General features: G+C 43.4%; 5 protein-coding genes and 1 non-coding gene across 6 annotated transcripts; 4 read left to right on the plus strand and 2 right to left on the minus strand.

Moving 5' to 3' along the window:
- Positions 1-36,319: 36,319 nt before the first annotated feature.
- Positions 36,320-42,079, minus strand: Hnrnph2 (heterogeneous nuclear ribonucleoprotein H2). The gene is made up of 3 exons (XM_057759242.1): positions 41,969-42,079; positions 40,592-40,661; positions 36,320-38,510 (listed from the first exon to the last, which is right to left on the minus strand). The coding sequence occupies exon 3, from the start codon at positions 38,455-38,457 to the stop codon at positions 37,108-37,110; it is 1,350 nt and encodes a 449-aa protein (XP_057615225.1). The 5' UTR covers positions 38,458-38,510; positions 40,592-40,661; positions 41,969-42,079; the 3' UTR covers positions 36,320-37,107.
- LOC130868742 (small nucleolar RNA U13) lies at positions 39,357-39,457 on the plus strand. Its single transcript, XR_009056557.1, has one exon. It is a non-coding gene; the product is annotated as a small nucleolar RNA U13 (small nucleolar RNA).
- A 240-nt stretch (positions 42,080-42,319) lies between the features above and the next one.
- Positions 42,320-52,034, plus strand: Gla (galactosidase alpha). The gene is made up of 7 exons (XM_057759243.1): positions 42,320-42,571; positions 45,732-45,906; positions 46,972-47,149; positions 47,843-47,934; positions 49,466-49,627; positions 50,784-50,981; positions 51,604-52,034. The coding sequence occupies exons 1-7, from the start codon at positions 42,378-42,380 to the stop codon at positions 51,865-51,867; spliced, it is 1,263 nt and encodes a 420-aa protein (XP_057615226.1). The 5' UTR covers positions 42,320-42,377; the 3' UTR covers positions 51,868-52,034.
- Positions 52,035-54,185: 2,151 nt separating this feature from the next.
- Rpl36a (ribosomal protein L36a) lies at positions 54,186-57,390 on the minus strand. The gene is made up of 5 exons (XM_057759244.1): positions 57,280-57,390; positions 56,804-56,909; positions 56,438-56,505; positions 55,141-55,263; positions 54,186-54,401 (listed from the first exon to the last, which is right to left on the minus strand). Exons 1-5 carry the CDS (start codon positions 57,388-57,390, stop codon positions 54,381-54,383), a joined length of 429 nt encoding a protein of 142 aa, XP_057615227.1. The 3' UTR covers positions 54,186-54,380.
- Positions 57,391-61,349: 3,959 nt separating this feature from the next.
- Btk (Bruton tyrosine kinase) lies at positions 61,350-108,619 on the plus strand. The gene is made up of 19 exons (XM_057759354.1): positions 61,350-61,461; positions 70,633-70,803; positions 71,749-71,847; positions 77,155-77,223; positions 80,410-80,491; positions 90,536-90,664; positions 91,052-91,119; positions 93,173-93,360; positions 93,749-93,811; positions 94,828-94,882; positions 95,122-95,201; positions 95,377-95,504; positions 97,030-97,104; positions 97,985-98,156; positions 98,833-99,049; positions 101,249-101,313; positions 104,230-104,348; positions 105,224-105,381; positions 108,156-108,619. The coding sequence occupies exons 2-19, from the start codon at positions 70,663-70,665 to the stop codon at positions 108,225-108,227; spliced, it is 1,980 nt and encodes a 659-aa protein (XP_057615337.1). The 5' UTR covers positions 61,350-61,461; positions 70,633-70,662; the 3' UTR covers positions 108,228-108,619.
- A 718-nt stretch (positions 108,620-109,337) lies between these two features.
- Timm8a (translocase of inner mitochondrial membrane 8A) lies at positions 109,338-113,279 on the plus strand. The gene is made up of 2 exons (XM_057760093.1): positions 109,338-109,542; positions 112,224-113,279. Exons 1-2 carry the CDS (start codon positions 109,411-109,413, stop codon positions 112,383-112,385), a joined length of 294 nt encoding a protein of 97 aa, XP_057616076.1. The 5' UTR covers positions 109,338-109,410; the 3' UTR covers positions 112,386-113,279.
- Positions 113,280-143,297: the final 30,018 nt, after the last annotated feature.

Genomic DNA, 143,297 nt, shown 5'->3' on the forward strand with positions numbered 1-143,297 from the left:
CAGCCAAACAGGCCTGCTGTAATAGCAGTGCGAGGAGTAAACAGGAAATCCTGTGCAGATGGTATCTGGAGATAAAGCAGTGCTATGAGATTAATTACTTCCGGGCTTCAGAAAAGAATAGAAAAATTTTTATTTGATTTCCCATTCCTAAAAACGTGCTTTCCTGTCCTCCTTTATCTTCTACACAGTGGTAAGGGGAAAACATTAAGAGCAAATCTGCAGAGAATGCCTGGCAGCCAGCAGAACTTCCTAGCCTCACGCAAGCTGCTCCCTCCCCCACAGAAAGGATGTGACTTCCAGGAGCCAGTGAGGTGATGGATGGCGCAGCATGGAAGGCTGCTGCTGTAGCCTGGCAACCGAAATTCAATCCCCGGAACTGACGCAGATAGAAAGAGATCCAACTCCACAACGTTGTCCCCTGACCCCCATAAACACGATGAGTGTGCACATAAATGTGTGTGCACACTAAAAATAAATTTGAAAATGTTAAATACATGACACTGACATAAGCTGCACGTAATCACTACTTCTTCTGTAAATAAAGGTAAGAAATGAAATGTGCCGGGCGGTGGTGGCTCGCGCCTTTAATCTCAGCACTTGGGAGGCAGAGGTAAGTGGATCTCTGTGAGTTCGAGGCCAACCTGGTCTACAAGAGCTAGTTCCAGGACAGGCTCTAAAACTTCAGCAAAACCCTGTTTTGAAAAACCAAAAAGAAAAGAAAGAAAGAAAGAAAGAAAGAAAGAAAGAAAGAAAGAAAGAAAGAAAGAAAGAAAGAAAGAAAGGAAATGTACAAACAGTTGCATAATGTTTTCTCCCTGAAGGAGACAATGCTCCAGTTTCCCTCGAGTCCAAGGGCTCAGCTGGCCTTGTCAGGTTAGTTTAGAGCTTGGCATTGCAGAGCAATCATTTCCACCTATGCGTTCCCAGTCAGATAGACTGCTGACCAGGGCAGTACTGGCCAATCTGAGCCCCAGTGGAACGAAACATTGTTTCATGACCAGAATGATGCCTGCAACTGACCAGTCTCTCAGTCAGCCGAATGAATAATGGAATGACAAGGACCGGTCCCTGGAAGGCCACTATTCCCCTCATGCCGCGGCTGTAATCACAATTTCTGATCAATGGGAAAAAGCAGCTTCTGACTCTGCCAGTGTGCCAAGTCCTGTTCTGTGTTTAGGAAACGTGAAGGAAGAAAACAATGCTCTTGCCCTTCACACACCAAAGCCCTACATTCTTAGACTATGAGGAAGAAACATCATAAACAATGAAATGTCATATGAATATCAAGTCAGTTAGTGATTAAGTCTTACAGTTATGAGTGTGGGAGTTTTTGCAGATATGGGGGTTATTACTTTACCAACACTCTGGGAAATGGTTGCTTCCAGTTCTAGGGTATTTAATGTGCAAAATAAATTTAAAATATCTTGTCACCCAATTTACTAAAGAATCTGTCAAAAACTATTTCAGTGGGAAAATGAAAGGATATTAAGGTCATGGCAAAAGGACATGACTAAAAACTTAAAAATGCTTTTACTGACCAAAGACAGTACTTTTCTTTTTTGGGTGTGTGTGTGTGTGTGTGTGTGTGTGAACGTCACACAGAAATATTGAATCTGTCTACATATCTCCTACCACTCCCTCCGCTCTTCCAACTCCTCCTGTGTCCCATCCTTTCCTCTCAAATTCGTGATCTGTGCCTCAGTTATTATTGTTACATATCTGTGTGTATGTATGTATATAGATGCACACACGTATATGCAACCGACTGAGTTCCTTTAGCATTGCTTATTTGCATGTGTGTCCAGAGATGACCACTTGACACTGGGTAGCCTAGTCCCTGAAGGAAGCTGATTCTTCCTCTTTCAGCAGCCATTAATGACCTAAGCTTTTCACCTAAAGGTGGGACCGACAGTGTAATACTTTTCTTTTTTAATAAGGGTCTTCTGTATCCCAGTGGGCTTTGAATTTGACTTTGAACCTCTGATCCTCCTGCCTCCACCTACAGAGTGCTGGTATCACAGAAGTAAGACAACTAAACCCAGAGTTCCATGTCCCCCATTTCTAAAAGATAGTGATTGAACAATTTAAAAAATGATAATAGTTCAAAATACATTAAATAGATATCTTAACGGTGAAGACAGAACTCATTGCGGCCTGGAGGGTGTCTCAACAGTTAACACTAGTCATTCTTACACAAGACCCAGATTCCTTTCCCAGAACCTATATAGTGGCAACCAACCATCTGTAACTCCAATCCAGGCTCTCTGACCTCCTCGTTTCTGGCTCCTATATGCACCAGGCATGTATATGGTGTGCAGACACAGATACTGGCAAGATACTCATACACATAAATTTTTTTCTAAGTAATTAAAAAGAAGTTAATGTTCAGAAAAAAATATTCAATCATATGAAAAGTATTTATCATAAGGATATATATTAAAAGTAAACTATGTTATGATTTATTACTTATCAGATTGGCAAAAATCCAAAGTTTTGTCTGCATAGTGTTCTAGTGAAGCTATGGGCAAGCACTTTCATGTCACTTTGATGGTAAGAATGTAAAACTGTACCACCCCACTGGATGGGAGATGGTGGAAATCCTGCTCAATTTCCCCTTTCACCTAGCAAACCCTCTTCTTGAAATCCATCCCAAAGAAACACTGACAAAAACCCACTATGACATATGTATGAGGTCATTCTTTACAGCTCTCTATGTAATACCAAGATAGTTTTTTAAAAATTAACTAGAGCTGGGCGGTGGTGGCATGTGACTTTAATCCCAGCACTCAGGAGGCAGAGGCAGGTGGATCTCTGTAAGTTCGAGGCCAGCCTGGTCTACAAGAGCTAGTTCCAGGACAGGCTCCAAAGCTACAGAGAAACCTTGTCTTGAAAAACCAAAAAAAAAAAAGAAAAGAAAAAAAGAATCCACCAAACTAAAATGTTCATCAGTAAGACTATTTGGATCAATTTCAGTATATTAATTAGATGAAGCTTTTATGAAGCAATTAAAAATGAAGACAATGCATTCCATATACCTTGAAGTGATCTTTTGATCCTAGGTGAACAAAATCAAAATGGAGAAAAACATAAGTATACTACTATTTATCTAAGAAAAAGAGGGGCATTGCATACATATAAGACATAAGATTGGATGATGGGGAACTTCAGTCAATCACATTCTGTTTAGGGTGTGTTCCCCCTGGAGCCACAGAAAAACAGATAAAACATCCAGGTATGCTTGCCTCCTCCTTTCTTGTTCCCTGCGCTCCTGGATCGCTGGAATCCTGGGTTTGTAAGTTCTCTTTCTTCCGTTTATTAAAAGCTGAGTCTATTATATTAAACTGGTCTGGTTAATTCTAAATACCGATCAACCATGCCCCTTCAATTGGGGGCTGGAGAGATGGCTCAGAGGTTAAGAGCACTGGCTGCTCTTCCAGAGGTCCTGAGTTCAATTCCCAGCAACCACATGGTGACTCATGACCATCTGTAATGATATCTGGTGCCCAATCCTGGCCTGCAGAGATACATGTTGACAGAACACTGCATACATAATAAATAAATAAATAAATAAATAAATATTTTTTAAAAAAAGACATAAGATTTGGTAGATAGAACTGGGCAGTGGTGGTGTAAACTTTTAATCCCAGCACTCAGGGAGGCAGAGACAGGCAAAACTCTGTGAGTTTGGGGCCAGCCTGGTCTACAGAGGGAGTTCCAGGACAGTCAAAGCTACAGAGAAACCCTGTCTAGGAAAACAAAAAGAAAGGAAGGAAGGAAGGAAGGAAGGGAGGGAGGGAGGGAGGGAGGGAGGGAGGGAGGGAGGGAGGGAGGGAGGGAGGGAGGGAGGAAGGGAGACTGGTAGATAGATAGATAGATAGATAGATAGATAGATAGATAGATAGACAGATAAGCAGGCGATGGATAGACAGAATAGACAATTTTTCTTAATTCAGGACCCCAGTAGCTCAGGCTACCGATTGTGTGTATTGGAAGTAGCTGGGCAGATGAACTTTGTGAAGATCCACAAGCACCTAGGAGCCCACCTTTCCCACTGTGGGCAATACCAAGATTTCTACAAAGAAAGTTAATTCAGTTAAAGAGGTAGTAAATAAAGAGGTCAGGAGATCTGCAGCCTGCTGGTTAAAGCTACTGCTGCTGCAAAAGTTGAAACAAAGCCCAAAGCAAATGTCAACAGGAAGAAGATAAGCCTTGAGGGAAAAGTTCAAGCATTCAGGAAAGAGAGGCAGAAGGAAATCGCACAACAGAGGCTAGCAAAGACTGCAGGAAACAAAAGCGAGCAAGGACAGCCCCACCCTTGTTGGGACTGAACAGAAAATCCAAGAACAACTGACATCTTTATAGCAAGTCTCATTGCTGACCCCAGGACTTCCCTCCTGTAGCACAGAGTCATGGCTGCCACCAATTCTCTCTAAAATGGACGCGTTTTAGTATTCAGTAGCTCCAGGAACACATTTTTTGACGCATGATCTCATGTAGCCCAGACTAGCCTCAAACTCACTATATACTTGTCTTGAATGCCTGACCCTCTAGCTGCCACCTCCAGTGTGATGGGATTATAAGTGGGTGTCCCAATGCCAGCTGAAAATGAAGCCACTTGGCGATGTTCTTGTCAGGGTTGCTGTCTTTGAAACAGTCTCACAGACTGACCTGGAACTCGTTACGGCCAGGCTGGCCTTAAATTTGTGCCAGTCTTCCTGCCTCATCCTGTCCAGTTCTGAGAGATGGTAAGTGGGAGCCAACACACAAGGCTATAAATTCATTCTGAATTGATTGTTTGTTTTTTCTGGCAGTGATGGAGATCAAACCAATGGCCTTACAAAGTATGAGGCAATAATCCACCTCTCAATTATATCTCCAGCACAGAACATATTTATAGGAAGGAAAAAATTTCCGTGTCATTTAAAAAAATGTTTTTAGTAGATGCAAGTGTTTTGTTGAGGTGTAAAATCATGTACAAATCATGTACAGGCAACAGCAAACAAGAGAACTAGAACTATAGAGAATCTCAATCCTCAAAGCCCACCAACAGGGACGTACTTCCTCCAGCAAGGTCACACCTCTGAAACCTACCTGAACAGCACCATCAACTGACAAACTTCCCTGGGCAGCATCATCAACTGACTTCGTATTCAAATATCTGAGCTTATGGTGGACATTGTCATTCAAAACATCACAGCAACAGAGTGAGACCATCATCTCAGCAAAGAAAAACTCCTGAGAAACCTGAATTGGGTTATACCTGCCAATCTCGGTATCTTTAAGGAAAATGACAGCAATGAGCCGGTAAGGTGAATTTAGTCAGTTAAAATCGCACAGGCTTATAACGGTACTGCCCCAGCTTCATTTGCCACCCTTGGAAGATGAGGCCAATGGAATGCAAGCTTCACTTCACATACTGTGCCTCTCTCCTCAACCGTTAGACAATTGAGGCAATGAACCTCAAGGAATTGGCATTGGCCCAGAAGGAAAAGGCTGGCACCCTGGTATCACTGGGTGGGGAGGGATGGAAAGGTGTGATAATTTCCACGAAAGAGTGTTTACAACTTATCAGACCGGCTCACGGGACAGACTAGCAGTTGACAGGGCTATGTCCATGATGGGTAAAACCATATCTTGACCGGAATTGTTCAGTTATGCATACTTCTTATCCTCTGGTTAAGCCTATACCTCCCTGGCGGTGTCACGAAGTTAATGGACTGCTTGCTTAGCACATTTAAAGCTAGCCTTGCACAAGCCAGATATGGTGGTGCATGTCTATAACACCAGCACTCAGGATGGGGAGACAAAAGGATCAGAAGTTCAGGTTACTTCCTTAAGACCCAGCAATACTACTTTTGGGTATATATCCAAAGGATGCTCAATCGTGCCACAAGGACATGTGCTCAAATATGTTCATAGCAGCTTTGTTTGTCATAGCCAGAACCTGGAAACAACCTAAATGCCCCTCGACCAAAGAATGGATAAGGAAAATGTGGTACATTTACACAATGGAGTACTACACAGCAGAAAAAAAAATAACGACAGCTTGAATTTTGCAGGAAAATGGATGGAGCTAGAAAACATTATTTTGAGTGAGGTATCCCAGACCCGAAAGACAATCATCACATGTACTCACTCATAGGTGGATTTTAAACATAAAGCAAAGAAAACCAGCCTACAAATCACAATCCCAGAGAACTCAGACAACAATGCAGACACTAAGAAAGACTTAAATAGATCTAATCTACATAGGAAGTAGAAAGTAGAAAAAGACAAGATTTCCTGAGTAAACTGGGAGCCTGGGGGTCTTGGGGGAGGGTTGAAGGGGGGAGGAGAGATGCAGGGAGGGGAGCAGAGAAAAATGTAGAGCTCAATAAATATCAATAAAATAAAATAAAATAAAAAGAAGTTCAGGTTATACAGTGAGTTTCAAGGCCAGACGGGGCTATGTGACACATTGTATCAAAAAAACAGAAATGATTTGCATGTATCTTAGTTGGTAGAGTGCTTAGTACGCATGAAGTCCTGGGTTCCATCCCCAGCACTACATTGATGTGGGATGCTCCTCTGTATGCTGTGAATACATTTTATTACCATGGGTTAATAAAGAAGCAGCTTTGGCCTATGGCACGGCAGAATAAAGCCAGGCAGGAAATCTGAGCAGAGATGGAGAGAGTAGGCAGGGTCAGGAGACGCCATGTAGCTGGTGAAGAAGAACGCCAGAACCTTACCAGTAGAGACCACAGCCTCATGGTGATACACAGAGTAATAGAAATGGGTTAATTTAAGATCTAAGAGCTAAATAAAGAATATTCCTAAGCCATTGGCCAAAGACTGTTGTAATTAACTAAGTTTCTGTGTGATTATTTGGGTCTGGGCAGCCGAGAAGGAACATTCAGTCCCCATCTACACTGCATAAACCTGACATGGTGGTAGATGTCTCTAATCCTGTGCCACACAGCTAATTTTTTTTTTTTTTTTTTTTTTTTTTGGTTTTTCGAGACAGGGTTTCTCTGTGGTTTTGGAGCCTGTCCTGGAACTAGCTCTTGTAGACCAGGCTGGTCTCGAACTCAGAGATCCGCCTGCCTCTGCCTCCCGAGTGCTGGGATTAAAGGCGTGCGCCACCAACGCCCGGCTCACACAGCTAATTTGAGGTCAGCCTGGAATACAAGACTCCATCTCAAAACAAACAAATACCCTGGCCCTCTTTTTAGGGGCTGGAGAGATTGTCTCGATGGAGAGATTGTCTTAATGGTTAAGAGCACTTGTTGTTCTTACAGACAATCTGAGTTCAACTCCTAGAAGCCACATAGTAGCTCATAACCATCCAGTTCCAGGAGATCTGATATTCTCCTCTGATCTCCACGGGCACCAGAAATGTACACAATACACATACACTTATGCAGGCAACATAAAAATATGCATAAAAATAAAAATCATTTTGGGGGAAAAAGCACAACAGGGGCTGGAACGAAGTCTCAGCAGTTAGGAGCACAGACTGCTCCTCTAGAGGACCAGGGTTCCACCCCCAGCACCCACCCAGCGGTTCACATCTGTCTGTAACTCCAGTTCCAGGGAGAACCGATACCTTCTTCTGGCCTCTGCAGGCACCAGGCATGCACCTGGTGCACAGACCTATATGCAGGCAAAACACCCATACGCATAAATGAACTGTTTTTACCTGGCTGGCCTGAAATTCACTATATAGATCATACTTGCCTTGAACTCAAAGATACGCTTGCCTCTGCCTCCCAAGTGCTGGGATACCTGTCCCTTTAATTGGCCTACTGAGTACAGGTAGCAGAGCCTATAGCTGTTGGACCTTCAAGGAAGGATCAAGGCTTTGAACACAGCAACTCCAGTAATACTACAGCATACATAGCTAGGGTCTGAAATCTGCTTTGGTCACATGGATCTGAGTCTTTCTGGCAGCTGACTTATGAGCATATTAGGAAACTACTAAGACTGGACAAGTTTGAAAGACCGTGAGGAAAGGTTTGAACAAGTCCACTGTGGGTTGGCTGGGGAGTCTCCTGAGAGATGCTCACAATTCCCACCCTTTAGGAAAGCAGAAAAATGTGTTTGTTGACAGACATCCTGGAATGATGCACAAATTGGACCTACTAAAAGTCTACTTGCAGTACATGCTCCAGAAAAGGACTCAAGCTGCAGCCCATGCTTGATCCAGGCAATCTCTGGAGACCTGGTTTGGAGACCTGACTGTTTTCAGGTCTTGTAGGTAGGGAAGCGTTCACTAGCAGGGCATCCAATCCAATGGAAAACAGAGCTAAGGAGCTCAGCTCAGAATTCAAGCTCTGTCTTTAGGGAAATAGAGCAATGCAAAAAGCAGCCCTGAGGCGAGTACAAGGAAATGACTCAGAACTGAATCACTGAGGAGATCACAGGAACCCTCAACCGATGTCTCTCACTCAGTACCCATCTCTGCTTCCAGAAGCCTCAATTCTGCCAAAGGGCTGCAACCGTGTATATTCTTTGCACGACTGTGTTGACCACTGCTAGGGAGCTGGGGTCCAGACACAAGCTCCAGGATAGGCAGAGCCCATCACCTTCTCAGTGGCGTCTTGCTCTACTGGCAGGATAGAAAGACAGGGGAAATTATGTGCACAAGAGATGGAGAAAAAGCCACTCACTAAAGAAGCTGGCTAGCATCAGAAGCTTCAACACAGCTGATAGATCAAAACTGCTTATAGAGGTGTGCTTGTTTTCCTAAAGGCTTTTCAAATAAAGATGCTAAAAACAACAAACTGGGCTGGGCAGTGGTAGCCCAATGCCTTTAATCCCAGCACTCAGGAGGCAGAGGTGAGTGGATCTCTCTGAGTTCAAGGTCAGCCTTGTCTTCAGAGTGATTTCCAGGACAGTCAGGACTTACACAAAGAAACCATGTCTCAAAAAATAAAACAAATAAAAACCAAACAAACAAATAAACAAAAAACAAGCTGTACTTACCGAGGGCCAGAATGCTAATGCTCTTAACTGTATTTAGATCATCCCTTAGTCTAAACACTGCATCTCAAGACATCCTTGCAAGTTACAAAGGAAAATTTCTTAAGATTAAAAGAAAGTAAGTAAACAGACTCATTTTTATAGTTTAATTTGTATTAACCTCCCCCCCTTTTCCAAAACATGGTTTCTCTGTAGCTTTGGAGCCTGTCCTGGAACTAGCTCTTATAGACCAGGCTGATCTCGAACTCACAGAGCTCTTCCTGCCTCTGCCTCCTGAGTGCTGGGATTAAACACGTGTGCCATCACTGACCGGCCAAATCCCACCACCCCACCCCACCTTTTTTTAAGATAGGTTGTCTATGTACAGCCCTGGCTGGCCTGGAACTCACTAAGTAAAACAGGCTGGCCTTGAACTCATAGAGATCCGCCTGCCTCTGCCTCCTGAGTGCTTCTGCTTCCTAGTGTGGGGGTTAAAGGTATGTGTCACCACAGCTAGCTTTTTTTTTTATTTTTAAACTTGACTTCATTTTTAAATTTTGCTTGATCTTTAAACCTTGTAAATTAGAACCTTTGAAAATGTAACTCAAAAAGCCACAGCATCTCACAAGAACCATTCTGAAGACTCTGAAAGACATCCCTATCCCTAAAGAGCCACATTTAAAGACGAAGTGTGTACTGTCCCTTATCACTCCTTCATAAGCATGGCAATGTCCCTTCACTCTGACTCCCTATTTTGCATGGTGTAGTGGAGGAGCAAGCTTTATGTGAGTGGAAATCCCTAAGTGGGGAACTCCTCAGACAGATGGAAATTGTGCTGACACACCCATGAACCTGGTGAGCCCATGGATACGCCTGCTCTGCATTCACAAGACTGAATTCCATGAATGAAAGTTGGAGCAGGTTATTGTAAAGTTTTTTTCAGCCCAATAAGCCTCTTCGCCAACGCAATAATCCAAATCAGACCAAATCAAACCGAATTAGAAAAAGCCCAGGTTTAATGGATGCCAGCGCTCCCAGGTGGCCTTCTGGGAAAACACGGAGAGGGAGAAGGAGAACCGGAAAGACCACAGAGAGGGGAAAGGAAGACCAGAAGACCACATGTTCATTCTCTGGGGGACAGTTTAAATAGCCTGTGGGAGTGAGCTTGACCCTCTCTGGGGAAGGGTCACCGTTTGGGGGCTTTCTCAGAGGTAGAGTCTGCACCATGGCAACTCCCAGGGGAAGGGGCTTGAAATGGAACTTTCCACCCAAACATTCCAAAATGGATGCCAGGGGCTGGGGTGAAGCCCCTTCCAAACAGTTATGAAATGTTCTTATGATACTCTTAGTCTGGCCCCAGACAGAACTTTACCCATCAGCAACTGTTTTACAATAACCCTTTCCACTCACCTCAGAGAATAATGTCCTTTAGGTACGAATCAGCTCTTTTGAAAGATAAAAGAACTCAGTTTTGACAAAAAAAAATTTAAAAAACAGTTCCAGAGAGGTCCTAAACTTGAACATAATGGCCTGAAGATGGATGGAGGAGAACTAAGAGAAGTTAGGAATCTAATGGATACAGATGGAATCACCATAAACCTGTTCATGTGGAATATTTGCTCTGCATCCCTGCGCAGCTGGCCATCAAGGCCACTGCATCCAGAAGCTTTAGAGGCTGCAATTCCAAAAGCAGCAATAGTTCTCTGTATGGCCTGCCTCCTACTCCACCGTTCTGCGCTTCCGCTATGGTAAATGCATATCTGATGGAAAGAATGCTTCTCCTCCCCATTCTAGCAAAGGGGTTGTATTGCTGTAATAGACACCATGACCAAAAGCAACTAGAGGAGGACAGAGTTTATTTCTGTTTACTGCTACAGTCCATTATGAAGGGAAGTCGAGGCAGAAACTCAAGGCAGGAACACATGGAGGCCATGGAGGAGGGCTGCTTACTGGCTTGCTCTTTGTGGCTTGCTCAGCCTGTTTTCTTATATACAAGAGGCTCGGCCCTCCAACATCAGTCACTAATTACGAAAATGTACCACAGGGAGCGGGGCGGTGGTGGCGCATGCCTTTAATCCCAGCACTCGGGAGGCAGAGGCAGGTGGATCTCTGTGAGTTCGAGACCAGCCTGGTCTACAAGAGCTAGTTCCAGGACAGGCTCCAAAGCCACAGAGAAACCCTGTCTCGAAAAACAAAAAACAAAAAACAAAAAAAAAGAAAAGAAAAGAAAGAAAGAAAGAAAGAAAGAAAGAAAGAAAGAAAGAAAGAAAGAAAGAAAATGTACCACAGGGTAGCCTATGGGCCAATGGAAATATCTTCTCTGAGGCACAGCAATAGCGCAAGCGCAAGCAAGTGCATGCAATCTCACAATGAATAAGAAAAATTGGCCGCAACAACCTGTCAGCAGACCAAAAGCACAATTACTAGTGGTGTGCTCCTAGCCAATCACAACACGCCAGCAGTGACCTCCAGTTTCAAAAGGACCGACTAGAAACGTTCCTGCTTCAGCTTAATTTCCCTAACCCTGTATAAACCACCAACCTGTTTACAATAAAGAGCTTTTGTATGGGAATCTCCCTGAGTCTGTGCCTTTGACTTCACATCTTCTCACCCCCTGCCCCTGGAAAATGGGGACGGCACACAGGTGGCAGCAGCAAGCCAGCAAAAACTACACCTCTCAGGTGTGGTTCCCTCTTCTCAGATAAGTTTAGGTGTGTACTGAGTTGACAAAAACCAACAAGCACACTCTCCAAGGTTTGCCACAAATACTCCGTGCTCTAGATCTGGAAGAGTTTCCCAGCTACTACTAAGTTTTGCTTCTGGTTGTTGTGGATTCTGTAGTGGACCCTTGTACTGGTTGGTTTTGTGTGTCAACTTAACACACACTAGAGTCATCCAAAAGGAAGGAGCTGAGCAACCATGAAGAGCTCAGTAATCAGCTCCTCTCCATGGCCTCTGCATCAGGTCCTGCATCCAGGTTCCCTACTTGAGTTCCTATCCTGACTTGCTTCAGTGATGAGCAGCAATATGGAAGTGTAAGCCAAATAAACCCTTTCTTCCCCAACTTGGTGTTTGGTCATTGCAGCAATAGAAACCCTAACTAAAACACCCCCTTTATTTCAGAAACCTCTTGGTCTCACGAGTTTTTGGATTAACAATTTATAGCCAAGTTTGACGTGCATTTTCATAACAACCCTGCTCTCACACAGGATGGTCCTTGTTTAATTACTTTAGGATAGGATGAACTGATTCCAGAATAAAAGAACGCTCAAATTGCAGGAACCATGAAGAAACTTGGAGCAGAACTACCCTAGACACTTGTCAAAACGCAACTTATTCGGCCCATTCTCAGGGTTTCTAAATCAGTCACCTGAAGGGAAAATTCACATTCCTAAGGAAGTCGCGTGGCTGTAGCTGCTGCTACTGCTGCTACTGTTTACGGCAATGATCCACAGAGCCCTTGCTGGAGACAGCCCTAGGTTTGGGTTTTTATTGGTTTGGGCCTTTTGAAACCAAGTGTCTCCATGTAACCTGGGCTAATCTGGACTTTGAGATTTAGCAGAGTACTGCAATTATAGGTGGATACCACAACTAGCTCAGGACATGAGTGTGATTATTATTATTATTATTTTGGTTTTTTTCGAGACAGGGTTTCTCTGTAGCTTTGGTGCCCGTCCCGGAACTAGCTCTTGTAGACCAGGCTGGCCTCGAACTCCCAGAGATCCGCCTGCCTCTGCCTCCCGAATGCTGGGATTAAAGGCGTGCGCCACCACCGCCCGGCTATGAGTGTGATTATTATACCTTCCAACGCTCTGTCTGATCCTGCCAAATAACTCATCTGTGCAATCTAAAATAAATCCTCCTGCACTCAAAGTCTATGGAAGTGATAGGGTGCCTCCTTAGCATGGGTCAGGCCCTGTGTTCAATCTTCAGCACCACGAAAAAATTAAAATCAATCCAAAACTAATTAGCTAGGGATGTGAGTAGGCTGCCTACTTTATCTGCCATCAAACCTTCCTAGGTGGCATTAGATTTGAGTGTGTCAGGTCTCTGATGAGGGAGATTGTATACACATTTGTGTTGTTGCTCTAGCGGGGACGGTTGACCCTTGCAAGTCTCTAATGCTGACCACAGATCCTCTCCAGGCTCTCTCTCATTCCTTTTCTTGAAATCAGTGTTTGATGAAAATGAAAGAAAGGGTTAGTTGCTTGTTTCTCATTGCCCCTCAGCAAGTTCACCATGGTGAGGTGAAAGAATCATGGGATTGTTTATGGTCATGGGGGTGGTGCTTGTCTTTGAAGGTTATACGGGGTCCCCAGTCCCCTCCTCACTTTCTCCTTCCTGTCTGTCATGAGGTGAACAAACTCTGTTTTACCCAGGGTCTAGAAACACATAGAAGTGATCATGGACTGGACACTTAGAAACTGTGAGCCAAAATAAATAAATCTTTTCCTCCTTGAGTTGTTTCTATCCGATATTCTGTCACAATTATGAGAGATGTAACCAATAATACAAAAACTCTAGGGTTATAGGAGTGTATCACCATGTCTAGCTGAAAAGACATACGTTCTTATAATATACACCAACATGGGAAACTCTCAAAAAATAATTATACAATGTGAAAAAAAATCAGATAATATATTCTGGTTATTATCCCAACGCTCTAATTTCCCTCCCACTCCAGTCAACCTCTCCTTCCTTACAAGTTCCTCTCTTATCTGCATGAATTTTTGCTTTGTTTTGTGACCCTGTGAGCCTAACTAGGCCATCTGTGTGTGACCGTGAGTTTGGAACTATCCATTGGAGTCTGGTAGGTTAACCTACAAGGACTGAACTGAAGACAATGGCTGCCTATCTCCAGGAATCAACTGGTAGTCAATATTTCATCAGGGAGAGAGAGAGGGAGAGGGAGAGCCCAGTAAGGCCCTCCCCAATCCGTGATTGGCTAATGACAGCCTCAGTCTTGTACAGGCCTCATAGAAGCAACCCAGGAGGAGTTTTATGAGATCAGCCTGGGCTATGTAGTGAGCTCCAGGGCTACCTGGATTACAGAGTGGAATCCTTTTTCTTTTTTTCTTTTCTTTTTGGTTTTTCGAGGCAGGGTTTCCCAGTAGGTATGGAGTCAGTCCTGAAACTCGCTCTGTAGGTAGATCCGGCTGGCCTCGAACTCACGGAGATCTGCCTGCCTCTGCTTCCTGAGTGCTGAAACTGAAGGCATGCACTGCTGGAAGCCTCTCCTTAGTCTTGTTATTCAGAGCACCAGATTACACTTGCTACCTCCTTGGCTGTTGTAAGAATTAAGCAAGATAATGTAGGTAAAACACTTCGTTTACTAAGAAGCCACTTTATTCGGCTTGGCTCTTTTCTTTTTCTAGGTGGTTGAGAACCTATAATCTTTGGTGACATCTGGCTCTCCTCCATTGGACATCAAAATTTTGTTATACTGAATGCTGCAGGTACGCAGAAGCATTATACTTGCAACGTGATGCTTAAATCTATCATTGCGATCACAAAGCTTTTTAAATTTGTTTTTGAGATGGGTTTTTAATGTATTCCAGCTGATCCTCAAACGCACAGTTTTTAGCAAGGCAGAGGAAATTGAGGAGAAGGGCAAGGCCTGTCAGAGCCACATGACCCAGTGGGCTAGCGTCTGTTCACTGCCTCTACTCTCCAAGTGTAGGATTGCAGGCCTGTAGAGCCATGCTTGGCAGTACGTACCACATAGCCCCTTCTTTCCTTCCTACCTGCCCTACCTCTGTCCCCCCTCCCTCCATCCTTTCATTGTTTTCTTTTGTTTTGCCTTGTTTTGGTTTTTGAGAAAGGATTTCTTATAGCACAGGCTGGTCTGGAACTTACCACATGGCCAAAGATGACCTCAAACTCCTGACTGTTCCACTTTTATCTCTTGAGTATAGGGATTGCTGGCAGGCACTACCATGCCTGGTGCATATCCAATTTCTCCCTATATAATAAGAGGCCTTGTGTGGTCAGATTGAAATAGTTACTAGTTACTATTCTGTTACAAAATTGAAGACAAGAGGGTCCTTTTGGCTTCGAGAAGCACTCGGACTTAGTGACAGGCCTAGCATGTCCGTCTTACTGTGTATAATAAAACATTACAGAAACATCAGTAAATACAATGTCTTGTGATTTTTCTCTCTCCTCCAGACTTTCCCAGATGACTCATTTCTGCCGCATAGAAATGGCCGACAGAGTCAATAGAAGAGAAGGCCTGTTCGGTTCCCTCCTTGCTGTCCCATTTCTGAGAGTATTTTTTGCTATACTAGTTAGTTGACCTCAGAGCTGTCTCCTGCAGAGGAGGTTCAGTGGAAAGAGAACGGGCTCTTCTGTGTTGGTCTTGGTGCTAGGGTTTGTTTTCCTATAGAGGGGCTGGAAAGCAGGCTGGAAAATAAAACTCACTATTGAGTTTTGGAGTCCAGGAAACTTGCTGGTGAAAGAGAGAACTTATTTCTAGGCAGACACTTGGTTGTGTGACAAAAAGCACTATTCTCTACCGCCACCTGCCACTTTGGTTTGGTGTGTGTGTGTGTGTGTGCATTTAATAAATATGTATCAATAGTCCAGCCTTTGTGGGTCTCAATTTCATTATAGTCAACAGTGTTGATGTTTTCCTGAAACTAAAAGCCATTCAGTTTAGCCACAGAAGTAATCGATCCAGAAAAGGTTGTAATCTTCAACAAATTTTTGATCCAGTAGCCACCTGCCTACACACCCATTTGTTCAATCGCCTCCCAAAGATTTATGGGTACTTGGGCCAGGTGCTAGGCATCGTGTAGGGTGAGGGGTGGGGACCTCAGAGTGGAACAGGATTTATCTTGCACAAATGAAACAAGCCCCCTCTAGGGACCTCTTATAAGTGAACAGCCTTCGTGGGGTCATGGGAAATGGTAAAAGGGGAGAGGGGAGGAAGGGGGGAGCAGAGAAAAATGTATAGTGCAATAAAACAATAATATATTTTTAGCATAATAATATTAATACTATATATATTATTATATATATGAAATAAGTGAACAACCTTCTAGTTGGGGTACAAAAGTGAGGAGAGTTTTAGAAGGAAGAAAAACATTTATTGAACATGGATTGTATCATATTCATGAGATCCTGGAAAACCCATTAACTGCCAAGGGGATTGCTGACTCTCAATAGCAGGCAGCAGCATCTTAGGGTCTTCCCCGGAGGTGGGACTCTGAGGAACTAAGGCCCAGAATTCTCCTCTTCCTCTCCTCCTCTGTATGCCTCAGATGGTGATGATGGTATCTAGATAAAGGTGCTATTGGCTGTCTGTTTATTGTCTCCCATGCTGAGGGATATCTTGTTCATTTGGGATGATCAGACTTGAATTTCTTGCCACTTCAGAGGTGCTATTGCAGGGTACAAGTTTATCTAGGGGAATGAAAGGTTGGGTCTCCCTTCCTAACACAAGGCACATTGAAGAAAGAACAAATAAATCATTATGTCCTAGGTTTAAACATGTGCTTTGCACATACTTGTCTTGAAATGTGTACTGTGCATTTGGTCTTTTCTCTGCTTTACACACTATACTTCCCAGAAGTTCAAAGTCTTTCCCAAACCCCTGATAAACAGTTGAGGAATTGCCCATATCTGGTCTTAGAAAAGTTTACATAGCAAATTCTTTTAAGGCAGAAAGAGAGATAGCCATTTTTCCTGCCTTTGTTAAGAGGTAGTATTGTTCTGATCTTTTAAAAGCACTGTGCTCTATAGCAATTTATGAAAACACAGGACTATTTAGAGAAAAATATGAACTAGGGGAAACTGCTGTTGACATCTGGGCATATTTTCTCTAATTTGTAAAAATAAAAAACCAACCAAACAAGCTGTGACTATATAATCTTAAAATCTCTCGAAAATTGGCTTTATAACATGTATGTTTTTGTGCTGGCTAGTTTTTTTTTTCTGTTTGTTTGGTTGGTTTTTGAAGACAGGGTTTCTGTTATGGTAAAATGCTGCAGATCCCCGAGCTGCGGCAGTGGGTAGCAGGCACGAGACCATGGTGAGCCATGAAGGTAGATGGTCCCAGGCAGGGAGCCGCATAGCGGGTGAGAGACAGAGACATATGCTATGCAGAGAAAGAGGATATTTATTTAGTGAGTTATGGAGAGGAAAGGGAAAGGGGGAAGGTGAGAAAGGAGAAGAGCAGACAGAGAGAAACAGAGAGAGAGAGAGAGAGAGAGAGAGAGAGAGAGAGAGAAACAGAGTGGGGGAGTGGGGAGAAGGGAAAGAGGCAGAAGCTGCCTCTGCCTCTTCAGGAGAGATGGAAAGAAAGGAGCTCAGGCTGGAAGCAGAAGAAAGATCTGCTTGCCTCAGTGGATGGGGGGTGGAGTGGGAAGGAGTGGGTGGGCCTTGTCTCTTAAAGGGACAGGACAGACCATTACAGTTTCTTTGTATAGCTTTGGTTCCTGTCCTAAAACTAGCTCTTGGAGAACAGTCTGGCCTCGAACTCACAGAGATCTGCCTGCCTTTGCCTCCTAAGTGCTGGGATTAAAGGTGCATGCCACCACCACCCGACTGTGCTGGTTAGTTCCATGTCAACTTGGCACAAGCTAAAGTTATCAGAGAGGAAGGAACCTCAGAAAAGGAAATGCCTCTAGCAGGCACAGTAACACAAGCCTTTAATCCTAGCACTTGGGAAGTAGAGGCAGGAGGATCTATGTGAGTTTGAAGCCAGTCTTGTCTAAGTGGTGAGTTCCAGGACAGCCAGGGCTAATAGTGAGACCCTGTCTTGAAAGAACAACAAGCGTGCCTCCATAAGGTCAGACTGCAGGCAAAATTGTAGGGTCTTTTATCAATTAGTGATTGAGGAGGGAGGACCCAGTCCATTGTGGGTGGTGCCATCTCTGGGCTGGTGGTCCTGGGTTCTATAAGAAGACAGGTTGAGCAAGCCATAAGGAGCAAGCCAATAAGCTCCTTGGCCTCTGCAGCAGCTCCTGCCTCCAGGTTCCTGTCTTGTTTGAGTTCCTGTCCTGATTTCCTTCCATGTTGGACTTACCTTGTGGAAGTGTAAGCCGAATAAACCCTCTCCTCCCCAGCTTGCTTTTGGTCAGGATGTTTCATCACAGCAATAGAAACCCTAACTAAGACAGTTCCCGAGTATGGTTTCCAGAGCCAATTCTAGGACAGTCAGTGTTACACAGAGAAACTCTGCCTCAGAAATAAAATAATCTTGTCTGTGAAAATTGAGAAAAGACCAAAAAAAAAAAGGGGGGGGGGGCTGGAAAGATGGCTCAGAGGTTAAGAGCACTCACTAGCTATTCTTCCAGCGGTCCTGAGTTCAATTCCCAGCAACCATGTTGTGGCTCACAACCATCTATAATGAGATCTGGTGCCCTCTTCTGGCCTGCAGGCAGAACATTATATACATACTAAATAAATTTATTTTAAAAAATTAAAACGTAAAAAAAAAAAAGACAGTTCCCTGTTTCAGACCAATGTCTCAGGAGTATTTGCCTTTAAATTTGCATGTTTTCTCACTTATTGCCACAAGCAGATTCAGCCCACAACACCTTAGCCAGGAAACCCTCTCTAACCACTCCTGTCCTCTATTCCCTACCTCTAGAACAGACTGGACCAAAAAGGGGCTTCCTAGCTATTCCTTTCTTTCTTTCTTTCTTTCTTTCTTTCTTTCTTTCTTTCTTTCTTTCCTTACTTAATTATGTATGTTTTTTTTTCAAGACAGGGTTTCTCTGTGTAGCTTTGAAACCCTCTGTAGATCAGGCTGGCCTCGAACTCACAGAGATCCACCTGCCTCTGCCTCCCAAGTGCTGGGATTAAAGGCGTGCGCGTGCCACCTCCATCCAGCAAGCTATTCCTTTTTAATGGTTTCCTATGCAATAAAAAAGCCTTTAAAATCATTTTTAGGAAAGCTATTTCATTTCTCAAAGCCCTAGTCTCTTTATGGATCTACAAAGTTCCACTTTTTATTATAAAAAAGAGATGGGAATTTAAAGGTCTGTCCTGTCCTTATAAGAGACAAGCCCTGCCCACTCCCCCCCCCCCCCCCCGCAAGTCCACTGAGGCTGGCAGATCTTTCTTCCCTTGCCAGTGACTGATTGTGCTCTACTAGTCTCACAGTGGCCTGAGAAATGACTTAAGAGAAGAATACGGGCTGAAAGGGTAAACTAGGACATAGCTTAGAAATGCTGAATAAGCCGGGTTGAATAATCCCAGCACTCGGGAGGCAGAGGCAGGCGGATCTCTGTGAGTTCGAGGCCAGCCTGGTCTACAAGAGCTAGTTCCAGGACAGGGACCAAAAAAGCTATGGAGAAACCCTGTCTCGAAAAACCAAAAAAAAAAAAAAGAAAGAAAAAAGAAAATCCAGAAAGAAAAAATGCTGATTAATCACGACACGGAAACAACTGTTCTTTGGAACCCACTTACTTTATGTACTTTGGACTACAGGGGCAGACACCAAGTGAAGCTTGAATCCAACTCAGGAATATTTCCCATTACAGTATTGTTTTTTAATTTGGTGCTGAGGCTTGAACCCAAGGCCTCACAGCTGCTGAGCATGCACTCCTCTACTAAGCTACACTGGACCTCACATGCATTCATTCATTCACTCATTCATTCATTCATTCATTGCCATCCAATGGTAGGACCGAGGGTATCCTGCATGCTAGGCAAACAACTTGGGATTATTCTCTAAAAACATTTGAGTGTAGGTAGGAGAGCAGGAAGTGCAAGGGAAACTAGTGTTTGACACTAGGTCACGTGCTCCATTCATCCAGGGTTTCCCATTCAACTTCTACAACACTATAGTGAAGAGTCAGAATGCTAACTTTACTGATCAAGTTGACCCTTTCCTAATGCTGTCATAAGTCACCTAACTGCTAAGATGCCAAACCTTCTGTAAAGCTCAGTATTTTCCTAATAATTTCAACTGCATTGTATGGGTGTGCCGGTTTGTTTATGCCCTCACTTATTCATATACATATCAATTGTTTTCAGTGTAGGACAGTTATGAATAACAATAAGTAGAAAAGGCTGTGTGCGCATGTGTGTGTGTGTGTTTGTGCATGTGCGTGTGTGTGTGTTTATCTTCCCTAGAGATGGACTTGTTGGGTCACAGAACAAACAAGTTTATTTAGCTGATTTAAAGAATTGAGTCTTCCAAGATCTCCTGAGTAAATCAGGAGCATGGGGACCTTGGGAGAGGGTTGGAGGGGAGGGGAGAGGCAGGGAGGGGAGCACAGAAAAATGTAGTGCTCAATAAAAATACACACACACACACACACACATATAAATTGAGTCTTCAGCTAGGGTGTGTGGAGTGGCTCACATCTTTCATCCCAGCACTTGGGAGAAAGAGATAGGTGGATCTCCGTGAATTTCAAGCCAGCGTGGTCCATAGAGAGGCCCTGTTTCAAAAAAAAAGTGAGCCTTACCCTTCAGTCTCCTGACTTGCCTGGATTTTACAGAAATTAAATTATTCTTCACAAAATGGAAACTACACATACTTGCTATAGAACATTGGAAAATACACGACAGATACGGTGGGGCAGGCCTGTTTTTCTAGCACGCAGGTGGCTGAAGCAGAAAAGTTGTGAGTTTGCGCACAAGCTAAGCTACGGAGTTCCAGGGCAACTGGAGCTTCTTAGGAAACCCTGTCTCAAACACAAGGAGCTGGGAAGGGAGGAGCATGAGATGGTGCAGCTTGTATAGGTACTTACCACCAAGCCTGGTGACCTCGGTTCGGTGTTTGAAACCACGTGTTAGAAGGAGAGAACAGACCGCTGCAAGTTGTCTTCTGACCCCCACGTATGCAACACGGATTGCATGTGCACAGTCCCCTCTAACCAATCAGCCAATCAACAAGAAGTTTAAAAAGTAAAATGTGGCCGGGCGTGGTGGCGCACGCCTTTAATCCCAGCACTCGGGAGGCAGAGGCAGGCGGATCTCTGTGAGTTCGAGACCAGCCTGGTCTACAAGAGCTAGTTCCAGGACAGGCTCCAAAACCACAGAGAAACCCTGTCTCGAAAAACCAAAAAAAAAAAGTAAAATGTGAGTTGGACATGGTGGTGCGTGCCTTTGATCCCAGAACTCAGGAAGCAGAGGCAGGCAGATTTCTGTGAGCTTGAGACCAGCCTGATGTACATAGTGAGTTCCAGGACAGACAGAATTATATAGTGAGATACTGTCTATAAATAAATAAATAAATAAATAAATAGTCAGGCATGGTGGTGCACACCTATTAATCCTAGCTCTTGGGAATTAGAGGCACAAGGATCCGTACCAACTACATAATGAGTTTGAACTCAGCTGAGACTACATGAGACCCTGTCTCCAAAAAAGAACGAAAGAAAGAAAAAGAAAAGAAAAAAGAAAATGCAAGGGAAAAATACAAAAAAAGGAAAAAAAGGAAATCTCCAATAACAGGGCTCAAAAATTCTCTTTTCTTTCTGGGATTCAGTGTTGATTACTGGCTGTCTTGAGACTGCAGAATCTTAGCTAGAGATTTTCTGGAAAATTATCTAAGCGGACTGTCAAGCATAAAATTAATTTGCAAATCCATAGAGAAGCTCTCTATGGAAGAATCGGAGCTCAATATACTATGAGACTCAGTTCACACAGAGCCTCTAATCAGGCCCAGAAAGGCAAACAACTGCCAGCCTTCCAGAGCTTTCTTCCTACACAAGCACGGGAGACAAAGGAACACAACAGTTTATTCTGCTCTGGCAGCCCAGCTTGGGCCTATTAAGAGAAAAAAGCTTAGATCACATCATAAAGTGTGCTGCATTTATTCTTCTCTGGCAACTCAGTATGCACCTAATGGGAGAAAAAAACGTGTGAAAAGAGCATATTATAACGTGTGCTGTGTTCACACAAAGGAATACAACACAGTCATTAAATATGATTACGGAGGCCTACGGCTAACAATAGTAAAGGATGATAAGGAGCAATTTTAGGACAAAGGTTCCTTTTAATGTTCAAGATAATCTGGATGTGATGCCTGGCTGCAAACCTAGCTTAAACAAATGAGACAGCTTTTCTGTCCTTCCATTTCATCATCTTGAAAAGGAGATAAAAATAATCTCCCACTCATTAGGCAGCTTTGAAGATTAAATAAAACACGGTGACACTTAGAAAGCCCTTAGGAAAAGTAAAATGGGATTCATAGTAAATATACCATTGACAAGCTGACAATCAGAATTAGCCACTCACTTCTCCAGTTCGCTAGTCATCCCTCAACCTGCTCTCACCCTCCAGCTCACTGAACCTTCGTCTCCATTCTCTTGGAACTTCCAACAGCTTGCCTTCCCATTGTCTCTCTGTGCACGTGACTACACTCTATTTACATAAAAAAAGGATGATTGTGCGCTGTCAGAAAAGAGCGCCCTCCGTCTTCCCTAACGCAATCACGCAGGGTCCAGCTGCTCGAGCAGCCTTAGGAAGAGTCCCTCAATTAAGACATCCATGACCTTGCCTCCTATGCTCCGCCTCCATTTTCGGACCCAGATCCTGCTCTTTGTGAATGGATGTACAATAGAGTGTAATCCCTTTCTCTGTTCGACTAATCACTCCCAACAGATGCTTAATTAGGATCTTTTCACAGCCACAACATTTCTCCCTATTAAAAAGGGCTTCTCTCTAGCACTTGGGAGGCGAGGGAGGACAATTTGGAACTCCAGGACATCTCTGGCTGCTTAATATGCTTGAGGTCAGTCTGAGCGATGTGAAATTCTGTCATAATAAATAAGAATGATGATGATGATGATAGTGGTATCTCTTGACCTCTCAAATTCCTGCTACACTACTACATTCCCTTTACGAGCAAACTGCTTCCAATAATTCCCTATAGTCATTGTTTTCTATTTTATTGGATAGTCCTATCAGCTAGCCATGCCTCAAGTCACTCCAGTCAGGATTTCTACCCATCATTCCACAAAAATAGATCTGGCATATGCATGGTACCTCATGCCTATAATCCCAGCACTCAAGAAGCTGGAACAGGAGAATTGCCATAAGTACAGACAAACCTGGTCTACATAATGAGCTCTAAGCCAGCTTGGACGGCAGAGTGAGATCCTTTTTCAAAGAAAGAAAGAGAGGAAGAGATGAAAAAGGGAAGGAAAGAAGGGAGGGAGGGAGAAAGGATAAGAAAAGAAAGAGAACCACTTTAAGGCCCCACCTTAAGGCCCCCATACTCACCAGCCCCTATTTCTTCTATCATTGACTTCAATGATTGAAGCCTCTCCTATTGTTTTTTTAAAGGAAGTTTCTAGACATTCTTTCCCTGTCTCCCTCCTTTATTCTATATGAAATGTTTGCTGCTAGTTCTTTTTTTTTTTTTTTTTTGGTTTTTTGAGACAGGGTTTCTCTGTAGCTTTGGTGCCCGTCCCGGAACTAGCTCTTGTAGACCAGGCTGGCCTCGAACTCACAGAGATCCGCCTGCCTCTGCCTCCTGAGTGCTGGGATTAAAGGCGTGCGCCACCAACACCCGGCTTGCTGCTAGTTCTTAAGGCCATTTCTTGTCTTCTACAGTCTCATTCTGACACTATTTGACTTAAGCCTCACCCATGGTTTCTTTCTTTCTTTTTTTGGTTTTTTGAGACAGGATGTCTCTGTAGCTTTGGAGCCTGTCCTGGAACTAGCTCTTGTAGACCAGGCCGGCCTCAAATTTATAGAGATCCCCAGCCTCCAGAGTGCTGGGATTAAAGGCGTCACCACCATTGTCTGGCCTCACCGGCGGTTTCAATTAATGCCACCTGAATACAAATAGCTCACACTTTATACCTCCAGTCTGCAGACTCCTCCTAAACTGTAGATCCTCCCCTGCAACAATCTATATGGCTTCTCTTGGGTACATTCAAAGTCACCTACAATACAATATATCTAAGGCCAATCTCACACTCTTCATCCCTGAATTTGGTATCGATTTTTCTGACCAGTACCTCAAATCAAATATCCAGGAATGTAAAAAAGAAACTATGGGGCTGGAGAGATGGCTCAGAGGTTAAGAGCACTGACTGTTCTTCCAGAGGACCTGAGTTCAATTCCTAGCAACCACATGGTGGCTCACAACCATCTATAATGAGATCTGGTGCCCTCTTCTGGCATGCAGGTATACATGTAGGCAGAACACTGAATACATAATAAACAAACAAAATAAGTAAATCTTTGTCAGGTGGTGGTAGCTGCGCATGCCTTTAATTTCAGCATTTGGGGGGCAGAGACAGGCAGATCTCAGTGAGTTCGAGGTCAGCCTGGTCAAATTGAGTTCCAGGACAAGTGTGGACTAATATACAGACCCTGTTTGAAAAAAAAAAAAAGAAAGAAAGAAAGGAAGGAAGGAAGGAAGGAAGGAAGGAAGGAAGGAAGGAAGGGAAGAAACTAAGAATAGACCTCCTTTTTTTCCTTTTTTCTTTTTTTTTTTTTCAGACAGGGTCTCATGTAGTCCAGGCTCCCTCAAACTCACTATATATACATCCAAGAACAGACTTGAGTTCCAGAACCTCCTGCCTCACCCTACCAAGTAGCAGGATTAGAGGCTTGCATCTCCCCGGCTGAGAAAGTGTCCTTGACACCTTACCTAATGATTTTCAGTCAGAACCTCCAGATCCCTCCTGGACAGTCTAAGAAGCTCCATTTCTGTCTCTCCAAACCCCACCCTCTCAGAAAATCTCCAAACAAAGGAAGGCACCAAAAAGCCCAGTTCCACTTTCTTGGCAGCTGTGGCAGCTTCCACCCTTGAAGTTGTCAGTCACCCAAGTCCCTGCCTAAAGCAGTCAGCTTTTGACCATACTTGGGCGCAAACCCAGCTTGTGGCGGACATGCTATCACCTCTTGCCTGCAATCTATATAATCTTCTTTCTTTCATTTGTGGGCACGGTTTCCAGACCCATCTCTGGGACTGGAGAATTTGTCTGGGAGTTGCTTTGCTCAAATACACCCACTGTTATATTTTTTTCAATTTGGCTTGATCTGGTTTATTGTGTTCAGCAGAGAAACCTATTACTGGGAGACAGAAAATCCTATTAACCCCCTCACTCTTCTTATAAGTTATAGAGAAAAGAAACCAAAGTCATCTTTTTCTTCTTCTCTAGTTGACAGAATCTTTTTGTATTTCCCAAAGTATCAACAATTTCTTCATTAAAAAAAAAAAAACTATCAGTACTGCAACAGGCATCATCTGGGTCTTTTCAACAACTCTAACAACTTCTACTTTGAAAAATAAAGGTCAGATCTCAGAAGGTGAGGGTTAAGTTTCAGAAGAATGTGCCCCCACACACCTCAGATGCCATGTTTTTGTGGAGATTTTATTATGTAAGTATAATCAACCATCTTTGGCCCTCCTTAACTTTCAACTCCCCTCCCCATCTCAGAGGTTGGGGTGGGGCAGAAAGTTCCATTCATCTTATTGTGCCTTACTCTTAGATTTTATTTATTACTATGGGGAGGCAGTTGTCACAGTGCACATCGGAAGGTCAGAGGACAGCTTTGTGGAGTCAATTCTCTGTTTCCAGCATTTATATGGGTTCTGGGGCTCAAACTCAGATGACCAGGTTTGCAGGTCTTCCATTGAGAAGCTACTATGATCCTCATTAAGGAGCAAAAGGCATTCATTCTAAGAAATTCCAAGGGTTTTAGAAGTTGTATGTCAGGAAGCCGGGCAGTGGTGGCGCACGCCTTTAATCCCAGCACTTGGGAGGCAGGGGCAGGTGGATCTCTGTGAGTTCGAGTCCAGCCTGGTCTACAAGAGCTAGTTCCAGGACAGGCTCCAAAAACCACAGAGAAACCCTGTCTCGAAAAACCAAAAAAAAAAAAAAAAAAAAAAAAAAAAAAAAAAAAAGAAGTTGTATGTCAGGAAACAGTAGTGAAAACTGCCATTTGCCCTACCCAAAATTTATGTTGAAATTTAACTGCCATTCTTTTTTTTTTTTGGTTTTTCGAGACAGGGTTTCTCTGTGGTTTTGGAGCCTATCCTGGAACTAGCTCTTGTAGACCAGGCTGGTCTCGAACTCACAGAGATCCGCCTGCCTCTGCCTCCCAAGTGCTGGGATTAAAGGCGTGCGCCACCACCGCCCGGCCTTAACTGCCATTCTAACTGTAGTAAGTAGCAGGAGAGCTGGGTGTCATGGCACCCGCCTTTAGTCCTGGCACTTGGGAGGCAGAGGCAGGTAGATTTCTAAATTCAAGGACACTCTGGTCTGCATAATGAGTTCCAGGACAGTCAGACATATGTAGAGAGACCCTGTCTCAAAAAAAAGAGAAAAGAAAAGAAAAAAGAAGTAGCAGAGGGATCAGAGGTTCAAAGGCAGTCTCAGCTTCCTATTGAGTCTGAGGCCAGACTGGCCTACATAAACCATGCCATATAACATATAATTGTTTGGCCTGCATGTGCAAGTGTGCATCACATGCATACCTAATACCAGTAGAGGCTAGAAGAGGGTATCAGATCCTCTGGAACTAGAGTTAACTGATGTCTATTTACCACCATGTAGGTGCTGGGAACCGAACCCAGGTCCTCTGTAAGAGCAATTAGTACTCTGAATCATTGAGTCATCTCTCAAATCTCTTCCTTCTGAGTTTTTTTAACACTATGTACCCTCTTCTACCTTCATCTCCATTACACACATGCATGGCTTTTTGCTTGTTGTTTGGCTCCCCATTTGACTGTGGGCTCACTGAGGGCAGAGACTTTGGAAGTGTTTTGTTCATTCATCCTCTGCACCCAGCACAGTGCCTGGCAACAGGCATGGCGTCCTAAAAAAATAATTGCAGGAGCCAGAGAGATGTCTGGCAGCATATGCTTTTAACCCCACAACTTGAAAGACAGAAGTAGGAACATCTCTATAAGTTCAAGGCCACCCTGGTCTACATAGTGATCTCTAGGCCAGCCAGGACTACATAGTAGAACCCTGCCTCAAAAAACAAAAAGAACAGCAAAATTCTTCAAAGACCTCAAAAGAACAGTACTTAACTTCATATGGAAAAGCAAAAAAAAACAGGAAAGCCAAAACAATCCTGTACAATAAAAGAACTTCTGGAGGCATCACAATCCCTGCCTTCAAACTCTACTACAGAGCTGCAGTACTGAAAACAGCCTGGTACTGGCATAAGAACAGACAGGAGGACCAATAGAACTGAATAGAAGACCCGGATACCAATCCACACATCTTAGAACACCTGATCTTTGATAAAGAAGCAAAAAATATCAAATGGAAAAAAGAAAGCATATTTAACAAGTGGTGCTGGCATAACTGGATATCAACATGTAGAAGAATGAAAATAGATCCATCTCTATCACCATGCACAAAACTCAAGTCCAAATGAATCAAAGACCTCAACATAAAGCCAGCCACACTGAACCTTATAGAAGAGAAAGTGGGAAGTACACTTGAACGCATTAGCACAGGGAACCACTTCCTAAATATAACCCCAGCAGCATAGACACTGAGAGAAACAATTAATAAATGGGACCTCCTGAAACTGAAAAGCTTCTGTAAAGCAAAGGACACAGTCAACAAGACAAAACAACAGCCTACAGAATGGGAAAAGGTCTTCACTAACCCCACATCAGACAGAGGTCTGATCTCCAAAGTATACAAAGAACTCAAGAAATTGGTCATCTTCCAAAAAAAAAAGAAGAAAGAAAGAAATTGGTCATCAAAAGAACAAATTATCCAATTAAAAAAATGGAGTACAGACCTAAACAGAGAACTCTCAACAGAGGAATCTAAAATGGCTAAAAAACACTTAAGGAAATGTTCAACATCCTTAGTCATCAGAGAAATGCAAATCAAAACAACTCTGAGATTCCATCTTACACCTGTAAGAATGGCCAAATTAAAAAACTCTGCTGACAACTTATACTGGAGAGGTTGTGGGGAAAAGGGAACACTTCTGCATTGTTAGTGGGAGTGCAAACTCGCACAGCCCCTTTGAATGTCAGTGTGGCAATTTCTCAGAAAATTAGGAAACAAGACCCTGTAATACCACTTTTGGGTATATATCCAAAGGATGCTCAATCGTGCCACAAGGACATGTGCTCAACTATGTTCATAGCAGCTTTGTTTGTCATAGTCAGAACGTGGAAACAACCTAAATGCCCCTCAACCAAAGAATGGATAAAGAAAATGTGGTACATTTACACAATGGAGTACTACACAGCAGAAAAAAATAACAACAGCTTGAATTTTGCAAGAAAATGGATGGAGCTAGAAAACATTATTTTGAGTGAGGTAACCCAGTCACAGAAAGACAATTATCACATGTACTCATTCATAGGTGGTTTTTAAACATAAAGCAAAGAAAGCCAGCATAGAAAGCACAATCCCAGAGAACTTAGACAACAATGAGGACACTAAGAGAGACTACATAGATATAATCTACATGGGAAATAGAAAGTATAAAAAGACAAGTCTCCTGAGTAAATTGGGAGCATTTAGGAGAGGATTGAAAGGGGGAAGGGAGAGGCAACGAGGGGAGCAGAGAAAAATGTAGAGCTCCATAAATATCAATAAAAAATGTATTAAAAAAAACCAAAAAGAAACAAACACACAAAATCCTGCATACTGTTCTTGCAGATGATCCAAATGAATGTAGTACCCCCATCAGATGGCTTGCAACAGTTTATAGCCAGTTCCAAGGGGATGCAAAGCATCTGGCTTCCCAAGGCATCCGCACTCACATGCATGCACATAACTACTTCCATCTCCCTCACATACACACACGCAATTAAATATAAAATAAATATTTTAGGCAGTTTTAGGTGGATGTTTTGAGTCAGAGTTTCACTATGTAATTCTGGCTGACCTGGGGACTCACTATGTAGATCAGGCTGGTCTTGAACTCACAGAGATTGACCTTCTCTGCTTCCCAAGTACTAGGCCTAAGGATGTGTGCCATCATGCCCCTCTAAACTAAATCCTTAAAGAATAATTGTCCTCCTAGGTTTGGAGAGATGGCTCAGACATTAAGAGCACTACCTGCTCTTCCAGAGGTCCTGAGTTTAATTCCCAGCAAGCACGTGGTGGCTCACAACCACCTGTAATGAGATCTAGCGCCCTCTTCTGGCCTGTAGGCATACATGCAGACAGAACACTGCATACATAATAAATAAATCTTTAAAAAGAATAATAATTTTTCTCCAGGAAACCAGACTATTATATATTAGCATAAATGTTGTATCTAAGAGAATCTATTTTTACAAAAGAAAGTGAGCTACATATTAGTTAAAATAGTAATGGTGTGAACCGGAAGATGGCTCAGTGGGTAAGAGTACTTACTGTGCAAGCATGAGGACTTGAGTTTGAATCCCCAGAACCTATGTCCAAAAAAGACAAACCCACTCGGGAGTCGGAGGCAGGTGGATCTCTGTGAGATCAAGGCCAGCCTGGTCTATAGAGTGAGTTCCAGGGCAGCCAGGACTGTTACACAGAGAAACCCTGTCTCAGAAAAAAAAAAAAAAAAAAAAAAAAAAACAGGCATGACAGCACAGCTTGCTGAGAAGCCAACCTAGCTGAAGAGAAATAATGAAGCCCAAGTCCAGTGACAGAATATGTTTTGAGAGAATGGAGCAGAGAAGTGACCCAACTTTGGCCTTCTGGGGCACACAAATCCACCCCCGCTACACACACACACACACACACACACACACATACACCACAGGCATACACTGTATATACCACACAAAAAGAAAATAATATCAAAGATAGATTTTTAAATAGGCTTTAAATTTTTAAAATTATTTTATATGTAAAGGTCATTTTGCCTGCATGTATACCTGCGAACAGTGCATGTACAGTTCCCACAAAGGCCAGGAGAGGGCGTCATATCCCTTTGCCTTTGAGTTACTTTGTGAGCTGCCACATGGGTGCTTGGAATAAAAAACCCAAGTCCTCTGGAAAAGCAACTTGGTCTCTTAACCACTGAGTAGCTCCTAGATAGGTTTTTGGTACTATTCCTATAATAATGGAACAGGGGTTTCAATATAGAACAACTCAATTCCATATGCTGTGTTTGGTTTTTGTTTCTTTGTAAGACAGGGTTTCTCTGTAGTCCTGGAACACACTCTGTAGACCAGGTTGGCCTCAAACTCAGAGATTCACCGGCCTCTGCCTCCCAAATGCTGAAATTAAAGGCATGTGCCACCACCACCTACCTCATAAGTCCAAATTTAACAAGAATAGTGTAGACTTACAGCTAAGGATCTGAGCGAGGGTGTCTCTAGCTGGAAGACTACCAAGAGAGATATTAACAGAAGGAGGATTCCTACTAAAGTAGCCCTTTGTAGATTCACAGAGTTGTTCAAACCATCACTACAATAGACGTTTCAGACATTCTTAAAATGTCCCAAAGCTTCATCTCCGTTTGTAACCATTCCTCAGTCTCTACCTGACAGGCAGGTTTTTGAAAGTCGTCACATTTAGTGATTAAAAAGATTGGCCTGTGGTAGCTCAGCCATAATAATAATAATAATAACAATAATATGATAACAACAACAACCAAATGAATAAACAACAACCCCACATGAATTATGCAAAGCCCTGACACCACGGAAGAGATATTTAAAAACAAAAAGCACATGTAGAAAAATTGGAGAATGATAAATATTAGCCGTTCCGGTTTTTTGCTCAAAAACATTTAGAGACTAGAAACCAGCGTGAACTATCTCTGCATGGTAGCGCAGGCCTGAAGCCTCAGCACTTGGAGGTTGAAGGCAGCAGATTATGTGTGTGAGGTCAAGTTGGCCTCCACAGTTCACACAAAACAAAGCAAAATGAGAACAAGTAAGTGTGAACTAGGGTGAGGAGGCTCAACAAAAGTGGTAAAAACATTTTTAGAGATTTACTACCAAAAAAAAAGGAAAGTACCATGGGTAGAGAAAGAAAACAACTAGCATGTTTTCAGAACTTTTAAAAGTTCCAATATGGTGTTGTGACAGTTGGTGAGCTGTTTGTCCTTGATCCCATCATCGATAGGAGATTCAAGAACAGAAGGAAAAAGATTAATCACAAGCCATAAAAGTTGGATCAACACTCAATTGAAAATAAACTTGTATCCTGCCGCTTCCTGCATGCCAAGCCAGGAGTACTGTGTAGGGTAACGTGACACCTTCTAGAGGTGCAGCAGGGCCCCTTCCCACTGGCTCCTGAAGCTGCCCTCGATGCAGAGTCCCCGATTGGGGGGTGGGAGGAGACAATCGAGCTACCGACAACCCTGGCTGGAGGGGATCACTTATTGGCAGTGGGGTGGCTGTCCAGACTTCCTTATCTATGCCTATGCCAGCCTTCCCACCTTGCTCGGTAGGACCAAAAGGGGAGGGAGAGGTCTGAGAGGGTGGGAGAGACAGCCCAGACTTTCCAGGTGCCTGGCTAACAAAGGTGTTATTTATCCCTCTCTTAGCTCTGCAGACACCTGCGTCTTCCTTTCCTTGCCGCGTCCGCCATTCATCACTCTTGACCACTCCCCCATTTGCTTCGGTAACCCGGTGCCTCCCCACCCCATCCCACCCCACCCCCAGGCTCTAGCCGCCATTTCCTCGCAGCCTCTTCCCAACTCCTGTCCCTGAATTGGAAGATGCTGGGAGGGAGCGGGTTGTTTAAGGGCCTCCGGAAATCTGGAGAGGAACAGATGGATTCGGGGCCAAATTCTCCCCAACCTCCTGAGCCCCAGCCCCCACTCCCATCCCCCTTACTGTGAGCTCCGGAGTGAGAACCAGCTTGCTGAGAGAGGTTCCAGCGCCGCTCACAAATGCCCTCACCCACAGGTTCCCAGGAATGGCTACACAATCCCACGAGGATCCCAGACATGTCCTTCACTCCCCGACCCCCATTATTTCCTGCTTCCCTTCAGCACCAGTTTCTTTCCTCAAGATAGTTGACTTTCTGAGACTCAGTTTCCTCATCTCCAAAGAGTTCGGAATGGCAAGGAAACCTAATGGCATCGTGTATAGGAGAAGCAGATCAAGTACAAAGGACAGCAGAAAGAGGAAGGAGGGTAAAAAGGATTTGGGGAAAGATTCTGGCAATGTTCAATTAGATCTTCTAAAAAAGGGTTAGGTATGTAGCTCAGTGCTAGTGTCTGAAGTAGGCAAGGTCCTGGGTTCAATCCTGGGCTTCCCTCAACTTGTAAACAAACGAATATATAAATGAAAGAAAGATAGGAATAACAGATAAGAGTTGGTCAAAGCCAGGCAGTGGTGGCGCACGCCTTTAATCCCAGCACTCGGAAGGCAGATCTCCGAGTTTGAGGCCTGCCTGGTCTACAAGAGCTTGTTCCAGGATAGGCTCCAAAGCTGCAGAGAAACCCTGTCTCAAAAAATCAAAACAAACAAACAAGAGTTAGTCAAAGTCAGGCACTGGTGGCACACACCTTTAATCCCAGCACTCAGGAGGTAGAGGTAAGAAGCAGGTAAGCGGATCTCGGTGAGTGCGAGTCCAGCCTGGTCTGCAGACCTAGTTCCAGGATAGACTCCAAAGCAGGGTTTCTCTGTTCCAATTTATTTTTGAGACAAGGTTTCTCTCTGTGGCTTTGGTGCCTGTGCCAGAACTAGCTCTTGTAGACCAGGCTGGCCTCAAACTCCCAGAGATCTGCCTGCCTCTGCCTCTTGAGTACTGGGATTAAAGGCGTGAGCCACCACCACCCGGCAAAAGGTTCCAATTTTCCTTTGCTTCTATTTCGTTTCTACGCATGCATTCCCTAACACTCTGCACTTCACTCTTTCTCTAACCTGAAGAGCATGGCTTTCTTTTTTTCTTTCCTCTATCTTCTGCCTCCAGGCAGCTACCAAGATTTACAGTTTGCTGCCCTGAGATCTTTCTTTTAGATTAATTAAACTGTCCTCAAGCCTGGGGTGGGGTAGAAAAAGCAGGCTGTAGATTAAAGGCACTGGCTACTCCTAGAGGACCCAGATTCTGTTCCCAGCACTTACAGGGTGGCTCATTCTAGTTCCCCTCTTCAAGCTTCCACTGGTCCCACACACACAGTGGTGCACAGATAAACATGCAGGTGAGATGCCTACCCATATGCATCATTTTTTAATGTTCAGAAAAGGAGGGAAAGAAAAGGGATAATATGTTAAGAAGACACCATAACTCTCAGCTGTTGCCACTCAGTACCGACCTCTTCTTCCAGAAACCTAACTTCCATCAGAGGGCTATAGCATGTGTGATCTGTGAACATCTGTCCGGACCAGTGCTGCGGAAGGTGGGAGTCTGGAAAAAGGTTTCAAGACAGGTCCGACCTAAACTCTCACCTCCTCTGTGGACTCTTTTGCCCACCCACTAACCTGGTGACCCCACGGCCATGTCTGCTGTGCAGTCACAGGGCTGCTTTGCAGTCAGGGTGGGAGCAGGTTGTAAAAGGGCTCTCATGATACTCAGCCTGGTATTGGGCAAGCAAATGAATTTCACTCCTTCACCAGTTGTCTGCCAATAGCTCTCAAGGCCCATCTTGAGTGGGGGGAAATCTCATTTTTACTGAAAGCACGAGAAATCCTCTTGGTGGAAAAGGTGTTTCATTTGCAAATGAATTTGGCATCACATTTTCTTATTGTTTTGCTGGGGGATGAGTCAACAGTCTTAGAGGGTTACATATGATTGTCTATATTTGGCTACCCATTTTAAGGTCAGATGAATGAATTCTGGAATGAATGAATGAATTGATGAGTTACGGAACCCACACACACACATAAATAAGCACATTAGCAGAACACATTATGTACTTGTTAAAAGACAGCTTGTTGGGACTCACCCCCTGAGTTTCCCAATCATTTCAATCCATCTGGGGTGAAACATCGCATTCCCAAGGAAGCCTGAGATCATGTTGCTGCTGTTGCACAAACCACACCAGATCACTGACACAAGCTATTGTGGGAACAGTTTCAGGCCATGATTATCGTAGCTGACAACTTTTTGCTAATATTACCAGGTACCTTGACCCAATGGAGTGGGACATCCACTTTACCTCTTCCAATCCTCCCCTGGGTAACTTCTGTGGTGGGTCACCAGCGGCGGTGGGGTGTGCGTACGGATGTGTGCAGTACTCAGGAATCGGTGATGCCGACAGGTACTGCTGTCTCTTTGCTACCTCTAATACTGGCCGCTGACATCCTCCATTCTTTCCTTTGCCTGTTCTATAGAGCCTGATTTTTTTTTTACAAATTTATTGTGGTAGAAGACACACCATATGGGCAGAGGACAACTTACTGGGCTCTGTTCTCTCTGGGGTGGGTCCCCAGGTGTCAAACTCTGATGAGGGACGGCAGGAAGCACCTTTACCCACTGAGCCCCCTTGCTGGCCCCAATTCAGTGGAGCGAAGGGCATTCTAGCAAGCCAGGATTCAGCTCTCCTTTTCTGGGACTTGGTGACATCTAGTGGCTAACTGGAGCTTTTTCACTCATACTGAGAGAAACTTCTGGAAAAATTACTCAGCAATGTGGAGAGCAAAAACGCTTTGAATTTATTTACTCCTCTCAGAAAGGCTTTCAAATGAGCTCAGGAGAAAAGGGCAATCATTCCAATCCGTTATGGCACAATGGCATAAGAGTCAAATGGATTTTCTACTTTCCTGTCAATAGTAATAGAAATGAGAAATAATTTAAAAAAAAAAAACCAAAAATATAAATTAGAAACCATCAGCGAATCTCAAATCTCACTGCCATATTTTTTTTTAAATTTTCAGAAACAATGCTTAATAAAGTATCCCTAAATACAGGACCAATAAGTATAAATTTGGTATCTGCATCCAAATCTGTATACCTGTATACCACCGGATATTTCTATAGATGTTAAAGAATAGGCAACTCAAAGATCTAGTTTCTGGGCAGCTAGCTATCCAGAAATACGTAGTTCATGTGCAGCTGTTACTGATCTGAGGGAGTCCAGGACTAAAGGTCAGTGAGAGGTGAAACAGCTACCCACTGGGAAACAGATGTGTAAGATACCAGAGCAGAAGTGGCGCAGGTGCTCAAAAATACTCCCCTGAGGTGCAAGCTAAGGTAAACAATCAACTGTGGCTTGCACTTCAAAAGAAATGTTGAACTACTTGCCATGAAAGTGGGAAGAAAACTGGTATCATAAAGCTATCTCTTAACAGTTCCTTTTAGAGTCGGGTGGGGCTGTGGTGGCGCAGGCCTTTAATCCCAGCAGAGGCAGGTGGATCTCTGTGAGTTCGAGGCCAGCCTGGTCTACAAGAGCTAGTTCCAGGACAGGCACCAAAGCTACAGAGAAACAGTCTCGAAAAAAACAAAAACAAAACCAGTCCCTTTTAGGATTAGACTTTAGCAGTGGGAGAATGGTGAGCTGTCTCAAAACGTGGCCTTGAGTAATCTCAGCACAATATCTCAGAACCTTCCCAGGACGGGGTCCAGCAATCAGTCTTTAAACATGTTCCAATGACACTAAGGCAGTGTCAGAGAACCAGTGGCTTACACACTTTAGATCGTCTGCAAACCATAAAGGGTATTTGAAGGTTTTTTATCATCAAGCAGTGGTGATGCACACCTTTAACCCCAGTACTCGGGAGGCAGAGGCAGGCAGAACTCTGAGTTCAAGGTCAGCCTGGTATACAAAGTAAGCTCCAAGACAGCCAAGGCTACACAAAGAAACCTGTCTCAAAAAAAGAATGAAAAAAGAAATCAAAAAATAAAATTGCAGGGCTACAGACAGCTTAATAGGTAATGCTTGCTGTGCAAACATGGAAGACCCAAGTTCACATCTCCAGCATCCATTTAAAAAACCAGTCGTAGTCATCCACACATGTAACCCCAGTGTGGCCATCAGCGGAGACAGGAGGATCACTGGAACTTACTGGCGCACAGTCTAGCTGCAGGCTCAGTGAGAAACAATCGAGAGCAATAAAACAGGGTACCCAATGTTTTTATGGTGAACATGTGTGTACACGTACACTTGAACACACACACAAATGCAACACAAATCCAACTAACAGGGATTTGGATGTAGCCCTGCTGCTAGTACAGTGCTTGTCGTGTCGTGTATGCAGGAAGCCCCGGGCTCGCTCCCCAGCACTGCAGTGACACATGACCAAAATTCCAGTACTTAGGAGCTAGAGGCAGGAGGATCAAAATGTTAAAGTTGCCACGGTGAACACATTTAATCCCAGCGCTCGGGAAGTAGAGGCTGGCAGATCTCTGTAAATTCAAGGCCAGCCTGGTTTTATAGAGCACTGGCTCCATAGCTACTGAGAAACTGCTGTCTTGAAAAACCAAAAACATCAAAATTTAAATGTCATTCACAGCCTGGAATATTTGAGACCCTGTCTCAAAAAGAAAACTGAAAATTTACATTTAAACTACAGAGAACTTTAAAAGTTACTGTGTGCCCATATAATAAAACACAATTTAAAATAAAATCAAACTATACAAGATTTTTCCAGTTTTTAAAAGGAAGATTTATTTAACAAGTTTCACTTAGTACAATACATCTAAATGGAATTCACAATACAAGGTAAGATTTAAACCAAAGCCTCAGAATTCCATACAAACAACATGACCAAACTCCTAAAGTATTGGTATCACATCTCAAAATTGTCCCAGATCTTTTTTTAAAAAAAAAGTGAAAGTGTACACTCACGTGCCTTACAGGATATTAAACCAAAAAGCTAGAATTAACAAACATGCCAAATGTTGTCACTTTGAATCATAGACACAGCTCCTATATTTGATTTTTACAGAAAAGCATGTTTCTCAACATGCATCTGAAGTTTTTGATGTATTGTGGTATAAGAGCAACATTTAACATAAGTGAAACTGCTTTAAACCTAAATATGCTTACTGCTTAAATCCACTCCTACAACATAACTAACTGGAGGAAAGCTGAAAGTGGCTTTAACAGTTATGGTCAATACTGAACTTGTTAGTACGTCCTAGATGAATATTTCAGTGTTCAAAATTGCTGAGCTTAAAGTTGAAAACAATCTTAACTTTCACTTTACAGTAAGCATGAATCACAAGCTTGTAATGCAAAACTATTAAACTTAAATTTTGTTCTTAAAAAAAAAAGGAGAAAAAGGAAAGAAAGAAGCTGACCAATAGTGATCAGAAGCAATTGTATTACCCATTTACCGAGCATACTGGATATGCTGGACATCCTTCCTACTCTATCCAGTTCCTATAAATGCACAGCTGTTATTCCTGGAGCTGTTTGATGTTCCTTCTCTCCCTAAGCAAGGTTTGACTGATAGTCACTCGAGTTTTCCTGAAGAACTTGGTCATATCCACTCATACTGCTCTGACCTCCATACCCACCACCATACCCACCACTCAGCTGCTGGCTGGCAGGACCTCCATAACTAGACTGGTTGGATAAACCCATCCCTCCCATCATCTGGCTACCATAAGCACCACCGCTTGCCCCTGCTGTAGAATTCAAAAAGAGCTCTACATAGCTATGATCGTAAGCTCCTCCGCTTGTCCCTGCAGTAGAATTCAAGAAGAGCTCCACATATCTGTGCTGCATATTAGCTTTATCTTTTGCCATAGCTGCCACGGCATCTTCATGAGTAGCAAACTCAACATCTGCCTCGCCTGTAACTCTGCCATCGGGTCCTATTTCAATGTGTACTCTCATGGGATTGAGAGGTGAGAAGAAATTGTAAATATCATTCTCAGTGGCTCTGTATGGTAACCCCCTCATGTGTACACAGTGCCCTGTGGTGCTCTGGAAACTGGACCCACCATCTCCGTATCTATGATCAGACATTCCTGAGAAACAGTAGTTTAGGTCTCTTCCAAATCTATCAGACCCAAAGCCATACCCGTCATTATACCCTCCATAGTCATCATAGCCTCCATACCCTCCACCATAGGCACCCCGCCTCATTCTTTCGAACCCAGCTCCTCTGCCAATGCTATTATACCCTCTTCCTGCCCCTGGCCTATCATAAGGACCTGGGCGCTGCATAGTCATGAGCTTTCGAGGCGGATCATAGTGGGTCCGGACTTCAGCTCTGCTACTCTTGAAGATCTCAATGTACCTGTGCCCTATTCTTTCCTTGTGTTTCTTTAAGGCCTTTTCAGCTATCTCCTGCGAAGCAAACTGCACGAAGGCCTCCCCTGTGCTGCGCCCCTGAAAGTCCACCGGCAGTGTCATCCCATTTGGCACAATTTCCAGCCCCGAAAAGAACTGAACAATTTCTTCCTTGCTACAGCCAAATGGGAGTCCTCTAAGCCGTACAAAGCCATCATTGGCAGTATCAGGACTATTCGGACCTGTATGCTTTAACACCCAATCCATTTCAACACTGTTGGACTTGAATACTTCAACATATCTGTGTCCCATGGTTTCTCTGTCTTTCTTTAAAGCCAATTTCACTTCATCTTCAGATTCAAGTTCGACAAACGCTTCACCACTTGGTCTGCCTTCTCTGGTGTAGATGAAACGAACACCTGATGTGCCATTTTGGATTTTGCAATCAGAGAAGAAGCGCATCACTTCCTCGGCTGAGCAGGACCAGGGGAGGCCCCTGACCTTCACCACGAACCCCTCCCTGCCCTCTGTGCTCAGCATCATGGTGACTGTTGGGCTCTTGGTGGCAAGCTTGGCTCAACACAATTTCAATGTGGCTTTAAAAAATTAGAAAAGTATTGTCATGAAAAATTGTACACAACATACTAAGAGAAAACAAAGAAAACTGTTATAGAAGCTCACATCAGTAACTTCAAAAGATAGCCACATGGACAAAAAGACTACATAAAACTATTAATTCATTCAATTAACAATTTCTTATTCCATTTCTATATGCATATATCCAGTATAATGAATAGTGATTATTTCTTGGTAGCAGTACTATAAGACTTGCTTCCATGGATATACACATGGAATATCTTAGTACATTTTTGAATATTCTAAATTTTCTGCACTGACCCAATGCATTAACATCATAGAGGGAAAATTAAAGGTAACAAAACTATATCTCATTATATACAAATAAAAATTTCTTTAAATCAAAAAACAAACAAAACTAATAAGATACAAGGCCATTAATATCCTAAGAACATAAACAATGCATGCAAATCAATAAAATACAGAACTATTAAAGCCTAAGAGAAAAAATATTAATGGGAATTTACATATTCAAGCATCTTTTAGATGCTAGGTCCAATACTCAGTTCTGATGCATAAAAATCAACGAGTCCAGAAAGGGCTTACAGTCCTAAAGGAGAACTGTGTGCCTTTACCAAAGGTAAGTGCAAATAGGCAGAATAAAGGAGGAGCGGTTGATGAAGTGTTAACAATTGGAGGCACAATGGTTAATTGAATCAAACGATCCTGATCCTATTCAGGGATCCAGAAACAATTTATAAAAAAATTTTAATAGAGTACAAAATAGAAGGAGACAGAAATCAAAAGACAGGGCTGTCAAGAAAGAGGTAAGATCCTGAGGGTTCTATTTAATACAAGGAGGCTAGACTCTTGTTTGGTTCACAAGCATGATGATTCAGTATTCACACCACTGTGTGACATATACCTCCCCCAAACCTTAAGACATTGGGACATTACTGCTCTGACGCTGGGTGTGGAGAAGGGAATATATATATATATATATATATATATATATAGCACCTTTTATGGATTTTAAACAGGAGTGATGTCATTATAGCCCTTTCAGACTTATCACCCAGGCAACTGGAGCATTCAAACAGAAGGCCGGGGGCTAAGTGAAAAGAGCAAATTAAAAAATGACCTCTTAGAGATGTGTGAAGAGATTCATTTAAACAGCAGCAAAGAGGTAGGGGAAAAATGCTATCTGCCTAAATAAAAAAGTGGAATCTGTAGGAATTGATTAAAAAAAGATTATGGATATTAAGAGTTGATCGGTGTGGTGGTACTCAGGAAGCAGAGGCAGGTGGATTTCTGTGAGTTCAAGGACAACCTGATCTGCTTAGTAAGCTCCAGGAAAGCCAGGCCTGCAGGGTGAGACCCTATCCCAAAACAAACAACAAAAGAAGACATAGGACTGCAGGCAACTAAGAAATTCTGAGTGGGAGAAGAGGGAAGAACACACTAATTAGTCAAAACCCAATGGTCAGTCCTGAAAACCCATACACTAGTAACACTACAGGCTGAGCAGGCTGGAGTTGGATATTCAGGAACATGCACACATGCCAAGTAACAACTCAGAAAAAGAGGCCACAAATTTGAAAGAGAGGAAAATGGGGAGGTATTTAAACATGGGAGGGTGTGAAGGGAGGAAAATGATGTAATCATAACTTCAAAAAATTTAAATACAGCAGAAAAGGAGTATATAGGGAAAATGTCTGAGAAAGCTTCAAACTTCAATCACTGGAAATGAAATTTAAAGTAAAATAAACATTTTTAACACCATCAAAAACAGTGGAGATTAAACTGTGACAGTAAGTCAACATTATTTACAAACTAGAGTTCTCTAGAAGAATAAAAACTGCTAACTATTCTGGAAAAATATTTTCATAGTATTTACCACACCTTCTGAAAGAAAATCAATCCACTTCAGGTATGTGCCTTAAGGAATTATCTGAAATTAAGAGCAGGACTTATTGCTGGAAAGGCATTTTAGGGAGAAAAGTGGACCATTATGCAATTAATATAGTTATAAAAATTTTAAATCAGTCAAGACCAAAGCCATTTTATAACCTCAATTATGTTAAAGTAAAAATTCACATACCCTTTGACCCTGCTAGAGTTTCTTCCAGGAATCTGGTCGACAGAAATACTTAAGAATGTTTGCTGCGGCACTGTAATGGCAGAAAATGAGAAAACTCAATAGCCTTCAACAGAGACGGATAAATTCTATTTCTACCTTTATACGGATTTCTATGCAACCACTTACGAAAGACGTTTGCGCTTACCTAGAAAGATTTCCAAAATACATTGAATGAATGAATATATACAGTATAATCCTACTCCTATTACAATACAAGCATAAAACACAGTGTATAAACGTGTGAGAGATGATCTGAAAGGAACTTCGTATAAGATAAATTTGGGGACCAAATGGAGGGCAAGGCAGTAGAGGTGGCTTTTCACTTTAATACTATACACTTTCGTAGTCTTAATCCTTTAAGCTCACTGTATTGGAACAAAAGTAATCTTAGAAAAAAAATAAGCACGGGAAATATGACCAAAAAAATTTTAAAACCTTTTTGTGTGCGCTGATGGCGACTGGACCTCACATGTTAGCAGTGGCTATTGAGTCTATGCGTTTTTTCCCATTCTTTTTTTATGCAGGCCTAACGGTCTGCTGAAAGAATAATTTGACAAAACATCCCAGGGACAACGGTGATTTCTACAGCACTCTGCCTCAATAGGTCCTCCCTTGTGGCGCCTTATATTTCCTGAGAAGGCCACCAGGACTCTGTTACCTAACGTAGTAACCAGGATTTGTGAGTTAAGAATCTGTGTACTTGTACCTGTGTTACAGCACACTTTTTGTAACAGTAATAAGAGCTGGAAAGTGCTGAATTGTATCCCTTTTAAACGAATATATTACTTTTCGAATGACCAAAATTCAACGCGTAGATCGTTATAAGCAGAAAAACAAACGTTCAAATAATTAAGTAAAAGCATTTATTGGGCGCCTCTCGAGCACGCAGTAGTTGCCCAGCTCACACTCTAAGGGTGGAATTCACTCGGGACCCCACGCGACCACCGGGCGATTTGAACAGTTGAGCGCCTGAATGGATGGAGCGGTACTCCGACCGCGGGTCTCATTATGTTTTTTTGGGTTTTTCTCCTAACTCCGGGCCGTGTTTTTGAAACGCTTTTCACCTTACGGGTCCCTCTTGCGGGAAGAGGGGGAAAGGTCCCCCGAGATCCGGCCACATGAACCGATTTACAAAAACACGCACACAGTCACGACCGTCCACCATTTCCCCACCAGGCGCTGCGCAGGCCGCTTCCCGGCACTCGGGGAGGGGGAGGGGGGGAGGACGCGGGGGGTGGGGGGGGAAGCCGAGCACGAAAAAGGCGGAGGCGACCCCGAATTCCGCTCTGCTCTTCCTTATCACCACCCAGGGTCCCCAGTTCCCACCCACACACCAACCTCCAACGAGACCGGGGGATTTTCCTCCTTCTTCCCTCAAACAGCTATAGCGAGGCGATAGACGACGACCAGAACTACTTCTGCTCACGTAAGCGATTGATCACGTGAGCGCCTACGTCATGTGAGATCTCGGTCACGTGAGCAACTCTCGGCTTAAACTCGGGATCACTGAGGTGCCGCACTTCCTCCCGGTTTGGAAATGGGGTGGGCCAAGGTAAAGAGAGCGCCAATCTGATTGGTTAATGTATGTCTTACGTGATTGTTCATTGGTCTACCGCTGGCGCTAACTGTCCAGTTGCCTGAGAAACGATGATGTCATTATTAAATAGTTCATCCATGATTGGTCCGCCCCAAGGGTAAACTTAAAGCTGGTAGCTGGAGGAAACTGAACTAAGGAATTCCTGTGACCATGAAGCTTTTTAGCGGAGATCCGCGACTGGTCTGTGAGCTTGCGCTTCGAACCTTGGCTTTAGTTTTTTTGAGCGTTCTTAGGGCCAAAGCACTGGACAATGGCTTGGCACGTACTCCTACTATGGGCTGGCTGCACTGGGAACGGTTCATGTGCAACCTCGACTGCCAAGAAGAGCCTGATTCCTGCATCAGGTATGAGATATTGAGTGGCCGTTTCTCTTTCCGTATGTTTCTTTGGGCGTATTTGGTAGAAGGAATGGGAACATTTGAGCTGAAGGAGTAGATCCCCTACTGTTGCTGCTTCTTTATCCCCAACAAAACATCCATCCGGGATCTGGACTGCCCCTAAACTGTGAGCTGCCCCGATATGAAAGATAGCCAGCAAGCCACTGCTTTGCTCCCGCTCCCTCTCTTTCTGCACTGGGAGCTTTTCATATATAATTTGGTTCAATGCAGACACTTTGGGTTTGTATTCTGCCTTTGTTTAGTGATAGCCTTGAGCTAGCCATAAGCACAATTGGAATGGGTAGGAGGATGACTAAGACCAATGTCATTTTTTCTTTTTGGATCACGGGTTCTTTGGCTGTACTGAAGCGAGAGTTAGAGAAACCATGAGATCACTGAGATGTCCCTCAACCCCTTTTCCTTGAGTGTGGCATCAGGCTGGAAAGTTGACCCGAAGGAACTTTACACATCAAAGGTGAGAGTTGAGACCTGGTTGAAGCTATCTGATGTTCACAATACTAGTTTGCAAACTAGAATAGCATCTTTTTTTAACTCAAGGAGCTCTCTCGCTCTCTCTCTCTCTCTCTCACACACACACACACGCACACACACACACAAAAAAAAAAAAAGCTGTAAAATTGCTGAGCGAGGTGGCGCAGGACTAATCCCAGCACTCCTGAGGCAGAGGCAGACCAATCTCTTGAGTTCAAGGTCAACCAGGGCAGCAAAGTGAAACCAAAGAAAGACCTTTAAAACGGTTATCTCACACAGATAAACTTGCAGTTAAACCATTCTAAAATCCAACCACCATTCCTGCCCTGACCCCCTCAATTAGGCAAAAAAAAAAAAAAAAAAAAAAAAAGATGTCTTTATCCTGGCATGTGTAGAAAACTGACTTGTAAGTTTACAAATATGTGGGCATTTTTCTAGAGAAGAGATTTTTTCTTTTTTTTTTTTTTCTTCTTTTTTGGTTTTTCGAGACAGGGTTTCTCTGTAGCTTTGGAGCCTGTCCTGGAACTTGCATTTGTAGACCAGGCTGGTCTCGAACCCACAGAGATCCATCTGCCTCTGCCTCCCTAGTGCTGAGATTAAAGGCATGCACCACCACTGCCCGGCCCCCTTCCTTCAAATTCTTAAATGAATCTGTGATTTCGAAAAGATTAAGCACCAAGTATTAGTGAGTGGCGTCTTTAAAAATATTATTGAAAACATAAAAAAGTCACCCAGTGGTGCAAAACTGCCTCTCTATGTTCACAAGTTATTTCCCTGAATGCCTATAAAGATAAAATCAGGGTGTTGGTCAGACATCATAAAAGAAACCGGCTTTTTAGACTAAGTCTTGTTTTGTTTTTCTTGATATTTGGGGACATGGCCACGGATCTTGCACATGCTAGGAGAGTGCTCTATTACTAAGCTGAATTCTTTGGATTTGGGGACATGGTCACCCTATGTGGATCAAGCTAGTCTTTTGCCACCACTTCCTATTTGCGGGAGTTACAGGCATACAAGATCATGCCCAGTTTAATTTTTTTTTTAAATTGGGCTGGGGATGTAGCTCAGTTGGTACAGTGTTTCCCTAGCATGTGCACAGCCATGGCTTTTGATCTCCATCATCTTGTAAAGTTAGAATGCTGGTGCACATTTAAATTCCACTATTCAGGAGGTGGAAGCAGGAATATCACAAGTTCAAGTCAATCCTATGCTACACAATACATGTGACCTCAAATGTGCAGAGTATAGTACCTTGATAGATGGAGATATCTGTATGCTATAATTTATTTTGCAGTCCTCGGTAAATAGCTACTTGGATTCCTCAATTTTTGTGCATCTTATTCTTATATTACAGGGTTTCTCTGTGTAACAGCCCTAGCTATCCTGGAACTAGCTCTTATAAACCAGGCTGGCCTTGAACTCAATAATCCACCTGCCTACTTCTCCCAAGTGCTGGGATTAAAGGCGTGTACCACCACTGAGGTTGAGTTTTTTTTTTTTAAATATTTATTTTATTTATTATGTACACAATATTCCGTCTCTGTGGTTTCCGGGAGTTGAACTCAGGACCTTTGGAAGAGCAGGCAATGCTCTTAACCACTGAGCCATCTCTCCAGCCCCCTGAGGTTGAGTTTTTATTGTGAGCCTAGTGGGAATGGTGCACACCTTTAATCAGATACAAAAGCAAGTGGATCTCTGGGAGATTTAGGTCAGCATAGTCTACAGGGCTAGTTCCAGGACAGCCAAGGCTACACAGAAATCCTGTCTCAAGAGAGAAAAACAGGAAGGTGATTGTGAAACCTTGTATTCTCTGGGAAAGCTACAAGACTCCTGGCATGAGATGGGTGGAGCTCTTTCTGAAGTTTCAAATAACAGTAATCTTTGTGTTCTAATGGCATGTTGCATTCGGTAGCTTCCTTTCTTTTATAGCACATAAGCATTTTATCTTCTAGGTGAGCTCTTCAAATCTTTTGCCAAATTCTTTCAAAAGTCTGTTTGGGGTTCAAGGTTTTCTGAGCCAAGAGTAAGATAATGTTTCTCCATTTATTCAAGCCACTAAGGAGCATGAGAATTTTAACATGGTTGATAAACATATTACTCTCTAGATAGCTTGGCCTTTTCTGTTTGTTTTTATTTCTGTTACTATTGTGAATGAGATTGTTTCCCTGTACACAGAGAAAGCTGGTGCAGAAGCTGTCTATTCTGCTAACTCTTACCCTGTTGGGGTTCCTCTATTTGGATATAAGCCAGGCAGGCCTTGGACCTGCAAATCGTCCTGTCTCAGTTTCCTCAATAGCCAGCATTTCAAACCTGTGTCACCACAACTTCTTAGCCGCAATAACTTTGCAATTTTTTTCATGTGTCTCATTCTTATTTCAATTATTTGGAGGTTTTATTTCTTTTGTGGTTAGGGATGGAACTGAGGGCCCCACCCCTTGTGTGAGTCCTAGAGCAGAGATCATAGGAGGAGAGGGAGAGGAGAAACAGGAAAGAGTTAATTTTACCTCGTATGGGTTGTAATTATTACCACAGTATCACTGCATTTTTAGAAACCCAAATCCCAAGGTGCCTTACACTGGGAGCCCGTGGGCCTTCATCTAATGAACTGGAATGACTATTGGAAATTCTCTTTCAGCGAGCAGCTGTTCATGCAGATGGCAGAGCTCATGGTCTCTGATGGCTGGAAGGATGCAGGTTATGAATACCTCTGCATAGATGACTGCTGGATGGCTCCTGAAAGGGATTCAAAGGGCCGCCTTCAGGCAGATCCCCAGCGCTTTCCTAGTGGGATCCAGCATCTAGCTAATTATGTGAGTTTGGAGCGGAATGTTTCTTTTCTTATGGGTCTGTATGCACTTTAAAAAGCTTATTGAGAAACAGGCCACGCGATACTTCAAAATGGTTGCTGTTAGCTGTTCATTATGTTTATCCTGATGGAATTATCATCATATCAGCATATACACATTTCACAATAGTTCCTGAGCCTGAGGCCTGCCTGTCTTGTTGAAACTTTTTTTGCTGAAACCACTGAATTCTCTAGAAGAAAAGGAGAGCTTGGTTGTGTCGAGCATGCTTGTATCTCTATGGCAGTGTGACAGACTACCACAGTTATACCACTAATGAATTTTAAAAGATGAAAGCAAACATTGCAGAGACTACTGAAGACAGACGAAGCCTGATAGTAGCTAAGGGTCATTAAGTAGGTTTTATTCAGGACTGTAGGAAAAAGGGTCAATCCACGTGGACAAGTGAGAATCTACAACCAATGAGCAAATACTGGGAGTTCAGTAGATGGAAAACTACTGGAAAGGAGACATCAAGTCAGGGAATGGTATGACTTAGCAGGATTCTTGCATTAAGTAAGCTCACCCAGATTCAGAGAGGCTTAACTGAAATGTAGTCAGCCTTTCTCAAGATAAATCCGTTGTCAGGCAGTGGTGGCGGACGCCTTTAATCCCAGCACTCTGCAGGCAGAGGCAGGCGGATCTCTGTGAGTTTGAGGCAAGGCTGGTCTACAGAGAGTTCCAGGACGCCAGGGCTATTACATAGAGAAACCCTGTTTTGAAAAAATTTTTTTTAAAAAAAAAAATTTGTTCCAGTTTTGGAAAGAGACTGTGGGATCCCATGAGGAATATTAAAGTGGTCACAGCTTTTTCCTCACTTCTGTGCTCCAGTTCACCATGTATAGTTAGAACTATCTTAGCAGAGCTGGAAGATTTGTGCTCTGCTTCCAGCAAACTCAGCTAAGAAACTGGAGTGGTTTAAGGAAGCCCCCAAGCCTTGGGGAAAGCTCACAGCTCTCTGTTCTCAGCCTTAGTAGGTTCCCCTCCTGTTTTAGAAAACTACTTCCTGATTCATCTTTCTTCTCATTTCAGGTCCACAGCAAAGGACTGAAGCTAGGAATTTATGCAGATGTTGGGAATAAAACCTGTGCAGGTTTCCCTGGGAGTTTTGGATACTATGACATTGATGCCCAGACATTTGCTGACTGGGGTATAGATCTGCTAAAATTTGATGGTTGTCACTGTGACAGCATGACGTCCTTGGCAGATGGTATGTTTTTTTCATTACCTTTGTTTTTCAAATTATGTTATAGTCAACAAAATCAAAATTATGGTGTGTGTGACTGTTTTGCGTGTTGGGGGGTGCTATGATGCCTGTTGAAGTCAGAGTGTCGACAACTTGCAGGAATTGGTTCTCTCCAACCTTTTTGAGTCCCAGGGATGAAACTCAGGTCATCAGGTTTGCCTGTAAGCACCTTTACTGGCTGAACCATTTTACCAGCCCAAATAGTATGTGTGGTTTCTTCAAGAAATACAGTCATAATCATTTCTCAGACTTTTGGTTAACATCAGCTGAAAGATCAAGCCACAGAGACAAGAACTTGAGGGCCACAGGGAAGCTGAGCCTTAGAAGAAATAATCTCGGTCATTTATTCATACATGTGGAATTCATCCATGCCTAACCATGGCATATATTGTGCACTTGTGATTCAAGGACTCTGAAAATGAATTACAATGAGTAATTCTAACTAAATCCTACCTGCTGCTTTACCCCTGCCTTTCCCTCTATCTGCATCCTCTCTGCACCACCTCCTCATTGCAATCCCAGCAGAGAGTAGCCTGTCCCTGTCACTGCTTTACAATATAGACATGGATTGGAGCTTCTGAGTGGTTTCTTCAAATGTTCAGCACGAGCTGGGGATTCCCTTCTCTCCCTTATTTTACCCATTGTTTTCTCACACAGGTTATAAGTACATGTCCTTGGCCTTGAACAGGACTGGGAGAAGCATTGTGTACTCCTGTGAGTGGCCTCTTTATATGAGACCTTTTCAGAAGGTGAGCTATTGAGCCCAGAATCTAAATTTCAGAACGCTTATAATTATAGTCTAAGATTCCTCTAACCAGGAAACTATCTTTGATTTTTTTTCCCCTTTTATTTCATTGTTCACCAGAAAATCCTGCCAATATTTGCTCCAAATTCTATCTTGAATTACTAACATCTTTCATCCCCACCACATCTACACTGGCATTCCAGGCCACTCTCATCTCTCACCCAGCCTGCTCTGACAGACTGATCTCTCTACTTCTGCTCGCTTCCCTGCCCCCACCATTTTCCAAGCAGCAGCAGAACTGTCTTCTGAGAAATGTCAAGGGCATCCCATCAGTCCCCTTCCTTAAAACTTCACTTCCCCTGCTTTCCTTCCATTGCACTTGGAATACAGTCAGGGTCCATTAACCTGCCTCTTGCCCAGCTCTCCACCCCCCAACAGCTCTTTCCCCTCCCTGCGCTTTCTGTTCATCAAATACTGTATTTATTTACCTTGTCGGTGTGTATTCATTGTGCATGGTACTGGGCAACACAAAGACATTTTCATAAAAGTCTATGGTGATGAGCCGGGCGGTGGTGGTGCACGCCTTTAATCCCAGCACTCGGGAGGCAGAGGCAGGCGGATCTCTGTGAGTTCGAGGCCAGCCTGGTCTACAAGAGCTAGTTCCAGGACAGGCTCCAAAGCTACAGAGACACCCTGTCTCAAAAAACCAAAAAAAAAAAAAAAAGTCTATGGTGATGTATTTGTTTATTATTTCTGACAAGTCTGCAACCAAGATTTTAAAAGGGTTGGCTACTTACCGTTGAAATCTGACCGGATGCTACAAACTTTAGTCTTCTCCATTTTAAAGTAGTCTGCTGCCCGTTTACTCTCTCATCATTTGCTGCTTGGTTTCCCTGTAAGAGCGTATCTTTATTGTTTACTTGTTTGTCCATCTCCCCACTAGAATGTAAATCCAGGAGGGTAGGTCTTTCTCACTGTATTGAATAAGTATTGATGGAATCAATCCCTATTATTTTCTTGAAATTTTTAGATAGTCTTTTTCCTCAACATTGTAGCCCTTAGATATCACACCTACATATCTACATAAACTGATTCATTCCACAAATTACTTGTCTCGGATTCAGATATTATCATGTTTAATGGCATCCTATATAATTTTATAAGCCTTATTTCTACTTATTTAGATCATTGTAATTATTTTATTACAAAAATAGAAACATGCCCACTTTAGGCTAGTTTACAGATTCTAGTCAAGAACAAAATTCTTTCATAATGCCAGGCAATACCTAGGCAGTAAAGTGCATATACAGCATAAATAATATTAAAGTCACTTTAAACAGGAACTTAAAATTATATGGCCTACATATGAAGTGAACATCTTCTAGTGAAATTCCCTTACATTTAGAACTCCAGGCTTTGTTATTTGTTATGAGGAGGGAGACTTTTGATCTGCATACTATAGAGGCCATCAGTGCCTCCTTTAAACTGGATCGTTAGCATCTCATAGCAAGTAAACCAATTCTGTCTTTTTATAGCCCAATTATACAGATATCCAATATTATTGCAATCACTGGAGAAATTATGATGATGTTTATGATTCCTGGGAAAGCATAAAGAATATCTTGACCTGGACAACAACTAACCAGAAAGAGATTGTTGACGTCGCTGGACCAGGGGGTTGGAATGACCCAGACATGGTAAAGATCTGAGCCCTCCTTACTCAAGAGCTGGTAGCTTTGTTTCTGTTGGTGCCTGGGTCTGAGAGCAGGACCTAGCACAAACCAAGCAAGGTTTTTAGGTTCTCCATGAGCATGTCCATCACAGTGCTGTGGAAAATGGTTTCTCTCAGTCAACCATCTAGGAAATTGTTTAAATGTTCCAACAGGCACTGTGTAGCTGGAGTCTCAGCAGGAGAGTGGTTCCAAATTCAAGGCTGAAAGGTTAGCCTGGACTATATAGTAAGACCTTATCTCCAAAAAAGAAAACAAAGAACAACTGGGGGGGTGGGGCTGCAGGTATCCATTCAGAGAAGCGAACCCACAAAGAGATGAGAATGAAGTCCCAGTGCAGATTGACTTTGTCAGCCTGGATCCGACTTCAGAGTCTGATGCCAGGCGGTTCACTGTCAACATATTTAAAACACAGTAAACAGAGAAACCCTGTCTCAAAAAAAAACCAAAAAAAAAAAAAAAAAACACAGTAAAATTTGGGAAAAGGTTTCCAGGCAGTGATTACTCCAATCCTAGTTGTACAATAAAGTTTATGGTGTGACTGCATGGAACCTCTTACATCATTGGGCAGTGGTCACACACACTTTTAATCCCAGCTCTCAGGAGGCAGAGGCAGGCAGATCTCTGAGTTTGAGACCAGCCTGGTCTACAGAGCTCCAGGACAGCCAGGGCTACACAGAGAAACCCTGTCTTGAATTCTCCCTGCCCCACCAAACAAACACACAGTGCATGTGACCATGAGGGTAGGTTCCTAGCTAAAAGGCCTAGAATCTGGTGTGGTCCCTGGTAGCATAGAGATCAGCAGAGCATAAAGTGTGTGCGACCTCTCCTCTATGGATGGGTAATGGTCTAGGAGGGAGGAGTCTGGGATAACCGTTCTGGGGAACTGGGGTGAGGTCTGCCTCCACAGATAACAAAGTCACCAGGTTGTTAAAATCCACTCCCAGGTTTCCCAGTAGGAAAGCAGGTATTATATCTCTTCCCTCTAGAAGAGGCCCTGCGTGTTTAACATTCCAGTTTTCCTTAATGCTTCAATGTGAATACAAGGATCTCTGTGCCCCAACAACAAAAAACCAAACATTTGAATTTTCCCTTGCCTCAGTTCCTTTCCTGTTTGTTCTAGTTAGTGATTGGCAACTTTGGCCTCAGTTGGGACCAGCAGGTAACTCAGATGGCCCTCTGGGCTATCATGGCAGCGCCTCTACTCATGTCCAATGATCTCCGACAAATCAGTTCTCAAGCCAAAGCTCTACTTCAGAATGAGGATGTAATCGCCATCAACCAAGACCCCTTGGGCAAGCAGGGGTACTGTTTTAGAAAGGTAAGTAGTAGTTCCTGGGAGAAAACTGACCAGGAAGATGCTATCCTGCCTTAAAGTTTATGATTTGCAGTATCTTATGATTGCCTTTTAATACTTAAGTACCAAATTATCTTAAGCCTAACTGTGATACATGAAGAAATGGTTGGCTTAATTTTTAGTTACTTTTCCCTTGAGTTTGAGAACTGAGTAATTAGAGCTATTACTGAGTTTTTCCCTTTTTTTGTTTGGTTTTTTGAGATGGGGTTTCTCTGTGCAGCCCTGGCTGTCCTGGAACTCCCTCTGTAGATCAGACTGGCCTCCAAGTCAGAGACCTTTGCCTCCTGAGTGTCGGGAGGATTAAAGGCGCTCAGGATCCCGATGGTCTTTTTGCTTGCTTTTCAAAACAGGGTTTCTCTGTAGTCCTGGCCGGCCTCGAACTCAGAGATCTGCCTCTGTATCCCAAGTGCTGGGATTAAAGGCGTGCGCCACCACCACCCGGCTACTTTTTAATTTCTAAAACATCCTGCTGGCTGATCTTAATTTTTCCTCCAAGTTTATGATAGTTCTGACAATAAGGCTGAATATCAACTAAGGCCAGTAATGGGGTCCTCACATGCTCACACTTCTTTTCTTGACTTTTCAGGAAGACAACATTGAGGTTTGGGAAAAACCACTCTCAAACTTAGCCTGGGCTGTAGCTGTGAGAAACCTGCAGGAAATTGGCGGACCTCGTTCCTACACCATCCAGGTTTCTTCTCTAGGTCAAGGAATAGCCTGTAATCCTGGTTGCATCGTCACGCAGCTCCTCCCTGTGAAAGAACGGCTAGGCTTCTATGAATGGACTTTAACCTTAAAAACACGAATAAATCCCTCAGGCACTGTTCTGCTTCGGCTAGACTATGTCTGAAGGCAAAGATGTTAAATGGCCAGTGTTACTAAGACCAAAACACTCCCTGCCTCTTTCCTGTGATCCCTTTAATAAAGTATCCCAAAGTCATGGCCTTTAAAAGCTACTTGTCCTGGTAAGTTTTTGAAAAGGCTTTTGAAACAAAAGTGGGTACTCTTGTGTCAGATGCTGCTAACAGATGCTTCAGGTGTTCTGGTTCATATTTGAGTAAGAATCCATAAAGCCGGGATTTAAAAAAAAAAAAAAAAACTCTACGTTTAATGTGTTTGAGTGTCTTGCCTTCATGTATGTGTTCCACATGCCCAGGAAGTCAAAAGGGTATAGGGTCCTCAGGAACCAGAATAACGGATTGTTCTTGATTACTCCGCTAGCTCTAGAGCCAGGATTTAAAGACTTGCCAACCACACACTGACCACTAGGTGAGTTACTTGGTATGATTTGCTTACAGTTCATTGCAAAGGAAAAATGAAATCAAGCTTCCTCAGCAGAAAGATGGCAGTTGATGGTCAGGTGTGGTAGCATGCCTTTAATCCCAGTACTGGGAGGCACTGCAAATAAAGACAACCAAATGATGGACTGTCCTAATGACAAACTGAGGTATTCAGGCAGTTTCAACCAAATTAGCAGATGTGCCAATCCGTGCCATCCATTTAACTACTCTCACAAAGCAATTGTGCACACATAATCACAGCATTCAGAAGGCTGGAGGACCACCAAGGTTGCCCACACGATGAGCAAGCATATATACCCGATATTCTCAATCCACAAAAATGGTATTAAAATCGCCCACCTGAGATATTAAAGGGGGCAGATAATTTTTTCAGGAAGTCTTAATGACCTGGGTTTGACCCTGGAACCCTTAGTAGGAAACTTTCAAAAGCTGATTTCCGACCCCCTACATACATTCACACCAAAAAAGTTAAACCCCAGACATGGGCCGTAGTAGCTAACTCAGCAGATTGAGAGCAGTTGCTGCTCTTCCTGAGGACCCAGATTAATTCCTAGCACCCACAAGAGGTGGGTTTGTTGGGGGGCACTTCAACAGACTCACCTAAAAGGTATGTGGATAAGTCAAGGTGTTTAAAGGAACATAATCTACTCGAAAATCCAAAAAAAAAAAAAAGGAACATAATCTAAAGCAAGCAATGTGTATTGGGAGTGCACTATGCTGTCTGGAGAACTGTGCCAAATTGCCCCACTACACGCCAGAAGTAGCAAAAGACTCCTATACCTTGAAATAAAAGTATTTAGGATTTTATGCTCAATGTCCTTTATTTATGGCTAGAAACCGATTATGAGTGAGTACATCCCATGTTCCTCTTTTTGGGTCTGGGATACCTCACTCAGGATAGTGTTTTCTATTTCCATCCATTTGCATGCAAAATTTGATAAGTCATTGTTTTTTACCGCTGAGTAGTACTCTAATATGTATATATTCCACACTTTCTTCATCCATTCCTCCTTGAAGGACATCTAGGTTGTTTCCAGGTTTTGGCTATTACAAACAATGCTGCTATGAACATAGTTGAACAGATACTTTTGTCATTTGATGGGGCATCTCTTGGGTATATTCCCAATAGTGGTATTACTGGATCTTGGGGTAGGTTGATCCCAAATTTCCTGAGAAATCGCCACACTGATTTCCAAAGTGGTTGCACAAGTTTGCATTCCCACCAGCAATGAATGAGTGTGCCCCTTTCTCCACAACCTCTTACATATCACCTTAGAACCTTCATCTGGCGATGGAGACTCAATTTGGAGCAATGGTCTGAGCTCTTAAGGTCCAAATGAGGAGCAGGAGGGAGAACATGAGCAAGGAAATCAGGACCACGAGGGATGCACCCACCCACTGTGACAGTGGATCTGATTTATTGGGAGCCCACCAAGGCCAGCTCGTCTGGGACTGAATAAGCATGGGTTGAAACTGGACTCTGAGCATGGCGGACAATGAAGGCTGATGAGAAGCCAAGGACAATGGCACTAGGTTTCGATCCTAATACATGAACTGGCTTTGTGGGAGCTTAGCCCGTTTAGACGCTCACCTTCCTGGACGTAGATAGAAGACCTTCGTCTTCCCGCAGGGCAGAGGATTTGGACTGCTCTCCAGTATCGAGAGGGAGGGGGAATGGTGTGGGGGGTGGAGAAGAGGAGTGGGGATAGGGGGAGGGGAGTGGGGGGAGGGAGCAATATTTGGGAGGAGGGGAGGGAAATGGGAAACGGGGAGCAGGTGGAAATATTAATTAAAAAAGAATAAAAAAAAGAAAAAGAAAAAAAAAGTATTTAGGATTTTATAACCAGTAACTCGTGTATTTTAAGCTGTTAAGTGGGATCCCAATGACTAGTCACGTTTCACACCGGCTCAACAAGGTTCAATCCTAAAGTAGCACTCAGCCAGCAAGCCGAGGGAATTTTTTGACAGCTTCAGTTTTTTTTCCCCTCCCAAAAGACCAACTACAATCAAGCGTGGTTGAGTGAAAGCTCATGATTTTTATTGTCTTCATAACAAGGTCAGCTTAGAACTGGATCACTTGGCCCTGTAAACAGAACAAAAGAACAAAGTGGTGTGCTTGTAGTTTTTAAGGAACCTTCCATTATCCATGGGCTCAGTACGTAGCTTAGTAGTTGGGTGCCTGCCTACCATGACCCTGGCTTCAATCCAAGACCACAAAACATTTCTAAGGAGACCCTGTTGCCCACACACTAAAATCCTTAAGCCATTCAGATATACTGATGTTAGATTTTCAGCTAATAAGGCACATAAAAAGCTCACAAATCTGAAAAACAAAACCTAAAAATAAAATACTTGCCAAGCGGTGGTAGTGCACACCTTTAATCCCAGCACCCGGGAGGCAAGGGCAGGCAGATCTAAGTTTGAGGCCCGCCTGCTCTACAAAGGGAGTTATAGGACAGACAGCTGGGCCTATCCAGAGAAACCCTGCCTCAAAAAAACCAAAACAAAACAAAAAAAAAATCCTCCTGGCAGTGGTGGTGCACACCTCTAATCCCGGCACTCAGTAGGCAGAGACAGGAGGGATCTCTGTGTCTGAGGCCAGCCTGGTTTACACAGCCAAGTTCAGGACAAACTCCAAAGCTACAGAGAAACTCTGTATTGAAAAACCAATCCCCCCAAAACCTTCTAGTCCCAAGCATTTCAGATGTGGGCTATGGAACTTGTTCCTTCAGCTGTGGACAATTACTGTTGAGGATGCCCTGTGGCACAGTAAGCTCACAACAGTTTCCTCTACAAATAAGGCCAATTTAAAAGAAGAGTACCTTTCTCTTCTTATCACCACCCAGTTCAAAATGCTTGCATCTCTTAATAGCCAGCATCCTCTTAGATCTGCAGTTGGGCTCCACACATTCCAGTCTCAGCACAATCTTCTTTGTAGTTTTCGCCTACAAAAGGAATGAAAGTCAAATCCTTCACAAAATGAGTTTGCCACAATCTGTATTCAGGTATGGAGAGAAAAAAAGATCCAGAAGCTAAACAGTAGGAAAACTGAAGCTGGATCTGGTTGTGCACACCTGTGTTCCCAGCACTTTGGAGGTGGAGACAAGCTGCAACCACATGAATTTGAGGCCAGCCTGGGCTACATGACATTGCCGCCCCCTACCCCCCCCCCCCCAAAAAAAGCTGCTTTAAAATTTGTAGCCTTTTAGGCTATTTGTAATCTTTAGTGGTTAAGTCAAAGAAAAGCCAGCCAAACTTATGCAAATATCAAATACAACTTTTGGGATTCACCAATTTTCTCAAGACTTCAATTAGCCCTAAAATCAGTTACACTCCCCATTAATAATCAACTTTTTTTCAATAGAGGGTTTCTATAGACCCACCTGCCTCTCGGGGGCTGGGATTAAAGCTATGCACCACCGCCGCCTAGCTAATAATCAACTTTTAAAAATACACTAATATAGTGATAGGTTTGTTGCTAGTTTGCAGTCTGAAAGCTGAAACACCTTCCTCTTCCGTACAAAATGAGCTAAACATTTAAACAAGCATTCCCATTACCCGACACCCAATCCAGGACCCAAAGAACGCATTTAACTTCTACAACCAGGCTGGCAGAGTAGGAACAAAGAGATGAACAAATAAATGCAGGTTCCCTAAAGAAGGAACTTTATTAAACTGGAGAAGAATCCAGAATTTAGCCAGTGGAAGGCCTACACATGCACTGTAAGACTTCATGAGACTGAGAAATCCAGAGAGCCCTTCATGGCAATACAGGGAATCGAACCTGGGTTGCCCTCAAACTCTACCACTGAGCCTCTAGCAACAAAGAGCTTAGGAGTCAGACATGACGATAAACGAATGAACGATCTTGCTGGTACACACATAATCCCCTTCTTAGGAAAGTGGAGCACATTCTTTCATTTTTGCCTCTTTAAAGTGAGGTGCTATACTCTATAGTCAGATCTGGGTTGACTCCCAGCCCCATTGCCTTGGAAACATTCCTGCCCGTAAGTGGGATAACTTAGCTGGAACACAATACTAATGCTTGTAGACACTAGAGATGGCAAATGCCAAGGTCCTTACAATAATCAAGAAACATTTCAGTTAGGAATTACTAACCTTTTTGCGGAAAATAGGCTTAGTCTGCCCACCATAGCCACTCTGTTTCCTGTCATAACGCCGCTTTCCTGAAAAAAGTTATTTGTTATGGTATGCTGTATACAGATCCTATGTCAAAACAGCCACAAGTAAAAGTCTCAAGTTTATATTGGAGGGGGAAATGCCTGGACTTGTTAATACTTCTCACAAGTGTCCCATCAAAACCAGATTATTTACATGCAGGAAACAGGCACAGCCCCAACCCTTGAGAGGCTGAGGTAGGATTGCTTATTCCAGACCAGTTTGCTTTACATAGCTGGCCTTTATCTCCCACCAACTCCCATCCCTGTCCCCTAGCCATCATCAAATTACATATAAGCAGCTTACCCTGGGCATACAAAGAATCTTTGCCCTTCTTGTACTGGGTCACTTTGTGGGGTTGGTGCTTGCCACATTTCTTGCAGAATGTCCGGCGGGTCTTAGGAACGTTCACCTAGTTTTAAAAAAAGTAACTAAAGCGTTCAGAACTTGCAGCTACCAGACCGCAATGACCCAGCACCCTCCCTGGATCCAGATGAAGCTAACTACAGCTACTCAGTAAAACACAACGACCACGTAGATTTAAAAGGTGGTTCAGTCACACGCGCCAAACTGTATCCACCCGCAGCTAAATCGCCCCACCACTTCAATTCCTCCGCCCAGAACTTCGCTCCCTGCGTTCCCTGTGTGTCGCTCTCGGCAATGCTAGATTTCTTAGGTACATCAAGGTCCTAACAGAGCTTTGACGCAATCTGGGACAATACTGTCCACGCCGGCTGCAAGGATTGTGCTGGATACTACGAAACCCCGATACGCGAACATACCATGTTGGCGGGTGCGATATCGGCACAGAAAGAAAGAGGGAAGGCCAGAAACGGAAGTTTATAGGCGGTGCCTGGGTGCACTTCCTCAGAGCCGTGGGAGACAGCTACCATAAAGTCTGTAAGGATCCCAGCGCAGCGCCCTCGGATGGCTGGATGATTTGCCTCAGCCGCAGACAGGCGCTTCAGCCAAGGCTCCGCCTTAAGCCTGTGGCTCTCTCCTCCACTTCCTCCCGCCTAGCGCCCCTCAGCTTTCATTACTCCACCCCTTTTGGCGGACTTTGCAATTTAGTAGCTTAAGCGAAGAAAGCAATGCTGTTCCCAGACTCCGATGTCCCGTGTTGGAGCGGACCAGGGACTAGGATCAAGTGGGAGGGGTCTTCCATCTCAGCCTAACATTCTTGTTCCACTTCAAGGAAACTGAAACCATCTTAAACAGCAAAATGTGGCTCACGGAAGCCCTGGGAGGTAGCCAGTCGCTTCAGCTCATTTAGTTAATGTCTTTTCTGTTTCAGGCACTGTTGTAGGAGCAGGACATAGTAATTGATTATGCTCATTACTGTCCAATCTCAGGCTAAGTACTTTGAAGAAAAAAAAAATGAAAGCAGTACCTTTTAGCTGGGGAAGTAAATTGGCTGATCTTAGTTATGAAAACTAGCAATGAATTTATCCGGCTTCTGAGATAGTTGGGCCAACCAAGAAAACATACCTCAGCTTCCCTGAGTACTTGGCAGTGAACATGTATGAAGATTCAAGTTAGTCCAACCGAGAAAGGTTGAAGGAAGCTAGCTGAATTTTAAAATAGATTCTCAGAGTGAGTCTAGGAGGAACGTGGTAATGCTACTTCCATTTTCCAGGGGGAGGGCATTCATGCCGTATAGCATATGAATGCTTAGTTCTGCCGTCAACAGTAGTAGAAGCATACCTCACCCCCATGCGTTCTGTGATTCCAGAACTCTATTTCCTTTACTATCGCATAATATTATAATATGATCATATAATATATGGCCTGCCTATTATAACAGCTATCTTTGGGGTGGGGAGAACCTCAGACAACCCAGGGTGACCTTAAACTCACCTATATAGCTGACGATGGCTGTGAACTCCTGATCCTTATCCTGAGTGCTGGGGGCCACGTGTATGTCCTATGTGCCACCGTGTCTGGATGCCTGTCTCTTGAATCCTGCCAATCTTCAGCAGCTGTTTCCTATGACTAGTATTTACCAAATGAGGAAACTGAGGCACCTCACCTACCCAAAGTCACACACATGGTTATTTTGGAAGTTGGAATTCAACCTTCAGCCATTTAACAGCACATAATCCCTAGTCTTAACCAGTATATTGCACAGGGAAAGAGAGGCACCTACAGGGTAGATGTTTGGGCTAGAATGCAAGAGGAGACAGCAGTGGCCCAGGAGCTGATGTTAGGAGGCCCCGGGACATCTGCTTGCATAATGCTCCAGAAACAAGTTGACTCCACCCACATTTTTGTTGGGTGGTCCCCAGGGCTATGATAATAACAACACCATAGCCCGCTGCATTTCTTTGCCAAGCTGCCAACCTGAAGTCCAGCAGTATTTTCCTCTGTCTAGACTCTTAAAAACCTCACTGGCCTTTAGGGAGTTTCTAAAGTTTTTTTGTTGTTGTTTTGTTTTTCTGTTTTGTCTTGTTTTTATTGTCCATGTAAGTAATCTGGAGGTAAAAAGACAATTAGCCTTCTTCATCTAATCAAACTTTGTTTCTTTACTCATTCCCCATGTGATGTGGTTTGGGGAACTTTTTTGTTTGTTTGAAACAGGGTTTCTCTGTGTAACAAACTCTCTTTGTAGACCAGGCTGGCCCGGAATGCACTGAGATTCGGGTGCCTCTGCCTCCCAAGTGCTGGGATTAAAGGCGTGCCGCCCAGCAGAACTTTTTATTTTAAAATATTTCATTGACAAAATTGCATCTATTTAAGGTATACAATATGATGATATACACTTATCTTGCATAACTGCCACAGTCAACACAAGCATCACCATCCAATATTGCCTACGTGAGTGTGTGTGTGTGTGTGTGTGTGGTGTGTGTGTGGTGTGTGTGTGTGTGTGTGGTGTGTGTGTGTGGTGTGTGTGTGTGTGTGTAGGGGTGAAAACACTTAAGTCAGCTCTCTTATCTAATTTCAAATAAACAATAGAATATTAATTAGACCCCCCAAATTATTCATCCTATAGTTCAAAATTTGTTTCGCAATAGTCTACATGTCTCTGCTCATTATTTTCCCTAAAATGAAACACTCAGAACTAAAGACAAGAATCTAGGTATAGTCCGCCATTGCACAGTTGTGTGAGACATTCACTTTCCTCCAGATATTTTACTTCTACAAAAAAGCCCCGTGTCATCTTGACTCTCAATCATATATGTTTCTGCTTTGCCATTTCTTTTAGCTGCTGTCAGCAAAGCCCAGGTACCATTTTCACAAGCACTACTGCCACCTCCTCTCCTTCCGTGGACAGTGAACACAAGTCATCAGGCTTGGCAGCAAGTGCTTTTGCCTGCTGGACCGTCTCGTCAGTCTATCCAGTGGTAGTCACTTGCATCTGTGCTATAAGCTTATTTGTCCGCACTGTTCCATTTGGACATGGTTCTGTTGGTACGAATGAGTGTGCTAGCTCAGTGGCTGGGAGCCAAGGGTGAAGAAATAGCTTTATTCTGCCCTTCCCCTTTGCCTCCCTGTCTATTTTCCCACGGTGCCCCTATGAACTCGCAATTCCTATCGCAAATGGACTTGTAGAAAGGATGGGGCATGTGACAAGGAGCATCAGACTAAAGAAAAGGGGAGGGATGGTCAATGTCTGTGGTCACTCCATTGGTGACTGGAACAGTTACTACATGTGACCAGGGAAAGGACATAACTTGTCAGTAAAGTAGAGAGAGCCATATAACACTTGGTGCCCATCCATCTATACCAATGCAATGATTTCTCAACCTGCCATTTTATAAATGCTTTTTTAAAAAACAAAAACAAAAAAAAAAAACTCCTGGTGCTTTCAACATTCTGATCTGTTTTGGGGATCAGTGATATATTTCCATATTAGTGTGTAACATCTCAGGGGAAGGCGATACAAAGGTGCCCCATGACACGGACAAGAAAATCAGTCACCGGGGGCTCTGACACCTTCAATACTGGCTGCATTTCTTTAGAGAATTCTTGCAAAGAAAACAGAAGCTGGAACACAAATAGGGGCCTGCTGAGATAACATGCAGGTTTCAAATAACACGTCTTGTTTACTGCTTTGCAGAATCAAAGAAAATGCTGTAAATTGTTTATCTTTGAGACAGAAAATTTGAGACAGAATCTCCTATGCTGTCCAGGCTTTGAACTTGTGACCAGCCTACCTGCATCACCCTAGCAGCTGGATTAGAAGTGTGTTTCCTCATGAGGTTGAATCTTGAAGGAAGAATATTCACAAAAGAACATTCACCAAAGAATGGGGAAGGGCACAAGTCTTTGTGTGGGCTTACATTCAGGCATATTTATCTGTAGAAAAAAAAAACTTTCTTAGAAAATGACTCAGCAGGGGAAGTCTTGTCTCTACCTCTGTCAGGCTATGTATTTCAGGGTCTCTGAGGGCTGAGCCCTCTTCATCCTTCAAGTTGAACTGCCTGACTCTGAGTCTCCCCTCCTGAGGGGACGAGAGACCTTGAAGACACTGGCTTGGTTCTGTGTCTTGCCAGCTTGGACATCTCTCTTCCTGTGCTGATCACCCCCCCACAGCTCTTTAGGTATGTCATCCCTTTACCCCAAGGAGGGTAGCCTGATGACCTGAGTGTTCGGTCCTGCCCCTTAATCTTAGGGGACTCAGCAGCCCTGGTAAAGGTAAGGTTCTCTCCAAGCTGGACTCTATTAGTGTAAGAGGTCCCAGGCAAATGAGGGTGGGGAGAGTTGGGGGGAGCAGAATGGGGACAGCAGCACGGAACCAGAGACCATATTGCTAAGAAGAAAAAAAGGCATTGGTTTAAGTCAGGAAACAAAAAAAGGGAACTGAGTGGCTGCAAAAGGGTGGGGTTTGTTCAGACTGTCCTTCCTCTCTGGACTGTAAGAATATGTCTCCAGGGCCAGTGTCTTCAGAGAGCGAGTCCCACTTTCCAAGGCCCGGCATCTCATTACGACTGGGAAGCTGCCTGCATTAAGTCAGAACTGAGGTGGGTCTGAGGTGACGCAGAGACGGGGCAGCAGCCGTAAGGACTTCTGTTGGGACCCTGAAAGGACAGACAGGAAACATGGCTGCTTCCATGTATCTGCTGGTGGAGGAGACTCATGAAGAGTGGGAGTGTCACCAGCAGAAGACCCTGGCATGCCCTTCCAATGATGGAGGGGAATGTAAAGGTCTTCTGGAGAGGGCCAGTGTGGTGGGGTGGCTATACGAAAGAGGAGACAGTGACCTGAGGTGACCATCTGAAAAGGTAGCCAACCTTGGAAATGGAGCTCTGCAGCTCTTGGTGGGAAAGCAACATTACAGACAGCCGTAGGGTGAAAGCAAGCCATTTTCACCAGATACTGTTTGAAGACCCGAAATGTGTCCTCATATCAATGAGACCCTTAGAGGAAGGAATTCTAAGAGGCCGCTTAAGCTGCAAAACCTCTAAAATAGCCTATGGGTCTCAAATGGCAGTACTAACCGGGGAAAGGCCTGTGCTGCATGGGGTGGAGGTGACTTGGCTTGGCCTTCAACAGACCAAATATTACGAGGATGAGAGCTGGCTTCTAGGAAGGATTGTGTGGAGGCTGTGGGAACCTCGTGGTAACAGTGGGTAGGAGACAGGGCCAGCGCAAAGCAGCCTCCGCCCCAGCCGAGACAGTGTGGCCAACCCCTGAGGTCTCCGGGAAAGTTTTTCCTCTTACCATTGCCTACCATGTGCATGGCTGCCTTTTCTCCTGCCTTCATTATTTTTCCTCTCGTTTCCTGGCCGCTATCCCCTGATCCAGAAGCAGCACTTAATAGCCTTTAAATTGTATAAAATTTATCTTGCCACTTTCTCCTCAAGCTATTTTTTCTTTCTCTTCCCCCTTTCCACCTGCCTGTTGCTTTGCTTGGGCGTTCTTGCCAGGACAATGTGTGTAAATAAACGTAAAGTGGTTAAGACAGACCCCTGGCCAAAGTAAGTGTTGTATCTCAGCGGTCCTTACCAGTTTTGTTCCTCCTGAGCCCTGCCAGCACCAGCGCCTCATAGGGTTGGCCTAGGAGCAAATGGTGTGAGATTTAGATTCAGACTGCTGCTCTGATCAAGCCGACAGAGGCATTCTGAAGTGAGTGGCTAGACCTCCAAATGAACCGGTACCTTCCTTACTACCCAGCTCTCAAAGCTGGAAGGTTTATCCCCTTCTGTGCGGTTCTAGAGCAGCAGTGGGGGTGGGGCTGGGGTGTTGATCCCATGCCCTGCAATTCCAGAGGCAGGAGTAGCAGCAGTTCAGAGGCTGGCCAGGGGACACTGCAGGCAGCTCAGAGGCTCTCCTCTTTGCTGTTAGATGAACATTTTAGTTCTGCTCCTTCCCTCATTTTGCATGCCACACTTCTGAAGCAAGTGGACTATTGCCTTTTTCAATTATTTGAAATAAGCCACAAAATGCAAATTCTCATAGAAACCTGAAGTATTACACTCATGCAGTATCCCTTAAGACTTGCCTTATCCACTCTATTCTGACTTTTTTGATTTATTGTATTTGGAACTAAAGTTTTACCCATTTAGCCAAGGCTATGTAGCCCAGACTAGTCTCAGACTTGTGCTCCTTCTGCCTTACTTTCCTGTGTGCTGGTATTGCTTGTGGACATTACCACACCTGACCTGACATTTTAAAAAAATTCAGGCTGTTTAATCTATTTGCTTGTGCAAAAATCCAGGTTCTTGTTGCTTATGGCTGTTGATGTTTTGTTCAGACACTTTGCAAATGCCTTATGGCGAAGAACTAGTGTAACTTTCCATCTTCTCATAGGGTCTTTATGCAATTTAAATAGTCACTATGATTTGTTATTTCCATTTGAGCAAATTTCCCATAGAGTCTCTTGTCAGTGGTCTAGAGCCATAGGAGGAAGTCAGTTCTAACGGGGAAGATATGGCTACTGAAAACCAAAGTTTGGGCCTTCTCCCGAGGGTCATCCGTGTCTGCATACCTACGTTCCTCTCAGCAACGCTGGGGTCTGATTGCTAATTCTTGAAGATAAAGGAAGCCTAGACATTTGAGTATAACCAAGCTCAAGAAACGGTTAAAGAAGAGTTGGGTGTGGTGGCACATACTTGTAATCCCAGCGCTCAGGAGGTTGAAGCAGGAGGATTACCTGGAGTTCCTGATCAACCTGAAAAGCAGAGCTAGACCTTGTTTCAGAAATGTGGAGAAGAAAGAGGAGGGTGAAGGGGGGAGGAGGAGGAAGAAGTAGTTGTTGTTATGGAGGAGACTGACTTATTTTACTCCAAACCTGCTTGGTTATGCTTGAAGCCATCAGGGGAGGGGGAGGGGAACACGCCTCTGAGGAGCCTGAAACAATTGGGCCACGTGTAACTTTCAGTTTGTTGCAGAGGTTCATATAGAGCAATTGAGTATGATCGGAGAGCTTCATAAACCTGGACCATTTAATCACAGGCATTCCTCCCCACGCCCCACTCTTTGAAAGGCCTCTTCCAATGAGCCACAAAACGTAAAGACTTTGGGTAACACTGGTTATCTGAGCCTCAGTTCTTCTCACTGCTGACCCTTACCAAAATGAAAATGACGTCTCACTCCTCGAAAGAAAGTTCGGAGAGTTCTAAGGACTTGAAGTGTAGGCAAGTGGGAGATTAAGACAAACTAGAATCTGACACCACTGACCCAGTGGAAAAGTTACTGGACAATAAACGCAGACTAGAAAATGACTGGCAGTGAAGTGGAAATGAGGTAAAGCTGGAGGGCAAAGGGGACTCAGGCTCTCAAAGCCGGCTCTTTGGAAAGGATTTTGGCAATGAGTATCAAAATGCAAAGTGCACACGCGGTTTTCACGTTTCTTTATGCATTGTGTGTGGTATGTGTGTGTCTGGATGGATGTGTGTCTGTGGTGTGTATGTGTGTGTCTGTATCTGTGCGTGTGTGTCAGGGTGTATATGGTGTATGGGTCTGTGTCTGGTGTGCACGCGTGTGTGTATGTGGTGTCTGTGTGGTGTGTGTGTGTGCATAAGTGTGTGTTGATGCTTTCAGAGAGTGTCAGATTCCCTTGAGCTGGAGTTCCTGGCAGCTGTGAATGGCTTGATCTGGATGTTGGGAACTGAACTCAGCTCCTCTGGAAGAGTAGAAAGCGCTCTTCTTAACTGCTGAGCCATCACTCCGATTCTTTCTCATTATTATTATTAATTATTGTTGTTGGTATTGCTCTTGCTATTTAGATTTGAGGTAGGGTTTCTCTGTGCAGCTCAGACTGGCCTTAAACTCACCATGTGATCCTCCTAGCTCAGCCTCCAGAATGCTGAGATAACACGCCTACTTCACAGGCGTGGCTAGGAATAATGGTAAACAAGAATCTTAGAAACTTTGTTTTTGCAAAAAGTATTGTTGCATGGATAGGTGAATGGATACATAGATAATTTTATTTTTTTTTAATATTTATTTATTCTGTCTGTGTGTATGCCTGAAGGCCAGAAGAGTGCACCAGACCTCATTACAGATGGTTGTGAGCCACCATGTGGTTGCTGGGAATTGAACTCAGGACCTTTGGAAGAGCAGGCAATGCTCTTAACTGCTGAGCCATCTCTTCAGCCCCCCATAGATAATTTTAAACATAAGCAAACTATACATGATATGTGCAATATGAATGCAACTACAATAAGAAATGTGCACAGAAAAAATGAAGAAGATGCCAAAATACTAACACATCTATATATGAGGTTCATAACTGATTTTTAAATTTTTAATATCCCTGAACTTGCAGGAATTTTCTACAATGAATTTGTGTTATTTTGATATATTAAGGAAAAATAAACGTTTAACCAAAGGGAAACAAAAATTCAATTGAATTTGGTCGCCTGTAATGCTGACAAAATAAGTAGAGTCTAAACAATGTTTCAGTAGAGTCTAAACAGCGTTCCTTGGGAATTGGGAATTTACCACTCCTAATTGGGTTGCTTTTTTTTTTTTTTTTTTTTTTTTTTTTTTTGGTTTTTCGAGACAGGGTTTCTCTGTGGTTTTGGAGCCTGTCCTGGAACTAGCTCTTGTAGACCAGGCTGGTCTCGAACTCACAGAGATCCACCTGCCTCTGCCTCCCAAGTGCTGGGATTAAAGGCGTGCGCCACCACCGCCCGGCCTAATTGGGTTGCTTTGTTGCTATGGAGATGACATTTTAAAGACCTTTCTTCTGCCTGAGCATGATGAGTAGGCTTTTAATCCTAGACTTTGGAAGGCAGAGGCAAGAGGGTCTCTGGGAGTTTAAGGCCAGTCTGGTCTATGTAGTGAGTTCCAGGACAGCCAGGGCTACATAATGAGACCCTGCCTCAAAGAAAAGGGGAAGGGAAGGGACAGGAAGGGGAGGGGAGAAAAAGGGAGGGGAGGGGAGGAGAGGAGAGGAGAGGAAAGATGGAAAGGGAAGGGAAGACAAAGCCACTGAGTTTGATATCACCACATAACCTGGGTGTGGGGGTGCACAAATCCCAACACTCAGGAGATAGAGGCAGGAGAGGATCAGAAGCCCAAGGTCTATCTTGACGACATAGAAAATTTGATAACAACCTGGGCTACATGGGACCTTGTGGCAAAAAAAAAAAAAAGAATTTAATTTAAATCAATCTGCGAAGTAATGGCATGTTCACAAACTGCAAGAGCAACACAGCAGAGCTATAGAGGGATGGTGCTGGACAAGTCACACAGCCTACAGATATTAGTGCCCATATGACTGTTGTGAAGAACAGCTGGAATAACACACATAAGATGTTGATCAGAAGCTGGGCTGTGTGGCTCAGTGGAAGAGCTCTAGGCAACTAGGAATAAAACCCTGAGCTTCATTCCCAGCACCACAACCAGAAATAATAATAATAATAATAATAATAATAATAATAATAATAATAAACCAAAGTGCCTGGCAGGTGAATGACACTGGAGCAGGAGTTCTCTTCCATATCCCTACAGAGAGAATCGAAATGGCCAGATGTTTGATGGTCAATTACCCAGAACTTTAAAGGAGAAATAATGAGGAAATGATACCTCTTGAATATTCTGGTTAAGGAGTTGTTTGGGGTACTATTGATTCACATCTGTCTCATGAACTCTCTTCAACCACAGATAAGCTGTGTAGTTATGGAATGTCACTCCAGTGTTGTCCCTGGCAGTGTTTTGTCTTATCATAGGCGAGGATGATTGTCACAGACACTTTTATTTATTGACTCTTCACGTGTTATTTATATTAATTCCCTGGCATAGTGCAGTTTGTATGATGACTGAACTTTTTTTTTTTTTTTTTTTTTTTTTGGTTTTTCGAGACAGGGTTTCTCTGTGGTTTTGGAGCCTGTCCTGGAACTAGCTCTGTAGACCAGGCTGGTCTCGAACTCACAGAGATCTGCCTGCCTCTGCCTCCCAAGTGCTGGGATTAAAGGCGTGCGCCACCACCACCCGGCCAGATGACTGAACTCTTACTAACAGGCTTCCTCTTTCTGAATTCCACTGCTGCTTATAGAGCTGGGAGGATACAAACAGTGGCTTTGTGTATTCCTTGTATTCAGACTTCAGTAATGTTATAATACTGAAACCATATGTCATACAAACAACTCAGATTTGCTGTCATTTTTCTACCTCTTCTTTTGCATCATCTCTATGATCCTCTCTCAGTATATGTGACATTTCTTCTGTTTCAACCCTGTCTCCCACCCCTTGATTAACATGAGCAGGGGCAGCCCTCATCATGCATGATTTATGTTTGGATCACTTCTATTAGCCAATGGAATTGTTAGATACAAAATAGGAGTTTCCCACAATGAGTAGCTACCTGCTAACACAGAGCAGTCCGCTACACTATGCCAGCCTTCTGGGAGATGCAGAGATAGATGTTTCTCCTTTTCTATTATTGGCTAAAGGACCAGAGGAGCCTAAGGAAGAACTGCCACATTTTGAGGTTGTGGGAGTCTGGATTTCACTCTAAGGAATGGGAGAGAAACAGTCAAGGGGATAACAAACTATGGAAATTGCAATAACTCTGCAGCTCAATGGTCCAGCGCTAGAGGCCTTCTCACTCCTGGCTCAGAGCGGTGATGGTTGCTTACTTCCTCATACTGCAGCAGTAAACTTTACCTCAGCACAGGCATTTGAGAGAGACAGAAGGCTTCCTCTTGTATGAATTAGATGTGTTGAAGAAAAGAAGGAAGGAAGAAAGGAAGGAAGGAAGGAAGGAAGGAAGGAAGGAAGGAAGGAAGGAAGGAAGGAAGGAAGGAAGGAAGGAAGGCAGACACCCAGCATATGTCTTACAGGACATAAGAGGATATTATCAGGACTGAAACCAATGCTGGGTATAACCAGGGAGTATGTCCACTAAGATTCACAACATAATTGAAGGTCAAAGGCCCCGTGACCTTTACTCTCTAGCACACACAAACAACTGGGCATGGTTTGTTGGAATGCTTTTGATCCTCTCTACTGCTTATGCTACTCACTTGCCTTAGGGTTTGATTTTGTGTTGAAGGAGCTCTGGGCTGCATTCCTGCCACCCAGCTCCTGGCTGCCTGGCTAGCTTATGCCCCGAAATAACAACACACAAACTGTATTCTTTTAAACACTGCTTGACCTATTAGCACTAGCCCTTACTGGCTAATTCTCATATCCCGATCAACCCATCTCTAATAATCTGTGTAGCACTAGTCTTACCGGGAAAGATTCAGCATGTCTGACCTGGCAGCTTGCTTCATTGCGTCTGCATCTGAGAGGAGCTGCCCTGCATCTGAGCTCACTCCCTCTTCCTCCCAGCATTCTGTTCTGTTTACACCACCCACCTATGTTCTAACCTATGAGGCCAAGCAGTTTTTTTTTTATTAATTAACCAATGACCTTCCTCCATCAATTTTGCCTTCTGTAATTTGGGTCTGCGATTCTGAAAGAGGTGCTTGATGTCATTCACCATGATGCACGAGTACTATTATTACAAAGGTCTCCACGACTAAGAAGACTCCAGCTAAGAAGACTGGAGTATGCTTGCATTTTTACCACTACACATTAGGAAACGGGGGGCAGTGCTCTAAGAGGAACTTCTTAGGTGTTTGGGCTGAAACTGAAGGTAGGACGGATTGCTCATAATCTTGCCAGCTTGTCACTCTGGTGGGAGTCCATTTTAGGCAGAGGCCAAGAAGGAGACTAATGCAGCGAGGTGCAGGAAAAGGTTTGCGTTTCCGCATCCTTTCTCTCTAAAGATCACCAACAAAACATTAGTCAGGTCGATCCACTGCCAGAAGAGAGCAGCAGCTTCTGCAGTAGACAGAAGGCGAAGATCATTGTGAGCATTTGGACATTCCTGGGATCCGTTCTTGTCTTCCTGTCATGATAACAGGACTGTCTGCACCACAAGACAGCGCCAAATAACTGTGGAGAGCACCGGGCTTTGAAAAAAGACAGCCCTTTCTCTCTACTGAAAAAGAAGCCAGTTTTTCAGTGAAAAAAAAGAAAAGTGCACCAGGCGGTGGTGGCACACGACTTTAATCCCAGCACTCGGGAGGCAGAGGCAGGTGGATCTCTGTGAGTTCGAGGCCAGCCTGGTCTACAGAGCTAGTTCCTGGACAGGGTCCAAAGGTACAGAGAAACCCTGTCTCGAAAGTGACTTGATACTTGACTTGTTTGGTTTCCGTGGTGCCACCAAAAGCAAAAGGAATCTGGTGAAAATAAAGAAATAAAGCTCCACACCCTTGCAGGGAAAGTGCCCTGCTCCTCCCAAAGCTCTGGGGAGAGCTGATGAATTGTTTTTGTTTTTGTTCCATTTTTATGGCTACCATCTTTTCATTAATGATTCCAATGAAAATTTAGAATTTATAAAATTGTGCATAAGCTTGAGGTGGATTGATGTGGTGTGTGTATGTGTGTCTGTCTGTCTGTCCATCTGTCCGTCTGAAGAAGCCATTGGTGAGCCATGCCGGGTGCTGCAGGCCTATAATCTAGATAGCACTCTAGATGCTGAGGCAGTAGGCCCAGGCCTGCCTGGGTCACCAAATGAGCTGAAGGTCAGCATGAGCTACACAGGGAGATGCTGTCTCAGAGATATAATATAAATTTCAAAGAGGCTAGTGATGTACCTCGGTGGTTGAGTCCTTGTCTCCCTCGTGCAAGGCCCTGTGTTCCATCTTCAGCACCACAAAGACTCTTTGATGGTTCATGAAATTTTCTGGAGTGTTCTAAGCACACTGTTCTTCCTACATGAGCACAAATGACATTCTTAAAAGCAACATAGTTACATTACTTTTTTAAAGAAAAAGATGATTTACTCTTTAAATTTCATTGCATGGCTATGAGTGTTTTGCCTGCAATTACATATATGCACCACCTGCGTGTCTGGTGCCCATGGAGGTCAGAAGAAAGCACCAAATATCCTGGAACTGCAGTTACAGGTGGTTGTGAGCCGTTGTATGGGTGCTGGAAACTGAACGCCGGCTGCCTGCAAGAGCAACAAGTGCTCTTAACCATCTTAACCATTGCTCCATAGTTAGATCACTGCTGCCTGCCGTCTAAAAGAAACTATTTAAGGAAAGAGGAGGGGAGGCCAAAGCACCAATCCACTGCAGTAAAACTGTTCTCAACTTGAAAACAAAACTTCCCTCCTTTGTAACCCAGACAGCAGGGCATGAGCTGAATCAGTCGAATGGCAGTTATTGTGTGTTCATAAGTGCAGGTGAACCCTCCGGTGTCCTTTTGGCGACAAACCTGAATGGGTCAACTCTTGAAAAATTATATCTATTGTTCAGGAAACTGGCAACGGAAAGTCCAGTATCTGCCATAGTGAAGTTCTGGTGCCCGAATTATCCCTTCTGAGAATATCCAGGTCAAGAGCTTCACAGAAATGCTGGCCTTTTACAGATTCTGGCGACTTGGCAGAAAAGGATAAACAGTGTAAAGCGGTGTCTCGACGTTACCAAAGGCCTGGTATATGTTGTTGGTTAGCTAGAGCATTCAGTTCCCTTACACAAGAAGCCAGGCGTGGTTCAGTGTTCATTTCACTGAACCTGAAATTTGACAGAGTTGGGGTCTGTGGAAGGAGGAGGTCAGGCAGACAGAAGGCGCCTTGCTAGTGTTGCGCATGCGTGTTCCATTTCAAACGGGTAGCAGGGCTGAGGAGGAGCCAGGAGGGATAGAGATGACTGTGCTAAAACCTCACGATCTGTCCTTATCCACAGCACAGCAGCGAGTCCCAGCGAGAGGAAACCATGGCTGCAGTGATCCTGGAGAGCATCTTTCTGAAGCGCTCCCAACAGAAAAAGAAAACATCCCCTTTAAACTTCAAGAAGCGCCTCTTTCTCTTGACTGTGCAGAAACTTTCCTACTATGAGTATGACTTTGAACGTGGGGTAAGTTTCCCAAATGTGGTCTGAAATTCACCATTTCAAGGATTTAGTCGTCTTCGGCCTTACGTGAGACACTTCCACTGTCAGGGTAGGAGGGCGTAGAAATAAAATTGACCTAAGTACAATAAACTCTGACAAGTATTTCCCAGCCTAGGACTAGGTACAATCATGCCAGGGGAAAAAAAATTCAGGTCTTTAATCCCAGCACTCAGGAGGAAGAGGCAGGCAGATCTCTGTGAGTTCAAGGTCAGCCTGTTCTACAGAACTAGTTCCAGAACAGGCTCCAAAGCTACAGAGAAACCCTGTCTCGAAAAACAAAACAAAACAAAAAAGAAGAAGGTGATAGAATCTTGTGGTTGGTAATAACTCATATGAGCCAGGCGGTGGTGGTGCATTCCTTTAATCCCAGCACTTGGGAGGCAGAGACAGGTGGATCTCTGAGTTTGAGGCCACCCTGGTCTACAGACTGAGTTCTGTAGGACAGGCTCCAAAGCTAATGAGAAACTGTGTCTCGTACCCCCCCCCCCAAAAAAAAAACCACAATTCATATGCTTGTTTGCTTGTTGAGAATAAAATCCAAGAAGTCATCATTGCCTATTTCTTGTGACAAAATTGCACATAATTGTTTATCCTTCTATGTAATGTGTCTCCAATTTGGTATTTAAAGGTTAGATAGATGTTGGATTTTTTTTTTACTTTAAAAATAACAGATTCTACCATGGGCACACACCTTTAATCCCAGCACTCAGTTGGGTCTACATAGTGAGTTCCAGGCCAGCCAGGGCTGCATATTGAGACCCTGTCTCAAAAATAAACAGAAACGGGGTTCAGGGTTCTGTTAGGCTTTATGTGCCATCTTGCCACAGAGACTGATTAAATAACAATGTGTAAATGCCTGATTGCCTGAACATTCTTAATCTTTCTCCATTTTCTTCCTCACTCCTTCAGAGAAGAGGCAGCAAGAAAGGCTCAATAGATGTGGAGAAGATCACCTGCGTTGAAACAGTGGTTCCTGAAAAAAATCCTCCACCAGAAAGACAGATTCCGGTAAGAAGAAGACAGAGTCAAGGAGGGAGAGCTAGGGGGTTGGAAGGCATTTGGAACTTCCAAGTACTCTAAATAGAATGGCACTGTTGTCGTGTACTGTAGAACAGTTTTGTTTCTGTAGGGAGCCAGCGAGCTTGCCTGTGGGTAAGGGAAAATGCTGCCAAGCCTGATGACCTGAGTTCTATCCGTAAACCTCACACAGTGGAAGCAGAGAGCCAACTCCTGAAAATCATCCTCTCATCTCCGCATGAGAACTGCGGCATGAGTGTGGACACACACACACACGTGCGCGCGTGCACGCACACACACACACACACGAAACAGAGAGAACGCAAGAACGTAAGAAAGGAAAGAAAAGTCGGTTTTTTAATCAGACTGGGAGATGACTCAGTGGTAAAGTGTTTGCCAGACAAGCCCGAGGAGGACTTGAGCATCCTAAAGCCACACCCAGCAGTGCATCTGTAATCTTGGCCCCCTATGGCAAGGGAGGTGGAGACAACTAGTCTGGCATATGCAACAGCTAAAAAAGTGATCATGTCTCAAAGAAGGTGAAAGATGAGGACTGACACTTGAGGCTATGCCCTGACCTCCACAGACACACATACATGCAGAGAGAGAGAGAGAGAGAGAGAGAGAGAGAGAGAGAGAGAGAGAGATTAAAAAAGAATTTGCCAAAAGAGAATTTGCTTACTTTTGTTGTTGTTTTGTTTTCAAGACAGGGTTTCTCTGTAGCTTTGGAGCCTGCCCTGGAACTAGCTCTTAGTTCCAGGCTGGCCTCGAGCTCACAGAGATCTGTTGCCTCTGCCTCCCGAGTGCTGGAATTAAAGGCGTGTGACACCACAGCCAGGCTTGCTTGCATTTTTAAAAAATTTGTTTTATTTTTAATTATGTGGTGTGTATGTGTGTGTGTGTGCGCGCACACACACACACACACACACACACACACGCATGTTTGCATTTGTGTGTTTACCCCCAGAGGCTGGTGTCAGATTCCTGAGTTAGAATTTCAAGCAGTTATGAGTGGGCATGGCTTCTTGGGAACAAGCATGGACCCTCTGGGGGAGCAGTTATGTGCTCTTAACCACTAAGACATCCTTTCCAGCCTGAATTGGTGATACCAAGTCAGCATCTTTCCTTCTTAGCAGGTATACACTTAACCTGGCAAACTTTACAACCCCCGACCTAAAATACTGCTGAACTGCCCTCTCACAGGGGCAAAGAGGATTGACTTTGCTCCTTCAGCTGTCAATGTCAGAGCTATGGCTGAGCCACGGGAGAGTTAATTTTTAAAGAGTTCTATGTGTGTGTGTATGTATGTATGTATGTATGTATGTATGTATGTATGTATGTGAGTCTCACTCTGTATCCCAGGCTGTCTGGGATTCACCATGCAGCTCAGGTTGACCTTTAATTCTTTGCAATTCTACCTCAGCCCTCCAAGTGCTGTAATTACAAGCATGAAATTAGAGTACATTTTTTTTAAATTTCGCAATTGCTATTTTATCATTTGTTTGTGCGGGGGTGTTTTGCCTGTATGTATGTCTGTGCACTACATTCTCACCTTGTAGCTACCTGAAGAAGCCAGGGGAGGCATTGGATCGCCTGAAGCTTTACTTCCAGATGCTTGTTAGCCACCATATGGGTGCTGGGAGCTAAACCAGGGTCCTCTAGAAGAGCAGTCAGTGCTCTTAACTGCTGAGCCATCTTTCCATCCCCAAGGTTAGATTCCTTAATATCTTAAGGTCTATTCTCCCTGAATGCCCAGGCTCTTTCCAGGGAATAGCACCTGCTGATTATTGAGCTGATTTTTTTAATCATTTTATTTTTCCTGTTTATAGGAGTATGCCTATCTAGTATAGAAACTGGAAAATATAGAAATAAGAAAACTAAGAAAAATGATGTATAATCCCACTATTCACTTAAATAATAATTGCCATCCTGGTACATACAGGTTTAAATATATCTTCTCTACTAACAGCAGACATGCACTAATATATATTATATAATTAGAACACAATACTACTATATACCTTGCTTTGCAATTTACCTTTATTTTCTTTGGGAGGGAGTTGGTGTTTTGGATTTTTTAATTTATTTTTTTCTGGGTGTATGTGGTCTAAGTGTATGCAAATGCGTGCACACCTGCTTGTGTGCATGTGGAAGTCAGAGGTCCAAGTCAAGGGCCGTTCTCTGTCATTCTCCTCCTCCTTTTCCCTTTGAAAGGTTTTCATTATATGTATCTATCCATCTGTCTGTCTACTTATTTATTTGAGATAGGTTCTCACTATGGACACCTGGCTGGCCAGAATCTCACTCTGTAGACCAGGCTGAACTCAAACTCAGAGATCCACCTGCCACTGCCTCCTGAGTGCTGGGATAGAAGGCATGTACCAGTATGCCTGGCTATACTTATCTGTCTATATACAGCTATCTAGCTAACTAGCTATTGCTAGTAAGTGGTTGAGGGCCAACGTGCCACAGCATGAGTATGGAAACCAGAGGACAGCTTGAAGAAATCAGTTCTCCCCTTCCATCACAGAGTTCCTGGAGATGGAGCTCAGGCCATTAGACTTGGTGACAAATGCTTTTACTCTCTGGGCCATTTTGTTGACCCTCTCCACCTTATTTTGAAAAACCATTTTATTATTTTATGTATGTGGGTATGTTGACTGTATGTATGTGTACCATATGGTTGCAGTGCCTGAAGAGGCCAGGAGAGTCAGATTCCCTGAAATTGGAATGACAGACATTTGTAAGCGGCCATATTGGTGTTGGGAGTCAAACCTGGGTCCTCTGCAAAAGCAACCAGTGCTCTTAGCCACTGAGCCATCTCTTCAGCACCCTGCCCTTATTTTTTTAGGCTTATTATTATGTGAATGCTTGCATGCATGTATGTGCCCTGTATACATACCTAGTACCTGGTGCCAGTGGAGGTCAGACCACTGCCTCAGATCTAGCGTAGGATTCCATGGAGCTGAAGTTACAGACAATTGTGAGCCTCTATGTAGGTACTGGGAATCAAATCTAGGTCTTTTGAAGATTAGCAAGTGTTTTTAACTGCTGAGCCATCTTCAGTTCCAACATTTTTAAGAAGCTTGAGAGTGTTTTCCTGCATGTATATAAATGTAGCATGTGTGTGTGTGCCTGGTGAGACTAGAGGCCAGAAGAGGGTGTCGGATCCACTGGACCTGATGTTATAGGTGTTTGTGAGCTGTGGCGTGCATCCTGAGAGTTAAACTTTTTGCAAGAGCAGCAAGTGCTCTTAGCTGCTGAGCCATCTCTGACCCCAATGCTTTTGTTATTTTTGTTTCTATTTCGTTTTATTTTCTAGAAGTGGAATTGTGGTATCTTACAGTCCTGTAAACTACGTAGGATGGTATTTTCTTTTTTTTTTTTAATATTTATTTATTTATTTATTTATTTATTTATTTATTATGTATACAACATTCTGTCTGTGTGTATGCCTGCAGGCCAGAAGAGGGCACCAGACCCCATTACAGATGGTTGTGAGCCACCATGTGGTTGCTGGGAATTGAACTCAGTACCTTTGGAAGAGCAGGCAATGCTCTTAACCTCTGAGCCATCTCTCCAGCCCAGGATGGTATTTTCTCCATCTTTATAACTTGAAATATTTTAAATACCAGTTAATTTTTCAGAGAAGAAAGATATTTCATTAGCGACTTAATTTTACGTATAAGACTGAACAATGTGTCTACTGCTCATTTCTATTTTTTTCATTTGTGAATTGCATGTTCACTTTTAGCCCAGTCTTATTGAGATATTTACTGTGTTTCTAACGCTTTCAAAGACATCTTGATATAAGAGTCCTTTGTCAATGTGTTGAAAATATTCTTCCAGTTTTTTTTAATCTCTAAATTTGGTTTTGGTTTATTTTATTCTGCCCACCTAGTGGTTTCTTTCCTTCCTTCATTCTTTCCCTTCATCTTCTCTGTCTCTCTGTCTCTCTCTCTCCTCACTATTTTTGCCTGACCAGACTGGCCTTGAACTTACAGAGAGCAGCCTCTGCCTCCCAGGTGGTAAGATGAAATGCATGTGCCACCACACACAGCTCTTGTCTTCCTTTTGTTTCTGTCTTTTTCTGTGGGTGTTTTTACAGCTCGGGTATAGCCCAGGTTGGCTTGATCTCCCTCTGGAGCCTCAGGCTTCCAAGTACTGGGATTACAGGTGCACTCTATCACTCCCAGATCATAATTTCTTTATATGTTTTTGCCTTGCTGGTAATTGAACCCAGAACTTCATGCGCATAAGGCAAGCACTCTAGCACTGCGCTGCAGCCCCACCCCTTCATAGTTCTACTTTCACCGTCTGCTCTTAAGTCCATCTGAACTTTACACTGGGGTATCGTGCGAAGTGGCTATCCAATTCCCAGCACCAATTATTGAGAAGCTACAGTTTTGCTAATGATTTGGAATGTCTATGGGTCTATGGGAAGAAATCATTAAGAAATTCTTTTCAGGCCCAGAGAGTTGGTTCAGTAGTTAAGAGCAATTGCTGCTCTTGCAGAGAGCGTAGGTACAATTCCAGCACCCACAGTGGACGGCTCACAGTCACCATAATTCCAGTTCCTGGGCACACCATGGTTTTTTTTTCTGCCATCAGTAGACATTTCACATATATAAATAAATACAAAATAAATATTTTTTAAAAAATAAGAGCTTTTTGCAAATGTTTTCTGTTTCCATGGTAAAATATCCCCCAAACCTAAAGAAATTCAGAAAAGAGCAGCACTTCTGTTTTACTTATTTTTCGGTTACGGTGATAGAACACCATGGCAAAAACAACTTATAAAAGAAAGTGTTAGGGTGGTGGTGACACACACCTTTAATCCCAGCACTCGAGGGGCAGAGGCAGGCGGATCTCTGAGTTCAAGACAAGCCTGGTCTTAGAGCGAGTTCCAGGACTGGCTTCATAGCTGCTGGGAAACCCTGTCTCGAAAAACCAAAACCAAAAAAAAAAAAAAAAAAAAAGAAAGTGTTTAATTTGGGGCTTGGCTTCAGCGGGTTAGTTCATGATGATAGAGTAAAGGCATGTCCACAGAACAGTCTAGAGCTTACATCTTGATCCACAATTTGGAAATTGAGAGGCTGGGAATGACACTTTTGAAACCTCAAAGCCTGGCTCCAGTGATATGTCTCCTACAAGACCACACCTCCTAATCCTTCCCCACAGAAGTTCCACCAATCAGGGACCAAGTATTCAAATATATGTAAACCAATGGGGGCCATTCTCATTCAAACCACCACAACATCCACAGGTAACCATATTTCCTTTCTTCTTTCATTACAGAGGAGGGGTGAGGAGTCTAGTGAAATGGAACAGATTTCAATCATTGAAAGGTTCCCGTACCCATTCCAGGTGAGTTATTTTGTGTGCCCACTCCGGAAAAGCCTCTGTAATGAAGTCACTAGGGATCGGGTGAAGGATACTAGGTTCCGGCGAGCAGAAATTGAAGTTGTCAAGGAAGTCCTGTTAGGGAACCAGGCCCTTGCATAGTATGCTGTCACTGAGATGAGTTTTCAGCAGAGAAAGAGTTCATCTCCAAGGAAGACACTCGTGGAAGTAGGAGATGCGAGTCTCAAAGTGTCTTCCCTGAAAGGGTTGAAGGGCATTTATCAGAAAAATAAGTGGGGCTTCTTAAGGTGTGGAGATGGGGTTAAAGATAACCAGTCATCAGCAAATGCACGGTCAATTGTCACAGCTCTTCATGGGACCTGTGTTCAGAAAATGGCATAATATGGGAGTGGGGTTTTCAGCTCTACTAGACCATTCTTTGAGAATCTGCACAGGCCCAAGGGAGGAGTCAATGGTTTCTCCTAATTCCGTCTCTCTCTCCATTTTACTTTCTCCTAATTCTCTTCTCTCTCTCTCTCTCTCTCTCTCTCCCCCCCCCCACTTACTGTCCCTCCTAACCCCCTCTCCTAACCTTCTCCGCTTTTGCCATAACCCTCTTTCTCTCCCTCCTAACCCCCATCTTCTTTTTAGTCCTCTTCGTCTCTATTCTAAACTCTCTATCTTAATCTTCCTCTTCCTCTCTCCTCCAATTTTTAAAAAGATGAGGTCTCTTTATGAGCTGTAAAGCAGGTCTCAAACTTACAACCTCCTACCATAGCTTTCCAGTTGCTGGGATTACAGGTTTATTAACTAGTGCTACCACATCTAGTCAGAACTGGTGATACTGCTTGCTAAGAGATCTTGGCAGCCTCTGAAAGGTAACCTAGGAAACCATTATTGTAATTAACTCTATGTCAGAGGTCTTATCTACAGCAAAGCTCGGGCTGGCTAATACATACCCCAGCTGTGTCACTTGCAGGATTAATGATTTCTTTTGAAGTCAAATAAAAGCAACAAAACATAGGCTTGTGTACATGAGATTAGGCCAGCTGTGTTTGTTGGCTAGGAACAACAGAAGCTAGGTTGCTGGCTTTCCATAGAGTCTTAGAGAGAGAGGTCTTATTCTTTGAATGCTAACATTCATGAGAACGGCTCTCAGGCCCCCACGAGATGCTTCTGAGCTGCAAATGAGATATGTTTACTATTGGAAGCCCTTCACTTATTAAGTATGCAGCAGAAGCCTCTTTGCAATCCAGCAAAGGATTGTTTATTTCCATCTAAAAATTTTACAATGTATGAGATTGACAAGCATGTTTGCTTTTGTATTTTCCGCATCTACACAGTTTCTTTCCATATTTACACCTCAAAAAAACTATAAATCAACACCAGTCCTATTCTGATATGTCTTGTTTATGACGGCTGAATTGAGAGAGACACTCTGCTTGTTGACTGCTCATGTCACTTCCCTCTGGCTCTGCATGTCTACTTAATGGCGGTCACGTGGGTTGAAAAGACCAAAACGGAGAGGAAAGGGGTAGTATTAGGAAGTGCAGTGTGGGGAAGGCTTATGAGACATAAACCTATGCTCCAGTCTAGTCTGAAACAGGTCAAGAACATCATTTTGATAGCCAGAGCATAAGCCATAGCAAAGAGTACGATTTGGGCTTCAAACCAGCTTGCTTGTATCCTGAGAACTGTGGAGGCAACACGCAGTGAATGTAGTAGCCTCGGCAGCAGTGAAAGCCAGAAAAGGAAGTGGAAAGTCTCAGGGGAGGGGGCTTTCTGTCATGGATGTATGAGCACAAGCAAGACCAGCAAGCAAAAAGAAACATGTAAAATGATCTCTTTCGTGGCTGACTGTTAGAAAACTTGTGAGGGAAGGGTGTTTGTGACGTAGTTTTTATTACCACTGTCTTTTAACCCAATGATCTCGCTTGGCTGCACGAGCTTATGATGAAGAATTATATATAGAACGTTAATTCATAATTCAAAAATAACTTGTATTTGACTTTAGAATTCATTCTGTGATGCCTACTAACTCTCTGAGGGTTAGACCTAGCTCTTTTTTTGAGACACAATTTCACTGTGTACCTCAGGCTAGGCTAGCCTCCTTCTGCCTCATCCTCCCCAGCGACGGGATTATAGGTGTAAATTACCATGCTTGACTTCAAAACAAAATCTTTGATATTTTATGAGTCTGTGTAATACCCAGCATAATGAACATGGTAAGTGATGGGCTGGAGACATGGCTCAGTGGTTAAGAGCACTGGCTGCTCTTCCGGAGGGCCTGAGTTCAATTCCCAGCAACCACATGGTGGCTCACAACTATCTGTAATGATATCTAGTACCCTCTTCTGGCATGCTGGCATACATGGAGGCACAATGTCGTATACATAATAAATAAATATTTTAAAAAATGAACGTGGTAAGTGTTAAAAAACAATACTGATTTGGTGATAGTCCCCGATGTATACTTACTCAATTTGAAGTAAGTTTGTAGCTCTACATTTTTTTGGCAAATAATGAGAGAAAGCCCCTGGAAAGGGTTGTTAATAGTCATGAATGAAAATTTACTTCCTCTTTTCCAATTTGAAAAACCCACAAATACTAATCAAAGTTTAGGTCATATATATTGTCTTTCAATTTTATTCCATAAAAACCAAAATTTAATACTGTGATCATAAAATATCCCTTGTTTGTTTTGGGTTTTGTTTTTGTTTTGGTTTTTCGAAACAGGGTTTCGCTGTAGTTTTAGAGCCTATCCTGGAACTAGCTCTTGTAGACCAGGCTGGCCTCGAACTCACAGAGATCCACCTGCCTCTGCCTCCCGAGTGCTGGGATTAAAGGCGTACGCCACCACCGCCCTGCTAAAGTATCCCTTGTTAAAGAAAAAAACAAAACTCTACCAAATGCTAAGTGAGATATTGTGGACTAAATAGGCACATAAATTAAAATATACATCAAAAGGGCTTAAGAGTATTGAAAAGCCAAGGGCTTTGAGGTCTTGCATCCCTGGACTTAAGTGTTCAGGAATTCTTCAACTGGTTTACCTGACCCCCGAACCACAGCTAACTGAAGACCCTGGTTTTCTTTCTTTCTTTTATACAACAGATATACAGTGTTGTTCCTTAAGATTCACTTATTGCCTTAAGATTTTTCTTCTATTTTTCTGAACCTTAACCTTGAAATGTGGTATGTTCATCACCCCAGGTTGTATATGATGAAGGACCTCTCTATGTTTTCTCCCCAACTGAAGAGCTGAGAAAGCGTTGGATTCACCAGCTCAAAAATGGTGAGTTTTACTTGGAAAGTAAACTAGTTTTAAAAAGGAAAGGAGAACCTAGCGGTGGTGGTGCACATCTTTAATCCCAGACCTTGAGGGAGGGCTGAAGCGGGGGAGGGGGGGGCCGAGGCAGGCGGATCTCTGTGAGTTCAAGGCCAACCTGGTCTACAAGAGCTAGTTCCAGGGAAGGTTCCAAAGCTACAGAGAAACCCTTTCTCAAAATCAACAACAACAAAAGTAAAAGAAAGAAATCATAAGAAAGAGAGGAGAGGCTGGAAAGAGGAAAGGAGAGAGAAGGAGAATTGAGGTATAGAGAAAGGAAGAATGAATTAACGGAAGAGAAAGGACTTAGGAGGGAGAGAAAGATCGAGAGTGTTTGCTTCAACATATGAACAGAAGATGACATACTAGACTGAATTGTCATCTCTCCAGTGCAGTTTTGTGCTTTATTATTACATTATTTTATTATACCATTCACATTTTTAGGTTTTTTAAGTGAGTAAATACATTTTTTAAGCATGTGAAGAAATTAAAAAGCCACACTCACAAGCACGAACAATTCTTTTTTCTCTCCCCCCCTTTTTAATGATTTTTATTGAACTCTACATTTTTTTCTGCTCCCCTCCCTGCCTCTCCCCTCCCAGCTTCAGCCCTCCCTCAAGGTCCCCATGCTCCCAAGTTACTCAGGAGATCTTGTCTTTTACTACTTCCCATGTAGATTAGATCTATGTAAGTCTCTCGTAGTGTCCTCATTGTTGTCTAAATTCCCTGGGATTGTGGTTTGTAAGCTGGCTTTCTTTGCTTTATGTTTAAAAGCTGCCTATGAGTGAGTACATGTAATAAGGGTTTTTCTGTGTCTGGGTTACATCACTCAAAATAATGTTTTCTAGCTCCATCCATTTTCCTGCAAAATTCAAGCTGTCGTTATTTTTTTATGCTGTGTAGTTCTCCATTGTGTAAATGAACCATATTTTCCTTATCCATTCTTTGACTGAGGGGCATTTAGGTTGTTTCCAGGTTTTGGCTATGACAAACAAAGCTTCAGCAGCCCTTTCTAATGCAGTTTTGTAACTGTGAACACCTTCATTTTCTTATTTATATAAAACTTTCTCTAACAATATCATGCAAATGCTGCACCATTTACAAAGGTGATATGTTGCTCAGTGATTATCCAATATTTCAAGTCTTGGATATGAAATACCTAGCTCTAGAAATTAATTAGCTGGGGTGTGGCAGTGCTTGAAGCCAGAGACAAAGAGTTCAGTTTCAAGCCACTTTCTATTATTGACTTTAGGCAAGTAAGCCATGGGCTTCTTGGTGGTCCAGCTTTTCCTCCCAAATGGCAATGATGCTAACGCCTGCCATACCCACCTCCAGAATTGCCTAAGAATCAAACAAATAATAACACGTGTGAAAGTATGAGAAAAACCATAAGGCACCAGATAGAATGGGGCAAGCATCTCCTCACTGTGGGGCACTATCTCTGAAGGAGCTGGTTTGTAGTCTTTGCTTCGGGAAGACCTAAACTGGAACATTTCCTCAGGGCTTCACCACACAGTGGTAGAGATAAGTTTCGCTGCAGATGCTTGCAGCACAGGATGCATACAGAGTCTCGTGTGTATATATAGCGACATGTCAAGTGACTGAGAGATTAACTGGTTGAGTTGACATCAGGAAAGGCTGCCTCGAGAAACAGGAAGGAGGGCAGCCTGATAACGGCACAGTTGGGTTATTGCACGACAGCCCTTTGTCTTCACGAACATTTAGACTTCAATACTTAGCGGTTTGCCTTGAAAGTATACTTAGTACACATTGCAATCACCAATTCTTTCAAACTGAAGGAGAAAAGGATGGGAAGGACCATTTAGTTATTGAGTTCTTACTGTGTAGCAGACACGGAGCTAAGTAACTATCTGTATTAACTGTGTTCATTCTCACAGTAAGTAATCTTGGACTAAGAGCAACACTAACTAGCACGTCACGGGCAATGACTGTGTACCAGGATCTGTGATAAGCGCTTCAAATGTGTCGGCTCATTCAATCCTCACAATAATTTTCTGATTTAGCCCTCTCCTATTTCCACGTGAAAGAACTGAGACTCAAAGAAACGACATACCCACTCATGAGCATGTACCAGTCAGTGGTGAAGCCTGGCTACAGGCTCGAGATTCGATTCGCAAAACAAATAGACTTTCGCCAGGCCAGAGAACTATTCCTAGCGACTGGTATAAGAACTGCCGAGGCATCGAGATTTGTACCTCTTTGGTTTCCTCGACAGTGTTGCATTCAAGCACACAGAAAGCCATTGATAAACAGATACCCAAATAGATTTTTCTATGGGAGTAAGTACCTGCCACCAATTTAGGCTCTGCACGAATGGCTGGCAGTGAGTTAGGAAACAGGAAGCCACGGGCAGCCTATCTGAGGAGAAGCAAAGGAGAAATGTGTGAGTTGGCAGTTCTTTTACACTTCAAACATTAATTTCCAAACCAAGCTCATTAACCAAAATTACAATAGGCTAAGCATAAAGCCAAGATGACAAAAACACTGTCTCTTCACCTGGTTTGCTAACGGTCAGTAGACCTAGGTCAGGGTACCTAGGTGCAGTTTTGCGTTCCCTTCTGCTTTGCTGAAGATGCGCCCGGTATAACTTGTCAAACCTCTTTGGCCATCTCACAGAGGACAAAGCAGAAACTGCTGCTTCTTCTCCTTCGCAACTTAATTGGGCTTAATTTATTACTGTCCTCAATTATTTTTAGATATCTTCAGGACATACTTTACACAAAAAAAATGTTACAGAGGTGTTATATGAGAAACCGTGTTTCATCGCTTGCTATTTTTAAATTGTGGTCTTTCTTTCTTCTTTTCCTCCACCCCCCCAAAAAACCTACAGGACTGAAAATGTATCTCAGTGGTCAAGGGCTTGCCTAACATGTGCAAGGCCCTGGGCCTTGATACCTAGAATATTAAAATACAAAGGCAAAACTTCAGTGTGGAAGTAGTTCCATGCGCTAAAGTTGGGCTAAGGGCAAGTATGGTGTGTCACTGGCTTGCATGGAAACAGCAGCCAGAGCTCAGCTAACAGTGACATCTTTTTAGAATCAACTAGGCTTTCAGCTGCCTGAGTCACCCTGAGGAGACGAAGCAGGAGCAGCTTCTAGCGATTTGTATTGTTGCTTTGTTGCCGAGAGATTCAGATGGAAGTCTTAATAATCTCAGGATAGTCTTTGGTGCTAATAATGGGGGAAAAGGGGAGCTGTCCTGCTTGTGGTAGTACACGCCTTTAGTTCCTTTGGTGCGCACAAAGGAGATTTTATCTGAGCATTGAGGGGTATTAATCGTTGAGAGGTATGGAGGCGCCTTCCAAAATATTCGATCTCCGTGAGGGGAAGCACTCAGGGACAGAAGTGGCTTGCTATACATCATAGGTCTGTGTCTTTATTCTAAGTAAGTTGTACCTTAATTTTTAAAGCAGGACCTAATATCCAGCTGCTGTATTTTCTTTTTGTATTTATTTATTTATTCATTCATTCATTCATTTATTTTATTTATTAAAGATTTCTGCCTCCTCCGCGCCACCTCCTCCCATTTCCCTCCCCCTCCCCCGATCAAGTCCCCCTCCCTCGTCAGCCCAAAGATCAATCAGGGTTCCCTGCCCTGTGGGAAGTCCAAGGACCACCCACCTCCATCCAGGTCCAGTAAGGTGAGCATCCAAACTGCCTAGGCTCCCACAAAGCCAGTACGTGCAGTAGGATCAAAAACCCATTGCCATTGTTCTTGAGTTCTCAGTGGTCCTCATTGTCCGCTATGTTCTGCCAGTCCGGTTTTATCCCATGCTTTTTTCAGACCCGGGCCAGCTGGCCTTGGTGAGTTCCCGATAGAACATCCCCATTGTATCAGTGTGTGGGTGCCCCCCTCGCGGTCCTGAGTTCCTTGCTCGTGCTCTCTCTCCTTCTGCTCCTGATTTGGACCTTGAGATTTCAGTCCAGTGCTCCAATGTGGGTCTCTGTCTCTGTCTCCTTTCATCGCCTGATGAAGGTTAATATTCAGGAGGATGCTTATATGTTTTTCTTTGGGTTCACCTCCTTATTTAGCTTCTCTAGGATCAAGAATTAAAGGCTCAATGTCCTTTATTTATGGCTAGAAACCAAATATGAGTGAGTACATCCCATGTTCCTCTTTTTGGGTCTGGCTTACCTCACTCAGGATAGTGTTTTCTATTTCCGTCCATTTGTATGCAAAATTCAAGAAGTCATTGTTTTTTACTGCTGAGTAGTACTCTAATATGTATATATTCCATACTTTCTTCATCCATTCTTCCATTGAGGGGCATCTAGGTTGTTTCCAGGTTCTGGCTATTACAAACAATGCTGCTATGAACATAGTTGAACAAATGCTTTTGTTGTATGATAGGCATCTCTTGGGTATATTCCCAAGAGTGGTATTGCTGGGTCCAGGGGTAGGTTGATCCCGAATTTCCTGAGAAACTGCCATATTGTTTTCCAAAGTGGTTGCACAAGTTTGCATTCCCACCAGCAATGGATGAGTGTACCCCTTTCTCCACATCCTCTCCCAGCTGCTGTATTTTCTGTTTCCTCTTTCTCTTCCTCCTCCTCCTTCACCTCCTCCTCCTCTTTTACCAGCATGTCTTCCCTTTCCTCCTCCTCTTCTTCATCCTTTACCTTTTATTAAATTTGAGAGCATGTGTGTACAAACATGAGCACCATGCTACAAGTCTGGAGGTCAGAGGACAACTTGCCTTGCGGGATTCAGCTTTCTCTTCTCATCATGTGGATCCTGGGGATTGAAGTCAGGTTAGCAGACTTGCTGGTAGGAGTCTTTACCTGCCGCCATCTCCCTGCCTCTTTCTATTTTTATTTTACTTTGTGACCATATCTCATACTGTAGCCCGGTATTAAACTTAGGGCCAGCCTTCTGACTCAGCCCTATCAGTGCTAGGATTATAGGTGTGAATCACCACACCAGGTTTATGGTGACTTTCTCAATGGAATCTTCCATAAAATAGCCATATCACGAGAACTTAGACCCGAGCTCTTTCATTCCGTTTTTCTTGAACACAACAATGGGTACTTCTAAAACAACAAGCATTTCTCTCCTATCCCTCCTCCTCCTCTTTAGTGCTAGTACAGAAAACCAGGGCCTTGGTCATGCTAAGCACTTGTTTTGTTGCTGAACTATACACCTCAGTCTCACATCTATTCTTGAATTTGTTTGGTCAAGCTCAACAAAGCCTATCCTAATTGACCTTCAGATACAACCGCCCTGATCTCATCAAAATTGATGGAGCAATGGCACAAGCAGAGCTTCAATAACAAATAAGGGCAGCGAATTATGCCTGTTTGAAACAGAATTTTAGACAGTCTTCTGGTAGTGTGAGTGCTGAGATCAGGCTTTCAAGTACTCAGAGAGTAAGCACCAACCATTGAGCTTACTGAAGCTATCAGTCTCCCCTAAGTTCTCCTGATGGAACACCCGCTTTTATAATTCTTTTCTAAGTTGCTGGAAATGCCAGGCCTCGATGTACAACAAAAGTAGGGATGCTGTCTTCAAACTTTTATTGTCCTTGTGCTGTTTGGCTTTGTCTTGTTCGTTTCGAGGTAGTGTCTCACTATGTAGATCAATCTAGTTTAAAATTCACTGTGCACCTGAGGCTGGCCTCAGACTCATGGCTCCTCCTACTTTAGAGTTCCAAGTGCTGAGGCAGCCATAATGCAGCAGGCCTGGCCACAGACTAGGCAACCCTTCTACCAATGAGCTACCAATGGAGCTACCAATCCCAGGAGACTTCTTATTTTATCTTATTTTATTTTATTTTATTTTATTTTATTTTATTTTATTTTATTTTATGCATGTTAGTGTTTTGCCTCCATGTGCACCTTGTGCATGCTGGGTGCCAACAGAGGTCAGAAGGCAGCATCAAGTCTCCTGGAACTGGAGTTACATATGTTTGTGACCTACTATGTGGGGCTGGGAATCAAAGCCAAGTCCTCCGCAAGAGCACCAAGTGCTCTTGACAGCTAAGCCAACTCTCCAGCCCTCCCTCCCAGAGGGACTTCTTAAGAAACAGACACTATTTGGGAATGTAAGTAGTTCCTTTTTGTTGTTACTTTGGGGCTAGAGTCTCACCACAGAGCCCAGACTGCTCTGGAACTTGTTTTGTAACCCAGGTTGACCCTGAACTTCTGCCTGAGACTCCCAAGTGCTGGGATTACAGACGTGGACCTATAATTTTTTTTTCCTTTTCTTTTCTTTAGGCAAGGTCTCACTTGCTATGTAGCTCTGGAAGACCTGGAGCTCCCTTTGTAGATAGTTCTAGCTTGGAATTCAGAGATCTGCCTGCCTCAGCCTTCTGAGTGCTGGGATTAAAGGCATGGCCCACTACACCAGGTGGCCAGAGTATTCTTCTTCTTCTTCCTTTTTTTTTTTTGTTTTTTCGAGACAGGGTTTCTCTGTAGCTTTGGTGCCTGTCCTGGAACTAGCTCTTGTAGACCAGCCTGGCCTCGAACTCACAGAGATCCGCCTGCCTCTGCCTCCCGAGTGCTGGGATTAAAGGCATGCGCCACCACCGCCCGGCCTTCTTCTTCCTTTTTTTGTGACAGGGTTTCTCTTTGAAACTGTTCTGGCCTGGAACTCCCTTTGTAGACCAGGCTGGCCTTGAACTCACAGAGATCCGCCTGCCTCTGCCTCCCGAGTGCTGGGATTAAAGGCGTGCGCCACCATAGCCTGCTGAGAGGATACTGAGTGCCTTGAAACTGGAGAAAGTAGGAAGCTTTATACCACCCCCACCCCAGTAGCCTATAAGCATAGACTGGTTTGTCAAAGTGACCCAATGTTAAGTATTCTAGCAGTGTCTATCAGTGCCTGTCCTCCACAAGGCACAGAGGAACTGGAGGTCTTAAAGCCCTTGGTGAAGGGAGGGGGGGGGGGAGAAGCAGAGGGTGCTTGTGGTCAGAGCAATTAGCCCAGGCAGGGTGGAGTTTCAGTGGCATTATTTAGAAATACCAATGCCTGCTAATAATTAAAGGTAGATAAACTATTGGTCACTTGTATTACATTAGTGTTTTTCAAGTCTCTGTAGGTGATGCAACTGCCACCACGCTGTGCTTGGTAATGTGAAGAGGAACCCTGAAAAGTTGGCAGGGGAAAGTGGGTAAAAGTCTCAAAGGTCATGATGAGGAACTGGGAATGCGGCTCAGTGGTACAGCGCTAGCCTAGCGCGCTCAGTTCCTAGCACTGCATGCACCCCTTCCCCAATGCATGCTGCACCCCCCCATGCATGTTGTGAAAAGCATCTTTTTTGTTGTTGTTTTGCTTGTTTGTTTTTTGAGGGAGGGTTTCATGTAGCCCAAACTGGCCTCGAAGTTGCCAAGTACTTAAGGATGGATGGCCTTGAACTTCAGCCTCTACTCCTGAGTCCTGGGATTACCAGTGCACGCCACTACATCTGTTTTTGTTTTGTTTCATTTTATTTTGTTCGTTTTGTTTTTCGAGACAGGGTTTCTCTGTGTAGCTTTGGGGCCTGTCCTGGAACTCACTCTGTAGACCAGGGTGGCCTCGAACTCTGCCCGCCTCTACTTCCCGAGGCATGTGCCACCACAGCCTGGCTCCCTACACCTGTTTCATGAGGTGCCAGGGATTGAACCCAGGGTCTTGTGCGCGCTAAGCTTGTGATCTATCAAGTGAGCTACATTTCAGTTTAGGGGTTTTGTATTGTCTGTAGCCCAGCCAAACTTAGAACTTTTGATCTTCCTGTCTCAGCCTTCCAAGTGCTGGGATTATAGTTATGCACTTTTTACTTTTATGTTACTTTTAGCTTATTCACTTGTAAAATACAAATGGCCCTTCGGATTTCTAGGCCTCTTCCCACAGCTTTAAACGAGTAAGGAATGACTAGTAAGCTCTCAGAACTTAAGGTATTTTCTACACTGGAATGTTCTGGTTTTGATCTTATGTTATAAAAGTCTTCTTGGCAGTAGTGTGTATGCGTTTGGAGCAGCCTGGGTCTTTGTCCCAGTGCCTAATGTTGTCAGCTGTTTCCACTGTCCACTCCCCACCCCCACTTTTTAAAGATTTATTTATTTTTTTATGTGTACAGTGTTCTGCCTGCATGTATCTCTGCAGGCCAGAAGAGGGCGCCAGATCTCATGGTTGTGAAACCATGTAGTTGCTGCGAATTGAACTCAGGACCTCCTGTTTCCACTGTCTGACTTTTCTGTTATTCCACACCATCCTAGACGCCTTTTAAAGGGGACTCTCCTGCCTCCACCTTCCACCTTGATTTTCTTCTCTGACATCCATCTCAGTAGGACTGCTGCAGTTACAGATTTGCAGACCGCAGTTAAGTTTTCTAAGGGTCTGAGAATCCTGTTCAGGGTGTCAGGTTTCAGTGATAAGTACTTTCACCATCTGTCTATTTTCCCTGCCCTGGATCCTTTTTTTAAAAATGAAACTATTTTTAATACAATATATTTTGATCATGGTTTCCCCTTCCCCCAACTCCTCCTAGATTCTAGAATAATCTTCCCCATCTTCCTACCCAGCCTTATATTGTCTCTCTAAAAAAAAAAATGAAAATCAAGACAAAACAGCAAGAAAAACCCCTAAGATAAAAAGAAAAAATGTTTTTGAAATTGAGTTCACTGTAAGGTTTTTTTTTTTTTTTTTTTTTTTTAATAGTTTTTCGAGACAGGATTTCTCTGTGGCTTTGGAGCCTGCCCTGAAACTAGCTCTTGTAGACCAGGCTGGCCTTGAACTCACAAAGATCCGCCACCACCGCCCGTCCAACTGTAAGGTTCTTGAGATGCCACTGAGTTAATTAATTATGAACAATAATTGCACATATATGTAAACCACTATTTGCCAATTATTTTGATTTCTAGAAGAGTTTTAGAGCCTGCCTACCAGCCCTGTAAGGGAAATGGAACTGCATTTGTATTTTGGCAATATGAAGATTATATAATATAATTATTTATGTATATAATTATCTTTATAATTATACACACACTCATATATATACATATATATATACATATATATACATATATATATGTATATATATATATATACTTGGCTTACTCAGTGGCCAAGGGAGATTGGCATTTTGTGTTTTTTTGGTTTATATGTGTGTTTGGTTTCTCCTAAAGGCAGACACACAATTTCTCTCAAGCTCAGTTCTGGTGACTATTCTATCTATGCACACAGAAAACCGAATACTGCAAGTTCTCCCTAAGGCAGGTGTCCCTAAAATATGACTTAGGATCCAAGCAGAGTAGCTGACACCTGGAACCTCAAGATAAGAGAGACTGAGGCAGTAGTCTTTAATTTTAAGTATAAGGCTATCCCAGGCTACATAGTGAATTCCAGGCCACCCTGGGCTGTACAGTGAGACTCTGTCTCGAAAAACAATAAAAAAGATGACTCAGAAATTGGGAACCAGGAAATCGCTATAGTAAAATATGGAATGAGTTAGACCTAGGCTCATGTATTTCCCTCTTCTGAAAAACAAACATCATAGTTAACAACTGCCTGGTACGATAATTATAATGACTGCTGGGAAAACACGTATATCTTTGTCACTGGGTTCTGGAGGCATCCGCCAGTTTTATTGTGTTGGTTGGAGAATACTCATTATGACAGGCCACTAAAGATAACTGTGGCTATGTCGTGGTGGTGTAGCCTTTAATTCTAGCACTCGGGAGGCAGCTACAGGTGAATCTCAGTGGGTTCCAGACCAGCCCGGTCTACAGAGGGAGTTCCAGGACAGCCAAGGCTACACAGAGAAACCCTGTCTTGAAAAACCAAGAAAAAAAATAAAAGAGACAAGTATGCAGGAAATAATTCAAATCAGTGCGAACAGGCAGGCCAGGCTACCCCTGTGAACCAGCCGGGCTCCTTACTGTCTGTGTCCTTCAGGGTGGTTAAGGAGAGAGAGGAGTTGTTTGATGATCAACACTTACCTCTGGCAAAGAGGAAGCAGGCAGATGGCATATTCTCTGGCCTATTCTGTGTGATCTCTCTTCTCTTTCACAACAGTAATCCGCTACAATAGTGACCTGGTACAGAAATACCACCCTTGCTTCTGGATTGATGGACAGTATCTCTGCTGCTCTCAGACAGCCAAAAATGCCATGGGCTGCCAAATTTTGGAGAACAGGAATGGAAGTAAGATATCTGATCAATACAACCCCTCTCCTGTGTGTGTGCGCAGGTGTGTGTGTGTATGTGTGTGTGTATTGCTGGGGATGGAACCCAAGGCTTCAAACAACTGTGTCCCCACTCTGATTTCTCCTTCCTTTGAGATTATTTCCATCACAGTCTCAAGGGCCTGTCAAATTCAAGGACATGGCACAAATTTGCACATTTTGACTGCTGGGGGTATTAGTTAATGCGGGCTGAAATTCAGCTGGTGTTATGCTAAGATGAGTGGCTAAGTACCCAAAATCTCATTTTGACTTGCCAGATGCGGTGTATACAGCAACAAAGTCAAACCTGTCTCTGGGCCCTCGCCTAAAATGCATCTTATAGTGTCACTGGCTTCTTGTTTTGTAGGCTTAAAACCTGGGAGTTCTCATCGAAAAACGAAAAAGCCTCTTCCCCCTACTCCAGAGGAAGATCAGGTATAATGGGAAGCTACATACAGCTGTGGGCTAAATGCAAACTTGTCACCAGACATGGTGGCCCATACTTTGAATTCCAGCACTCAGGCGGCAGAGGCAGCAGAATCTCCCAACTGAGTCTAGCCTGCTCTACAGAGCGAGTTCCAGAACAGCCAGGACTACACAGGAAAGCCCTGTTTCAAAAAACAAAACAACAGAAAACTGTTGTGAATCACTGACCACACATTAGAGTCTTAGACTTGCCTGGAACTTGGAACTGCTCATTGATGTTTACACTGAGCAAAAGGGTTTGCCCGTCTACTTAGACTTCCTCTTCGATGAAAAGAGGGCTATCACATAGCTCTTGGCAGCTATTTAATGTCTTTAGTCTCAATTTTTTGAGACACAGTAATTTGAAAGAAAATGGCCCCTATAGGCTCCTAGGGAGTGGCACTATTGGGAGGTGTGGCCTTGCTATAATAGGTGTGGCTTTGTTGGAGAAACTGTGTTACTAGAGGGTGGGATTTGAGGTCTTAGACGCTCCAACCAGGCCTAGTGGCGCAGTCTCTTCCTACTGCCTTTGGATCTGGATGTAGAGTCCTCTCAGCTCCTTCTCCAGCACCATGTCTGCCTGTAACCACCATGCTTCCTGCCATGACGATAATGAACTAAACCTCTGAAAATGTAAGCCAGCCCCAGTTAAAGATTTTCCTTTATAAGAATTGCCGTGGTCATGGTGTCTCTTCACATCAATAGAAACTCTAGCTGAGATAAGACAGTGTCTCACTATTTAGCCCTGGCTATCCTGGAACTCACCCTGTAGACAGGCTGACCTCAAACTCACAGAGATCTGCCTGCCTCTGCTTCCAGAGTGGTGAAATTAAAGTCATGCCCCACTATGCCCAACTTACTTCTTTTAGTTAAAAATGTTTTCAAACATACAGTAAGGTTAAAAGACTTTAGCACTTGGGCTGGAGAGATGACTCAGTAGTTAAGAACACTGGCTGTTCTCCCAGAGGTCCTGAGTTCAATTCCCAACAAGCACATAGTTACTCATAACCATCTGTAATGTGATCTGGCGCCCTCTTCTGGCATGCAGGCAGAACACTGTATACATAATAAATCTTAAAAGAATTTAGCACTGAACATTTTTAGATTCTATCACTGCCTTTTCCATTTGTTTCTTTCTTGCTTTCTCTTTTGCATTTTGAGATAGAATCTCACTATGTAATCCAAAGTGGCCTCAATCTCTCTCTCTCTTTTCCTTTTTTGGGGTGGAGTAGAGGGGGAGGACATGGTCTTAGGTAGCCAAAACTGGTCTCAAACTAATATCTAGTTTCAGGTGGTCTTTAACTACTAATCTTTCTATGTCCCCATGCCAAGTGCTGCCATATGTGGTATCATGTTTGACTGACCTCAAACTCTTAATCCCCCTGCCTCTGACTCCAGAGTGCTTTAGGGTGCTATTGAGATGACTTGTCAGGTAAAAACATCTTCCACTGAGTATGACAACCTGAGTTTGATCCTTGGGATACACGTGGTTAAAGAAAAATTGTACTCTGATTTCCACATGTTCACTGTGGCACACTTGCATGAATACACACACACACACACACACACATAGTGGGGGGAGAAATATCAGTTAAAAAGCTTGATTTGGGGTTCCATTTTGACTCTAGGTTTTATCATGATCATTTTGCAAAGAAGGACCCCGAGGTTCTGAATCAGTTACTAGATCAGTGTATCAAGTAGGTTTCCTGGTCGCAGATAGAGAATGCTAATGTTTGGGTCCCACAGGCAGAAAATGTGATGTAGTTGGTCTGTTGGAAACTTTCTGGCGATAGGAGTGTTGAAACACTCCCTAGGTGATCTTCACGTGGACTGCAGCTGGGAGCATCTGCTTGGGGCTTACTTAAAAGTCATGGAATGAAAGTTGACTAAGATATTCATTATGCCTGATGTGAGTTAGAGTGGTTTCTTCCTCCTGTAAACCAGAGAGTTAGGGAGGAGGAGAGGAAAATGTCTGATGACTAGCCAACCTTCTCCCCTTCTACTTTTCCTCCTAACCGCACAGATCTTGAAAAAACCACTCCCCCCTGAGCCAACAGCAGCACCAGTCGCCACAAGTGAACTGAAAAAGGTCGTGGCCCTTTATGATTATATGCCAATGAATGCAAATGACTTGCAACTGCTAAAGGGTGAGGAGTACATTATCCTGGAGGAAAGCAGCCAAACGTGGTGGCGAGCGCGGGATAAAAATGGGTGAGTGTGTGCAGCCCCTCCTGAGCCTTTGCCTGCCTGCTCCACCTGCACACAAAATGCTGTGAACAGGATTCTCTTGTGCTGTGTCTGGACCAGAGCGTATTCTTCTCACAACACAATGAGTTCACTCTCCCTTCAAGTATTTCCCAGTGTACAGCTCTAATGCTAACCTGTCACCTCTAAGAACATCTGTAGTGGTGCGCACAGTGCAATGTCAAAGTTCAGAAGCTCCACCCTTCACTGGCTTAACTATGCATCAGCGATATAGTCTTCTTTAAGGGTTATATTTATAGCTCCAAGATTTGGTTTGAACTCAGGGAAGTGGGTACAGGAGTCTGTCTACCTGAGGGTAAAGAAACACTGCATGACCATATTGTCTCCTCTACAGGCAGGAAGGCTACATCCCTAATAACTATGTCACTGAAGCAGAAGACTCCATAGAGATGTACGAGTGAGTATGCCCAGGTTCTCAGCGCATGGACTTGCAGGAAATGGCACAGTGCATGCTTTTTATACATTAAAAAATAACTTATTTATTTTTATTTCACGTGCATTGGTGTTTTGCCTGCACATATGTCTGTGTGAGGATACTGGGTGAGGATCCTCTGGAATGGGAGTTACAGACAGTGATGAGTTGCCATGTGAGTGCTGGGAATTGAACTCAGGTCCTCTGGAAAACAAGCCAGTTCTCTTAACTGCTGAGCCGTCTCTCTAGCCCCCAGTATATACTTTTTAATACTTTTTTGTTTTTCAAGACAAGGTTTTTTTTTTCTGTGTAGACCTGGCTGTCCTGTAGACCAGACTGGCCTTGAACTCACAGAGATCTGCCTGCCTCGAGTGTTGGGAATAATACACACACACATATACTTATATAAGTATGTATATATATATACTTTTAATGAGTTTTATTTAAAGTTTGATATCAAAATTAGTACCAACTCAGTCAAATATGCCACCATGCAAAGTTAGTGTCTATATTTTGTTAGGATGCTCACCCGCAAATCCCTATATCTATGAATGCTGGAAAGTTTTTTCATTCTCCCAAATACAGAAGAATCTCGCTCTTACTCCCAAATACAGAAGAATCTCGCTCATACTCGATAATACAGAAGAATCTCACTCAAGGCACTGAAACTCTCACAGGAAAGATTTACAAGCATAAAAACCCCAAAATCGAACCAGTGGCCTTTTTTCCTTCACCATTGAAGTGGATTGTCCTTGAGAGACTCATTCCTAATACTTTCTTATAAATGCTGCTACTTGCTTGCCCTCCACCCTCTGCATCAGTTCTTGGGGTCAGCTTGAGCTTTGAAAGACCTAGAGTTTGCTGTGTGGATTATACTGATAGATCCTTGATAGTGTTGGAATGAAATGATGGACTCATAGTACCAGCAAGACCTGAGGATGTTCTCACTTCCAAGAGACTAGACATGGCCTAGCAGCCAATCGAGTATTTCCTTTTCACAGGTGGTATTCCAAGCACATGACTCGGAGTCAGGCTGAGCAACTGCTAAAGCAAGAGGTGAGTGCAGGCCACAAGTAAAAGGCATTCTCTGTACACAGTAAATACAAGCCAAGGATTGGGTCCCCATTCAACTGGGATCCCAGTTCTACCTTTTAATTTATTAAAAGCAAGGAGCTTGTGTCTCTAACCTGGACCTTGAGGGGAAAATCAGGGGCATTTCTCCTGTGTTTGGGCAGGCAGGATGCAGGCATAAGCACGAATGTCTCTTATGGGGAACTGCTTTCTCGTTGTTTCAGGGAAAAGAAGGTGGTTTCATTGTCAGAGACTCCAGCAAAGCTGGAAAATACACCGTGTCTGTATTTGCTAAATCCACAGGGTAAGTGTTACTGTTCCAATGTCGTGAGGACAAAGGACAAGGGTAGCCTCTCAACACTTCCTGATGGTTTGCCTCTCTCACTTCCTCGGCCTTAAACTCAAAAGGCACCCCACTTCACTCTCTGGGTTCTCCCGTATCTGGTCCCCAAGTTGCTGACTAAATATCATGTATTCAGGGACCCGCAAGGGGTGATACGCCATTACGTTGTATGTTCAACACCGCAGAGCCAGTATTACCTGGCTGAGAAACACCTTTTCAGCACCATCCCGGAGCTCATTAACTACCATCAGCATAACTCTGCAGGTGAGTGCCCAAGGCAGCAGGGAGGTTTACAAACACCAGAGAGGTAATCCAAGACAGAGGGATGGAGGAAGTGTGGTCACACAGTGTAGTTAGGAAAGCTAATCCCTGGGATGCTGGCTAGGGTACCAGTTAAGATGGAATCATACCTCGCATCCAATGGAATGATTTTTCTTTTAATGTAGTGCCAGAAAATTGAACTCGCCATTCTAGGCAAGTGTTCTATCACTGAGCAATTTTCCCAGCCTTGTTTGTTTTTATATTTTTCTCTTTTGGTTTTCGAGACAGGGTTTCTCTATGTAGCCCTGGCTGTCCTTTTGCTTTGCAGACCAGGCTGGCCTCGAACTTAGAGAGCTGCCTCTCTGTCTCTACTTCCCAGTGCTGGGATTAAAGGCTTGTACCACTATGTCCAGCTTTACATTTTTTTATTTTCCCACAGGCTCTCACTATGTTATTCAGGCTGACCTGGAACCTTAATCTGTAGCTCAGGCCATCCTTGAATTTATGCTTCTCCCGCCTCAGCTTCCTGAGTTGGGATTACAGGCCTGCACACCAGGACTGGCAAGACTATTTCTCTCCCTCCTCATTCTTAACATATTTTCATTATTTAACTTGTGTGTGTGTGTGTGTGTGTGTGTGTGTGTGCGTATGGTTGTGTGTATATGAGAGAAGGTGCCTATGGAGACCAGAGACACTGTATCCCCTGGAACTATAGTTATGTGTATGCCGGGGCTTGCATTCAGTTTCTCTACAGGAACAGAATGTGCTCTTACCACTGAGCCACTTCTCCAGGCCCCGACTAGCTTCTTATTTGCTGCTAAGGACACATAATGGAGAGCCTAGTGACGAACGAGTCAGCAAGTGTTCACTAGCAATCACTCATGTTCCTGCCATGTACTCTTGCAATTCACTCAGTTCTAGAAGCGAGTAAAATTCTGGGTTGAGATCCTTGGCCTGAAGGAACATACAAGTTAGACAAGAGCAGATCACAGTTTCTAGGTGCCCACAGACAAACAATGACGAAAGCTGGCAAGGCGTGGAAACTTGGGAAGACTTCATTGAGAAAGCAGGATATGAGCTAAGCCCAGGCTGGCAAGTGGGGATACATTCAGTCATTCAGTAAGAAGGGTATTTCTTTCTGTCTTTTTTCCTTCTTTCACAGTGGTTTTCTGTTTTTGTTTTTTTGTTTTTTGTTTTTTGTTTTTTTTGAGATAAAGTCTTGCTATCTTGTCATGTAGCCCAGGATGGCCTTAAACTCACAGTAATCCTTCTGCCTCAGTCTCCAGACTGATGGAATTACAGGTGTGAACCGTCTTACCCAACAATAAGGAATATATTTCAGTTATTATTTTCCTTTTTTTTGTCCTCAAAAACTTTTTTGAGGAAAGAAACCTTCAGAAGACAATGTGGATTATTTGAGATCTTGGATTCAAAATTACTTAGAAAGAGTCATGCTAGAATTGTGAAAATTTAAGATGATGTGCATGGGATTCCTATTCCCATGCTGACACTGTAACTTCTTTTTCAGGACTCATATCGAGGCTGAAATATCCTGTGTCTAAACAAAACAAGAATGCACCGTCCACTGCAGGCCTGGGCTATGGTAATGGCTTCTTTCTGTTGAGTTGAGCGGACTGGCAGTTACAAGAATTACCTCAGTAGACCTTGTCTTATGGATTGTTCTTAAGATATACTGCTCTGTTAGCTGGGTGGTGGTGGCACACGCCTTTCATCCCAATACTCAGGAGGCAGAGGCCGACAGATCTCTGTGAGTTCGAGGACAGCCTGGTCTACAGAGTGAGTTCCAGGACAGCCAGACATCCACAGAGAAACCTTGTCTAGAAAAAAAAGAAAAAGAAAAAAAAAAGAAAAGAAAGACTCTTCTGTGCCAGCTGTCTCTAGAAAAGGCTAGATAAAACCAAGATATTTAACAATTTTCTCCCTCTAGTGGTTCCTTCTGGAACTGCAAAAACAGCTTCAGTAAAGGATTTATTGTTGATGGTTTACATTTTTACATTTATTTGTGTGTGTGCACAAAAATGTGCATTAACACACAGATATAGGTCAGAAGATAACCTGTAGTTGTTTCTCTCCTTTCAACGTATGGGTTCAGGGGATCGAACTCAAGCACCTTTACCTACAGAGCCGTCTCACCAGCTCTATTTTACCATATAAAACATTTCAACATCGTTCTTGAGTTTATTAAGTGTCATAATTAGCCTAATAATAACTGATTTTGGAAGATTGTTTGGTTTACCTTCTTGCCTTTTGGCCATTTTGTACCTAAAACCCCCAGATTTCTCCAACCAGTAATCCCCTCCCCTTGAGAGTTACCTGAGTAAAGAAAGGTAGATTAGTACTCCTGAGAATTCACCCTTTACTGTTTTTCCTATTTGTTGCCTAATTGGGAATCTTATATAGTAGTATAGGCAATATATATATATATATATCCTCAAAGAATCACAACAAGACTTTATTGGTAGGATCATGGGAAATCGATCCAAAGGACCTGACCTTCTTGAAGGAGCTTGGAACTGGACAATTTGGTGTAGTGAAATATGGGAAATGGAGGGGCCAATATGATGTGGCCATCAAGATGATCAGAGAAGGCTCCATGTCTGAGGATGAATTCATTGAAGAAGCCAAAGTCATGATGTGAGTTACATATTAAATTCAACTCTCTGTCCAGTTGTAGAAGGAATCTAGAAACCATAAAGACCGCACACTGTGGCCTAATATTACTTACAGTGACAGGAACTGATGTTTGTTATGAGGGCCCTTTGATGGGTTACCTTAAAGAGCTCCTGAGGTGCTGGGCGGTGGTGGCACACACCTTAATCCCAGGGGGCAGAGACAGGCTGACCTCTGTGAGTTTGAGGCCAGCCTGGTCTACAGAGTGAGTTCCAGGACAGGCTCCAGAGCTACAGAGAAACCCTGTCTCGAAAAACAAAGAAACAAAAAGAGAACGGCTAAGGCAATCATTTCTTTGACCTAGATGCTGGTTGCGAATAGTGATGGGCAGAATGTGGCCCCTCTCAGTAACATTTACGGTAGATTACAATACCGACTTTCCAAAGAAAGGATGATTCTAGTTTGACTTACTGCTGTTTTAAGCTTGGGCTTGTTTCTTGTTCATTTGGTAAGTTCCAAATCCCTGTTCACCCTCACATTTGAGGCACCTTTGGGGTTTGCGATGCGAAGAAGAAAATAACCTTGCTAGTGTGCTATCTTACTGGATGTTCTATGCTAGGCCAACCCCTTGCCTCCCCTCCCCCTTTATGACTGGTCTGCAGGGGCAAGATGGAGGACTAGCTCCCTGTCTCTCTTGTAGGAATCTTTCCCATGAGAAGCTGGTGCAGTTGTATGGAGTCTGCACCAAACAGCGCCCCATCTTCATCATCACTGAGTACATGGCTAACGGCTGTCTCTTGAACTACCTGCGGGAGATGCGCCACCGCTTCCAGACTCAGCAGCTGCTGGAGATGTGCAAAGATGTCTGTGAAGCAATGGAGTACTTGGAGTCGAAGCAGTTCCTTCACCGAGACCTGGTGGGACCCTCAGAAGGATTGGGGTGGGGAGCAGTGGGTGGGACGAGCATTGGAAGATATAGCATACAATGTTGGGTGGGGGGGTTGCAAGTCCCAGCATTTAGATTTTCTCTAGAAAACATCACGGATTCAGGGTACATCTGGCCCAGTGTTGAGCCTATCAGTTGTCTCCAGCCTCAGTTCCAACAGGCCTGCCACTTACCCTGAGTCCCTGTCACCTGTGAGGAAACACTACCCATTCTAGACCTGGAAGAGAAGAACAGTCCTGTGTTTCCCAGTAGGGCCACTCCTGGTACAAAGCTACCATTTGGTTACAGCAGAGTCACAAATAGGACCCATGGATACATTCTGATCCCCCTTTTCTTTTCTTTCTATTTTATTTTATTTTATTTTATTTTTGAGACAGGGTTACATGTAGACCAGGCTGGCTTTGGACTTCTGATCTTTCTCTACTCCCGAGTTCTAGGATTCTAGGTGTACATTACCACACCTGGTTTATACAGTACTGGGAATTGAACTCGGGGCTTTGCTAGTCAAGCGTTCTACCAACTGACCACATCTCCAGTTCTCTCATGGTTTTTATATGATTCATTTATTATTTTTATTTTATTTTATTTTTTGTTGTTTCGAGACAGGGTTTCTCAGTGTAACTGGCTGTTCTGTAACTCGCTCTGTAGACCAGGCTGGCCTCAAACTCCCAGAGATCTCCCTGCCTCTGCATCCCAAGTCCTGGGATTAAAGGCGTGCGCCACCACCACCAGGCCCTTTTTATGACTGATTTATTTATTTATTATGTATATAGTGTTATGCCTGTGACCAGAAGAGGGCACCAGATGTCATTATAGATGACTGCAGGTCACTATGTGGTTGGTGGGAATTGAACTCAGGACCTCTGGAAGAGCTGCCAGTGTTCTTAACCTCTGAGCCATGTCTCCAGCCCTCTCTCTCTCGTGGTTTTTAAACATTCATTCATTCATTTATTCATTTATTTATTTATTTATTTATTATGTATACAATATTCTGTCTGTGTGTATGTCTGCAGACCAGAAGAGGGCACCAGACCTCATTACAGATGGTTGTGAGCCACCATGTGGTTGCTGGGAATTGAACTCAGGACCTTTGGAAGAGCAGGCAATGCTCTTAACCACTGAGCCATCTCTTCAGCCCTAAATTCTTTTTATTATACTTAACATATTATAATACTTAACGAGGCGTATTCTACATTTAAGAAACAAGTGTACTTTGTAGTTTCTCTTGAACATCTAGACCATCTGAGAAGGGAGGACCCACAATCCCACTGTCTGTGCTAAGAGTCACCTGGAGTTGGGTTGCACCTCTCGCCTTCATGCCAGGCCTGTGTGCTCCTGCACTCTCCGCCCACTCCACTGCACTCTGCTTGCCTGCTTAGCCCCTGCAAGCATCAGTCTGTACCTCCGTTTCTTTCAGCCAGATGGAGACTCAGATTCCTCTAGTCTCCTTTCCAGAAGACAAAACACGCTTGCCCAGCGTTCCTTCCGAATTCTCTTATCAGTTCAATGAAGCGGAGTGGTCCACATGAATGAAACTGTTCTGCATGCTTAATTTAGGAATGCAGAGCCGGCTGCTCTCCGTGTCATGAGAAACCAGCAGAATTTCTCAGGCTCAGCCCAAGTAGGCTGCCTCACCCTCATAACTTCAGCACTTTCGAGACTGAAACAGGAAGCGTCCTGTGAGTTTGAGGCGAGCCTGAGCTACGTAGGGAGATCTAGGTCAGCCTAGGTTAAGACCCTCTTGCTAAAAAACAGACAAACAAAAACCTCAAAATTAAGGGCAAGGGAGATATTTTTGTTGGTAAAGTGCCTTCAGGGTAAGAAAAAAGACCCAAGTTCAGATCCCTAGCACCCCTGTAAAAGCCCGATGTGGCAACCCACATCTGTAATTCCATCACTAGGGATTTGGGCAAAGATAGGCAGATGCCTGAAGCTTGTTGGCCAGCCTAGCCCAACCAGTGAGCTCTAGGTTCAGTGACCCTGTGATCAAGGAAGACACCTGACCTCAACCTCTGGCTTCCACATGCACACACATACATGTACATGTATGACTACACACACCTCAGTAGCATCAAATAACTCCTTTAGGTGGGAGGTGCCTTTAGCTGAAGTCCATCAGTCTTCCCAGTTTCATTTTGCCAAAGGCTCACTGGTATCTCTTGTACTGTAGGCGGCTCGAAACTGTTTGGTAAACGATCAAGGAGTTGTGAAAGTATCTGACTTTGGCCTGTCTAGGTGAGTGTGTCTTTTTCATCTTCCTGTTTATTTTGGAAAAACAGTTGTGCTGTGTAGTCCATGGTGGCCTCAAACTCATCAGTATGCTATCTCGCCGCTTCTCTGCTGCTGGGATTACAGGTATTGCTACCACACCTGACTTTTTCATCCACTTTAAATGCAAAAACAACACACAGCAAACAGGGGCACATTATAATTTTCAATTTCTTTGTTTTCTTTTTTTATTTTTGTGCTTTGAGACATGGTCTCTCTGTAGGTCTGGCCGTCCTGGAGCTCACTATATAGGGCAGGTGGGATTGAAGGCATGCACCATCATGCATGGGCTTTCTGTTCTCATTATACTGTCTTCTAATAGCTGCATATTCTGAATTATTTAGTTCACTTCTTTCTTTCTTTCTTTCTTTCTTTCTTTCTTTCTTTCTTTCTTCCTTCCTTTTTTCCTTTCTTTCTTTCTTTTGTTATATTTCTTATCTTTTTAGTTTTTTTCTAAGACTAGCCCAGACTAGTCTGGAACTCACTGTGCAGCCCAGGCTGGTCTGGAACTCACTGTGCAGCCCTGACTGGTCTGGAACTCACTGGGCAGCCCAGGCTGGTCTGGAACTCACTGGGCAGCCCAGGCTGGTCTGGAACTCACTGGGCAGCCCAGGCTGGTCTGGAACTCACTGGGCAGCACAGGCTGGTCTGGAACTCACTGGGCAGCCCAGGCTGGTCTGGAACTCACAGCTGTCCTCCCACATTACCCTCCATTATTGTCTTTTATAAAAGATGTATTTATTCATGTATTTTATGTATATGAGTCCTCTGTCTTCGTGCATACCAGAAGAAGGAATCTGATCCTACTACAAATGGTTGTAAGTCTGAAGGCGTAAGTCACAAACAATCCCACACCAGTTTAGAATTAGATTATTAGAGAGGTTATTTATTTTAAGGGGGAAAAACTTACAGATCACCGTCCCAGACAACAGCCCTCTGCGCAATCAGGAATGGAGCCCACTCATCTGAAGTGGAGCCCGAAGCCAGAGCGAGCACAGAGGGAAGTGGCTGCTTTTTTAAAGGGAGAGAGACCACGCCCCAGTGAGCTGGTATCTCAGCGGCTATTGGCTGAAGGAGCGGAAGGAGCTCCTGCAACATAAGTCAGCATGTAGTTCCTGGGAATTGAACTCATAATCTCTGGAGGAGCAGTCAATCGCCGAGCCATCTTTCCAGCCCCCTCCTTTAGTGTCTTGACTCATGAGGGAGACCCTGCAGATATCCAGGCAGGGAAGAGAACTCTCGAAGAGATGAGATTGAAAACCCAGTGCAGAATGACTTGGTCAACCTGTATCAGACTTTGGGAAGTCTAATGCCAGGCAGTTCACCGTTAGCATATTTCAAAATACAGTACAATTTGGGGAAAGATTTCCAGGCAACAATTGTTCAATTCTAGGTGCACAATAAAGTTTATGGTGTGACTGCATGGAACCTCTTACATCATTGGGCAGTGGTCACACACACTTTTAATCCCAGCTCTCAGGAGGCAGAGGCAGGCAGATCTCTTGAGTTTGAGACCAGCCTGGTCTACAGAGTTCCAGGATAGCCAGGGCTACACAGAGAAACCCTATCTTGAATTCTCCCTGCCCCACCAAACAAACACACAGTACATGTGACCATGAGGGTAGGTCCCTAGCTAAAAGGCCTAGAATCTAGTGTGGTCCCTGGTAGCATAGAGATCAGCAGAGCATAAAGTGTGTGCGACCTCTCCCCTAAGGATGGATAATGGTCTAGGAGGGAGGAGTCTGGGATAACCATTCTGGGGAATTGGGGTGAGGTCTGCCTCCACAGATAACAAAGTCACCAGGTTGTTAAAATCCACTCCCAGCTTTCCAGGCAAAAGAGCTGGTATTTTATCTCCTCCACTGGAGAAGAGCCCCTGTGTGTTGAACATTCCAGTTTTCCCTAGTGATCTATGGGTGCTAGGACCTTTGTGCCTCCACCAGACTCAACCTCTGCAGTCCTGGGATTCCAGGCATGCGCCACCAGCCCAGGTTCATCCTTCCCTTTCTTCATTTTCCTCTGCATCCTCCCTCCCCCTTCATCTCCCTATTTCCCCGGTATCTTGTCCTGATATTAAACCTGCTGACTTTCTTCCACGACTCCTTTCTTGGTCTAACCCTGATTGCCTACTGCAGGATGAAAGAAAAGGGGAAGAAGAAATGCAGAGAAAGAAAAAGGTGGACTAGAAAAAAGGAAAGTCCTTATTAGTTTTTTTTTTCTGTTTATTCTTTGTAACCCCTTGGATCAGGAAAGCTCAATCAGAAATCAATATGGGAGCTGAGCCTGATGGTGCAGGCCTGGAATCCCAGCTCCTCTGCAGGCTCAAGCCGTGTCATGACTGAAAGTTCAAGTGGCTGGAGATGTGGCTCAGTGGATAAGAACCCTGGCTGCTTGTGGCTCACTATTAGCCAGGTGGTGATGGCAGCACACACCTTGAATCCCAGCACTCAGGAGGCAGAGGCAGAGGTTCTGTGAGTTCAAGGCCAGGCTGGCCTACAGAATGAGTTCCAGGGTAGCCTGTGTCAAAAAAAAAAAAAAAAAAAAGTTCAAGGCCAGCTTGGGTAATTTAGTGAGACACTGTCTCATTTTTTGAAAAATACAAAAAAGGGCCAGAAGTGTATATCACTATAGGGTATTCTCCTAGCATATGCAAGGCTCTGGGTTCAACCACATAGAAGGCAAATCAATACCTTTTCTAAAGAAAAATAAATCAAAACGGAGGTTTTATTAAAAGTAACTTTTGGAGAATGCAGTGGCTGGCTAGCAGAAACTTTCGAGAAAGTCTGTAAATGTTTGTGCAGCCCTCTTGCACATGCTGAGAAGACTTAGGCACACTTCAAGCTGTCTAAATCTTCACGGCCACAAATCTTGAATCCTTTGCAGGTATGTCCTGGATGATGAATATACCAGCTCGGTAGGCTCCAAATTTCCGGTCCGGTGGTCTCCACCAGAAGTGCTTATGTATAGCAAGTTCAGCAGCAAATCTGACGTTTGGGCTTTTGGTAAGTACAAACATATTGGTCAGGGTGCGGAGATGGCTCAGTGGGTAAACCAAATTGCTTCTTATGTAAGCTTTGCAACCTGGCTTCAGATCCCCAGAACCCACATAAAACCTGGAAGCAATAGTGAGCACAGGCTTCTGTAATCCCACTATTCCCTTAGCAGCAGAGAGGCAGAGACCAGAGAATCACAAATAGCACATGGGCCACATAGCTTGTAGAATCTACCAGAAAAACGACAAGGGAGACCGGTCTCTAACAAGGTGGAAGGTGTGGATCAACACCCAAAGTTGTTATCTGACTTCCACTGTATGCTGTGTTGTACATGGGCATGCATGTACACACATGCACGAACACACGTGCGTGCACACACACAGACACTTACTGGTGGGGGGGGAGAGAATATAGATTATATAGCTTAGAAAAGAACATAACAGGATAGTACAAATTTGCACTCCTGTCATCGTTCATCTGATCCTTGGGTGCCCCTTATGTGTCAGGAACCAAGGGGGTTTCTGAGGACAACCACAGCAAATTGGACATAATCTGTGTTTTCTTAGAACTTACAATATATCCCGGAAAACAAACCATTCATTATTCAAAGGCTTCTGAATACTGATTATGTACCAGGCACCCTGCCAGACCCTGAAGCCACCAACACAAACAAGTCCCAGTCTCTCTTCTAGAGTGACTAACGGTCTAGCATAGTGCAACTCCCCATAGCCGGCAGTGCAGCCAGCACCATGGCAGATGTCTGAAAAGATGCAAAATTCACAGAGGGGGAAATCAACTTACTCTAATCTTTAGGGTTCATCCAGAAGGATTAGGGCCCAAATATTCCAACAAGACTGAATATACTTTTCCTTTGTATCTTCTAGGGGTTTTGATGTGGGAAATTTACTCCCTGGGGAAGATGCCATATGAGAGATTTACTAACAGTGAGACGGCAGAACATATTGCTCAAGGCTTACGCCTCTACCGGCCTCATCTGGCATCAGAGAGGGTATATACCATCATGTACAGTTGCTGGCATGAGGTAAGTGTTGTAATGTCCCCGCTTAAACTCTTCCCTTAATGTCTCAGTTAGCTGGCCAGTCTCCTCTCTCCATGGTCACTTGTCGCCTGGGTACAGACATAGCTCCACATGCTTTCTCGCTCTGCCCTGTGTCCCAGTCTTCTGATGGCTTCTCCGTGCCTACCCTAAACCTTGCTAGAGTATCATGAGCAGACCAGACCCTAATACCTATATCAGCTTTAAGAGCAGGAAGTTTGTAGGACCATGCCGTCTCCCAAAAGGCACTCGGGTGAGACAGTGGGTGTTACAGTGTCTATAATCATCATCTAGGCCTCACCTAGGAGTTTTGACCCTTTGACTTTACTAGCTGCCGACCTTCTCTGGTTGACGGTCTAAGTGAGACATTTAAAACTCTGTCTCAGAGTTGGAGAGATGGCTCAGCGGTTAAGAGCACTGACTGCTCTTCCAAAGGACCCAGGTTCAATTCCCAGCACCCACATGGCAGCTCACAACTGTCTGAAAATGCAGTTCACGAGATCTGACAGCTTCACACCAATGCACATAAAATTAAGTTAAATAAAACATAAAAAAAAACCCTGTCTCTCACAGAAGGGACAACCTAAAATAGCTTTTGTTTGTCTGCTTTGATTTTTGGGTTTTGATTCTAAAATATTTTTAAATTATTATTTTACATGTATGCGTGTTTTGCTTGTATGTATGTCTATGTACCACATTCATGCCTGGTACCCATAGAAGCCAGAGGAGGGCATCAGATGTCCTGGAACTGGAGTTATGGACAGTTGGGAGCCACCATGTAGGTGCTGGGAATCAAGCCTGGGTCCACTGGAAGAGCACTCGGTGCTCTAAATGCCTGTGACAACTTTCTAGATCATTTTTAAAAAATGTTGTATTATAGATTTGGAGGGGGTGCACTTGTAGTATTTTAGAAATAAGGATCAGGTTTCACTATTCTAAAAATGCTTTGCTGGGGCTGGGGAACGTGCCTCAATTGGTAGAGTGTTTACTTAGCATGAATGAAGCTTTCCTTTGGTCTCCAGCACCTCATAAGCCAGGTGTGTGGTTCAGAGGTTTGTTTGAGACAGGGTCTCGAATTGTCAGGCTGGCCTCAGACATGAGCCAAGGTTGACTTTCAACTTCTGGTTCTCCTGCCTCTACCATCCAGACACTAAGGTCACAGGCATTTACTTTTATGCCCTACTCTTAAGGATTTTTTAAAGATTTTTTTTTTGAGATTGAGTCTCTCTACATAGCCCTGGCTGTCCTGGAACTCACTATGTAGACCAGACCATCCTTGAACTCACAGAGATCCGCCTATCTTTTCCTCCCAAGTGTCAGGATTAAAGGCATGTGCCACCATGTCTAGCCTCTTAAGGCATTTTCAAAAATAGAAATTACTGGTTTTTTTCCCCAGAAAGTCTGGATAAGTACATCTGCTGTGGAACTCATAAAGTCTTTTGTGTTTCCCAGAACTTCTGATACTTGTCTATTTCTGAAAACCACGATTTGAATGCTAAGAAATTGATGACCCTTTGGTTCTGACAGACTGAAGCCATTCTGTCATGAATCCTTCCTGAATTATCAAATACTTCCAGGCAAGAAGGTTAAAGTAGTCCCAACACTCAGGAATCTGAGGGTGAAAGCTTTTCCATGATTTTAGGCTAGCCTGGGCTATATATTGCCTTCTAGGGCAGCCTGAGATATAAAGTGACATCATATCTCAAAATTAACAACAAAAAACTTAAAACAAATTTTCTTTTTTTAAAAAAAAACAAATCTTAACCAGGTGTGGTGGCACAGCCTTTAATCCCAGCACTTGGGAGGCAGAGGTAAATGGATCTCTGTGAGTTTGAGGCCAACTTGGTCTACTTTCCAGCGTTTAATCTGACCATGGATCTCCAAAAGAGCTGTAGTCTTAAAGTCAGACTAACAAAAGCCCTTGGTTGTTCAGGGTCCATTTCAGGCCTTTGTAAAGTTAAGTCTTTTGCCCATTTAGCTTGGTGATGACAGGAAGTACATTTGGAAACTAAACATTTTCCTTGCCTGTAGGAATTCTGTTCTGCCAACCAGTGAAGTATACTTGATAGCCATCTTCATTCCAAGCTCTGAAATAATGAGATAGTGTGTATAAATTTGCAATGAATGTGTCCACAGTTTTGATCAGTGGTGGTGGGTGGTGCACCCCTTTAATCCAAGCTCTCAGGAGACAGAGGCAGGAGGATCCCTGTGAGTTTGAGGTCAACTTGAGCTACAGAGTGAGTTCCAGGACATCCAGGACTACACAGAGAAACCCTGTCTGGAAAACAAGCAAATAAAGAGCAATCCTAGAACTGTTTGTATAACAACCAGGTGAAAGTGGGGATGGGAAGTCTATGTCTGATTTCTGGAAAGAGATGCAGGGGGATGGGTTGGAGAGATGCCTCAGTGGTTAAGAGCACTGGCTGCTCTTTCAGAGGACCCAGGTTCAATTCCCAGCACCCACATGGCAACTCAAACTGTCTATAATTCCAGTTCTAAGGGATCTGACACTTTCACACAGACATACATGCAGGCAAAACACCAATGCACATAAAAGTAAATTGTGAAAAATAACTTGAGATGAAAAGCACACAAGAACATTTTGTTCTTTTTTATTGTTCTGCTTTTCGTGGTAGCAAGAAGGTATGCAGCTAGGTATTTAGGATATGCTTAATCAGCCTAATGCTTTGTGATTAATACGGGTTCCTTGGGGATTCTGGCTTCTACACTATAACACTGTCTGTTTTCTTTGGTTTTAGAAAGCAGATGAACGTCCTAGTTTCAAAGTTCTCTTGAGTAACATTCTAGATGTCATGGATGAAGAATCCTGAACTGGCTGATAAGCTTCGTGGATCTCCTCCTCTCTCCTTCAAGCCCTAATTCCACTTTTTCTGAGGGCTGCCAGGCTCCCGGGCTCTAGCCTTCCATGCTCCTACTGAATGCATAAAGGCCCCTAGACATCTAGGAACGCCTTTCTTCTTCCAGTCCCTGGCATAACGCTTCTGAGCAAAGGCCAAGGGATTTCTGTGCCTGGTATTGCCCATAACTTCAAGACTCCTAACAGACTGGATTTGGGATGGGAACATTCTGGGGGAGGGAAAGATGTAAATAGCTCCACTAATTGTCTAACAGTTTGTTGGGTAAGTGTTAAGAGTTTGGAGGCAGGACAGACTGGAATGGTGCCATTAAATGGGAGGGGTTGTTTTGATAAAATAAAATTACTAGAAAGAGTGAAGGTATCTTCTATTTTAATTCATTACACAGCTGCCCTGAAGCTCTATGTTTGAGAATTACAGAAAACCATATTATTAGCGCGGCGTATTCCTAATCTAGAATTCGACACATTTCACTTCTCTCTCTTATTAAAGCCTGCCTCTTAATTGTAGACGAATGCACAAGCCTTCCTCCGTGCTTGGCACACAGTGGACATACGATTATCATTTGACCGAATCTTAGCGTTACGGACAAACTCAGCCAGCGCCTCATTTCCCTACATCAAGACGAAAACCCCATCACAGAACTGGACCCAGGGGCCCAAGACAGCCAGTTAATTTGCAGAAGAGTTCTGCTGGGGGCAAAGCCAAGGCTGAGAAAGCGCGGGCCAATTTGGAAGCGGGCAGGGCGGAGTTTTAGGGCCGGCCCTTCGCTGGACCACGTGGTGTGAAGTAATTTCCTCCTTTCCTTTACACTGCTCTTTTCTTTTCGACTATCCACTCCCACGGCGCTCCAGGCCACAGCCGAGCTCTGCGGTTGGGGTGTGGCGGGGAGCGGATCCCGCCTGCGGAGCCAGCGCAGCGCATTATCCCTCCGGGACCGGCCTGACCGCCTGCCCCGCGCAGACGCAGTGCGCTCACAGGGCGGTCCCTGAGGCGGGACAGGGCGGGGCGTGGCGGGGCGGCGCGCGCGCGGGAGGGCGTGGGGCGGGGGAGGTTGTGGTTCCGGTTCCGTCACCCAGACACGTGAAGGTCGGCGAGTCGGTTCTGTGCTGGCTTCGGCCCGCGTGGTCGCGCCGGGATGGACTCCTCGTCGTCGTCTTCGGGCGCGGGTTTGGGCACGGTGGACCCGCAGTTGCAGCATTTCATCGAGGTGGAGACGCAGAAACAGCGCTTCCAGCAGCTGGTGCACCAGATGACGGAACTTTGCTGGGTGAGGATCCCCGGGCTCGGATCTGGACGCTGTGCCTACTTTCCCCTGTGTCCTTGCCCCACGGGACTTGTTGGGTTGTCGGGAACTCCAGAGTGAGTGGTCCGGACTGCACTCTGGTTTCCTTAGGCCAGGTCGGAAGGGACCAAGGTGACTACTTTGGGAGACCGTAGGTGCAAAGGATTGGGAGTCACGGGATTACACCGCTGTCCCACCCAGCACTCGGTGTTAGAGGCACCTGAGGTTGAGGCAGTAGTGCGGGCCACTAAGACTAATCAAAGCCCCAGTCCTGGAATTTTAGGGAGCCCGAATCCCAGAGAGTCTGTGACAGTTATTTCTGAACTCCTCGGGAATTTGCCTGGGTTACCCAGTCATAACCCCTCCTGATGAAAAGAAAAGCGGCTCTGGCTCATTAAGTATGAAAGCAGCATAATCTCTCCCAGCATACACATTTATTTGCCTTCACTGTGAGTTGTTGTGTAATACTAAGACATTAAGGTCTGAAGGTTGAGAAATTGAATCGGCTCGGTGAGGGGACTTTGGCAGAGGGGCAGAAGGCATTCGTTTGTAGCTGAGATCAAAGCGTTCTGGTTGCCAAGGACAAGCACACTGCCCTCCTGTGATATAAAAGCTTAAAGAATTTAGAGGCCAGGGAAATTCTTTGGGATTAGAGAGACTCGAAGTCTTGTGTATAAAGCATGAAGGAAATTTACTCTAAAAGTTTCTAACTATAATGCATTGATTTGCTTGGTCCTGTAAACTTATGTGTTGCTGGACTATGCTCTTTAGAAATACTGGATTAATTCTGGTTTGTCTTGGATAAGAGGGCTTCAATTCTTTGTTTTCTTTTCTTTTTTCCTTGAGACAAGTTTTCATGTATTCCAAGCTAGTCTCATACTGAATGGATAGCTGAGAATAGCCGAAAATGACCTTCAAAATGGGCTTCCCGCCTCCTCCAGCTTTTCTTGCTTCGGTTTTTAAATTGTTTCTTTTAAGCCAGGGCTTTGCTATTCACTCCTGGCTGGCCTGGAATTTATAGAGATCGTTCTGCTTCTGCCTCCTGGTTGGTAGAATTAAAGGTATTTGCCACCAAGATAGAAACAAGGTTTCTCTGTGTAACAGCATTGGCTGTCCTGGAACTCACTTTATAGACCAGGCTGGCCTCGAACTCACAGAGATCAAGTCTGTGCCTCCCGAGTGCTGGGATTAAAGGCATGCACCACTATGCCCAGCTTTTTCTTTTTTAAAAAAAGTCTCTGATGCCTTAGGTTTTGGTGGGAAGTGGTGTGGTTAATAACTACTTCAAGAATAATGAACCAGGAGAGGAGAATTGATTTTTCTTCAATAAATGATATAGCCCCGGAAGTTTCTCATGCTCCAGTAGAAGAACCTTATATGTTCTTGCAGGCAACCCAAAATCTAGTGGATCCTAAAGAAGGGGCATATAGTAGGAAGAGGACTTGTTGGGAATGAGGAGTTGGGAAGTAGAGGGGGTTGAGAGGGTAAAGGGGAAATATGGTCAAATTATATACATGGGTGTCATATGTATGAAATTTCTTTTTTTTTCTTTCTTTTTTTTTTTTTTTTTTTTTTTTTTTTTTTGGTTTTTCGAGACAGGGTTTCTCCGTAGCTTTTGGTTCCTGTCCTGGAACTTGCTCTGTAGACCAGGCTGGCCTTAAACTCACAGAGATCCGCCTGCCTCTGCCTTCCGAGTACTGGGATTAAAGACATGGACCACCACCGCCCATTGTCAGTGTATTTTTTTTTTAAATCTGTGAAGTGTAGGGCCTTTACAAAACTCCAGTTTTTCACTCCTCCCAAGGGGATTCAAGAGCCTTTGATGCATGTTGGGTAGATGGTACAGTCCCACAACTTGGGAAGCAAAGATGAAAAACAAAGGATCTCAAGTTCCAGGCCAGCTTGGGACCCTGTCTCAAAAGACAAACTACTCTGTCTTAAATAAACAAGGCTAAAAAATGTTCGTTCATAGATTTTCTTTGTTGATTGGTTTTAGGGCACCTAAGTAGTTTTTGTTGTTGTTTTATTTTTTCCACACAGGGTTTCTCTGTGTAGCCCTGGCCGGCATCAAACTCAGAGATGTCTCTGCCTCCCAGCTGCTAAGATAAGGTGTGTGCCACCACCTGGAAAAGGATTTTGCTTGCCACTTTTCTCAGTCTGTTATATTCAAGATGTGCCATATTCTGGCTCCTTGACTTTTTTTTTTTTTTTTTTTTTTCGAGATAGGGTTTCTCCATGGCTTGGCTCCTTGACTTTTGAGCAAACACTGCCAGAGATTCCACTGGTAAAAATGAGGATGGAGAATGGTGTTTTCCATTGGCTTGTTGAAAAATGTAATAGAAGCTTGTGTCCAATTGGTAAGATGCCAAATGTGAAATTTTTTATATTAATTTTTTGCTTAAAAAGTCATGGGCTTCATCATATCTGATCTTTTTTGCTTTTTGTTTTTCTTGCCTCACTCACAATCTCTTTCCTCACAGTCTTTTTTAGCTACATCACACATGTATAGATACGCACATACTATGCAATTTTAAATCTAGGTGTCACAGGTAAGAGAAAAATTGGGGTCCAAATTAGCAAATAAGATAATTTAGATGAAATTATTTGGACAAGCAAAAGGCTTATTTGTAAGTGCCCTTTGTGATTCTGTGTCTTATTCTGAACAGGAGAAGTGCATGGATAAACCTGGGCCAAAGTTGGACAGTCGGGCTGAGGCCTGTTTTGTGAACTGTGTTGAGCGCTTCATTGATACAAGCCAATTCATCTTAAATCGACTGGAACAGACCCAGAAGTCCAAGCCGGTCTTCTCAGAAAGCCTTTCTGACTGATCTCAGCATTACCTCTGTGGAAAAGTAGTTTAAGAAATGAAAAGCTGTTGATGGGATAACTGAAGAAATGGTTATGGGGGGGGGGGTTGGCTCCCAAGTTTCTTGGGACATCTTGTCACCTGAGATTGAACAAAGACCAATTTTTATGTATGGGAGTTGAGAGTCATGTTTATTTGGTTGTGTTTTTTAAAGCTAATCTGTGAAAACTACGGAGAAACCCTGTCTCTAAAAATCAAAAAAAAAAAAAAAAGCTAATCTGTGAAAAGAATTGAGAGATAAATGAAATTACGAGATGCATTTTACTGTATATGGGACTCTGCTTTCTCAAGGTCCCTTAACTGCTTTATATAATTTTGATAGTGGAAGTGCTTTCTATAATTTGATAGTGGGACCACATAGGGTAGTTCTCAATTTGTATGGATTCATTTCTGATTTTTTAAAGGAGCCTTTTGCATCAGAAAGAGCAGCAGTGAGGAAACAACCTGGCACTGTTTAACCGCAAGCTTTCTTATCGTTCAAGTTTGACTATCAGAGCTGAAAACAATTCTCTGGGTGTTCATACAATCCAGCCTTTTAGGTTGTCTTTCTCCCCATACCGTGGTTTACTTCAATCCTGAATGTAAACACGATCTCAAGGTAGTGGCAGCCTGAGAATCCAGAGGGCTTTAGTTAGTTAAAAAAGGACTCTAGCTCCTGGGCATAATTCTTACTACCAGACTGGCGCAGGAAGAAGTTAATTTACTCTGTATAGCAGGATACAGAACATTCACAGATGTGCCTAAAAAATGATAACAATTTAGGCAAGTCAAAAAAGAAACAGTTTCAGGTAGACGTACATGCCTGACCTTAGTCATAAATTCATTAACTGCATTCTTTCGGTCACTGAAATAAAAGCTCTGCAAGATCAACTTGTGATGGAGAGGCTTTCTATTTTGGGTTTTTATCTGCAACTCAGATTTCATGTGGGCGCATTTCAAGACAGAAATGTAGCTAAGTCTCTTCTAGAGGTCCCTGAAGTTTTTGAGAAGAGAGTACTTTCAGATATGATTAGAAGAGGAAAATCTTAGCTAACACCTAGGGCCCTGAGAGAAGAGCTTAGAATGAATTCCCCTCATAGACTGGAGTGTAGACCTAAAGGAAAACTGCTTAATACTAATCCATGAATCTGGGCAAATATATACCTCTAGCATTTCTTCATAGGCACTACAGGGAAAGTTTTGCCAGTTGTGATGAGGATTTAAGACCACAAACTAAAGTGCCTTTCCAAGCCAAGTCTGGTAAGAGGGATTCAATAGAAGCAGCCCTGAGGCTGAAGAGATTAGTTCTAGCCTGATTTTGGTGTAGGAAGCCGCATGGTACTGGAGAGATCGCTAAGTGGTTTAGAGAGCACATTGTGCTCTTTTTTTTTTTTTTTAAGATTTATTGTGTATACAACATTCTGCCTCCATGTATGCCCACAGGGCAGAAGAGGGCACCAGATTTCTTTACAGATGGTTGTAAGCCACCATGTGGTTGCTGGGAATTGAACTCAGGACCTCTGGAAGAGCAGCCAGTGCTCTTAACCTCTGAGCCATGTCTCCAGTCTCACACATTGTGCACTTGCAGAGGACTTGGGTTCAATTCTCATTACCCTTATGGTTCCCAACCCTCCCCCAAGGCTGTCTTCTGACTTCTACTGCACCAGTCACATATGCTACACATACAGACATCCAGGCAGGTCTTCATGCACATGAAAAGAATTCTAAGAAAGTTGAAAAAAGAAACTGTAAATAAGGGTGATAGGAAATGTTTATGGAGCTTTATTATTTTCTAACAAATAGTTGAGACCTGAAAGAACCAAGTAACCAAACCTTATGAGTATCAGGGAGAATTCTGGGGAGAGCTAACAGTCCAGATACCTCGGGGGAGACGCTATATCCCATGAGATAAAACTATAAAGTCCAGAAAGTCCAGTAGGTTGAAACAAGCCATTGAGAAAGGTAAGACAGTTTGGGACCTTTTGGCTTTTACCTGGCATGATGGAAGCCATTTGAGTGACTTTATTTTTTTCCCAAGACGGTTTTTCTGTAGCTTTGGAGCCTGTCCTGGAACTAGTTCTTGTAGACCAGGCTAGCCTCAAACTCACAGAGATCTGCCTACCTCTGCTTCCCAATTGCTGGGATTAAACGTGTGCACCACCACTGCCCGGCGAGTGACTTTTTAAAACATGTGTGATGTCATACAACTTTTTGCTTGGTGCAGTAGTACTACAAAAAATAATGCCATTTTCATGTTGAGCAGAGTTCAAGCTCTCAGGTATCTGACACACATACCTTTTATATGTGTTAAAACAAGTGGCATAGAGTGTTCTTTATTTTTATTTGCTCTTTGTTTTTCTATTTTTGTCTTTAGAGACAGAATTTCTTTATCTTGGCTGTCCTGGAACTCACTAGATAGACCAGACTGACCTCAAACTCAAAGAAATCCTCCTGCTTCTGCCTCCCAAGAGCTGGAATTAAAGGCATGTACTATTATGCCTAGAATTCTCCATTCTTAAAATATTGTGTTATATCGTTATTCCTTCTGGTTTCTCACTTAGTAGCAGTATTCTCGTATGTATGTACAAAGTTACATGTCTTCCCTTCCAATCTTACCACGTAATCAGTGAATACAATGAGGAAGGTTCTGCCAGCTGCATACATTATGCTTTGGCACCGTTGCTGAGTTAAGCACCACTAGATACAAGATAATGGGGAAGAAAAAGCATGACATATGCCCCTGCTTCTAGTAATTATGAGCAACCACTAGGAGTTTGGCACTCTCGGGAATGTGTTTTCACGCCTTGATTAAAAGTGGAATACCGTTAGTCCTGAAATTCCAAACCTTGATTTCAGATATGTTTACATTAGAAAACTCAAGACTGAACTGTGAAATAAAAGGATTAACTTAGTAAATGTGACAGGAAAATCTAAAATGAATCTTAGAAGTCTAATATGTAATAACAAAGGCCAGGCTGCTCTAATGTGGATGGTACTACGTACTTGGGAGCTCTGCTGTTGCCTCGTCTGCCCAGACACTGACTGCAGCCTGATCCATTGTCTTAGAGGCCCTAAGTGTTCTGTCTAAAATCCACTGCCGAGTACATCAACTAATATTAGCAATGGTAGAAGGGAAACAAGGACTTCAAAATGAGAACAAGCATTTTTATAAGGAGTTTGAAGTCTAAAATATTACAAGTCAACCCATGGAAAGACTTTACAGGAAACAATTGATAGCCCTTTCTTTAAACAAAACAAAAAATAAGATTCACAATACCAAACTTTCCTCTGATATACTACTGAAACAATCTTGGCCTAGGGAGCAGTTATTCCTGGCACAGTTCCCTTAGAACTTCCTTCAGGCCTATGTTTATTGGCACATAATAGAATCAAAGGCTGGTGGAGCAATGTCTCATATTTTACATCTTTCGTCTATGTAGGCATACGGGTATTCAGATTAACCATCTCAAGTGTGTGGGTTAGATACCATTGAAAGTATTCAGCATGCATTAAGGTACTGAAAGCTTGGCCCAGTGTGGTGGTAATGGAAGGGCATTTAAGAGCTGGGACCTTAAGGCTGGAGAGATGGCTCAGTGGTAAGAGCATTTGCTGCTCTTGAAGAGACCTTCCCAGGGTTCAGTTCCCAGCACCCACACGGTGATTTACAACTGTTGTAACCCCAGCTCCAGGGGATCCAGCTCCTTCCTCTAGCCTTTGTGGGCACCAGGCATGCATGTGATGCATAGACATACATGTAGACAAAACACTCATATAAAAAATAGAGGAGTCGTTGTTTTTACCGCAGAGTAGTACTCTAATGTGTATATATTCCACACTTTCTTCATCCATTCTTCCATTGAAGGACATCTAGGTTGTTTCCAGGTTCTGGCTATTACAAATAATGCTGCTATGAACATAGTTGAACAAATGCTTTTGTCATGGGGAGCAGGGAAACTCAGATCTTAGTTAAGGGAGCCACCTAAGGGTTGGCAAGAGACTTGAACTTGGAGTGGCTACCAGATGCCCAGGGCAATGTCCCCAGTTAGTTCCTTGGGCACCTGAGGATAGGGAACCTGAAATGAACCTATCCTAATGCCATATACTGATGAATATCTTGCATATCACCATAGAACCTTCATCTAGCGATGGATGGAGATAGAGACAGAGACCCACACTGGAGCACCAGACTGAGCTCCCAAGGTCCTAATGAGGAGCAGAAGGAGGGAGAACATGAACAACGAAGTCAGGACCACGAGGGATGCACCCACCCACTGAGACAGTGGGGCCGATCTATTGGGAGCTCACCAAGGCCAGCTGGACTGTGACTGAAAAAGCATGGGATAAAACCGGACTCTCTGAACATGGCGGACAATGAGAGCTGACGAGAGGCCAAGGACAGTGGCATGGGGTTTTGATCCTACTTCATGTTCTGGCTTTGTGGGAGCCTAGACAGTTTAGATGTTCACCTTCCTAGACCTGGATGGACGGGGGAGGACCTTGGACTTTCCACAGGGCAGGGAACCCTGACTGCTCTTGGGACTGGAGAGGGAGGAGAAGAGGAGTGGGGGGAGGGGGAGAGGGGCGGGAGGAGGGGGAGGGAAATGGGAGGCGGGGAGGAGGCGGAAAATTTTTTTTCAATAAAAACAAGTAAATAATAATAATAAAAAAATAGAGGTATGTCCAGAGAGATGGCTCAGCGGTTAAGAGCTGAGAGATGGCTAAGTGGTTCGTGGCCGGATCGCCCTTCCTGCCAGAGGACCCGAGTTTGATTCCCGTTGAACGCACTGTGGCATGCAGCCATCCATCCTGAGCTCTGGCGCCCTCTTGTGGGAAAACAAATAGAGGTAGGACCTGAGGGCAGGTCATTAAGTCTTTGGTGAAGTTGACCTTGGTAGGGTTAAGGTACCATTCACAGGCTACTTACTGATCCTCAGAGACTGAACTACTAGAACATACCTGACCTGGATTGCTATTTGCCTTCTTATTTGGCATTTTGATCTCTTCATCCCATCCATGCTCCCATTTTTGACAGCTGCCATGAAGTGACAGAGCTTCTAGGGGAGCCCTTGCCACAGCCAATGTGTTTGAACACTCACTTTAAATCTTTATATACATTTATAGAGTTAGGCCGGGCGGTGGTGGCGCACGCCTTTAATCCCAGCACTTGGGAGGCAGAGGCAGGCGGATCTCTGTGAGTTCGAGACCAGCCTGGTCTACAAGAGCTAGTTCCAGGACAGGCTCCAAAACCACAGAGAAACCCTGTCTCAAAAAACCAAAATAAATAAATAAATAAATAAATAAATAAATAAATAAATAAATAAATAAATAAAAACATTTATAGAGTTAGCCTGCTAGAGGCATTTTATTAAAGTAAAAAGGTAGATTACTATATTACCCAGCCAGGCAATGGTGGCCCATGCCTTTTATTCCAGCAGTTGGAGGGAGAGAGGGAGAGGCAAGTGGAGCTCTTTGAGTTTGAGGTCAACCTAAGGTTTTCAGAGCAAGTTTCAGAACAGCCAAGGATATGCAGAGAACTCCTCTCTTGAAAAACAAAACAAAAAGTCCCAGATTGCCATATTCTCAAAACGCCAACAGGTATGAACTAAAAGGAACATCTCCAAAGGCATAGAAAAAAAGAGGCTAAAAATATGTAAAGAAAACCATAGATAGTACCAATAAAATTTCTAAGACTGTAGGTTGCTATTGCTTGAGTTAGGAAAAGGACAACATAGGAAGGACTACAGATGTGCTGAATATATCCAAGCCCCGATTTAGACAGTTCATTAAAATGCTTACAAAGATCACATGCCAAATCAAGCACATCCAGGTTAGTGCTGTGCTCCTAATTAGCTTTTTAAAATAGTCGATATTTTCAAGATGGTGTCCAACTCTTGTCACCTAACAAAAAGTGGGACCTCTAAAGAACAGATAGGAATATCCAAAGGGGGCTGGAGAGATGGCTCAGAGGTTAAGAGCACTGGCTGCTCTTCCAGAGGTCCTGAGTTCAATTCCCAGCAACCACATCGTGACTCACAGCCATCTGTAATGAGATCTAGTGCCCTCTTGTGGTCTGCAGGCATACATGCAGGCAGAACACTGTATACATAATAAGTAAATCTTAAAAAAAAAAAAAGAATATTCAAAGGAGTTAGGTTAGTTATCCTGGTTATAGGAAGGTATCACTGAGGACGAGTAAAGCAGAACTGACGACTATACCCAGGACCAAAAAGGCAGCTCCTGTGATAAAGGAATTGCTCTTTTGATTCGTAAGAACACTGAAGCAGTTTGGTTGGTAGTAGGTTCCTTAGCACCTTAATCAATGAGCATCATTTGAACACGTGAACAATTCATGTTTGGACTGATTAAAAATAGACTTGTATATATAAACCTACATCTTGCAAAAATCAGTCTCACAGATGTAAAGCCTGTGCAGCATAATCATGGCAGTCTGCTGTACAGAAGGGACAATAGGATATGGCAAACCAAGGTTCTGAAATACGGGCCAAAAAGCCCAAATAAGGTCTGGTGAGATGACTCAGCAGGTAAAATTAGGAGTGCTTGTCACCAATCCTAACGACCTGAATTTGATCCCCAGGACTTAAATGGTGGAAGGAGAGAATAGACTACCAAAAGTTGTCCTCAAAACTTCACACACATGCCATGTGTGGAGGTTTGAATGAGAATTGCCTCCATAGGCTCATAGATTTGAATATTTGGTCATCAGGGAATGACACTATTTAAAAGAATTAGGAGATGTGGCCTTGTTGGAGGAAGTGTGTGTTTCATTGTGGATGGGATTTGAGGTTTTAAAAAGCCCATTCCAAGCCCAGAGTCTCCTTCCTGCTATCTGCAGATCCTGATGGAGAACTCTCAGCTACTTTTCCAGCACCATGTCTGCCGGTGTGCTACCATGATTCTTGCCATGATGTTAATGGACTAAACCTCTGAAACTGTAAGCCAGCCCCCAATTAAATGCTTCCTTTTATAAGAGTTGCCTTGGTCATGGTGTCTCTTGACAGCAACAGAACACTAAGACATCATGGCACATGTACCTGCACTCTCTGTCACACATGCACACAGACACAGACCTACTACTATCATCACCACTACTATTAATAATAATTTTTAAAAACTCACAAATGAAAACTGGGCTCATATGGTGCTGGAGGTGGAACCCAGAACTTTCTGTATACTAGGCAAGCATTCTAACAATCATTAGAATTGTTACATCATTACATTAGCTATATTATTAGCCCAACTTTGTGTGTGTGTGTGTGTGTGCATGCACACTACATATACCCTTGCCTGTGTACACAGATGGAGGCCAGAGATTGACATTATCTTTCCATATCATTCTCTACCTTATTTTTAGATATAGAGTGGTATGGGAGGTCCTTCTGTCTATGTGTTTCTTTTATAGGTTAATGAATAAAGAAACTGCCTTGGCCTGTTGATAGGGCAGAACTTAGGTAGGTGGGCAGAACTGGACTGAATGCTGGGAGGAGGAAGGTAAAGTGAGGAGACACCATGGATCCTCTGCCTGAGACAGACACTGAAAACTTTAGCCAGTAAGCCACTGCCACATGGTGATACACAGATTAATGGAGATGGATTAAATTAAGATGTAAAAGTTAAGATGTAAGAGCCAATTAGAAGCTAGAGCTAATGGGCCAAGCAGTGATTTAAATAATACAGTTTCTGTGTGATTATTTTGGGGCTGAGCAGCCAGGAACCAACAAGTGGCCTGTTGCTACAGCAGAGTCTGATTCTGGAGCACCATATTGGCTAGAGTGGCAGGCTAGCAAGTCCCTGGAATCTGCACATCTCTGTTCCCCAGCATTGGGGTAATTGGCACATGCCTCCATGCTTGGCATCTTATGCTCATGCTAGGAATCCAAACTCAGGTCCTCATGATTGTGGGGCAAGCAGTTTACCCAGTGAGTTATCTCTCAGCCCTCTTTTAAAAGATTTATTTATTTATTGATTGATTGATTGATTTACTACATATACAATGTCTGCCTATATGTCTCCTTGCATGCCAGAAGAGGGCACTAGATCTCATTAAGGATGGTTGTGAGCCAACATGAGGTTGCTGGGAATTGAACTCAGGACCTTTGGAAGAGAGTAGTCAGTGCTCTTAACCTCTGAGTCATTTCTAGCTCCTCACTCAGCCCTCTTTTATCATCATTTTTTCATCTATTAAACTGATAGTTATACCTACTTCACAGGGTTGTAAAATGAGATAACATAAAAAACATTTGGCATACTGTAAATGCTAACTATTATTACTGTTGCTCAGAACCGAACACTTTAAATTTATTTATTTATTTATTTATTTATTTATTTATTTAGTATGTGGAGAGGGGAGATGTGTGTGTGTGTGTGTGTGTGTGTGTGTGTGTGTGTGTGGTATGGGATTCTCCTCTGTATGCTATGAATATGCTTTATTACCATTGGTTAATAAGGAAGCTGCTTTGGACTATGACAGGGCAGAATATACCTAGGCGGGAAAACTAAACTGAATGCAGGGAGAAAGAAGATGGAGTCATGCAGATGCCATGTAACTGCTGAAGGAGAAAGATGCCTGAACATTACTGGTAAGCCACAACCTTGTGGCGATGCATAGATTAATCAAAATGGGGTAATTTACAGTGTAAGAGCTAGCTAAGAATATGCCTGTGCCATTGGCCAAACAGTGTTGTAATTAATATAGTTTCTGTGTGATTATTAAAATCTAGGCGGCTGGGAAGTGAAAGTGCAGTCTCCGTTTACAGTGTGTGTATGTATGTAAGTGTAGATCAGAGAACACAAAATTCATTTCTCTTCTTCCACTATGTAGGTCCCAGGGATTGAACTCATGTTGTCAAGTTTGGCAGTAAGCTCAGCATCTCAGTGGCTCAAGAACAAATTTCATTGAAAGTCCATTGTAGCTTTTTCCCAGAACTGAGCATCTCTGATAATGCTGGCAAAGTAATTGCTTGAGAGAAAAAGAGAAAAATAAGAAATCATTTTAAAGCCTGCTGTGGCAGCATGTGTCTCCAATCCCAACATTCAGTAGATGAAAGAAGAATAATGAGAAGTTCAAATTCATCCTTGGTTACATAGTGAGTGTGAGGCTACATGAGGGTATGTCTTAGTTTTTTTGTTTTTTTAAAAAAGATTTATTTACATATTATGTATACAGTATTCTGCCTGCATACATGCTTGCATGCCAGAAGAGGGCACCAGATCTCTCTCATTATAGATGGTTGTGTGTGGGAGGGGATTGAATTCAGGTCCTCTGGAAGAACAGCCAGTGCTCCAGCCCTTATTTTCTATTTTTTTTTTGTGTGTGTGTGTGTGTGTGTCTGCAGGCCACATGTGGCTGTGGGCCTGTAGAGGTCAGAAGAGGATATCCAAGCCTCTGGATGCCTACACAGTCCCCTGATGTGGGTGCTGAGAACTCAGGTGCTCTGGAAGAGCAGGAAACCTTTTAACCACTCCCTCCCCCTTTAAAGAGTCACTTCAATAGCTAATTAACTGATGAAGTACCAGAGCCAATGGAATGTATTATGTTAAGAATTTTGAGTTTGGAGTCACTGGTCTCTGCTTCCTGATTATGGATGCAATGTGGCCAGATCTTTCCTGCCTTTTCTGCATGACAGACCATGTCTCCTGGAACTTTGAGCCAAAATAAACCTTTAAAAAGGGTATCTTGAAATGCTGGAGAGATTTCTCAGTGGTTAAAAACCACTAGTTATTCTTACAGAGGACCTGAATTCAATTCCCAGCACCCACATGGTGGCTCACAACCATCTATAATTTCAGTACCAGATCTGACATCTTTGCTGGGCACAAGGTACACAGGGGGTGTACAAACATATATGCAGGCAAAACATCCATACACATAAAATGAATATACTTTGGAGTTTTTCCTACAATCAATGGAAAGATATTGGAAGATTTAAGACAGTGAAGCAATATTTTTTTTGAATATTTTTAATTACTTTTAATAAATGTCATACATATTGTTAGGAATTTTTCCTAACGTGACTCTCTGCCAACACAAAATCCTAATCAAGCCAAATCAAAACAAGCCAAATTAAGAAATATCCAGGTTTGGGCTGGAGAGATGGCTCAGGGGTAAAGAGCATTGTCTACTCTTCCAAAGGTCCTGAGTTCAATTCCCAGCACTACATGGTGGCTCACAACCATCTGTAATGAGGTCTGGTGCAGGCATACACACAGACAGAATATTGTATACATAATAAATACATTTTTTTTAAAAAAAGAAATATCCAGGTTTAATGGAAGTTCTGCACTCTCGGGTGGCCCTGAGGGGGAACCAGGAGGCCATGAACGCAACCACCAGGAGGAAGAAAAAGAGACCACGTGTTCCTCTTTTGGGAGTTCATTTAAATACTGTGGGAGTGGTACCAGGGAGGAGTGGGGATTTGGAGTCCAGACCAATATAACTCTCAGGCCTGGGGGCTGGGATAGATGTGAGGGGCTGCAGCCTATGCTCCTAACTTAGCATTCCAGACTCTTTAGATATAGGGATGACAGAACATTGAAGTGATAATTATGACAAACATTTAGGCTCTTTTTGGGAAAAAAGGGGATAGACTCAAATCTGGCTACTTCCTGCAGGCATGGGGCAATGTGGGGAAGGGGAGAGCAAGGTGTCCATGTTCAGCGAGAGGTGTGGCTGAGAGGCATCCCATGTACTGTCATCCTGGAGACATCAGGCATCAGTTCCTTGGGGGAGGTGAGAAGGCAGGTGTCTAGGAAAAAAATTGTTATCACCAAAACTGAGTGTGCCAGAATGAGGAACAGGTAGGCCCTTCATTGTGGCATCCTGGAAAACTGGACAGTGGAAGGTCCTGTCTGCTGGACAGACCAAGTGTCCTGAGTAGGTGCCCGCTTGAGCCTGGAGAGATGGTACCAGCATGGGTGTTCCAAGAGCTTGGCAGCCGAGGGGGTGGTGAGGATTACCATGTGAGGTCCTGTCCATTGAGGTTCGAGAGACCCCAGTTCAATGGAGAGTTTGGTTAGTTGTTGTTTAATGAGTCTGTCTGGATGGTTCATGGGACACCAAACCAAGGAATGATGTGGTCCAAGAGTACCTGAGCCACTACACCTGCTGTTTCCCTGGAGACCGGAAATGCTTCTATCCATCTTGTAAAAGTGTCCACAAGCGTTAAGAGATAACGAAGTTTTTTATGAGTAGGCATATAAGTGAAATTAACCTTCCAATCTTTGCCTGGTTGGTGTCCGCGAAGCTGGTGTATGTGGAGAGCCCCTTGTGGGTTGGCCCAGGCACACGTCTGGCAGAACTGAACCTGTAAAATATGATCTTAGAGATGGGTGGGGTCAAAAAGGGGCTCCAAGAAGCTGAACAAAGCTTTGGGGAAGTGGCTAAGGATATATCCACCCAGTAAAAGTGCTGGGCAAGCAGGTATCACTAAGAAAGAATGAGAGAAAAATTGTCCTGCAGGAATGCAGGGCAGTGGCAAAGTTTTAAGTGGGGAGGAACAGGTACCATTTATCCCCATAACTGAAATTGGTGAGGGGAACATAAGCCCCAAGTGAGAATAAAAGTAATGGACTTACCCACTACCTGCAGCTTTACCTTAGGCTTGGATAGGGTTACGGGATAAACCAAGTCTGGGCAGCGTCAATCCTCTGCAAGGCTGAGAAGCTCAAGGGCAGGCTGGCACAGTTTCACTTGCTGATGGTGATGCTGGACCTCTGTAGTGTGGCACAGAGGACAAGCCCACACGGGGGCATTGTGATTTCCAGTGTCCAGGTTGCTGGCAGAGAGGGCATAATCTCAGAAGAGGCATAGTGCAATATCATGCCATGTGACCACTTAGGCCACACTTGAAATGGTTTGCCTGTAAGGTTGACTTTGACTGAGCTCTATCAGGGTAGAGCCTTGTGGTTCCCTTCCCTTGTCCCCGTCCTGTGACCTTAGGGCAGCTGCTAAGGCCCGGGCCTGTAGATTGTTGTAGCTTTGTCTGTCAGGAAGACTCAGTTTCATGGGCATTAAAAACTTTAAAGGCCATTTTCACCAATTCCCGTATAGGGGTTTGGGGACCCTCCTCAACCTTTCTTAACTCTTTCCTAATATCTGGTACTAAGAGATAAAATGGGTAAGCAAAAGGATTAGTAGGAAAGTAACCTAGCTGCTTTTTTATCTGAGAGAAATCTGTAAGAGAAAAGGGAACATAGCTGAGCACATGTCCTTGTAGCACGATTTAGCATATATACCCAAAAGTGGTATTACTGGGTCTTGTTTCCTAATTTTCTGAGAAATCACCACACTGACATCCAAAGGGGCTGTACCAGCTTGCATTCCCACCGGCAATGCAGAAGTGTTCCCCTTTCCCCACAACCTCTCCAGCATAAGTTGTCATCAGTATTTTTGATCTTGGCCATTCTTACAGGTGAAAGATGGAATCTCAGAGTTGTTTTGATTTGCATTTCTCTGATGACTAAGGATGTTGAACATTTCCTTAAGTGTCTTTCAGCCATTTTAGATTCCTCTGTTGAGAGTTTTCTGTTTAGGTCTGTACTCCATTTTTTTTATTGGATTATTTATTCTTTTGATGACCAATTTCTTGAGTTCTTTGTATATTTTGGAGATCAGACCTCTGTCTGATGTGGGGTTAGTGAAGATCTTTTCCATTCTGTAGGCTGTCATTTTGTCTTGTTGACCATGTCCTTTGCATTACAGAAGCTTTTCAGTTTCAGGACGTCCCATTTATTAATTGTTTCTCTCAGTGTCTGTGCTACTGGGGTTATATTTAGGAAGTGGTCTCCTGTGCCAATGTGTTCAAGTGTACTTCCCACTTTCTCTTCTGTAAGGTTCAGTGTGGCTGGCTTTATGTTGAGGTCTTTGATCCATTTTTGTGCATGGTAATAGATATAGGTCTATTTTTATTCTTCTACATGTTGATATCCAGTTATGCCAGCACCATTTGTTAAATATGCTTTCTTTTTTTCCATTTGATATTTTTTGCTTCTTTGTCAAAAATCAGGTGTTTAAAGGTGTGTGGATTAATATCTTGGTCTTCCATTCGATTCCATTGGTCCTCCTGTCTGTTCTTATGTTTTCAGTACTGTAGCTCTGTAGTAAGAGTTTGAAGTCAGGGATTGTGATGCCTCCAGGAGTTCCGACAGGATTGTTTTTGGCTATCCTGGGTTTTTTGCTTTTCCATATGAAGTTGAGTACCGTTCTTTTGAGGTCTTTAAAAAATTTTGCTGGGGCCGGGCAGTGGTGGTGCACGCCTTTAATCCCAGCACTCGGGAGACGGAGGCAGGCGGATCTCTATGACTTCGAGACCAGCCTGGTCTACAAGAGCTAGTTCCAGGACAGGCTCCAAAACCACAGAGAAACCCTGTCTCGAAAAACCAAAAAAAAAAAAAAAAAATTTTTTGCTGGGATTTTGATGGGCATTGCGTTGAATCTGTAGATTGTGTTTGCTAAGATTGCCATTTTTACTATGTTAATCTACCTACCCAAGAGCATGGGAAATCTTTCCATTTTTTGGTGTCTCTTCAATTTCTTTCTTCAAAGATTTATAGTTCTTGTCATACAAGTCTTCCACTTTGGTTAGTTACTTCAAGATATTTTATACTATTCGTGGCTATTGTGAAGGGTGATGTTTCTCTGATTTCTTCCCCAGCCCTTTTATCATCTGTGTAAAGGAGGGCTACTGATTATTTTGAGTTAATCTTGTATCCTGCTCATTACTGAAAGTATTTATGAGTTGTAGAAGTTCCTTGGCAGAATTTTTGGGGTTGCTTATGTAGACTATCATATCATCAGCAAATAATGAGAGTCTGACTTCTTTTCTGATTTGTATCCCCTTGATCTCCTTTTGACGTCTTATTGTTCTGGCTAGGACCTCAAGAACTATATTGAGTAGATGTGGAGAGAGTGGAAAACCTTGTCTTGTTCCTGATTTCAGTGGAATCGCTGGGAATTTCTCTCCATTTAGTTTGATGTTGGCTGTTGGCTTGCTGTATATTGCCTTTATTATGTTTAGGTATGTTCCTTGTATCCCTGCTCTCTCCAAGACCTTTATCATAAAGGGATGTTGTATTTTGTCTAAAGCTTTCTCGGCATCTAATGAGATGATCATGTGGTTTTTACTTTTCAGTTTGTTTATATGGTGGATTACGTTGACAGATTAGAAAGATCACTTTAACAGCAGTGCATACACTGGGTTGGAGAAAAAGAAAATAGTAGTAAGGATTTACTAGCTGGGAGAAGAGACATCAGGGAAGACTTAAGGTAGAAGTGCAGATGAAGAAGAGGGGCAATACTAGAAACAGAAAGAAGCTTTGGGAGAGAAATTTGGAGTGAGGTAGAATGGTGGGTAGTATAGGAAAGGAGTAGGATCTGGAAAGTAATTCCAGCCACTCCTGAAGCTGAAGCAGGAAGGTTGCATGTTCAAGGCCAGCCTGAGCAATGTACCAAGACCCTATTTCAAAAAAAAAAAAAATTAAAAGGGGCAGTGGATGTAACTCAGTGATAAAACACTCACCTTGCATGAACACAGCCCTGGGTTCAATCCCTACTGCTGTAAAATAAAAACAGCAGTGGAGGAAGAGGTAAATTGGGGAATAATGTGCCAGTGGGAGTGGAAACAACATGGCCAGAAAGGAGACAGTGTTACTTATCAAGTTGAATGGGCCTCATGGAGTTTGACATTCGACTATCCTCAGTTCCCAGACTGAGTAACCCCCTGAAGTTATTTAGTGCCTCCTACAAGTTCGGAAATAATTAAAGGGTAACTCACAATGGTCTATAAAATATTAACAGAAAAAAAAGAATTAACAAGCCAACAACAACAAAAAAAAAAGGTGAACTATCAATCATTTGTTGTTTTGTTTTGAGACAAGATCTCATACCCAAGCTGGCCAAGGTAAATCTTGAATTCCTAATCCACCTGCCCGATCTGCTGAAGTGTTCAGGTTATAGGCCAACACTACCACACTCAGATTATTTGACTTTTTGCATCTTCTTTTGGTAAAGAAAGGAAGAAAGAATAAAAAGAAAAGTAAAGAAACTGTTGTTACCATGCATGGGACCCAGGGTTTGGGTCTCTGCAATACACAGAAAGTTTTAGAGTGTTTCAGATTCTCTAATTTTGCATTAGGTATGTTCAACCTGTATCATGCTGTCTTTAGAAGGCTGTATCCAAAGCATCTTGCCTCAGGGACTCAGCGGTTATTTGTTAGGCTGTGATTTAGCCCTGTGGTTATGGTTTTTCAAGCTTTAGGCTCCTTGCTACATAATGTGACTGGCCTGATTTAGTAATGCAGTATCGTTCCAATTTAATCTAACATGACCTAGGATAGTTTGTTGCTACAAAGCAAAGATTATCAACACTGCCTAATTATCCTCTGAACAGCAATTCTTTGCCATCCTTGTGTACAAGGACGCACCATATCTTTCCGGGCAAATTTCTATTTCCATGTACTTTCTGATCTTTCCTTCCCTCAGGCAGGTCTTACGGACATTTGCTCCTCCTCAAAGCTGCTAACACTGGGGCTCTTCTTCCCATTGACTATGATCACCAGAATCATCATTGATTATGATGGTTCTTAGTATTTTAGTCACATCCATTTCCTTTTTTTTGAGACAGGGTTTCTCTGTAGTTTTGGAGCCTGTCCTGGAACTAGCTCTTGTAGGCCAGGCTGGGCTCGAACTCACAGAAGTCTGCCTGCCTCTACCTTCCAAGTGCTGGGATTAAAGGTGTGCGCCACCACTGACAACCCATTATTTCACTTTATAAGGGATACCTCCAAGGGTGTACACACATTTCTGATAGACAACTCTGATTCACATTCAATTTCTTACTGATGTGGATCCCTCCCAGGAACCAAGCTTGGTGGTATATCCCTGAAATCTAGGCACCCAGGAGGCTGAGGCAAGAAGCTCTTAAATTCAAGGCTTGTTGGGATATAGCTGCCCTCACTTCCCCTGACTGAGAGCGGAACTTCCTTGTGGTCTGTAATTGACAAGGATGTTTGTGTTCTTTCTGGCCGGTGGGTCTCCACAGAAGCAGTAGAGATATATAAGGTTGCTGGGGCAAAATAAAGCATGCTGTTCTTCCACCTGAAAAGAAGCCTCCATGTCTCAGTCCCGGCACCCCTCGCCAGTCTCGGTATCCAGGCTGTGGTGGTGCGGCAAAGGCTAGCCTAGCTTTGATGTCAACCTGGGCTATAGAGCGAGGTGCCATTTCTAAAAGAAAAGCAGAGATGGCTAGACGGTTTAGTGGACAAAGGCATTTGCCATGCTAGGCAGAACAGCTGGAGTTCAATTCTTGGATCCTACTTCTGGGTGACAAGAGAGAACCCCGATACCACAAATTTGTCCTCTGACCACCAAGTTCACATTATGGTGCGATGCCTCTTACAAGTAATAATACTGCTTTTAAAATCAAAGCAAAACAACAGGAACCCAAGTCCTTCTTGGTCTATTTCTTTGAGTGGGTTTTAATCAGACTTTCCCACTAAATACAGAATTCAGAAACAGGGAGAGTTTCTGCTCACTCTCATAAACATGAGTCTTCTTGGCTCCATCTGATGTTTCTGATGTTACTTTTTTTGGAAACACTGTTACCAGGCACATCCAGAAATAGTGTTTCCAAACCCTCAGGGTACCCCCTTACCTACTCAAGTCCACATACCATCAAGCACAATGGATGAAACAGTTCAAAGATATGGAAATGCAAATGGCTCTTGACCATTGGGAAAAAAACCACTGGCGACAGGAAGCAAAAGCACAGGGCTTTATCTCAAATTTGCAGCTGCTTGTAAAGGACCTGCCCTATCTGCCCCTCTTTCCGTTGCTGTAAATGTGCTTACTTCTGGAATTTCCCACTCCTCATCCTCAGTCAAATAGACAGTTCTCACTCATGGTCCTCAGTCACGTAGGCTATGTTTCGAACCCACCAATGATAGAAGTCAGAAATGATGCTGACTAGCCTAGTCCAAGACACCGTGGCCCATGTGCCCAGGTTTTTGGAGGTTACTCTCCCAAGTCCCTGCCAACGTGAATACATTCCTTCAATTCTCCATGCAGTCCCTGGTGCCTGGTCTGGGTGTGGTGGTTCCCATTCCTGTTTTCCCACAACAAAGAGAAAAGTCGCTTATATCTAAAAGAAATAAAAATGCCACTTTTTATATGACCTTTTTTTTATTCTTTTGGGAGTTTTTTGGTTGTATATTTAAAACATACAATCAAAAATCGGATACCATCCTGTTATGTGTGGGTGTAAAGAAATAGGAACTTTTTTCTATTACTGGTGGGATTGTAAATTGGTACTATAGCCATGGATGTCATATTAATAGCATTTGACAGGTTAAAATGTACACAGTTTTCATTCCAGAAGCTGACCTCTAGGAATTCAACCTGTGAAAGTACCCATGTGTAAAGATCGACACACAGGAAAGTTGCCATAAAAAGGAACTATAGCCAACCCATTGGACTCTCAATAATGAAGTACTTGAATAATCTTTGTGTTAATTTGCTCTCTGTGGCTGTGATAAAGACCCTGAACAAAAGAAACTTTAGTAGGAAAGGGTTTATTTGGCTTACCTTTCTTTAGTCATGGTCTACTGAGGGAAGCCAAGACAGGAATTCAAGGCAGAACCTGGAACAGAATCTATGGAGAAATGGTTCTTATCAGCTTGCTCTCCATGGCTTGCTGTTTGTTTTCTTATGTACTCCAGGACCACCTGCCAAAGGGTATCTCCACCCATAGCGGGTTGGGCCCTTCCACCTTAATCATTAATTAAGAAATTGTCTGTAGGCTTGCTTTCAGGCCAATCTGATGGAGGCATTGTCTTAATTGAGATTCCCTATTCTTGGATGACTGTAGATGGAAGTTTCTGTCCTGCCTGGTCCTGCAGCCATTCGGTTCCAAAAACACACAGAGGCTTATGTTAATTATAAACTGGCTGTCCTATTAGCTCAGGCTTATTATTAACTAACTCTTACAACTTAAATTAACCCATTATTCTAATCAATGTTTAGCCACATGGCTTGGTACCTTACTCAGTAAGGCATTCTCATCTTGCTTCCTTTGCATATGGCTGGTGACTGCAGACTGAGGCTTTCCTCTTCCCAGAATTCTCCTTTTCTGATCATCCTGCCTATACCTCCTGCCTGGCTACTGGCCAATCCACATCTTATTAAACCAATACAAGTGACAAATCTTTACAGGGTGCAAGAACATTATCCCATAGCAGATGACTTTAGCTTCTGTCAGATTGACAAAAACCAACCGGAACAATCCTGTATTGAAATATTGAAATTCTGTACAGCAACAGACATGATGAGGAATCTCTTCATATTAATACAGAATAAGCTCCAGTATATCAGTACATGTTGTTGGGTCAAAATGCCAAGAATCAGTCTTGATAAAGTTATCATTTTGTGTAAAAATGGAAATTACAGCATATACCCATTTTCGTGAATGATCTCATTTTTAGATTTATTTTTTTATTTTATGTGCATTGTTGTTTTGCCTACATGTATATTTGTGAAGGTGCCAGATCCCCTGGAATCAGAGCTGTGGATGCTGGGAACTGAACCTGGATCCTCTGAAAAAGTAGCCAGTGCTCTTACCAATGAGCCATCTCTCCAGCCCCTATAAATGATCTCTTGAAGGATATTATTAATATTGGTTGCAAGTGGGAAAAGTAGTCTAGGTGGTTGAGGGTAGCAATGTGAAGAACATTTTTACTATATGATTTTAGTTATACTTTAGTTTTTTAATAATATGATTACATTCCTTTTTCAAAATAATATAATAATTATTTTATTATTATTTGTGGTATTGGGATTTAACCCAGGGATTGCCACTCAAAGAACACACTGACCACTAAACTACCATCAAAATTGTATAACTTTTGGACTGGAGAGATGGTGCTGAGATTAAGAGTGCTGACTGCTCCTTGTTGTACCCTCAAGGAAGGGAGAGATACCTCCCACAGGGACTTCAAATGCCTTGTCCAGTTATTTCAACAATAAAGCTGGTATTCCTCAGGAGCATGTAGATCATGATGATTTTCATGCCAATCAACTGTTGAGCAAGATTAATGAACCACCAAGCCAGTTCCCAGACAAAATCTCCTCTCGGGTACCAAGTCTGCAGACAATTCACTTGAGAATCACTTCTCCAAAGGATGCTTAAGTTCATCACAGTTCGCCCCTCTCATGGCTTCTCAGCCTGCATCTTCTGATGCCCGCAGAAGCCCTTTTGGAAATCTTTTCTCCTAGTTTCTGACATTGTCATGCTGACTATCCAGAGGAGCAAAAAACTGGCTTTAGCCAAGGACAAAAGCTGAGAGCCAGACACGTGCAGATCTCTGTCTTTGTTTCTTTCATCGTTGACATATTAGCTGTTGCCTTACTTGTCTCTGCCTCTCATAAAATGCCTTATACTTTCTGTCTAGGCTGAAGAAACTGAAACTATGGCTTTACCCAAATTAAGCTCTTAGCTCTCTAGCTCAACTATAAACGAAGTAGCTTCCCTGCCAAATTCTTGTCCTTTGTGCCCCATGGCCCTTTCAGAATAATTCCCCTTCTCCCCTCCAGTTGGGAGGTACAGCCATCTGAACCCTTCATATCATACTACCTTGAGGAAATGCCCAAATCCTCATAGCTCTAAGTCATTTTGGTGTTCCTGGTGTGCAGAATAGCTTAAACATTCTGTTAGTAGGACAGCAAGACACTTTGCTTCCCATCTCCACCCAGAAAGAAGTGTTTTGAGTAATATGAAAGCAAGACTAACTTCTCAATTACACAAGGATTTTGTCAAGATGACCATTGCTCTTCTAATTTTGTCCTTTACCAATCAATCTAGCCCTCAGAGGTGCTTATAGTTGACTTGAAATGGAGAAAATTCTAACTCCAAACATCAGGCATTATTCAATGCTAATAAAACAATTTCTCCCTGGGGCCTCACATTGTTTTCATTCCAGACGTTTTGCAGCTGTTTGACCTTGGTGACCTTATGGCCCGAATTTTCCTTGATGATCCTAATTTCATATCATATGATTTTATTTCTCAATAAAAAATGATTATTGTGGCAAAAAAATAAATAAATAAAGAGTGCTGACTGCTCTTCCAGAGGTCCTGAGTTCAATTCTCAGCAACCACATGGTGGCTCACAAACATCTGTAATGAGACCTGGTGCCCTCTTCTGGTGCACAAGCATATATATCATACAAAGTTATACATTTTTAAGGATTATATATGTATATAATTTTTAAAAAATGTATATATAATCCCCAAAAATGCATAATTTTGGGCTGGGGTGATGACTCAGTAAAGTACCTGCTGTGCCAGCATGGAGACATGAGTTGCAATTACTGGCACCCCATAAAAATCAAGGTGTAGTCATGCACACATTTGCAACCTTAGCAAGGCTGAGAGCTGGGAGGCAGCTGACTCACTGGAGATTATTAGTCAATAGGTATGCACTAGATTCAGTGAGAGACTCTCATCTCAGAAGATAAGGGATTCGCCAGGCAGTGGTGATACATGTCTTTAATCCCGGCACTCAAGAGGAAGAGGCAGGCAGATCTCTGTGGTTTCGAGGCCAGCCTGGTCTACAAGAGCGAGTTCCAGGACAGACTCCAAAGCTACAGAGAAACCTGTCTTAAAAAAAAAAGAAGAAAAAAAAGAAAAAGAAAAAAAAAAGAAGATAAGGGAACCATCTGTCTTTACCTCCTGAGTGCTGGGGTTAAAGGTGAGAGACAGCATGCCAGGCCATTAAAGCAGTTTTTAAGACAATATTTATGGGTTAATTTAAGATGTAAGAGCTAGCTAGAAATATGCCTAAGCTATTGGCCGAACAGTATGGTAATTAATATAGTTTCTGTGTGATTATTCGGGTCTGAGCAGTAGGGAAATGAAAGAGGTGTCTCCATTTACAGCAATGATGCTTTGTTGGGTCAATGATTTAAAGATACAGGTAGTTGGTACCATTAGTAAAGATGATTAGGAAAATGGTTTAGACTGCTCTGCCAGTTGCTCCAATGAGAAATGCAAAAAACAGAAATAAGATTGGAGTCACCTTCTATTTGCTAGATGTGAGGCTTGCCAAGGATGGAAAATAAGAACAAGGAAGTTTTATACATTATAAATCCATGAATTCTATCTGTGGATAAACAGGCTGATAATCAAAGAAAGCAACCATGTCCCTACACCCAAGGTTAGGGCTGAATTCCTTGGTCATATAACTTATAGAATTAATCACAGGTTTCTGTAGGTTCCTTGAAAAAAACAAAGCTGTAGAAGAAAATTAAATGACCCTATTGCGTGTACAGAGAAGAGAAACATAGATGGTCAGCTAGATCACTTGTTTAAGGTTTTGTGGAGTAGAATTAGGCTAGGAATCTGCTGCACTGAAGCTGCAAACAGCTGCCTGCCAGTACAAAGGAACTGGCTCAAATATACTTGGCCTACTTAAAACTTTGTTGATCAATGATAAAAGAATCTTTGCTTTGGGGTGAAGATGTTATGGTGGGAAAATTAATACAAAGGAAATTTTTGAACTACTTGTGGGCATCTAAGAAAAGCATGTGACTTGTGATCATAATGTGATTTCTTCCTGTGTAAAGATTCTAATTCATTCTCAGAAAGTATGTAATTTGGGGTTATGCAGTGATTACCTTCTTACATAGAGAATTTTATCTCTTGGGTGGTATAAAAGGGATAAGAGAAAAATAAGAATAAGAATAAGAAAGATGAGGAGAAAAACAAAATAAAGAATTAAGCTTTGCACCCCTCAGATAAGACTTCTCTCTGTGTGTTTAATATTTACTAATTTCATATTTCCTCTCTAGTCTTTTACCTGCTGAAGCTGGTTCTTTGGCCCCAATGCTTTAACCCTACTAAATTGTAGGCTGTGGTAGGAGGATTGTAAATCCAGAGCCACCCTGAGTTGTATATAACAAATCATAGACTAACTGGGGTTACATTGTGAGAACTTAAAAAAAAAAACAAGAAAAATAACAACAAACAAAAACCTGTTACAAACTCAATGGATATAGTAAATCACATAACAATTACATTACAAACTCAATGGATATAGTAAACTACATAACAATTATATTACAAACTCAGTGGATATAGTAAACCACATAGCAAATGGATTACAAACTCAGTGGATATTGTATACCACATAACAAGCACAACTAACTAATCAGACACAGAATGCAGGATAGACAGGGAAATAAAAAAAATTGAAGGAAAGGTAAAGAGACAAGTATTACACAGTGAATTTCCAGCTGACAGATCTATTGAACTACCCACAGGTAGTGTATATGTGTTGGGAGGAGAGAGCCGCTTGTTCTCAGCTGCCCGACTAGCTTAGACAATCACTGCTTGGCCAATCAGCTTTAGCTTTTTATTGGCTAACTCTTACATATTAATTTAACTCATCTCCATTAATTTGTGCATCACCACGAGGTCGTGGCCTACCAGCAAAGTTTCAGCACATCTGTCTCCGGCGGTGGCTCCATGGCTTCTCTCTGACTCCACCCTTCTTTCTCCTAGAATTCAGCCTAGCTTTCCCTGCCTACCTAAGTTCTGCCTTGTTATAGGTCCAAAGCACTTTTTTTATTCATTAATGGTAATCACAGCACACAGAGGGGACTCCCACATCATAAATGTACACTCCACCTGGACATTTTTGCAGAGCTACGGGCATACTTGTCCTGTGGATAAGTCACTGTCAATTCTGTAGAAATCTGAAATCATGGCTTTTCTCCCTTCTATAGTCTCCCAGCAGTGTATAAACCTGACTTTTCCTGTAGGGTAACCACATACCTACCCTGACACCAAGAATCTATGGTGGGAAAAAGATTCAATCAAGCATTTGTTCTCATAGCCAAATCTATATAACAATAGCCCCCCACAAACTTTCTGTATTGACAGACTGATACGAAAGGAGCCTCATACAGGAGGTAGTATGTCTGCTCTAACAATAGACTAGGGAAGGTGTAATTTACTGGTATTCTGCTCTGACTTATCAGGCTACTAATTTTCTGTCCTACCCTTTACCCTGGTTTCAACTAACATAGAATCATAGCCCAGGAAATTAGCTGTTTATACAGGAAAAAGGCCTGAGTCGCTAAAACTAGCTTCATAGAGAAAAATTCTCACTCTGGCACCCTGCTGGAGTCAAAAGCAAGGTCCCCAGAAGAGGACCTTTTAACTCAGCCAGCTAGATGCCAATGCACATCTCAAGCCAGCAGGTTAGTACAGCTACCAAGGCTGTGTTCCCAGCCCCCAACTGTAGGGAAATTCACAGCCATGCCCCCTCTGAGATGTAAAGCATCTCCTTGCTGGATTCACTAGTTTTTTGTGACTCTGTGAAAATGCATGCTTGATGCTATTGTAACCACCTATGAGATTATTAACTTCTCTGTATGCCAATATAAACTGAAAGCTTTGTGAGATTACCCCTTTCTTTTTACCCCCTTTTCACCCTTGTGCCGGATGCCTTGCTCTTATGTCTGATGCTTTGCCCTTATGCCCCTATGCTTCTTTTTCTCCCCTCTCTCGGGTAGTTCCAGTGAATAGCCTTTATGGAGGACTGGAGGGCCTGTAGTGACTTGGGAAAGGAGTGGTTAGAGGGTTCTGCCAAGTGCTGCTCTCTGAGCCTGGGAAGCAGTGTGGGAGGTCTTCCTAACATTATCTCATGGAGGCAAATCTCTCCTATATGGGCTGCAGTGGCCCAAATCAAAGCAAAGGAAGGAGGCCTATCCATCCTTTGCTGGACTCTAATGAGAGATTTGCTAAATATTTTTAAATTTATTATTATGTTTTTGTCGAGATAAGGTTTCTCTGTAAAACAGTCCTGGCTATCCTGGAACTCACTCTGTAGACCAGGCTGGCCTCAAACTCACAGAGCTCCACCTGTCTCTGCCTCCCAAACGCTGGGATTAAAGGTGTGCACCACCTCCCCCAACCGCGTCCTTAAATATTTTTGAAAAAGCTGTCAATTGATAGATTTTGGCTATGAAAGCCAGGCCATTTTTGGACCCCATTGCTAGGGGGAGGCTAAACCAATGGACCAGTTCCTGGAGGAGCTTTTAAGCTACTGTTTGAGCAGTTTCAGTCTGAGTGGGGAACACTTCTAGCCACCCAGAAATGGTTATCTTTAAAAACTAGCACATACTTATAAGCTAGATCTTGGTGCGAAATATCCTGATGACATTTGTGATGGACAAAGTAGTGTCCTCTTGCTGGCAGTTCGGGAGGATTTCATAGAACTAACTGCCATATCTTTGATACAACAAGATCTTTCTTTGTGTCTATTATGTTCCTGGAGGGGGGTGAGCATGTGCCTGCACGCATGTGTTTGTGTGAAACGTACCCACAGAAGCCAATGCCAGATCCCTGGTGCCTTAGTTAGGGTTTTTATCACCGTGAAGAGACACCATGAACACAGAAACTTTTATAAAGAAAACATTTAATTGGGGTGGCTTGCTTGCAATTTCTGGGGTTTAGCCCATTATAATCATGATGGGGAGCATGGTGGCATGGTGCTGGGTCTGAGAGTGTTACACCTTGACCCAAAGGCAACAAGAAGTCAACTGACTCTCACACTGAATGAAGCTTGAGAAAAGAGACCTCAGATCTCACCCTCACAGTGACACATTTCCTCCAACAAGACCACACCTAGTCCAACAAGGTCACACCTCCTAATAGTGCCACTCCATTTGGGGGCCATTTTCTTTCAAACCACCACACGTGGGTAAGGGCTCTCTGTTTGGATTTACTTGAGCATAGTCCTAGCATCCTGAACCAGGCTGTGCAGTCTAGGTATAACATACCTTGGTCTGAGCAACGCAGAAAGTTCTGTGGACCCCAGATGAGTATCCAGGTGAAGGTCAGTTCCCAGAGTCTTGCCAGCTGTTTCTTGGAGAATGAGCTTTCCCTCTGGTGTTCTCCACCCACCTATGGATTCAAGCTGTGTGGTTTTTTTCTTTTTGCTTCCTCTATTTCCTCTTGGTTATACCATGGAATCCCCAGCAATATAAGGTCAATAGGCCCCGCTGGTCTTAGGGCCATTTGTGAGGAAGCCAGGCCAGTGGTCCAGTTACCTCTTGCCTCAGGGTAGTCATTTTTTATGTCCTCAGTGTGAACAGGGGAGGGTAGCAATTTTAGGGGAAGCCAAATAGACTTTAGAAGGGCCATTTTTGTTCTGTTTTTTATGTCCCTTCTCTCAGTAGTGAGAAGCCCACTTTCTCTGTCAGTCACACCGTGGACATGCTCAGTAGTAGAAGCATGGCGACTCTCCATTTATATGTCGGTGAACTTTCCTTTTCCCCATCTGAGAGCCTGAGTCAGATCAATCAGTTCTGCTCTCTGAGCTGAGGAACCTGACCGGGGACCAGATCGTTTCAGTTAAAGTAACTACTGCAGCTCCCAGATACCTGATTACATCTTTCATCTTATGAGTCATGGGTGAGCACCTGCAGGTCATCACCAGGCAACAGGGTAGCAGGACTGAAAGCAGTGGGTTTCTCAGGCCGGATTGCAATGCCTAGTCCTGGGTGGTGTAGATATTAGCCATCCAGAATTCTGGTGTTCCTCGGAGAAGGATCTCAACTACATCCTGGGGTGCTAAGAGTGGAAGATCCTAATACAGAGCAACTCTTTTCCTTTTTCCATTAAAGTAGCAGGAGCCCCCAGAGCTCTTAGGTAGGGCCATCCTGTGGCTGCAGGGTCCAGTTGTTAGAACAGTATGTCGTATGGTATTTCCGTGGCCCTAAAGTTTGAGTGGAAAAACCCCTTTTGTAATGTCTTTTTGTGCTGGCGTATAGAGAGGCCTCACTATTTCTGAAACTCTGGTATCCAGAGGCAGCAATACCTAGCTACACCTAGGAACTCTTGAACCTGTGTCTTAGTCTTTGGAGTTGGAATCTGAGGGATGGCAGTAATCCTACTCTGAGACCAAGATAGGCAGCCTCTGATGGACACAGCTGGGCTTTTGCAGCTGACATTCTGTAGCCCATGGTAACCTCCCTTTGGGTCTGTCCATTTAAAAGAAAAGATGGGTTGACTCACCTCTGCCAATGGAAGACTGAAAAAATGTATCTTTCAGGTTCAAGACTCCTGTTTCTTTGGAAGAATCAGACCCATGAGAATCAGAGGTCCCAGTTTCTTTGCAGGCAGGAGAGGTTTACTCCAGGGTGTGGTGGTTAGAATGAAAATGACCCCCACAGGCCCATAAGGAGGTGTGGCCTTGTTGGAGTAGGGGTGACTTTGTTGGAGGAAGTCTGATAACTATGGGGGTGGGCTTTGAGGTCTCAGAAGCTCAAGCCTGGCCAGTGTGTCACTATTACTTCCTGCTGCCTGCAGATCCAGATGTGGAACTCTTAGCTACCTCTCCAGCACCGTGTCTGCCTGCATGCCACCTTGCTTCCTGCCATGATAATAATGGACTAAACCTCTGAACTGTAAACAAACACCAATTAAATGTTTTCCTTTATAAGAGTTGCTGTGGTCATGGTGTCTCTTCACAGCAGCAATGGACAGCCTAAATAAGACACAGCAGGACTGGCAGGGCGCCAGGATGCCTGTCTCTCTAAGCCGGGCAATATGAACTGTAATTTCCCTTCCTGCTTCCAGGATCATGGGGTATTGCTTAAGCTGGACAGCGGTAACTGAACTGGCTAGTTAAACAATTATAGGAACTTGGTGTTGGGTCAGTCCTTGGGGGCTGTTTTCTGCCCATTCCCCTGGGAATCTGTTGTATAGCCCAACCGTATCTTTTGATTAGGGGCAGGACTTTTAGTTAGGAGATATTCTTTTGATAGAGGCCAAGACACCACAAGTTGTTGGATACCTGTCATCAGAGAAGGTGGCAATGGTTTTCAGTTTATGTAAAAGTTTTTGTCTCTCAATCAGTTTTTGGTTGTTAAATATCTTTTAAGCTACCCCCAGTATCTGGGACATACTTACACCTTTAATTTTTTTTATTATACCTTTTATAACTTTTCCCTAATATCTGGGGACATCTGGGTGACAGAGGAAATCTTTTTAGTAGCTGTTTTTAATCCTTCGAAAAAGGACCTTGTAAAAATTGTTTAAAGTCTTTTTTGACAGAACGGAAGTGTGGAACTTGCTCTTTTTGCTTTCTTTGGGATTGTTTAGAGCAGACATGGAGCAGAGGGAATGTGTATCACATGGAACTATTGCCCACTCCCTGTGTTCGTTCTGTTTAGACCAGGGGGCCCTGAATGATAGGCTCAGTCAATCCCCTACTCCACACAAGGACCAACTCCACACAGGACAACCCAGCACCATGACTGGGAGTCCAGCAGCAGAACAAGCATCACTCCATAAGTGGGCCAGGTGCAAGTTTTTTGGATTCTCTGGGTCCTCAACAAGAGGAGGCAGATCTTAAGCCCATGGGGGTGGGGCTGGGAGTTTCATACCAGAGAAAGGCACTGGTCAATACAGGGAAACAAAACTGATCGAAAGACATAAACACACACACACACACACACAGAGAGAGAGAGACAGACAGACAGACAGACAGAGACAGAGACAGACAGAGACAGACAGAGACAGAGACAGACAGAGACAGACAGAGACAGAGACAGAGACAGACAGAGAGAAGACAATCAGGACAACCACACATTCATAATACTAAACAGACAGGGAACCCAGTGAGGCCTCACACAGATTCACAGGAGAAGAGTAACTTGGACATGGTTTTAAGATAATAGGAAGTCTAATTATTAGCGGCCAGGTTCCCAGTGTTCTGGATGCCAGTGTAGTCCCAGCCCTTTCTCAGGGCAAGCTTTTTTTAAGTTGGAATACTTTAGTTAACAGGAACAGTTAGCAAGAGGTGGAATCACAGAAGCCAAAAAACAAGATTAGTACACGTAGAGACTTCCCCAGAACTACGATATTTGATGGATTCGGTCTTATTTGTAGTTTTGGCAGCTGGTGCTGGCTACATGTTGAATTTCATGGCCTGAATGATAATTCCATCATGGACTCAGTTGTACTAAGGTCTGGGGGCCTGTTACAATTTTTAGGGAGTTTTTGGGTCTTTAACTTCAGATTCAACTGTGTGATCAATCCCTTTGTTCTGAGGCTTTCAGTTTCTTAGCATGAACACCCATTGGGTTCTCTGGCTCTCTCCAACATTCAGATAACCGTTGTTGGGCCTTCTAGATTTCCATCAAGTTATTCTGCTTTTATCAGTATATTAAATGACTGGAGTCTGTATATTTCCCAAAAATGTGCTGTATTTATTTCAGTTTGGGGAAAGCTGAAAATCCAAGATTGGCTGGCTCCTTTGGCCTCTGGTAAGGACCAGATGACATGATGATTGGAGTACATGAGGATTGGAAAGACGGCATCACAAACTTTCTCCATTCCCTTTCCCCCCACTCTCCTTCAAATTCGTGGCCTCGTTTTCACTAATTATTCTTGTATGCATATATGTATATAAATATTTATTACCGAATATAACATGTTCAGTCCACATAATGTTATTTGTATGTGCATTTTCAGAGATGACCATTTGGCATTGGGCAACCTATTGGTGTGCTCTTCCCTGGGGAAGGCCACTTCTCCCACTTTCAGATGCCCTCAGCTGCTTTTAGTTCTTTGTATACATTAACTTCTATTAAATAAGGAGGGAATACAGGAACATATATTTAAGTTTTCAAAACTAGGCAGTATCATTTACTCTAAAGGCTGACAAAAATGTGTACCTCTAAGAACAAGGTGCTAACACATTGCCATAGTTACTTTCCTATTGCTGTAATAGGACATGATTAAAAGACCATGGTAATTTATAGAGTAAAAAGTTTATTTGGGGTTCATAGTTCCAGACGTTAGAGTCCAGGACCATCATGGCAGGGATCATGACAGCAGGCAGGTAGGCGGGTACTGGAGCAGCAGCTGAGAGCTCACAATCACTAGGCAGAGAGTGCTAACTGGGAATGTCATGGGCTGTTTGAAACCTCAAAGCTTATCTGCAGTAACACACCTCCCCCAACAAAGCTACACCTAGTCCTTCTCAACCAGCCGAGTCCATCAACTTGGGGCTAAGTATTCAAATATAAGAGCCTATTGGGTCATCATTGTTCAAACCACCACATAGGCTATTAGAGATAAAAAATGAAGTCAGACTTCTCTAAGTGTACTTTCTATAGTTCAGATGATGAAGACATATAAATGTTTTGCATAATTATAACAAAAATCAAGCCCAAATTATCCACAACTATTTAAAGCAAAATAAATGTGCGAGCAGTTGTTGGGAGGCTAACACAATCAATTTTCCATGTTATGTTAAAGCCCAGGAGTTTGACTAACCTGGTGAGATATATCTTCAAAGACAAAGAGAATCATAAATCTCAAATTGCATTTAATGATAATTCTTAGTAATGATACTGAAATTGTCATTTGAAAATGATTAAATATGTGTTTAGGATGAAACAAATTAGCAACTAAGATTTTCTGCATAGGGAGAGAAATCATGGGCCTGCCTGGTGCCATTAGGGCCGGAAGGATGAAGGACACATACATGCCTGCCCAGGGTTGCTTACCCTGGACAGGGAAGAGAACCCAAGGGCCAGCTGGGCAACCTTGGAGAACAGGACAGTCAGGCACCATTATGGTGCACAAACATATGGTGGGGCTTTGTAGGCAGATACTGCTTGTTTTATTTCTCAACCGCCCAGACCTGAAATAACCACACAGAGACTGTACTGCTTGGCTAATCACTTAAGTGTATTGCTAGTTAGCTCTTGTATCTCAAATGAACCCATTTCTATTATTTTATATTTTACCATGAAGCTCGTGGTTTACCAGTAAAGTGCCCAGGGTGTCTGTGTCCTTCAGCGGCTATGTGACTTCTCTTCTACTCCGGATACTCTCTCTTCCTTTATCTGCTTGGAATTCCCACCTTGTCTTATTCTGCACTGCAACAGACCCAAAGCAGATTCTTTAGTAACCAATAGTAGTCACAGCATACATAGGGAATCCCACATCAGGGCATAGGGGAAAGAGAGAGAGGCAGAGTGTCTCATGTCCTCTGGAGAGAGAGGCAGATCTGAAGAGGCAAAGGTGATGAGGAACGGGCTGATGTCGGAGGCCTGCTTGCCACCAGAGCTGCAGCCGAAGGCCGTGTTGGGGTCTGTAGTCTTACTGCACCCAGAGCCTGTGTTAATGTCCATGGCACCTGTTGCCTAGAGGGCCATGCAGATGCTTTGGGTATGGGCTACCTCCTGGGGTATGTTGGTGTCCAAGGGCCACCCCGAAACTGGGCTGATGTCCACTGAGTGGCCTGCACTGCTACTTGGGGCCATGGGCCATGTCTGAGTCTGTGGCCCTATTGTAGCTAAGATCTGTATTGATGTCCATGGCCAATGTTGTTGCCAAAATCCACAAGGATGCCTCAGGTTTTGGGCTGACCCCTGAGGCCATTTTGATGCCTGAGGGCCATGCTGCTGCTAGGAACATACACATCTGGATGGCCTGCACTGCTATCCGGGGCCATAGTGACATCAGGGCCCAGATATCCGTGGGGGGGGGAGGAGGGCATGTCTTGGTCTGTATGTCTGGGTCTGTGGCTCTACTGCAGCCAGGGTGTGTGTTGATGTCTGTGGCTCCTGCTACCTTTGAAGGCCATGTGACTGCATGGGGTCTGGGCTGCCACCTGGACCATGATGGAGTCCAAAGACCACACTACTTATGGGCCCACTCTGATCTGAGAGACTTTGTTTGCACTGCCACTGGGAGCCATGGTGACAACTGGACACAACTGGACCCAAGTTACTGATGCTGACTGTGTCTGGGTCCATGGTTCTGGTTCATCTAGGGTCTGTGCTGATGTCTGTTGCCCGTGTT

Source organism: Chionomys nivalis, chromosome X (assembly GCF_950005125.1).
Source record: "Chionomys nivalis chromosome X, mChiNiv1.1, whole genome shotgun sequence".
Classification (NCBI taxonomy): domain Eukaryota; kingdom Metazoa; phylum Chordata; class Mammalia; order Rodentia; family Cricetidae; genus Chionomys; species Chionomys nivalis.

Excerpts from the sequence above, each read along its gene's own strand:
- Hnrnph2 (XM_057759242.1), bottom strand. The coding sequence starts at position 38,457 with ATGATGCTGAGCACAGAGGGCAGGGAGGGGTTCGTGGTGAAGGTCAGG.
- Gla (XM_057759243.1), top strand. The coding sequence starts at position 42,378 with ATGAAGCTTTTTAGCGGAGATCCGCGACTGGTCTGTGAGCTTGCGCTT. Across the intron at positions 47,935-49,465 it reads ATATGAGACCTTTTCAGAAG|CCCAATTATACAGATATCCA; the intron begins GTGAGCTATTGA and ends GTCTTTTTATAG. Across the intron at positions 49,628-50,783 it reads GTTGGAATGACCCAGACATG|TTAGTGATTGGCAACTTTGG; the intron begins GTAAAGATCTGA and ends TGTTTGTTCTAG.
- Rpl36a (XM_057759244.1), bottom strand. The coding sequence starts at position 57,390 with ATGGTAGCTGTCTCCCACGGCTCTGAGGAAGTGCACCCAGGCACCGCC. Across the intron at positions 56,910-57,279 it reads ATATCGCACCCGCCAACATG|GTGAACGTTCCTAAGACCCG; the intron begins GTATGTTCGCGT and ends TTTTAAAACTAG. Across the intron at positions 54,402-55,140 it reads GTGGTGATAAGAAGAGAAAG|GGCCAAGTGATCCAGTTCTA; the intron begins GTACTCTTCTTT and ends TTCTGTTTACAG.
- Btk (XM_057759354.1), top strand. The coding sequence starts at position 70,663 with ATGGCTGCAGTGATCCTGGAGAGCATCTTTCTGAAGCGCTCCCAACAG. Across the intron at positions 93,361-93,748 it reads CGAGCGCGGGATAAAAATGG|GCAGGAAGGCTACATCCCTA; the intron begins GTGAGTGTGTGC and ends TCTCCTCTACAG. Across the intron at positions 93,812-94,827 it reads GACTCCATAGAGATGTACGA|GTGGTATTCCAAGCACATGA; the intron begins GTGAGTATGCCC and ends TCCTTTTCACAG.
- Timm8a (XM_057760093.1), top strand. The coding sequence starts at position 109,411 with ATGGACTCCTCGTCGTCGTCTTCGGGCGCGGGTTTGGGCACGGTGGAC. Across the intron at positions 109,543-112,223 it reads AGATGACGGAACTTTGCTGG|GAGAAGTGCATGGATAAACC; the intron begins GTGAGGATCCCC and ends TATTCTGAACAG.